The sequence below is a fragment of the Populus nigra genome, chromosome 1, assembly GCF_951802175.1.
Source record: "Populus nigra chromosome 1, ddPopNigr1.1, whole genome shotgun sequence".
NCBI classification, from domain to species: domain Eukaryota; kingdom Viridiplantae; phylum Streptophyta; class Magnoliopsida; order Malpighiales; family Salicaceae; genus Populus; species Populus nigra.
Window position 1 is genome coordinate 40,926,798 of NC_084852.1, and position 142,438 is coordinate 41,069,235.

The window sequence follows — 142,438 nt, forward strand, 5'->3', positions numbered from 1 at the left end:
AATCCATCATTTAAAAAAAAAATAAAACTACCTTTTTTTAATTAAAAAAAATGGAAGGAGAAGGAAATCAAATCTCTCCAGTTGCAAATATTCAGCTTAAAGAACAAAAGGGAATCGGTTCTGCACAAATAATTACTTTTACCAAACATTTAACACTAATTATTGACTTACAAGGACGGAAAAATCAGATTAAACAAGTCAGCAAACATCTTTGACTTGCTAATCGCTGTCTGCTTATCAGTTTCGTATTATCATAAGCCACTTAATTTGACCCATTCCACACAACTAATCAAAGCAGCAATCAGTTTCCAGTATGACAAAATCAATCACATTACCTCTTCTTCTATTGTTTTATTTTGTTTTTGAAACGTGCTGACATATATAAATTATAATACAGGAGACATTTATTAACTTCAAATAATAATTTTTATTTTTTTAAACATCAAATAAACTTAATCATTATCAAAAGTAAACTTGATTTCCTGGCAACAAACTTTACAGCAAGAAGCGAGATGTCCGACGCTGTTTGGTTACCGTGAAAACGCAAGAACAAAAAAATACAATAAAACTGAGCTTACTTGCGCACTCTTGAACAACGGTGAGCAAACACAGAAAACAGACATCGCTTAACAAGAATTCCATTTCATTTCTTCTTTTTTCTTTTCAATCGGTTTTTATTTTCTTAGTTACCAAACAGAGCTTGTAGAATTGAATATATATATATATATATATATATATATATATATTACCGGATTGAATTTCGAAAGAAATGACCAGGTGTAATATAAAAGGAGATTAGATGACCATCAACGAACGAACGAACACCTAAAACGACAAAGAAACAATCACAATCACAAACTCAAACAGAATGTGAATTGTTATAAATAAGCGGAGAATTCAGTTTGAGCCGTGATATTTATTTACCTGAAAAATGGATCCAGAAAGATAGAGGAGGAAATGAATTCTCTGAGAGAACGGATCTTTATTTTTATTTTATAAATGACTCAGCTCAGCTTACTATGGTAGAAAGAATAGGAATTCAATTCCGTTTTACGATTTCAATGAGATTGGCTGAAAATGAAATCGAAGAAGAAGAGAAGAGAAGCAGAGTCTGTTTGGGAGTTTTTGGAGGGTGGAATTCTATTTTATTTCTCTACCCTGAGAAGCGGCTTTTTATCGAGATTTGGTTGCTGTCTCTCGGCGTCCTTTTCAGCTTCTCTTTTTACGAATATTATAATCTTTTGGGGAGTTCTCTATAAATGTAGAAACGTTCGTGGCTCTTTTTGCAATTTTAAAAACACATTCTTCTTCCGTGGTTAAGAAGGGCGGCATGCCATTGTTTCCCCTTCAATCATTGACGATTTCGAACCTCCTTTTTTTTTTTTTCCATCAACATGAAATTGGCCCTTGATTATGGCCATATACATAGAATTAATTATGTTTTATTACGGAAAAAAGGAATTAATTATTTTTATTACCAAGCATAATTAGTTGATTGCTAATATGATTCCATGTTGTGAGGTAATGGTTAAATACATGAAACATATATATATATATATATATATATATATATGTATATAAAAGTCAAACATAAATACCATGCATGTGAATAAAAAAGCAGTAAAATAACTACCATAACCACTAGCTTCTTAAAGAAATGGTGCGTCTATTGATAAATAAAAAAAAGTGACGCATCTATCTACGATAACCACTAGCTTCTTAAATTCATGTAAATATTAATTTCACTGCGCTTCTCCCGTTTATAAAAATGACATGAAGTTGATAACTGTTTAGTATGGGATTCTGCTTGATGATTTGATGTCACGAAGACCCAGTCAACGTTTATGTTTTGTAATCATAAATAAACAGGATCCATTGCTCTTGACATCGCATTTATCATGTTCAATACATAGTTTAAGTTTATCTACATTTATTTCTTTATGCTTTAATTATATGTTAAGTTCTTGTTATTTTTTTTTATTAACGTGGGTGTTCAGGTCAGCTTGTGTGTACCTCAACTAATTCCAGACCCTAAAATTAATAACCATGTAAGTCTCTAGTGACTATTATATTAGCAACTAAAAGACTCGAATCTAAAATTATATAAAAAATTAACTTTTTAATAGTAAATTTTTACTAATTATTACCTACTACATAATTAGTTCCGGTTACTTTTTCATTGTAATGGTTGAGAAGGTTTTTACTTTATATTTTATGAAAGTTTGCAAGTTCTTAAAAAAACAAAAATGGTAGGTATATAGTACAGCTGTTGATTAAATTAATGCCCATATCTTGTTTATTAAATTCGTCACACTTCACTCTCTGCAAAGGGACAGTACCTCTAATGTCGGATTTTGACATTGATAGCACATGCTGTCGTAACTATTTCTGTTGAAGATTATATAATATAACAGCAGCAACCCTCAAGTATCTGTAAAATAACACTAAAAATCCTGAGGCTTTCAACAAGTTGCAGTTTTTTTTTTTAACATAATCATCAAGAACATATTAAAAAAACCAACAGCTAAAAAAAATACATAGACATGACAAAAAAGAATGATCTGCTACAGTTGCAGCTTTTGCTTTTGGAAAATGATGAAAAATGTTTTTATTTGAGCTTTACAACCGTATAAAATATAGATTTGATTATATTTGCTGCCGAATTTGGATAAAGATGAAAACAAAATATAAAATAAATAAATAACCCATTTAATTCTTTATGAAAAAAGAAAGAAAGAAAGAAAGAGTAGCATTTTGAATATGAAGTTGCGTGTTGGACATGTATAATGATTCGATAAATGTATTGGTTATGCAGATAAATTGTGACATAATACTTTTAAGTGATCTACACATGTGATGGTGCCCGTCACCCACACTTAGTCATCCACGTTACATGCTATTCAATACTTCTATTCGAGTATATATCTTAATGTATTTTTTTTAGTTTTTAAAAATTAAAGTGGACATCCACCACCACTCAGTATTATAAAATTTGAATATATTTGCACCATGTTTTCAAAAAATTTAAATTTTTTTTGTTAAAATTTAATATGGTTTCTATGTTTTGTATCGTTTTGTTGTGCTGATGTCAAAAATAATTTTTAAAAAATAAAAAAAATCATTGGCATGCATTTCGGCACAAAAGGTTATTTGAAAAGCAACCGCTACCACACTATCAAGCACCATCTTCAATACCTTCAAACCATTCTCTAGTGTTTATGGTACGTATAAATTTTTAGTGCAAAGTAGAAGTACTCATCTCTAACAAACAACAAAGCATATTTAATGTCGAGCACCAACCTCTCTACTAGTAGTACTCATTTCTCTCCACTCACAACGAGTTCCCTCGTCATCAATACTTTACTTTCACGATGTAAACTAACATGATCGAGGTCTATAAATATCTCGGCTCACCAAGTAAGTTAACATGAGCAACAACACAAAAATAAATCCTCACAACTAGTCTATTGACACAAAACAAAGCATACCACACAAGGCCACAAAGCACAGTGATACTCCTACGCTCTTGCTACACTGCTTATCGTCTCTATTATTTACTTCCATGTACAACATGCTCCTCTCCTCTTCCATTCATTGACTTAAATTTTAATAGGGGACTTGTTTTGTAAAAAAACTCATGAAAGTCACCCATCAACTCACGAGACCAGTGGTCAAGCCTAGTCATTCCATCAGTTTAAGATCACAGACGTGGAAAGCCTAGTCCAATTCTAAAGTTTTCACAACTTCATCAGCATACTAATGGATTGGGTTTAAAGAAAGAAGTTAATATGACTCTAATGCATGTTGAAGAAAACTCGAATAAGATTTTATAAGAGATGAACAAAGAATGTACAATCGAGATAATGAAATGGACATAGAAAGTTAATAGTAACGGTATATTATTATATGCAAAACCTCTAAACTTGCAAATCTAACTATGATGTGCCTCCTTTAAAATTGACCTTTAACAAAACCTAAAAGGTGTGATTAAGTCACTATAGTTACACTTACAAAACACTATTCATTGCAATATTGTTTTGCTTTTTTCTTTCTTTCTTTTTTCTTTAGTTTTTTTTTTCAATTTCATCCTTCAACAATCCAATAATTTTTTATTTAATTTTTTTTTTCAATTTCATCATTGAATGTTAGGCTGTTTGGGAATTGAACTATATAATTTTTTCAATATGCTTTATATAAGATTATCTCAATCTCATGGATTTAGTTTTTTTTCTCTCGATTTCTACTTTTAACATTGGATCCGGTGGAATTAGGTTTTGTAATTTTACTTGATTTTCATTCTATGAAGTTATCCTAATTTAAGGCTTAAGTTGCATATTTGACGGGTTAATCAGGATTGACTAAAAGGTTTTTTTTTTAATTTCATCATTTAATATTATGTTGGTTGGGAATTAAGTTTCATAGTTTTGTTTTGATTTGCTTCCTATAGGGTTATCATGGTCTCATTACTTAGTTAAAAAGTTTGGGAGGTTAACTCGGGTTATTTTTTATTCTTTTTTTCTTGAATATTTTTTTAATTTTCATCCTTCAACATTAGGTTTATTCGGAACTGAATTTTATAATTTATTTTGATTTGATTTTTATGAAATTTTTGCTAACCTTTAGGTCACACATTTATGTTTTTATATATTTTAATGATAACAATAATATGTAAATTGGACTAAAAATATATTTGATTGAGAATAAGTTTTAAACATATTTTATACAAAGATCATATCAAAAAGCATAAAGAATTTCATAAAGAAATCAATCAAGGAATCCAAAAAGAAACAAAGTGAAGACTTAGTTTTAATATTCATTTTAATGTTATAATTTTAAATCTTTATATCTTATCTTGATAGAATAAGTAAAATGAACTCACATACTTCATTATGCATACATTTAAAAAGAATTGATAATTAATCTAAGATAATCTAAAATAGATGATTCAAAAAATTCACCTAGGTTAATATGTCAAAACTTGAATTTTACATGAATTGGTTGACCATCTAGTATGACCAAATGATTATACTCTAATTGGTGTTATTATACCTTCATAATCTAGCACAATTGTATTCAATATCATTCTCATTAGTTTTAAACATCTTCAAATCATATAAGTGTTATCTTGTGAGATATACAAATATTAGGTCCTTAACTTGTATTATCCACTCTATTGAAAGAGTTAATTATAATAGCAAAATTACTGTTGTAAACTTTTAAGAGTTAGGTAAAAACTCTTGGTATTGGTGAGGTAATTTTACCAAGGAAAAATATTAAAGAGGGTACATCTTCAAGTGGAAAAATCTTAGTGTGGATTCATCGAATGGTGAAAAATCTTAAAGAGAGAATGTCTTCAAGCAGAAAAGTCTTGGTATGGATCAAGAAGTATAAAAATCTTAGCGTGGATTCATCAAGAAGTATAAAAATCTTAGCGTGGATTCATCAAGTGGCTATTATACTCTTAAACTTAGACTAATAAATAAATACAATACTTAAGTAAGGTTTGGTACTTAAGGTGTGGATGTAGGCTTATCGAACCATGTTAAAATCGAGTTTGCAAATTCTCTCTCTTATCTCTTTACTTTAAACACTTTAATTATAGTATTGGTTATTGTATTTATTTGAATTAGTTTATATTATTTGCTAATATTAGTGATACACCTAATTCATCTTCTCTTTTAGGTGTTATAGTTGTTTTTCCTAGAACAATAGTTATTATAGTCTCATAACCCAAGTTATAGATTTGGCAGGTTAACCTACTAGGGCAACCCATTATGTAGTCATTTTCATATTTTTTTTCTTTATAAAAGATGTTTATCTAATATGTAACAGTCTCAATATTTAAAACATGTCATTCAATATCATAATATTTTGGGTTCATGATCAATTGTTTTTCCTAGAAACACATTAGCAATATCTGGACAATTTTTTTTTATCTTACTAAAAACATTAATCCAACTCATAGCATAAATGTGGGCTAATGATCTAGTTTATACTAATAATTAAGTAATATTATCATGAATACCCAACAAAAAATAGTGAGCTAAATGATAAGTCATCTTTATCATTTTATTTTGTCGAGGCAACTTCTTATCCCTTTAATAAAACAATTTGATTTCTTATATTTTATGTTTATTTTTCAAAAGGAAGCTAAAACTCATTGGTTTTAATTTGTAACTAATATTTGACTTGCACGTTACAACAAATCTAGTTTATAATCATATATGTTTGTTTAGACCTTGTATTTTTTATTTTTTACATGTTAAGACTTTATGTTATTTTTATTGCATATGTTAAGATCTTGTTTTATCATCTTAGTTAATTTAATTTATGTTTTACATGATGGATGGACACATAATTTATTACAAATCCTTTCTTCTTTAACTTTTAAGTTATCTTTATAAATCAAGATACTAAAATTGTCATTTGTTAATATTACAAACAAATTTTTTTCTTGATGTTTGTTTAATGTAAGTGTTATTTTACTTGTTTGGTTAATTTGTTTATGTATATAGACTGAGTTTGTTTATTTGATATTTAGTAATATCATTTCAATTTCTAAATTTATTATTCTGGTTGATGAGCTCTTATTATTGCTAATTTATTTTTCAATTACTACTTTTTATATATAAAAAAAAACTATAAGAAAAGGTATATCATGTGTTATTTATCTAAAATATATATTTTCATTTTATGATATATATTTAAACAAGTTGTTTTTTTTTCATTTATTATTAACCTTTGTTTATTTTTATTTATTCTTCAATTCAATTTAATTTTAATATTTGAATATCAATTAGAATTTCTATTATATTATTATATATGAATATAATATATTCTTAGAAAAGCCTACAATTGGATTTGAAACTAAAAATTTTTTTAATTAAGTTTATAAAATCTCAATATTTTTTATGATGCTTACCTTGTATATCGAAGTATTGTGCTTATCTTGCACAAAAATTACTATACATATCATATGTTGATTTGTGCTTACTTATTCTTATCCAATCAATTTAACATGACACATGTCAAATGGCTTATTATGGATAATTTTAAAAATACACATCTCAACAAGATTAAATAACCACATATCTTTTAACTAATGTTGTTAAGATTATATCAAGATGGCTAGTCTAGTCAGAATTATCAATTCAGTTATACTAGAAAATCAAAATAAATTTAGAACTAGATAAAATGTACAGTCATACCACTAATCACCTTTTATGATTTAATCATAAAAAACTTTAAGTATAGGGTTGGGAGTAAATAGTTTATTGACTCAAATATTGCACATAATAGGCAATTAAACATTATTGGGCTATTTATATGTCCTTAACTTGCGTAACACTAAATAAATAATAGAGACTGTTATTTATACTAAAAACATCTTTTTTTGCATCTCTTTTTTTAGCGATATGGGATGAACTTTTTTCTACTTCTCTTTAACATGATAACATCAATGTGATGTGAAACTAGAAATGAAGAACTAGATTAGAGTAAAAGAAGTAAATGTGACCAAATAAGGACACCTTCATTTTTAAATAATAGAATCTATATAGTGTCATTAGTCCCTTACCAGGTCATCCAAGAGAAGCACCAAGAGTTAAATTCATGATCGCCTAACATTTTCTAAGCTCTTGACCACATCTTTTAATTACCATTATGTGTGCTGGGTTGTTTATTGTCATTCAGAGAAAGTATTTCTTGTCATATCCATCTCTAGTAAAAAGTGACATGAACACAAGGAACCCTAACAAGTTTTATCACTTTTATCATGACCACGATCATGACATTAAGGAATGATATGCCTTATAATAGAAGATTAAAATATTGATCTTTAGATAATTCATTAATAATTTATGAAGAAGTAAATGTAACCTAAAGAAGTAAAGGAAAATCCCTATTATGCACTACCTAAGGTCATATAATTTTCAAAAATTAAATCTCTAATATCTTTTAAACTTTTGAATACAAGCAATAATATTTTTTCATGTCTTCACTAGAAACTATCCATAATAAGGTATTCATCTCTCCAATAAAATCTTCATATCAAGATCTTCATGTCTTCATTAAATTCTCCAAGTCTTTGTGATAACTTATCTATGAAAGGAACACAAATCCTTCTCCAGGTCTTTGTGACCACTTATCTCTAAGTCTTGGTGATCACGAGAAATTTTTTTTTTTTGCTAAAATTTAATATGGTTTGGATGTTTTGGATCGTTTTGATGTGCTGATGTCAAAAATAATTTTTAAAAAATATAAAAAATCATTGGCATGCATTTCAACATGAAAAGTTATTTGAAAAGTAACCGCTATCACACTGCCAAACATACTCTACTTCTCTCAAAGCCTCTATAACCACTTATCTTTAAAAAGATCATTGATCCTTCTCTAGGTCTTTATAATGGCTCATGGGATACTTTACTTTAAATACATTCCTAAATGCATACAGAAGCCATATTATTTGACTTTTATATTTATATTTTTATATTAAACTACATCTTCTAACAATTCTTATATTTATGACATTTTTCATGACAGGCTATACAGAGAGGACAAACAAGTCTAAAAACATAACATGTATAAAACATTAAATGTTTTCCCTTCTTGTACTACTAATTAAGTTTTTCAAACATGATATTTTAAAAGACATGGGGGGTAAGTAATGGTGCATGAAACTAAAAGAACTTATTTGGATCCAAAACAAAAAGCCTAATTAAGCTTAATTCTGAGCCCTACTAAGTTTGATTTAAATTGGCCCAATCAAGGCCTATAAATAAAAAGAAATGAAGGAGAAGAAGATACTCTAAAGTGGGAATAAAGACATAAGAAAAATGGGCATGGAAATTAAAGTGAGAAGAGAGGAAAATAAAGAATGAATAAATGAGACACCAAGAAGACACCAAAACTCTGGTTAATACATGTATTATGCCATTGGAAAGACCTTAATGATAGAATTTCAAAGACACCTTAGAAGCTTATCATTGGAGGTGGGGGTGAACCACACACACCACCTAAAGATGATGAGTGTGGTTCACATACTAGCGTGTAAGTTGCACGTACTAGCTAATTTCTTGCTCCTTTTCAAATTCAATCCCTAAACTTTCTTTTCATTTTATTCCCTATAAAATCCTTCCATCCCTTCTTAACCCAATCTAATCTTATTCTCTTTATCCCAACCGAACCTTTTCAATCCCAATTGAACCTTTTTCCTGGCCAAGACCAACCAAAAATAGGTACGAAAGGAAGAGAGGATAAAATCTCAACTTAATTAAACCCTCTCCAAGCCAAGCCCGACCGAACCCTCTCCAACCTTGGCCCAACCACATTTATATTACCCTTTCTTGCCATTATACAACCCCTCTCAAATTGTCTCAAGCCAATCTTTTCACCAATACCTATCCCAAAGCTTGACTCTACACCAACTATTATAGTTTGACTACTATTTTAACCAATGGTTATCCCAAAGCTTGACTTTGTACCAACTCTCTTAGCTTAACTACTCTTTTCACCAATGGTTATCCTTTTCCTAACCATTATTTCCACCAATGGTTTATTCTCAAACACCAACCTACCTATTAATAACAAGTATGACACATTAATCAATGACTCAATTTTATAGAAAAGTAAATATTTTTTATTATTTTTTCTCTCCACTAAATCACTAGATAAGAAAGAAAGTTATAACATGCTTTCTCAAGCTTGCACCTTACTTTACTCTCGTTGCTCCACTTACCCTCTCTTCACACACACATTCTACCTCTTCTACATTTACTAACCGAAGCATCAAGAGTCTCTTATTCTAACAAGGGACTTGTTTTGCAAGCCATAAAAAACCCAAATCTAATATGAATTTTTTCATGACTTAATCAATATATTTATCCCTGCCTCCATAAATAAAAGAAACAATAAAATTGTCTCTTTATTAAATTTATTTACAATTTTATTTATTTACTCAAAGTTCTCAACAATAAAAACATAACACCACACAACATGTATATTGAATTACATATGGTTAAAGACTATACATGGCATTGCACATGACTACATAATAAGTCTAGTTCTATGAAACTAGCACTTAAAAGAAATGATCATGCTGCAAAACTATTTGGCATTGTTATTAAACTCAACCTAGCGGATCAATCTTGAAACCTCCCAGCATGACTCTTAGCCCAACCCATATTTAAAATTAACCTGGGTGAGAGTTTTCTCGATGTAACCTAGTCAACTTGATGAGTTTAAAGACAACTCAGATGGCAGATAAAATACATGGTTTGACTTTAAAAAAATTCAAAATAATATTTTTTTTTAATATTAAGACAATGACATATTAGATCAGCCCATGCTTTGCAGCTTAATTTACCAAACCTGCAATCTAGATCATAAACTCCACTGGGTTTAATAACTTTAATTTTTTAAAACTAATTTGTACTTAATGATATGATAACAAAAACATAAGCTCGCAAGATTGAGGATCAACCAAGTGTTAAGATATTTGTTTGAGACTATGATAATCTCATTGAAAATAAATAAAAATCAATTATAAAAATCAATTCAAATTCAATCAAATATTGAATGATAAGATTAAAAATCAAATACTTAATGATAAAATTAAAAAGAAAATCCAAAAAAATAATCTAAAGAAATGGAGTTAAGAAATAGCTAGGAACTGATAGCCATATGTATTCTTTATTTTTCAATTCTTATAATCATTGAAATGGGATTATATGTTAATGTAAGAATGATCATGTTGCTGAGCCAGCAATTACACGATCATGCAGGATAGTAGATTGATTAGAAGACAGTCAGGACTTAGAAAATGACTACAAAGAAAATCTTGCGGCATGTGCGACGGAGGTGTCTTTGTCGAGTAACATGATATTTATGTATAAATATAAATGCAAATGTCTGCTATATTATTATCTGAATTCTTTAAGCATCGATCTATGTATAGATATAAATGCAGGGCTTTGTTAGATATCTGATTGTTTTCTTAATTTTGTAGCTGTACTGTAATGTAGATGATTGCTCAATCAGTGATGACTGAATGAATTCACCCAGATAGAAAATTAATAGCTTGCATGCCATCCATGCGAATAGGATATATCACTTTTGTCCATGTGGTGATAAATAAGTAGAAGACAGAGTAAATAAAGCAAGCCATCAAACCTAACTTTTGTGGGGCTAGTCTCTCTCTCTGTGTGCGTGTGGCTGCTGGGGAGTTTCAAACCGACCTCCATGAAACCGAAGAGTCAATTATCGCTCGCGTCTTGTGCTGAACCTCCCAAGGGGAGGGGCGGTGGGGCCTGGGACCATGGTGGGGTTGATGAAATGATGTTGATCCAATGCTTGCTGAGTTCCATTAGCAAATGATTGATTGCTAGGGATATGTTAATGTTCCCAGTTGGAATCATGATATATATAAAAAAAAAAAAAAAGACGAGACGATAAATGGAAAATCAATTGTTTTATAGCATAGGGGTAGAAGAAAAGGATGTTAGAAAAATCGTGACAAAATCAGGATGAAAAGATTTGGCTTTTAAAGTTCCAATCAGCGTAGCTCAAATGCTTCAGTCAATAAGAAGAACTTGAAAGCAAAATCATGATGGAAATTGATCGAGGTGAAGGATTTACATAAGCCGAAGGCTTTAAAAGCCCCCAGGCCCAAACACAAAAATACTAAATATTTTAGTGTGAAAGCCAAGAATATACCACTGGCTCGTGCAACCGTGTAACTTACATTGTTTGTGAATGTCATTTTAAGTTAATTTTTGCCATATAAAAAGAGTTGGGGTTATAAATGTGTTTTTGGTATTATATTTTTTTTAATTGAGAAAAAAATCTATATTTAATAAAATAAATTGATAAATAAAAAAATATTAATGCTAATGAAAAACTAAATCGAGACCAAAATATAGATGCATGTACAAATATTTTATTTTAACTATTATATTTTATTTATTTATCTTAGAGATTTATTTTGGCTGCTACATAATAAATGCATAATATAAATACAACTTGTCTATCTTCATTATAAAATTATATAAAAACAACTTAAAAGATTAATTACTATTAAAAAAGTTAAAATTAAATAATTTTAAAAATATAAGAGGATATTAATTAAAATTTAAATTAAAAAATAATAATAATTTTTAAAAAAAAAAATCAAGAGCGAATGGACATTAAATGAAAACAACTCTCAACCATGCTAAATTCAATAACCGCATTAAAGAAAAAATAGATATGAACAATAAGGTGACCAAATAAGGAGAAAAACAAAAAAGGCTTTGCCATTCTAATAAAATCTTCACCAAGATTACATCACTAACGCTACTGCTACTCTCGAAGCCAAACACCCTTTGATGATACGAAGCTTTAAGCATTGTTCATGTAGGTTAGAAATAGAAAACATTCCCCGATCAAGGCATATTAAAATCCCCCAAAAGTAAAAACATTTAAGAAAAAGTTCTTATTTTTTCATCCCCGCATGAATTTGTGAATACATCACATAAATGAATGCTCCACGCAAGCTTTTCGTTGCTGCTTCCACTAAATCTCCATTGCCGTAATAAAATTTAAGGCAAAAGAGTCAGAGTGGAAGGAGCAAAGAGAAGCTCGGGAAATGGACTGCCCTCCATTTAAGGACAATACAGCAAAAAAAGAAGAGGAGGAGGAGGAGGAGGAGGACTTATTCTGTCAAGAAGAAGACTCCTCCTTGTTCATCTAGCTACCTTATCCTGCAGAAAATTCTACTTTTATAGAAAATGTACAACTTTCAAAAGATGCAACTACTACAACCAGTTGATGAACTGCCACCTTTTCCCGTAGATGAACTATGTTAGTTATCCAATGGCAAGTCAGTACACCCACTGTTGTCTGTTGCAGAGACCTTAGATGTCAAATATTTTTCACAATACCTTTTGGCCCTTTGAGGAGCAATGATCTCAAGAGCGTTATGGAGACATTTGCGATATGAGAAGTCCTCTATCGTCCCATCTGTTCTAACAAGTGAAAAGCAGCGTGTATCTTGATATTCTGGGTGGTTTATAACCTGTAATAAAGGATGGGAAAGGAAGCACCCTCAAACCTTGTGCACTTATGAAGATTGCTTATATTATTTCAACCACAAGATAGGGACAAACAACCACTTCAACAAACCAAGTCATTTCTCTGTACATATCTGTCAACCCAGAATGTAGTTGATGTTATATGTTAATTCAATCAAAACAAAAATAACTTCAACATTGACCAATATTTTATCAAAGGAATATGGAATACAACGTTTTGAACACTTTCAACAAAAGGGAGACTATTAGCGTGTGTGGGTGTTTTTTTTTTTTTTCTTAGAACAAGATACTTTCCAAAAGTAATTTGCAGGGAGAGATCTCATGAAATTGATATAGAAAAGATGGATTAAAAGAACTAATTCCTCTCAGAAAGTTGTATAATCCAGAAGCCAAAGAAGTGCCAAACATAGTTTCATGAAGTTACAATAACTCTACTATTGGTTTACGACTTCTTTCATGCCTACCAGATTTTAAATCTCAAGGTCTTTACCTCCACAATATAAGCTTTACACTGGAGGGTTTTCTAAGCCATGATACAATCTCATGGTTATCTGCTGTGACTGTTTAGGTTTTCAGTGTGGCATGATTTTTTAACCTTGAGTTTGTGATCATTTTCAACAATCTCAGCTAGTCAGAACCTACGCATCTCTGGAAATTGCTATGTGAGGTACATTGATATGAAATCTTTATTCAAACATTTATTTATTCCCATACCTCTGGTTTCTGCATTCTGTAACATTTACACTGATTTTTACTGAAATAAACAAAAAAAAGGGAAAAATTAAAAGCCAGTGTTGTGTTTGTTCCAATGCAACACTGGCTTTAATTTCCTTTTCTCATTCTTTTCACTTGTTTATAAGATAACAGAATCTGTCTCTAAACTTTAGTCGTGCTTTAATACCATAAACAGATGTCCAACACGTAAGAAAACAGTCTAGTTATCCAAAACAACAGCACCATAAAATTAGGCAATAGAAACAGTTCTAATTATTATTATTTTCAAAGAGCTTTTGCATATTTGATATATGAAATCATGCCTATCTTTACACAAGTCTCACAGATGTTTACATACCTTGATGTCTTTGGCTCCACTTCCAATCTTCTCATCTCTTCGAGGATGGAAATATAAAGTCATCATCAAAACAGACTTGTCACTCTCATTTAATTGTTGGTCTACAGAGTACCTACATCCACAACCATTTAAAGATTCATTAGGACCTTCCACCTCACCAATCTCCCTGAAACGGTGAACTACTAGTATCTCTTTCATTCTTTTGCAAAGAAGCAGATCTTATTAAATTGACATGATCTTGAAATAATCAAAACAAGGGGCATGTTGGGAATGAATAAATACTTTATCTTTTAAGACCCACCAAAAGAACAGAATAATGTTTAGATCATTGACAATACTGTGGCTTTGGTACAGTGACAGGATCATGTATATTAATGTCAAGCACCAGCATGAACATAGAAAAACATGTATGAGTGGAAGACAAAACGAACAATTCATAAATGGTTGATGGTTGCTGCAACACTATAGATACATCAGTCAAACCAGCTCCACACTTGATAAAAATTCCGTTTCAAGAATATGCAAGAATTACTTCTTATATTATGTTTCTCCTCCACCATTAACATATGCATTTTACTGCCAAAAAACTGGTGGAATGTTTGTACATTAAATGTACCAGGGAGATAGTTAAAAGGAAAAAAAAAAAGACCTCCTCAACAAAAAGGTAATAAAGATGCAAATACTTTTCTGCAAGGGAAACAACCTTTCCACAAAGTAAGCAACAATCTTGAACTAGCACCACAAAAGTCCAGAATCTTGGCAAGATAATCCACATGGTAAGCATCACTCTTGAACTAGTAGAACACAAGTTCTTTCATTTGTGGAAAATGCCACAGAAAATGGAATAATTAATTGCATTGAAAAAAAATGTGGCATAAAAAAATCATAAATGATGACATCAGAAATATAGATCTATCATGAATTCAACATCACAAGTACTGCATCAAACTAAGACAAAAATAGAAAAAATTCATTTGAGATTTAACTTACTTATTCAAGATTTTTCTCACTGTATAGGACATCCGTTGAATGTCATCATATGTAAGAAGACGTCGTAAGAATGATCTTGGTATACCATCCTTTACTTTAAATCCTTTAGGGCCACAACCACCAAACTTGTGCAGAAATTGAGCTCCACATTTATCAGATTTATAGATTTGAGCATCCAGTACTCCAAACTCAGTATTCTGCTCAGTAGATATCATTTGGCTTCCCAGAAGGTTATACACATCAACAGGCTTTGAAAACTCTAAACCCTGATGAGTGAAGATGAAGCATAAAAACATAAGGGATTAGACAATTCTAAGAAACGTTGTTGATGCAAGGGAAAGTAACATGAGGACATCATTAATGACAAGGACTACAACTCATATGTAAAGTTCCAGGATACATGTTTTATGAATGATAACCATTCAAATATTATTCACTTCCTCAAACTCCTGGAATCCCTTTAACACTCAAAATCCTTTCAGCAAAACCCTTATGTTCACTATGTAACTTCTTAAATTTTAGCTTCCCAAGAACTGGGAAAAGATACTTGACATCTAACCTCTTGTTAACTACTGCCTGGAGGAACAATGTAAAATCTACCTTTCCAGAGTATACAATATCAAATTGTCCAGTCCCAATGGCAGGAATCTTTCCCCATGCCAAAGCATCTATGCTTCCCTGGAGATCATCCACCACTCCAGCCTTAGCAGCCCTGATAAAGCAATCACCAGGATTCTAGAACAAATTTCAGAAACAAAACATGAATTATATTTGATAGAAAATATCAAGAAAATATGAAAGTGCGCAGCACAAAGCAATGAGAACTAACAGAAAAGCATGCTTGCACAAAAGGCGTTGAGACAGAAGCATGCTCTCTTTGTCGTTTCAAGCCTTTTGCATTTAGGCCAACAAACTCCCCAGTAACTGAGAGACAATTTGCAACAAGAAGCAAGTGTTCAGGAAGTACTGTCTTGCCAACATCAGACATTGCAGACTGCAAATTCTGTTTTCAAAAATGTGTTAGTAATTAGTCCAAGTGACAATTTCCATGAATGGTCGTTTTAGAAAACAATATGATGAGGTGACAATATATTCTACGTACATTGAGAAAAAATTTCCATCCAGCATCTATGCCATAAGCCAAACAGCATTCATGTATGTTATCTGGATGACTACGAGCCCAGTCAATAATATCCATTATTGAGAGACAGTCATCCATAAGTTGGTTCCAAAGTCTTGTTTTGTCAGATCCTCTTGACATGTGAACCCTCAAGAAGAGCTCACCACGGAGACGATTATGAGATTTTGGTATCTTGGGCTTATCATTCCACAAAATGTCAACCTTTTGTATCTCCATGAATCCTAACATCAAATCAGAAAAGTGGTATGTTATAATATCAACAACTTGTCCACTTACATCTAATCCAAATGATATATTATGTTCATGACCGACCTTTTAGAACTGTTTCAAGAAGGAATGGAATCATAAGGTCTTGAATTGTCTCCAATTCTATGAATTCATTCTTGGAAGTTTCAACTATGGTGACGGTTATGCAAAATGTTTCTTTTTTTTCCTTCCAGGTGTCAGCTACAGTGCAGTACCTGGCATTTAATCACCAAGTCAGAAAAAACAACAGATCTCCATGCAGATTTTGAGAGGTTTTGTAAAGAGTCTAGCACCAAAAAAGGGCACAAGTGGTAATGATAAGTCATTATCTCATCCAAATGGGATACACTGCAATAATCCCTGATAAAGAGTGGAAAAATATATAAAACTTTGAACCAAAGAACAAAGAAACCATGAAAGGAAAGGGTCAAGAAATGAAAGACATAGGGAATGACCAGCAAAATGATTTGTTGATGCAAATATAGTGGAAATAGGTTGAGGCACCAGGCAGATTTATAAAGTGAGGGGAAACATGAAGGGAATACAAGGCAACAAATTCCAATACAAAGCTTAAGTAGGCCACAGGTTCATTTGTAAAGCAAATTCAAAAGTGACTAGAAAACCATAAAGTATGAATCCCAGTTTGTCAGCAGGGGGAATGGGTGGGTTTCACAAATAAACCTCTTATTTTGATATGCATTATTACTCTTAGCAATTAAACCAGGTTAGAGTGAACAAATATGAAGAAAACCGCAATCAGACATACGAAGAGGAATAAACTCAAATTCAGGAAAGAAATTGTTCCTGGATATTGAGACAGTCAAGTTTTAATTAAAAAATAAAAATCCATTCCTTAGATGATTACATTATGGAATTTTTAGCAGTTTTACAGCTGCTAGGTCTACAATTCTACTTCAGTTTTAGTGAAATGACAAGAAAAATAGAACAAAATTTTAACAACATAATGCAGAGACCATAAATTATTCTCCAGTCTCTAATTTGATGGGTATATAATAAGAACCATAGAGCATACCTGCTTGTTATTTGCACTTTAGGAAAACGAGTTTTTGATTTACACTGCTTATCAAGGGCGTCAATTATGGAGTCCACCTTTAGACTTCTCTTCTTTACAATTTCCTGAAAGGAAAAAAAAACTTTATGCAAGATATACCACTTATACAGATGTACTAGAGGTAACCAAAATATTTAGTTTTATTACCTTGTATACATGAAAATGGCAAACCCAGGGACTAAAATGCATCCTGCCATCACTTTGAGGGGAAAAGCTAATGCCCAAATACACATCAATTAGCAAAAAAAATAATAAGCATTGTGATAATAATTATAAAAAAAATGAAATATTTAAGAACAGTAAACTAGAAACTGACATTATCCTGACAAAAGAAACAATGTCTGAAAAGAGTAGTCTCTCTAAATGGTTCTGGACTTCTAATGCTGCATACTCAAAACCATGCCTCTGTCTCCCAAGTTTCTCAGACAAAAATAGTGACATAGTTTGGTGAGCACTATTCCTTTTCAGACCACACTCCAATACATTCTGTGCAATTTATCAGATGACGATTAAAAAAAAGTCAGGATATTCAGGGATAATAGTATAATAAATACATTAAGCAAACCATGATACCTCAAAGGGAAAATAGAAAAGGTTCCAAGACTGGGATCAAATAAAAGAAAAGGAAAATACTTCTGTGGCACCAACTATACATGCTCTTCTCAATTGATTTCATGAACTATATTCAGGCTCCATTTCCAAAGATTCAAGAACAAAAAATAAAAACATGCTTCTGTCACTCCAACTATGGATGTATTCCCCACTGACTTCATGAAACTATTTTCTACCATTTTAAGCTCCAGTTATGTATAGTCGATGTGTCCTAATTCCATAACTAAGTCATGGAAATACATCTTAATAAAACCTCATTTATCTGTTTATGCTTTTGGGATGTGGCAGGGTCTATTCACTAAATTTTGGACATATTAAAACATCATCATGTAGAAGCCATTCCTGAGTGCAACATCAAAAGATATGCTTGCAGCTGCAAGAGCAGTCACTTCATGCAAGCCAAAAAAAAAAACGAGCTAAAATGCCAAATGGTAACAATTTGTCTCTAAATCACCCCCTCCAGTTCCCAAAATGACAAATTTTTTGCGAGTAAAACTGGGTAATGGACTACATGTACAGAAAGTAAGCTGATGGATGTGTTTACTGTCATTTGCAAGTGACCTTTGTAACTAAACTGAAAGATGTGTTTACTGTCATTTGCAAATGACCTTTGTAAATTGCAAAGCATAATAAAATGAAGCTTCCACAAACTTGAGAGGGAGAGAGAGAGAACCTTCAAATTCAGCAGAGGTGATTTTTCAAGTAGGCTGATTGGTTGATCCAGGGCACTGTATGCAGCTTCAGAGATGGCACATGCAGCCAATGGACCCACTGGCCGACCAGCTATCCCATCACCATTATTGATCTCATCAACACTACTAGATGGATCCATGTCATCAATATTGTAAGAGAATTGAACAAGCTGATTCCCGTATGCATTTCTAACTGTTCCATCATATGCACCATGCAAATCACGCATGAAGAACATCATCCTTCGAAACAAAGTCCCAGGAAGATCAGCATTGTCACTGAAAGAGCTATCTCGGCTTGTTACTGAATGAACAAAACACTCAATAGGATTCAAGCCAGATAGAAAAGAACCTTCAACAACAGCATGTGGGATGTAGCGCTTGGCAGATTCAGTAGCATCATCAGCCTTTTGCTTGTTCCAACCAGCACATGAGAGCTGATGAGGCATTCTGAAGGACAATGAAGCCAGTGCATGTTGCAAGCCTAGACACATGCTATGCTGCACTAATTTCAGTAGATTACCCTTGCTTCCTGCCTTAAACATAGCCAGAAATGAGTTGTCTTGACTAGCATATTTGTATACTAAACTTTGAATATCCCGAAACACTAGCCTGAAAGCATCAACAGAAGATTGACTGAGTGCAGCAGATCTTTGCTTCTCATAACACAAGCGCTCTCCATCAAAGGCCATAACACAATAATCCCCTTCACTGCATCCAGAAAGGAAACGCAATCGTTCTACATTGCACTGATCCTCTTCATTATTTCCAGTGAGGAAATCCCGACAGGAATCTACCATCAAATGTTTCAAGTTGCATGCATAGTCAGCATCTTGCAATCCATACCAAATTTCATCCATCATGTTTTTCCGTGAGTTAGAATCAGGACAGAGGTACAGATCAGATAGAGAAACACTCAAGCCCCTCATTGATAACCATTCACAAAGAACTCTCTGAGCTGCATACAAGAAATCAAGAACCTGACCATGGCAATGTTTCACAAGGCTTTGGAATAGGTTACCATCAGTGTCCCATAGCCAAAAGGACCCTTCAGAAGAAACAAGATCGCCATCTCGAATGCAAACATTGCATGATGGAAAATCATGATCAAATCCTACAGGTAGGAGCATGCTGATCAACTGCTTTCCAGTCCAAACAAGAGCATTAGCTGAAGGAGCTTTAACTGCTGGCAACAGGAATCGCTCAGGTCGAAACATTTGCAGTTGCTGCAACTCAAAAGAACTTAAGAAAACATCATCCTCCAAAACCAAGTGAGCAGCAGTTAAACTATCTTGACTAAGAGAAAGAAGATTCCTGCCACTCTGCCAATTAGTTAACTGCTTATCCAAGGAAACAAGCTCAGTTAGCTCAACTCTGGTGTCAACCGATTGAGGAACATAGCCGTGCAGACAATCACCATCGAAATCAGCACGGAATGGGGGACAACAGAGAGGATTAATTGCAAGAACCGAAGGCACTGGAAGGACTTTAACAGAGAGAGCAATGAGGGAGTGTTGATGTATGGATGGGGGCCTATTGATCAAGACCGTATCTCCATCATTAAGAGGTCTATAAATGATGTCGCCAAGACAAAGTTCTTTCATGTGACGAACACGAACCAGATTCCCTTCTCGGCGAACATGCATGTCACCCTTCTCAAAACGGCTTTTCTCAAAACAAGCATTCAACTTCTCCCAATTCCAAGCTGTGAGAGATTCTGAAACTTGCAACCTCTCGGCAATATGACAAGGTATGCCAATTTCATGCAGCTGGAGATTAGGATCCCCTACAATCACCATACGGAATGAATGATCATTCCGTTTACCTAGAATGACATCCTTGATCCATCTCAAACCAGATGCGTTGTTAACATAATCGTTGCTTTTCCTAGGTTGAGCAGTCCAAGGATCAATATTTCCTGACTTGTCTGGGTTTAGCTGTGAATTAGAAGAATAAATTTTAAGAATAAAAGCACAAGATTTTTGCAAATATCAAATGATTCAAATCCAATACATTTTAAGCAAAAATTAATAAAGGAAGCCATGTCTTACCTTAGAAGTTTTCAGACAGTCCATGACGTGAAAACTCAAAGTATTTGCTACCCCTCTGAAATCAACCATTTTTTTGTAAGCCCTAGTCCGTTCATCCTACAAGCACAATGGGCACATGAGAACAGCTTTGGAAGTTTTTCAAGCTGCTGTGACATGCAATCCAAGACAACCAAGACAAATGAAGTGCTGGAAGAAACAGTTCTTACAAAGATCAATCGCTGCCCATTAGAAAATGCATGTGTAACTTCTGTCACACGATGAGAATTTGGTGTTACTGGGAAACAATTGAGGAAAATTGTATCTGTCTTCAAAATAGACAGTTTTATGAAATTTGGATCAACATCTTTCAACATATGTCGAACCTGAAACAAGAAAGGTAGTCATCATGTACAAATAAGCTTAGTGTAAGGCATAGATAACATAAACAAGATAGCGGCAATCAATTAAAAAATGCATAAAAAGAAAAATACAAAATGATACAAGGACAGCAAGCTATATTTGTGAATCAATGAAAAAGCATTAAACCTGAAGCCACACTAAGTTCCAAATAAAACTCAAAACTATGATGCATATACAAAAAAAAATGAATAAGAAGGAACGTTGTTCATTATTTATGAATGATTTCTAAGGGTATACAAGCATACAAGGGCATTCTGAAGAATATGTGGACACCAGCTCCAAGAGATTCACGTACTTTAATGGGCAGTGGAATCATAATTAACCTATCATTCAACCCATCTTATGTCCTTCACTCCTTAAACCTGAACACCCAGCTCTTCCTGGAAAGATACAAAAGAGATTAAAGGAAGCCATCGAACACCCCAACACCACCCACATTTCTCCTCCCCATTCTATTCTGTAACAGTGGATTTACAAGGAAAATCTTCATGATGACAACAGTTTTTAGTGGCAGCATGGCCATTAAGAATTTTGGCACCAGCATATAAATCATGACAAGAGGGCCATAACCCATGCAAAGGAAATGGTCTTCTTGCTGATAAACTTGATTTCTTAAAATATGAAATAATTTCTGTCGCCATTTTTTGATCTACTTAGAATAGCAATATGACTGCCTATGCTAGACCTCACATTGAGCCAAATCTGCCATAGCATATCTGGACCCAAGATGTAGAAGGTTGTGATAAATTGACAGTCAGCATAAAACTAGATGTATCATTTTAAAGAGATAGGTCCTAGTGGGAAAACGATTAATGGAAACTATTCAACTAATCCAGGAACAAGTGTTGGTCAGTTATATAACACCATAACTGATTACAATGAGATGCTAGAATTGTCACATTTGTAGATGTTCGGTACACTAATGGATCAGGCAGGAAACATCAAGTCAAGATATTAAATTCATCTCTCTGTCCTTGTTTAGAGTTTTCACATATGGTGAAACTATAACATACTAAAAGAAACGGGTCCTAAATAGATTGATGACATTAATTGAAGTGGAAGGTTAAAAAAAATTGCATGAAATTCAATTAGAAATATCGGGTGACTGAGACATCAAGATACGATAAGGCAATGATGTGGAACCTGTGAATGTGATAGTACTCTTCTGTTTGGTTTTGCATTGGTTTCTTCCTCTTCTTCTTGTTCATCTTTTGGAAAAATATCCCAATAGTCAGCAGCCAGAATTTTCTTGAATCCTTTCTGGGGTTTTTTTGACAATGTTTCCCTGATCTCTGCTATAATTGCTGTTTTTCTGAAAATTTCTTTGGAGGAGACTTTGAATTTCATTGGTGGATACCAACCTAGTGAGTTTCCCTGTTTGTAATACAATGATTAATATGAAACCACGTATGGGCAAAAGAAAGAAGATTGCATCAAGTGCTGGACAGACTTACAGCACAATATTTGCAGCCCTTTCTCTGTGGATTTTCTTTAGTTATCAACTCTGTCGCCTGCATTCATGCACAAAATAGAAAAGGAAAAACATCAATAAAAGAAAGACCAAATCACCTGCAGTAGCTCACATACAAAGCACCAAACACTGATGTTATTGTATGGAAGGAAAAGATGATCTATAATCTATCTTCAACCGCAAACAAAAACAAATTTCAAGGATCTAGAACAGCAAGGGGAAAGAACCATCCCAATAGAAAAATTAATGCTTTCTCAAAGTTTTCCAAACCAAACCTGGTGATTCATTCAATAAACATGGTAAAACAGAAAGGTTTGTGCTAATTGCCAAATGCCAAGTGATTAGATGCCCTATCCTAAATAAATTGTAAAGGCATCTGTGCTAATGAAAAAATGCCAGGTGATTAAATGCCCAATCCTAAATAAATTGTGAAGAACAATATACTTTTTTAGATCAACCCACGACATAATGAAAAGCAAATTCGTGTTGTGGATGATTAAGCCTCCCAAGAAAATTCTATTTAACTTGAATAACACCTAAATATTTGTTGTGCTTAACTGCTAAAGTTGTGCCCCACACAATTAAGGTTCTCAACTAATCTACTTCTTTCAAAGCACTTCTACTCTTCAAAAATTGTTATATTTGAATAAAAACAAATATAGCTGTGTTTTTTATCCAAATCACAAGGGTAAAAGGAAGAAAAAACTCAGCACAGTATAGTCTGTGGAAGGGGAATACATTACAAACATGAACCTAGTTAATATACTTAACATGACGCTCATGCAGGTGCTCAAATCCAGATTTAACATATCTAAATGCTTGTGTTAACATTCATTCTCACATGGATAGTTTTGATTACTAATTAAAGTAAACGTGAAAATGGAGACAAATCTGGCAACAATCACAAATAAACATAGAAAAGAGCATATATAACTTAGCCATAATACAAAAATTTAAGTTTATCACAAGAGAAATAGCAAAAAGGAAAAGATTTAAGCACAGGGAACGAGGTACCTGACCTTGGCCAATCGAATAGATTTACATCCTGGGCAAATTTTATTCAGAATCTGTACAACTTCAGACAAAAAGTATGGATGTACTATAGTGTATGGAAAATTAATAACACCAAAATGACCTGAAAGTGATAATAATATATTAGCACAATCTCCAGTCTCTATAGATGCTAATCTGTCAGCAGAATTTAAGTCGACATCCACAATACCTTCACACGACTTTAAATCCCTAGAGCCACATGTGGAGCACTGCAAAGATGGATTTGGAAGTCCTAGCTTAGGATCAGTGACCTCACTTACAGCATCAATATTTAGAACTGAAAGTTTTTCCTGTCACAATATGACAAGATATGACAAGATGAATCAATTATTTGATATGAAAAGGCACTACCTCATAAAACTAGAAATATCAATCACCACTTGAACTTATGTAGAAATTGGATGGCCATTTTATTAAAAAAAAGTGCCGTGTCTACATTTTGAAATCATCAGTATCAATAAATAAGCCAAAACAAGAACTCAGAATTAGCATTGGATGCCAGATGAGTTTCGGAAACAAACAGAAGCTTGATAGAAGTAAATTTACCAAACTGAAAGAAACGATACACCTTAGGGGATTTGGAGAGTCACCGGGTTTATAGGGAAGAATGAATTCTAGAACCTCACTGAGTGGTTAACACACAGAGATATGAATATAAGATGTTAATGCTGCTATGGTGATCAAAGCTGAAACACCACCGTAAAGAATATTGTTGTGATGGCACAGCAATATTTAAAAAACAAAAAACAGAATCCAACTAAAAACGCATACCGTTTCTGCCTCAGTTAAAACACCAAAAGCTATCCCAGTTATCAGAGCAGATGGCACTTGCTGCTCTTCAGAAAAATCAATCTCCATTACACCCAGCAAGCTTATCACTACAAATCAAGCAACCTGCAGGCCCCATGAGATCATAAGAGCGGGGAGGTGGGGGCAAGTGCAATAACCAGAAAAGATTAGAATAAAGTAATAATTCAACAACTTTTATAAAGGGAAGGAAACTTTCCTACGCAAAAAAGTTGATTTCTTTAAACCTGTTAGTGGTGTAACAAGGAATCCTTGCAAGAGGTTGGGTCAACCTAAAAAAACGGCAGTCTAGGTATTAGGAAAGCCAAGGAAATTGTGTCATCAGCATATCTGAAGCATTACTGAGAGACCTTACAGCTTATCCACCCTATTACTGTCAAAGAAATGAGCAAAAAGAGAAAAAGGAAAGAAGAGACCAAAAGTCAATACACGATCTATGGCTGATTTTAAAAATCTGAAAATTCAATGAAACAACATAATTCAAACATTTAGTTAAGATTGTTACGTTTACTCATTTTGCTTGTAAGAAATTCAATTATCTACTATACTGTCTTAAACTAACAGCAGATGTTTCGCATATATAAATGCATCAACTTCAAATGTTGGCAGTTACTCCCAAGCATGCGAAAGGGCTGATTACATCTAGTTCATTCTTTTTCCTCTTCAGCCAAACTCAGCAATGAAATTGCCTCAAGAGGCAAAAGATAGCAGCCGAGATAGCTTCTGGCTTTGTGTTATTCCGTGAAATTTAACTGCCGTGCCTCTGAAATATATTATGACCGCATTCAATGATCACAAGATCAGAGTTCACCAGATTTGCCACCATCAAAGCTGGCACACAAGCCTGGAATAAAACGACACTACAATGCAATCATAGCAAGAAACAGTCACTATGACCAAATTCCTCAGTTTATGTTGCATAATGAGTAATCTTATGGCGCTCAACATGTAACTAGAGGCAGCATAACAGTTATGGGTCCATAACATAAATCAAATCACATGACAAACAGCAACTACTTCTGACTCTTTCAGACTGGAGTCTCATACTCTTGCGGCTGAGAGTTGACGTCGCTCTTGCTGCTGAGAGTTGACGTCGCTCTTGCTGCTGAGAGTTGACGTCGTATGGGCCCATGTTGAAACTAGTGTGTTGTCACTAATCAAAACTTATACACCATAAAATTTCCATTGCATGGCACATCCAATTAAATGAAACGTACGTGTCACACATGCATCACGTCAATATACTCTGCAGTTTCATCCATTATCCACACCTTTACTTATGTTTTCTCCTACTATCCAATGATAATAGCAAGTCAATTGATAAGAATATTGGAATCATCTGAAAAAACAAACAACAAAAATGCCAATCTACCAAATTTACTTAGCAGAGAAAAACATGCATTATTGGATGCAAACATCCGGCAAGTCAACGAATCATAATCACATACTCAATCATTAATCCCCTGCTTTCTGTAGTTTGGAAATTTTGGGGCACACCAATTAATTAATTATCCACCAAAAGAAAACATATTCCCTCCAAAATCATCATAATTAAACACCTAAATTTATATTTCCTAAGAGAGAGAAAAAATTGAGTTTGACAGCAATGATCCAGTATATCACCCATTAATCAACTGGATGCACAACAAACACATAACCCCCCCCCCCCTCCCCTGCTTTTGTTGGCTCAATGTTTCAAGTGCAAAGGCAAAAAGACCATGGTTTTGTAGCAGACCTAACTCAAAACCAACAAAAACTTGCACGAAACAATCAAGATTCATCAAAATAACAACAATTCACTAACCACATTGTACAGAGCTTCACTTTTAAACCATCCAAACAAGAAATACTAACACATTCACCAAAACCCTTGAATTCCAACAAATCCCCCACAATCAAAACTCGCATGCAAACACACTAAAACCCAAAAAAAAGAAACCCACATTCGAGAAAATCCAAAAAACAGGAAATGATCATATGATCATGGTCACTGATCAAACAACCTAACAAACAAACATGCGGAATAATAATATATGCAATAAAACAAGACCTCAAAAGCTAAAAAAACATGAGAATATACTAACTTTAGTTTGTGTAAAGAGAATGTACTATAATTTCTTTTGGTTCTTGATACAGGGGATTCTTTGCTTTTCCAGTGAAACAGAGGAGAGTAGTAGGGAACCTGGAGGGCGTGTCTAATGGTGGTTAACGAATATAGAAGGGAGCAGCAGAGTGGCTGGGCGGTGAATAAAGTGAGTAAGTAAGGGTAAGTGAGGCGGGGAATGGAGGCGCTTCACGCCGCCGATTAAGCAAACGACACGGCTCCGAGTTCAAGGTTTTCTTTTATGCCTTTCTGGGAGCAGACCGAGGTCCTATATCGAAGTGCTTCTTTATCGTTCACTTAAAGGACTTGCTTTTTGTTTTAATTACGACTCTGTGACTTTTTGGCTTTGCAGTGTTTGTGAATGTAACTTATTTATAAATGTAATAAAATAATATTTTTTTTAATATTTTAAAATTATTTTTTATGTTAATAAATCATAATAATATCAAAATATCAAAAAATCAAAAAAATATTAATTTAAAACAAATAAAAATATTTAAATTTTTTCAAAAGTATTTTTAAAAAAACAAAAGAAATAGAGCTATGATTAAATTGAAAATGTATTAAATTTTTATTTTTTATGATTTTAATAAATTTATATTAGAAAAATTAAAATATTATTTGGATATATTTAAAAAAACACTTTTAAAAATAAAAATCACGACAACTATGTTTTTTTTTCCTCCAACAACGACAGCAAAGAAATTGTTAGGTTTATAATGGACAGCAATTCTCTTGAGCATCATCCCTATCTGTGCTCCCAAAATTTATCCCTCTAAGTTCCACGTCACCTGTACATGATACCCCCTTGTACAATATGGTTTTCTCGACTTTTTTTTTTATGAGAGATTAAGATTAGTATTTGTATTTTTAATTTATTCTACTTATTATTAGTTGGTTGAGGTTTTTTTCTCTAAATACCAGGGATTCTCAAATGGTTTTAAATCATTTTCTGCTCAAGCTTCAGGTAGGTCATCTGATAGATTCACAAAATAATTGTTATTCTGAGGTTTTTATAAAATCTAACCTAAAATGACAGCACGAGAAACAAAGTCATTTATTATGTTAATCAATACCTCTGGTTGGTTGAGTTAGATTATTTACTATGGATGGTAAGGAGGAGGAGGAGGAGGAGGAGGAGGTAGCAATAAATTTGCTCGGAAAAAAAGTACCTAGTTGTGTAGAAATTAAATGTGGTGAGTAAAATGGTTAGCCGTATTAATGGAGCACGTATTAAGAAATTGCAAGAACAGCTTGGTTCAGGGGATTGTTGGACGAGAGTCACCATTGGTGTGCAGAATCGGGGGCCTGATTTGGCAAGTTCACAATTCTTTATTTATTTATTTTTTGTTTTATTAACACGGGTGTTTGAGCTAGCTTACGTACACCTCAACTAATCCCATGAATTCTAAAATTAACGACCATGTAAGCCTCCAGTAACCCTGAAAAAATTAGAACTTGTGATCATTGGGAAGCATAATTTCACAATTCTTAATATGGCTACGCATGTGTCATGGATTTTTTTTTTTTAGTTTTTTTTAATGGTGTTATGGATTCTGGATTCCATGGGTACATTATATGTCTTTCCATGGTAAAATAATTAATGTACAGGCTCTCAAATAATGTGTTTAAAGCTTCCACAACAACGAGCAGATGGTAGAACAGTTTGTGTGGTTTCATTGTAAGATTTCAATATTCATTGAAGTTGAGAAATTTAGCATGGCAACAATTTCCAAGCACCCATCAGATCCTCGATCCTATTTTTAACACGAATCAAAGAAAAACATGCAACATCTCTTAAAAAATTCTAAAATGGAAAAGAATCCCCATGTTTTCAAGCAAATAAGACTTAAAAGTAGAGCAAAGTCCAAAAGAATGTGGTAAAGAAACAAGGCTTTTGAAGACCAACGACTCTGGCTTGGCTAGTGTCCTGGCGCAGTAGTCTTGGTTGTACGTTTAAAAAAATATTTTTGAAAAACAGAGGTAAAAAACATGTTTTTAACTTGTTCCTTTCATAGAGAATCCAACCATCGTACTAGCACCTAGACAATATCAATGGCATTGTTTGTAATAACATTCACAAACTCTCGACGGCATTGTTTATAGTCAGCTAATCAACAAATCAAAATATATGATCTCTCATGTACATTTTCTTCAATCAACTCGTCAATAGAAACAAAGCTAGTTGTTTATGATTGCTTTATAATTTAACTATAAAGAGAACTAGGCCACTAAAATTTTATGTAAAGATTTCAATATGATCCGATGATCGGATCAAAAGTTATGCATATTAATTAATATAAAGTTGTATATTATAAAAAAAATTCACTAGTTATCAAAAAATCATCTCAACCTAAAAGCTTTAAATTATTAGTTGAGATCCTAAAATATAATTTATCTTTCTCTCTAACATATCTCCTTAAGTGAAAGTCTTTTAGACTTGAAACTTGTACAAGCTCACACCACCTTATACTATTCATTTATTTTAATTAGAAGAAAGAATTCAGGTGGTGAGATTCGAACTAGTATATTGTTTAGCTAGCAAAAAATTATTACTATATCAAAAAACTATTCCAACCCAAAATCTTAAAATATCCTGAAACTATTATATCATTTTCATCTGCGTCCGTTGTTGTCATTTAAAATCATAGTGATGAGACCAGTGATGGGGTAGCCCACACGAATATGTTGTGTTAGGAATCCACGATTGAGCATTTTATAAAAAGGTATTGTGTTAGGGACTCATGATAAGGTGACTTGCACAGAGATATTAAAGACCCGTGATGAGTGGCTTATGCACTAAAGGATATTCTTGATGGAGGAAAGTTTCAAACTAAAGACTAAACTCGATGATAAGTTCTTTTCATTATAGAAAAACTAATGCAAGAGCTTTTTTAGGAAAAAATATATATATTTTTCTTAGTTATCTTCATTCCTCCACGTCTCTACTTTACAAAAAACTATCACAATCCCTTTATGTAGCAAAAAAAATAGAAAACCCTAATAATACTGAATATAAAAAATAAACTAGGAAAAAAAATATTATACTCATATAAAAAAAATCTAGGAAAACATCGTAGTAATAAAGAATAAGAAAATAAAAGTAGGAATAAATAAAATTAACCAGGGGAAATATCTGTTTTTCTAAAAAAGCTTGTGCATCAGTCTCTTCGAGTTTAAAAAAATTTATCCACGAGCTCAATATTCAATTAGAAACTGTCCTCCATAAAAAAAAAAAAAAACATAATTTTGTGAACCATCTCATCCCAGGTCCCTAACAAAACACCTTTGTGCGGGGTTGCCTCACTGTGTATTCTTAACACAACATCTTTGTACGGGGTACCCCATTGTGGGTCCAACCACAAGATCTCAAAGGACAACAATTGATATAAACATAAACAACACACTAATTCATGGATGTTTTTTTTTCTTGAGAGGAAACTTCTCCATCCCCTCTTATACAATCATGTCATATTCCGAAATCTTTTCCAGCCATGGTAGTTTTACAACACACAACTAAGCAAAATAATCAACACGGATCATTGGGCTCTGATACCAATCAATGTAGACTGGGCGAAGGATAAGGGATTTATTATAAGTCAATTTCTCAAAGACCAAAAACACCATAAATATAGAAAAACTCTCAAAATAATTAATTTTATTTCTTAATCTTCCCACTTGCCAAAAAGGTTATTACAACTTTTTATATAGAAAAAAACTAGAAATCATAATAATATTGAATAAAAAACATAAACCAGGAAAAAATATTTATACATTTCACGCACAACGGGACCTTTTTATGTTTTTGCCACGAAATAATAATAATAATAAAAAAAAAAAACCTTGGTTGGGGTAGTTTTGTAGTTAAGGAAACTGGTAAGGGTATTCTCTCAACGACAAATATATTTATCCAAAACTATCCAGAGGAAGCTAAAACAACAGTCAAAGGACAGAAACGTAAAATGAGGCCAGAAACGTCTGTACAGTGATTGGTCAGGTCCTATTATATATAAAAAACACAAAATAATAAAGTTTTGGGTTCGAGGGACGCACATTACACACGTTACACACGGAGCTTCGCTATCTCTGCTGTTTCTCTTGACATGGCCACTGCATATTTTTCTTCTTAACAGCGTGGTCCTTCCATCCCATTTTCTTCCAATAACGCACACTTTTGTTCCTCTTAAAGTTATGTCGACATGTTTAATTTGTTGGTTTTAATTATTGAAGCCCATGAAATACGGGTGAAAATAAATAAATAAAAGAGCACACGGGGATCATATTGAAAGAGAGAGACAATACAGGGTACCAAAAGTGACATTGGCCTCCACTTTGTCACGTGCAGCTCTAAAAGGCAACTATTTGGTGACGGGGGACAGGAAAATATAGAGCGGAAGACCAATTGATTCTGTACTCGATCGTATCCAAAAGATAAATGCCAGAACAGAAAAGTTACTACGGGGACAGGTTTGGAAAGGTTTACACGTGGCAATCATGCAATGGTGGCCACGGGAAATGGTGTAAAAGGTAAACAAGACAACCTTTGGTGTCTTCTCTGCTGCAGTGCTGCTGCTGCTGTGTTAAGAAGGCGAGTTTTGGGGGTCTCCAATTATTGGAACGTTACTTTTCAAAATTGCCAATTCAGTATATACTGTTAAGTCGCGGCTTTATACAATTATTTTTCAATATGAAAAAATTATTAAAACAATGTGAGCGTTCTTAAAAAAACAATATATATATATATATGTTATAATTGATTTGACTAGGTTTAATAAGTTTGATTAATTTAAATAATATAAATAAAAAATATAATAATAATAAATAAATAAACAACAAAAAAAACTATAAAACTCAATTATTAAACAAATTAATATTAAATGTTAAAATTGAAACAAAAATAATTTAAAAAACAATGAAAAAAAATATAAGTCAATTTGGTTAATCCGTTAACCCCGCGATCCTGAACAAAAAATTAAGATAACCTTATAGAAAGTAAAGCAAAAAAAGAGAGTTCAAAAACTAATTTCTAATAAGTCAAATGTTGAAAAAAAAGATTAAAAAAAAAACCTAAAGAACCAGTGTTAATTCGTGTTAATATTCATAATATATGGTTCTAGTCATGAGCCTAAGATTAACTCTATAAAAAGCAAACCTTAAAAAATAAAACAACAAAATTCTATAATAATCTTATAAAAAAAAACTAAAATAAATTAAGAAAAGCAATTCAAAATCAATTAAATGTTGAGGTTAATTTTTTTAAAAAAGGAAAAAAAGGATACAATCGAAAGATAAAAATTGGAAGGTGAAATTGTTTGTAAAAAAGGAAAAAAAGAGCCTGATCTTGCGGGTCAACCTTTAAACCTCTTGACTCGATTTTTTACCTAACCTGAGTTTAAAATTAATCTACGTGGGAGTTGCCTCAACTTGACGAGTTTAAAGACAATCTGAACAATCAATAAAAGGCATGATTTGACTTTAAAAAATTTTAAGATGACATTTAAAAAAAAAATTTGAGATATATTGGATCAACTCGGAGACTATGTGATTTAACTTGCTAAACCCATAATCTTGATCATAGACTTTACTGGATTTAATAGTTTTTTTTAAAACTATTTTATACTTAATGATATGATAACAAAAATAAATGTTCGTAAAATTAAGTACCAACCAAATACTTTGATGTTTGTTTAAGACTGCGACAATTTTAAAGAAAACAAATTAAAACAATTTATGAAAATTAATTCAAAATTAATGAAATTTTGAAGAAAAAAATTAAAAAAAAATATCATAAAAGATTCAATGAAAAGTAAAAGAAAACAATCAGGGGGCATATTAACAACGAAGAAGTTGGGATTTTATCCTAATTCTTTAAGTATAGAAAACTAGATTGGTGGTTCACGCGATGCCGCGAGCAAGATCAAAAAATTCTTTAACCGGAGAAAAATGGTTCAGGAGACAATTATGTTTATAAAAAAGTAAGAAAATTTTGATAACTGGGTTAAATCTTGATCAATTTAATAACATGATAAAAAAAATGAGGCAACAATAACAAAAACAAATAATATTTCTAAGAAATATTGTCATGGGCAGAGTAGGGCTAGCACGTGAAACCCGTGACTTGGACACGAGATATGTCCAGATTACATGTTCATCGTGAATCCTAAGTCATAAAATCGAGATAATTCAATAAAAAAAATAAATCAAAGAAAATCACAAAGCCATTGAAAAAAATATTGAACGGTGATATTATAAAAGAAAATAAGACAGAAAAGGATGCCAACATCTGTTAATTTTTCAAACTCGTGACTTGAATTATTAGATTGAAAACATTATACATGAAAAAATCATGAAGCTAAATCCATGAAAAATGAAATATTGAATGATAAAATTAAAAAACAAATTACACAAAAAAATCAAAAATCAAAAATCAAAAATAGAAATGAAAAGAATAAGGGTTAGAATCAAAATTAAAAATAAATTAAAGGGAGGCAAAAAAAATAATTTGAGAGTTAAACTCAAAAGGAATAAAAACATCAAAAATATTATAAAAAATAAATATTTTTTATTTTAAAATATAAATTTAATCTATATAACATATAAAAACATTACAGATGAATCATACTAACATCTCAAAAAATTAAATACATCTAATATAATTAAAAATTAATTGTTATTTTAAAAATATCAAATAAGGCAAAATAATCACAAAGAAGGGTATTGATTAAAACTTAAAAATAAAAAAAGACATGTAAGCAAGTTTCAATTAAAAAAATAAAATAAAAAAAATAATTATGTCAGGCATTGTTGGGCTTAGTAAGTTAAGCCAAACGTCTGGCTCATGAAAAAAAAGCATGTACACACGGGCCTTTTTTATTTTGTTTGAGCTAGTGGAGTATAAGACATGTGGTCTGCCTCAATTATTTGAAAGCAAATAAATAACTCATCATCTAAAATTCTCTAGATTTTAGCTATTATGATAGCAAAAAAAACAAGGTTTATATTTTTTTAATTTAAAAATTAATTTTCAACATATTCTTTACTAAAAAACCTTAGAAAACATTCTAGTTACCTTGTTAAACTGCCTGAGCTCATAACTCATATGAAACATAAAAACCTTAATTTGAACTTTCTTTATCATATAAAATTATTTGACATAAAAATTAATTATTTTGGTGACTCGAATTATCGTCAATAATAATTTTTTTTCTCTACACTAGAATTCTATGAGCTACTCTCTTTCCTCTGACAAAAAAAAAATAAATAAATAAAGTCCGGTATTGAAATTATTTTTTAAAAAATTAAAGGGACAACCACCTAATAGCTAAAAAAACAAGGGACTCAAATGTATTTTTGAAATAAATGTCAAAGCTGCCACATGTTTTACCCCTTTTTTTCTTTTCAGTCTATTGTCTTTCAATTTAAAGCTCATTTAAAAAAAATGTAATTAGGTGTCAATTTGTGCTCAAAATAATTTAATTGTGTAAAATAAAAGTACAAGAATAAAATTAAAATTTTTAAAAATTCAATGCTACAATCCACAATAATACGTGAGCTAGTAGCACTTTTAGTTTTTTTTTAAATAATAATAATAATAATAATAATTTGCAATGTAATTATTGCTAGACTAATATTTAACTACTTCTGAGCACGTCCTCAGCACTATCAAGATATATTGCTCCTCCATAATCCATATCTGTATATCTGGGATGGCTTGATGGATCTGGATCCATACTGCAGTGTTTTTTTAATTGTTATTATTTGTATAAGTGTTTGATAATTTAATATTGTATTATTATATTATTGTGAGTACCTTCTAAAAACAATAATTAAAAAACCCAGTTAAAAAATTAAAAAATTGGTAAATTGGAATAAGGTTTTTATATCAATTAAAATGCTTTTAAAAGCTCATGAAAAGTTTTTAAAAAAATTAATTAAAAGATATAAAAATATTGGACAATTGGAATAGGTTTTTTAAAAAAAATCATAAAAAAGCTTAGAAAAATTAAAAAGATTTTCTAATTTTCTAATAACATAAATAAAACTTATTAATTTGAACGATTTCAGTTTTAAATTAAAAAAAATGATTTAATTATTTTTTTAAGTAAAGACTGAACAAAAAGAAATAAAAAATTCCCCTTGAAAATCTTTCTCCTCTCCGTTGCCAAAGTGTAATTTTACCCTCGTTTTGCACCATTTGAAAGATAAAATTTCACCATTAGCTTCTGTTTTTTTTTTTGCACCAAGCAACATTAAGGAAAAATCCAAGAAATCATTGTTCATCATCTCTCATTACACCATGGATTGGTAATCCATGGTGTTTTGTTATTTGTTATTTGTATTTTAATTATTTTATTGTTTTGATTATTAACCTTTTATTTTCAATTTAATCCTTTAATTACATGTTTGTTGGGGGTATTGAGTTGATAATTTATATTAACTTGTTTTTTTATGGCTATCATGATATCAAAAAATTTCTTGACAGTGGATAGATTCTTGATTTTGCAAAAAGGAGTTTGATTTTATTATTAATTTTAATGAAATTTAGAATCAAGGATCAAAATTAAAAAAAAAATACAAAAAAAAATCCCTTTTCTAATTTAATAAAAGATGCTTTCAAGTTTCGTCCTTATCTTTTATATTTTGTATTGTCATCAAATCCTTTTAATTTTTATTATATTATTCTATACTGTGTTAATTAAGGTTTTCTTGTTTCTGGATAATTGAATTCAATATGCTTTTATGTATTCATCATTATATCAAGTAATTATCTCGATATGGAGTTGTTAATGATTATGTAAAATATTATACAGTTTCTTTATTTTTCCAAAAACTAAGAGTAAATGAACAAAAATTAAAGCATAAAAAAAAACATTAAAGCCCCGAGCGAAGAAATGACGTTGGCTGTCATGGAAATCGAGTCAATAAAAGAGGGGGGGGAAGGCGAAAAAAAGGGGAATGGATTGTCGAGGCCATTCCCGCCTCCTAAGGTAACATGCGCCGCTTTATAGGGAAAATGACCCTTCTACGATTTGCATGATATTATACTTTTTATATTTAAAAACCGTTATTTTTTTATTTTTAAAAAATTATTTTTCATATCAACATATTAAAATAATATAAAAACATAAAAATTTTTTAATTTGAAATAAAAAAATAAAAAAATTAAATTTTTTCAAAAACATTTTTAAAACACAAAAATAAATAGGGTTTTAATTTTAAAATTACAATTTATTTATCTTTGTTTATAATAGCTTACAATGCTGATATGAAAGCATGAAAAATGAGTCAACAATTTTTTTTAAAAAAATTAAAAGATTGCCAATTAATAACTAAAAAACACTTACAGATTAAATTATAACTGTGCGATCAAATTAAAAAGGAAAAAACGAGTCGTCTCTCTTACGCTTTTCTCTTCTCTTTTTTTCCTTGACCGAATCTACCCATTCAAATCCAACCAACCAAAACAGCAGCACGGAGAATATGATTAAAGAGTCTCACCTTTTTAATTTCCACCATAGAAACGAAAGTACGAACGGAACTTTTAATTTCTTCACGAGGAAAATAAAACATATCTTAAAGGGTTATAAAGATTATTTTTTAATGTTATTTTTATTTAAAAATATATTAAAATAATATATATTTTTATTTTTTAAAAATTATTTTTAACCTTAGTATATCAAAACGGTCTAAGAATATAAAAAAATAAATTTTATTTTATTTTATTTTAAAATATTTTTAAAACATACAAAAACAAACAAATTCAAAACAAACCAGTCATCAAAATATCTGTCATGGTTAGCCAGTGAAGGAGGCACAGACTGTTCAACCATAGGATTCAGCTCTGACAGCATCTCCACCAAATTTGTACTTCTGTTCTAACCTCAGTTTCAATCTGGTTGGATTTTATTCCGTCTGGTTTTGCGAATTTCATGCTGTCGGTCTCGAGTCAACGCGATGAAGATTCCAAGGTAGGCTGACGGCTGACCTTGTTCGCGAGAGATTCTTTGCCATGCAACGCAACGGAAATGGCTTTTTTTCATTTGTTCGGATCTAGCAAGGAAGATTTTTGACTTGGAAATGAAAAGGATATATGAAGCACATTTTGCGTCTAGCTCCCATTAGTCTTCCCATTGCTTAAATCCCACTCTCACCAAACTTGCCGTTAACACTCCGATGATCATTAATGTTTTGCCCTCGGAAGTTCGAGTCTTTAGTGTTGTTGACCACCACTGATTTATTTCTAGGTTTTGATGATGATTTCTTTGGATCATTCATCTCTGACGACACTACAGTGATGTCAAACTTTTTATTTCTTCAATCACATCAACTCTTTCATAGACAAAATAAATTAGGTTTTGATTTTTTTTTAAATTTCTATTTGCGAAGAAGTGAGGAGATTATATTTTTAAATTTGAAATATTTAATGTACTGATTTTAAAAATAATTTTTAAAAAATAAAAAAAATATTATTTTAATATATTTAAATTAAAAAATATTTTGAACCACAAGAGCTATTATAATCTTAAACATGGTAGAAAACATGTTGTGTGACTGATAAATTGTTTAAGCCCTTTTATTATATTATATATAGTAGATTCATCTATTTGTTCAAATTTAAATACTTTTGTATTCATCCATATGCAAATTGTAATTTATACAATTGCACTTATAGAAAAGTAATTTTATTGAAGAAAAACATTTTTGAAAGGTTCAGTCTTTTTTCTAAAAACAAAAAGTAATATAAAATTAATGTTTTTGGAGTCCTGGTCAATGATTTAATACTGTGTGTTCAAAACTATTGATGAACGGGGGAAAGAAAAAAACTCTTGCAAAAGCATTTCAGATGCATTATCAAATACAACCTCAATATTTGCCGACCCAGCACAGGACATGGATGAAAAATTAACTACGCTTGATAGGTAAGGTGCCACCTCACATAAACTTCAGGTCATTTGAAAATTAAACCTGTAGCAGACTTCATTAAACCATGCTTCACTTGAAATCAAATCATTTCATTATTTCTTGTAAGATTCCATCTGTAAGTAAATGGATTTTGCATGCGAAAATGTAACTTCTTGTTAGTTATTAACGAGTTTGCTTCGTGGATTGAATTCTACAAAAAAAAAAAAAACAAAACGAAATTTTCTGGGTACAAAAATGAAATCTAGCAAAGTTCAATAGAGGTCAAACCCTAAATTAAAATTCAAAGAGGTTTATTCTTAAATGGCTCAAAGGTCGAAAGAGGGACACAATTTAGCCAGCCAATTAATGGTGTATTTTGGACATTAATACGTTACACACGAAAACAATACACAGTGTCGTTAAGGGTCAAAAGTCATATTTTCTCTCCTTTCCTGAATTTTCACACAACCTCCTTATCACCAGACACACCATTAACGAAGAGAGATGAGATGGCGAAAGATGGTGACGCGATATAACTTGCAGGAACAGAATCCACAGCAGGTTTGATGGAGCAGAAATCTTTACCACAGATTACGATTTAGCCGAATTAAATTCAGGTCGTGGAATTATGTCAGGGATGTCCATTCAAATCCTGTCTGGCATATCTTGTTCCAGGACACTCATTAATGTTAGCTGTATGTGTTCTTCTTAAAGAAATTATTACGTGATTGTTATTTTTCAGATCGATCAAATTTCCCATTTGCTGAGACAGACATGAAACAAGTTTCGGGCATGTGGATGCATCTTCTGTCCTTGTCTCGTGCTTATCGATCATCACTCCAATCCAGACGGTGTAGAGATTTCTCACAGCTGCAAATGATTGTTTTTTTAACATTATATAATATCTCAAAAATTGTTCAAAAAAAATAAAAAACTTGACTAAAGATCAACCTCTTCACATCAGTCGCAAGTCAATTGTAATTAAAAGGTAATTAAACCTCTCAATCTCAGTCATTGAGAAAAAAAGATCTGTCATCAAGAAAAGAGGGTTATCACCTTGTATGATTCCGCTGTTGTTATTGCTAATAGACTACATAATCAAGCAATATAGGAAATTCTTTACAACTGCTGTCAACTGGATTCAATTCGTTATACTAAAACCATCACGCCCATAGGGGACCTGAGCTAATAAATTACAGTTCACACACAATGGGGCCAGGCAACTCGGCCACGCCACATTGCCTCACTTATTACAGACAGAATCTAAGCGACCTCCCTGTCAAAGTTATGCGAGGATCCCACAACAAAAGCCAGCATTTCTTTTACCCAGCAAAGTGCCGACTACCTGGACTTAAAGAGCCTAAAATGGGATTATTTTTCAGCTCCTTTTACACCCTTTATCTGGTCCTACCCCTTATTAATGAACGAGGATGGAGAAGAGGAAGCATAAACAAATATTGACATTGAATTTTCTTGTCGTTTAAGGGGACTCTATGCCAAGCTATTTGGGTGCAGACTGCAGAGTGTTCAAGTCAAGTAAAACCCACAGCTTGCTATCTCTTGTCCGGGCATCAGTCACGCCCTTGCTAGGTTCCCAGTTTAAGTGTTAATTTTAAGTTAGTCCTTGTAATTTCAAAAAATATTATTACATCCTTACGCTCTTAAAATCCAATTATAACTCGGTAATTTTCTTCAATTCATGTTATTTTTATTTTTTTAAAGATACATATAATTAGATAGGACAGGAAAATTTGACCGGGAAAGAAGATATTTTTGGGATAAAAAAACAACTAAATTAAGTATGGTCAACGATGTTCAAATGAATATTTGACTATTTTCTATATGGAACAATTAATTAATTATGATATACTACAGGGACTAATTTCTAATTAACTCCCAATTTAATCAAAGGAAATTTTTTAAAAACAAAAATCTAGAATTTGTCAAAACCCAATTATAGAAGACATCAGCCAGATTATTTTGAGGCCTTCAATATGATAGATGAGTGATGAGTGCATAATTAAAAGAAACTAAAAGTGCTCTTGGTTCACTGTGTATTTATTAATGTGTATCACAACTAGCTCAAGAATCCTACCTGCAGGACAACCTTAATCGTGGACAGCTAGAAATTGCTGGAGGTTCTTTCTCTAGCCCATTCATTTCCAGGGATCAAGCCTACAGCTTCACCTATGAATCGCCTGTAACTGGTGACCATCAACAGGGGCAATCTCCTACATTGACATCGTCATTTTCTTCCTTCCTAGTTAACGACAACACTCCTCGCTCTGCATCTGAAGGTTTTTCTTTTAGCAACCATGAAGAATCGGGTGCAATAGAGCTCTCATCAATGCTAAGATTTACCTTCTTCAGTCCTAGAATTGCAGTTGAGAAAGGAGATTTCTTGTTTGATGCTAAAGTCACTGACTCGAAATTGGATGCAATTCATGGAGGTACATATGTTGCTTTCATCACTCTCCTGTTTGTAAGATCATAGTTAATACACATTAGATGTCTAGGCATCCACATCCATCTTTGGAAACCATTAAAAACTGCGAGTTAGAGAACAACATTTTCCAAAAAGGATAGGCTTCTTTTGGCTCCAGATATGAGAGCAATCAGGTCCCTAACGTGTTTCCAGATTCCACGTCTATTTCGATATATGTGCAGTATGTTTGTCCATGAATTACTATTCGAAGCTCGCTTTCTTGGCTGGTGCAGAAGTACTCTTAGGAAAGCTCCCTGCATTGTCAGATACTTTTGTTCCAGTTAACCGTGCAATAGGAGAAATGATGCAGAAGATAGAAATTCGACAGGAAGGGTTCAATGGGTCTAAATTATCCAGTATCCACGGCAGAAGAAATCACACCATAGGACTCGGCGAGCTTGATCAACTTAATATCATGGTCACTGAATCGGTAATTCGCTGGGCATCATGCAGTCACATCCCTACCGCCCCATCACTTAGATTATCACTTGTGTGCTAGAGCCTAGAGGCGTGCATACGCAATTCGTACCCTGACTGGGCACTTGGGAAGGATTACCTTGGCAGTATTAACGAGTTCTAATAATGGCCGACACGGAAAGTTCTGGGGATGTGGGGAACTGAACTCCGATGACAGATTTGTGGCTTAATTTATGAGGTTTCTAAAAAATTGCAATATGTGAGTACATAACATAAGTAGCACATAATCAAATTTCAAATGCGTTTATCTCCCCCTCCATCCAGTGCACTCTCAGTATTGTTATTACATTTTGTTTCTGTATCTAGGGGCTGTGCTGCGGGCAACTTGTGCAGGAGAACTTGCAATCTCTTGATTCTATTTGCCTTCAATTACACTTTAGAGAGAGAGGAAATATTTGATAGCATTGCATAAATTAAGGCGTTTGGACACCGTGAATGATGCCAGTCATATGATGACGTGCTCATTCATCAAATAAACAAGTTAACTAAAAAAGGATAATAACGGTTTAAGATTGAAACAAAACATAGCATTCCTTTTCCTCCTATTATAATACAAGTAATAGAAATACATTTGATTTCATGGGGTCCGAGTTCTAAAAATTGACCCCTGTTATTTTGGAGCCCCAAGACAAGCTGGCTCAGTTCCTAACAAGCCAATTGCTGCAAAATTTTATGAATCGTGCTCCTATAATGACTTTCATGAAGTGGGAGCGTATTCTTGGATTGCTGTCGCTAGCTTATTCCGATCCTCCTCTGTTTTTGTCCTAATTAAGAAAGTACGAGCCACAACACTATCATTATTTCCGCTATCATCACCCTACAATAAGACGAACCATCGGCTATAAGTTCCATGATAGAGATGCTACATTAAACACTATGATTAATATCTGCCATTACAGCAGCCTTCTATGTGATGGTTATGTGAATCTGTAAATATTTGCAGGTGAAAGCTAAACCAGGCAAAGTTTATATGCTCATAAAAGTGCAAATATAAAGAATTAAAACGCATTACTGCAGTGTGAAATATTGCAACAAGGGAATTCTTCTGTGGATTTGTCTTGATTCCTGGATAGAGCAAAGCATTAAGTAACACTTTCCCCACCTGCCATCAGCAAAAACACTACAGACAGTAAGTCCAAGAGAGAGTTACACAGGAGTTAAAGTAGCAATTTCAACCAAGCACGATGCCATGTCTATCAAAAGAAAATAAATGCCTAATCATTTCGAACATACATCATTTCGAACAACAATGGTTGGTTTAGATTCTTTCGTGGACTTGCCAATCCCCTCTCTGCATTTGATGGAAAGCTGCCCTGGGCCCTTATCTTTCCATGTGTCCTCATCTGCTGGATCACTTGACTGAACATATCAAGAGAAAAAAACCACAGAAATCATTCAACCACAAAGAAGGCAGCACAAGCAGGAGATGCAAGTCATGACTTGACTGGCATGCAGATCATCTCAATTCATGAGGCAGATCAATTACGAACATAACCAAGATACAGAATGGGGACAGCATTGGCATCATTTCAAGATGAATACAGAACTGTCAAACTCAAATCACACCAATACGCATTAACAACTGAAACACTTAGAATCCTGGATATTCTGATTTTGGGAAAATTGAAGTAGCACTTGTCAGTTGTCACCACACCCCTTAATTGAAACCACAAATACAGACTTTGGTTCAGGCCTTTTTTAATCATTATTTATAATCTTTTTGTTACCTGTACTATTTAATTACTAATGCTGGACCTTAAAATCTCATGGAATGCATGAAACATGAAATTATCTTCACTTCAAAATCAATCAAGAGATTTTTGACATAGCATTAGATAGAAATACTAGATGCCAAACTAACTAATTTCATTAAAAAAAAGGGGTGAGAAGAAAGTTAGATTTGCTGGTATGCATGAACAAAAGACAACTTTCTTCTACTATTAAAAGTTGATACATTTACATAACCTTACCCCAAAAATAAAAACTTTGCAATGCAGTCTCAACAAGTACAATATGACATGTCAATTACCTTCACATAGAGCTTGCACTTGACTTCATGGACTGTAACAATACCCTTCTCTTCAGACTTCTTCACAGATGGACTGCCAGGTTGCTGTAATTCATTTTCTGGTAAAAGAAAAGGGTTTAACATCAACATAAAACAAACACACGAGTGGGCTGGGGTTTCCAGGCTACAAGGAAATATTATCGAAATAATATGAAAAAAGAACTGTCTAACATTTAAGATTTCAAAGTTCTAATAAACATGCAAACAACCTGTGCAAATCCAGCTTCAAAATGGATCAGAGCTAGAACCAGTAAAGCAGACCAACATCATGAAAGCACAAACTTCACAGAGCAGAGAGACCATTCAGTTGACTGAATAATCAGGATAGAAACATTAAAATTTCATATATATATAACACAACAGATCAAATCCAAGGAATATAGGAATTGATAGTTTAATGTCTTCATTTCCAGTAAACAAGAACGACTATTTTGTCTGCTTATGCTGTAGAGAAAAAGTAAAAACAACAAATACCCTCAGAAATACAGTAAACTCCCAAGAGTTACCTTAATACACTCAACTATCCTCTTCCAATATTTCATAACCAAGTTCAAAGTGAAAATCTAATCTATTAAGAGTGGTAGTTCCATGGTCTCAAAAGTTGAGAAAAAAGGACACCGTGATCACACATAAAACCCCAGATCAAAATTGATTTCCATGTTCCTTTATATCTTGAAAAGCACCAGGCTTGCAATTGAATAAACTCAATACCTTACAATACTAATAGCCTGCACAAGTCTCTGATCCAATTTTCCAAAAGGAACCAACAAGAAGGTATTCACAACATGCCAATTTTTTGAAGACTTGAAACCAAATTTCAACTAGCAGCATGTGAAACAGATAAGAAGCGCAGTTCACACTTATACACATAACATGATTATCTCGAATAAAGCATACATGCACAAGAAAGGAGCCAATTGATGATAATCATAAAATGCATAGCAGGTTTAACTTAAAGTAATGGCTTAAGAGAATCTCAAACAATGAAAAGGAAATTCTTCTTTCTCTCACCATCATCTGCAGTGTTATAGTTTGCGGGGATGGAGCTTTGGCCTCCTAAAATTAAAAAAAAGAAAGAAGAAGTCAGATTTCATGTCACTTCCACAAAAGCAACATATGAGACTATAATCTATATAAAAAAATCACAGCAGAATCACTAACGAATTGTCATATCTGTGCATCTTTGTATCTTATTAACTAAAATATTCTTGACATAGTAATGTTTATTGCATTATTTCATTAATCGTTACAATTTTTAGGTTTTGAAGAGTTTAAGAAGAGTCCAAGAAACAGTGTGGTAAATCAGACATAACTTTTAATCCAACCGTTAAATCGAGCTGAAAATTTGCTAAAAAATTTTGAAGGCCCTGCTTTCAATTAGTTCAAGATTTTATGATGATCGGATATCCGAAAGGCCTTCAAATAAAGCTCGAAAGTTACTTTTCGAGATTGTTTTTATTTGCCTTGTTGTGTTTGAATTCTTTTTTTTCAATTTAGATTAGAACTTTTAATTTAATTAATATTTTACTATCTGGAAATCCTAATCCTAGATGAATTCTATTAGTTAGATAAGTTTTAATTAGAAATCTTTTCCTATAAAGGATTTTAGTTTTAACTAGGAATCCTTTCCTATAAAGGATTTTTTATCTAACTAATATAAATAAAGTTCTCTAGTTAATTTTGAGACTCAGTTTCAAACTATTCATACTTTTAATAAAATATCAAAGAATTTTCTATAAATTTCTCTACAACTTAGATCTTTAACTTTAGGGCTTGAGAATCCTAACTTCAATCCACACGATACCCCGTGTGAACTGGTATCAGAGCAATTTGACCTCTTTGATGGATGAAGACAGCAGCAACCCACTTCGCTATGTGGGAGTGGAGACCCACTGTAGCGTTGTGCAGGCTTATGAGCAGATTAAGAATGGAGAATGGATTGATTGAAGCAAGCCATAGCATGTCTAAATCGGCTAATGGGTGATGCAAACAGGAATCACAAAGAGAAGAGGAACATGCTTGGAGACTTGCCTCGAGGCTAACCTTACCTAAGAACTATTCTTGAAATTCCACCTAGACAATCACTTGTCTATATGGAGGAATTTGTTAAAAGCAAAATTTCAAAGTTATTTAATCATGTTGAAAATAACATGACCAAAGAGGGTGCCGACAAACAGTTTTAGTCTTTAAAACTTAAGTTGGAGAAGATAGTGGCTAACGATGATCTTTCAATCAAGAATGAAGATCTCACAAGTAAGGATATGGAGGACATAGTAATTTCTGACAAAAAGATTATCTCGAAGTTTTTTTATATTCAAAGGTTGAAATATTGTAGGTCATAGATGATGAAAAAGGTCAAGTTTGAAGTAAACAAATGTGTGAAGGAACTAAAGGTGCAGATTTCACAGGAACAAAGAGTATGACATTAGATATGGATTTTTCTTTAGCATGCACACATCATAACTTAAATTTTGAAGTTGCACAGGTCAAAGACACGCTACTTCATGAATATGTTTGGTACAATAATATATTCAAAGTATTTGTTCTTTTGGAATAGAAAAGTTCAATTCTTGACAAATAACTCGAGGGTGAGTTTCTCGAAAGTAAAGGGGACTGATGTAAGGGAGAGTTCTTCAATATTCTTGGCATAATAATGTTTATTGTATTATTTCATTAAAAGTTAAGATTTTTAGGTTTTGAGAGATTAAGAAGCGTCCATGACAATGTTTTGGTAAATAATACATAACTTCTAATCCAACCATCAGATTGAGCTAAAATTTTAACAAAAAATTCTAAAAGCCCTATTTCCTAATAGGTTAAAATTTCACGATAATTGGAGATCTAAAAGGCCTTCGAATAAGGCTCAAAAGTTATTATGCGGGATTGTCTTTATTTACTTTGTTGTATTTGGATTATTTTATCCTGTTTAGATTAGAAATTTTAATTTAATTAATGCTTTACTATTTAGGAATCCTAATGGTAGATGTATTCTATCAGTTAGGTAAGTTTTAACTAGTAATCATTTCCTATAAAGGATTTTAGATCTAATTAATATAAATAGGGATGTCTAGTTTATTTTGAGATTCAAATTCAGAATTTTAGAGTTTTCTCTAAATTTCTCTACAGCTTGGGTGTATAACCTTAGGGCTTGAGAACCCAAGCTTCTATCCATGCTATACGTTGTGTCAACATTCCATCTAAAAGAGTTCTGAATTCAGTACTCTCTAGTTGTGGACAGTCAACTCATATTGACTTTCCTTCACCCACTCTCTAGACTATATTGTCACACCATTAGACACCAAGGTGCATGTAGCAAGGTCTGGTGGGTCTTATGGGAATACCTTTCACAGTCCAGTTCACAATATCACATAACTTTTGTTACCTTTAAAGGACTATCTTCATCTAGATGATCAAACTAGAACCAAGACTCATTTATAGGTCCTACTTGAGCATGGCAAACATTTCCAGTGTCACAAATGTATTTTTCCATTTTCTCTGGCACATAATTCATCTTAGTGACTTACTACTACTGGTGTGAATTTATAACCTGTGTAGCATTGAAGTAAGGCAGTACAAAACCTACCAAACAAGAAAGATGTTTGAGTGTTGGGGAGTGCTCCTAAACTTTGGCTGTTGGAGAATGTTCCAGAGCTTTGATTAAAGGAGAAAGGTGTTTGACTGTTGGAGAGTGCTCCTAAACTCTGGCTGTTGGAGAATGCTCCAGAGCTTTGATTGTTGGACAAGAGGCCAGGGCTTTGAATGTTCGAGAAAAATCCAGAGCTTTGGTTTGAGGACAAAACAGAACTTGGATTGTTCAATAATAATGAACCAGAACTTTGACCATTGGAGAATAAACTAGAGCTTTGGCTACTAGATGATACTCCTCCAGAACTTTGGTTGGCAGAAAAGACACCAGAGCTCCAGGAACTAGTAAAGCTTGTACTGGCACTCGGTAAAGCAAACCCAGTTTTTTCTTGAAGTAATTTGCTCTCATTATTCTTTATTTCAGGCACTAATTTCTTTTCAGCTGGAAGAGAATCAGCAACAGGCCCTCCTTTTACAGCATTTGCTTTAAGCCAGTTGACAACATCATTAAACTTCTCCTGCAATTAGAGAGAAGATCAAAGCTTTTATAAATGCATTTTACAATATAAAGATGAGTGCATGCATATCCCCTTTAATGTATACTAAAGGATGTTAAATGTTACCATAATGTTTGAAGCATGAGCAAGGTAATCTCGAATCCCATCTTCCCAGAGTTCATCAGGATGGTTCTTCAGTTGTGTTTGAACCCAACTATTCAAAATTGAAAAAGTCTCAGAAATTAAGCCTATAATTTCGAGGGGGGGGGTGTTTACACAAACAAGAGAACGCATCATCTTCATCCAAATTAATCATTAAAGCAGAAACTAAGTTGACCAGATAATAACTGAAGACACAAAGTTGTTCAAATACAAAGAAAGAAATGGACCTGGCAAATTGGTTATTGAGAGCTCTCACATACTGCTGTGATGAAGCAGCCCGTTTTGCATCCAACGGTGGCAATGGAGTCGATTGTTGCTGAGATTGTTCAGGTCTATGAATATCAAATTGCGATCCTTCCATTATTCTCTTATTCCGTAACTGCAACCATATTGAGTGTTGCACAATCAGCCTCTAAAACATGATTGGAGGTCAATATAAAAAAGATGTAAAATAAATTATTCTTACCATGAAAACGTACAAAAGCCAGCAGTGAAAATAACAAAAACTAAGTTGATATGGAATCGTAGTTTTGATTTTGCCTACACAATGAGCTCAATTAAAAATTCAAAGATATGAACAAATGCAACCAAGAATCTCACTAAAGCTCCTTAAAATGCATTGACATAAAATAAATAGACCGTCTAGAAACAAAAAGAACTAAATTTTTAGCTCTAATTTCACTTTATCATCAAAATAAATATATCAATTAAAGCACTAAATTCCTCAAAAGCTCAAAACTAAATTCAAAACCCTAATTTAAGCTACAGCCCGCAATTCAAAATCCAAACTTCATTATTACAAAACCAAAGCAGAACTACAGAAATGTTTTTTTTTTTTTTCTAAAAGCACAAATAAGCATATCCTTTATCAAGTAAACAAGACAATCAAGTAGAGAATCAAATTAGGGTTTTCTTTAAGAAACTCACTGCCGTGTCATTCGAGTCAGGGACTGGGTCTGAAGCGGCGAATCGTTTCGCTCCTTTCATGATTTCTTCTTTTCTTGAAAAGCTGCAAGGAGAGAAAGGGAACCAAAATAGGGTTTTTCTTGCTTTTGAATTATTTTTTCAATTTTCTTTTTGGGGCTTTTGGTTAATGGTGATGAATGATGATGCTATCTTTTTCAAAATTTGGAGATTAATTTAATAAAAAAGTGAGGTGATTGTGACCGTCTGATCACGTGGGGAACTAAATTTCAACTGGGGCCGTTGGATATTGCAGACAGATGGCCCACGTGCATCGTGCTTTTTTATGCCCCCACCATTACAGTTTGCTGAAGGAATTAATTTTTTTTTTGTTTTTTAAAATATTTTTATTTAATTTTTTTAAATAAAAGTATATTTTATATTTTATATTAAAATTATAAGAAATAATTTTAAAATAAAAAAAATAATTTTTTTAAACACTTTTGAAATATAAAAATAAATATAGATCTTAGATATGCTAAATTTATAAATATTTACAAATTTTACCAGCTTATAGGATGGGCTTTGAGCCCATGAAATTATGGGGGGGGTAAAGTTCTTGAGAGCAAAACTGAAACTGATTGATTTAATAAGGCTTGTGAATATAAATTATCCTGAAAACCTCAATTTAGTCCCAAGTTTATACTCATTTTCAATTGAGTCTTCAATTTATAGATTTTATCAAGTCTTTTTATTAGTGTTCATCAATATTTGTTTGTATTTTTTTTTAAATTATGCCATTTTAGTGCATAAATAAGCACATTTGACATTAAAGTTTAATGTCGATGGAAAATCATTTTAGAGCATAAAATACGCAATTAGACTTAAATTATTAAAATAAATTGACAAGAGGACACAAGCGATAAATGTAAGACCTAATTGATAAGTTTTATAGGTTTGGGACTAAATTGAGATTTTTCCTACATTGTTCCATTTCGGATTCCAACTGGAGGGAAGTTTGTGAAAAAATAAAAAATAAAAAATAAAAATAATCCTTGAAAACAGTTCAAGGCGGTTGGTATGCCTAAATGAGACGAGGAAAGTATTTAATTGAGCTGACAAAAGCTAATCTAAATATATCCATGATGATAAAATTTATCAAGGCAGAGAAACCATGCTTTCATGCTAACACATCATTATAATAACTTCGATTAATAATTTGCGTGGAGCAGCAACACACTTTCTTGACAAAATCAGGAGAACGATGGGATGGGATGGGATGGGATGTCGCTCCTCGGGGCATTCGATCATTCGATGGGCCGCTTCTGTGTCTCTGTATTTGAAACTTCCATGGAACAAATTGCCAGCCATTACGAGGAGGATCCTCGACATCAACCATTAGCTGCCGAGGAGCGGTTGCCCTACCAGTTGACAAAGGCTTCAAAATGGTTTTGAGACAAGTTCACATGTGGAGGCAACCATCCCTTTAATCTCCATATATTTATGTATTAAACATCAAACTATGCAAGAGGGCATGCCATATCGAGCCACAAAAAGAAAGAGAACATTGCTCTTGTATTTCAATTTCAAAAACATAGAAAGGTAAATCAGTTTCACCACTGAAATTTTACATTACAAGTAGCTAGCATGTCTATTCTCTCTTTTCTTTCCTGACCTGATATACTTTTCTTATTCCTATCCCCCATGCCCTTCCTGGGTTTAATGAGAAACCAAGAACAAATTCGAGGAAAAAATTACAAATAAGAACAAAAAAATCTATGACCTTGGTCTTCAAACTAAGGGCCTTTTTTCTTCATCTCCTTCACCTTTCCTACTATCTGCTTGACTTTTCTCTTCTTTAAAATGGGACTTCCCATTTCTAGGTGCACTCCTACTGGGGGGTTTATAATCTATAGGAACCATCTTCAATATAATTCCCATGGCGATGAGCAGCAGCCCCGATCCATGCTGCTCAGTTAATGGCTTTGTGAATATCATATATGACAGCAACAAGGTAACTGCCTTTCTAGCAGTTGTTATCTGCATGCCAGTACAAATCAGAACCCAACAGTTAGATATATCATGTAAAACGCTAAAACATGATCCTATAATAAGGTGGTGGAAATATTTCCGATTAGCTCATTTTGAATCTTGTTTAAAAAGCTATTGAATCCCCCATTAGGCTTCCAAGTGAAATATTCCGATACAAGACATGTTGAAGTCGGGAACAAAATGCAGGGTTTACAGCTATCCAGAGGGGGAGAAAAATGGACTTACCATGGCAGTCGTAGCAGCCCCAAAAATGGCAATGAGGGATAGAACAGAAATTTGGCCAATGAATGTGGCCATGGCTTCAAATACTAACACCCCATATACGTAAGGATGCTGCAATACATAAAGCAGCAATGATCAAAGGATCTTGGCAATAGAAACAAAATTTGTAGTAATCATCAAAAGGAATAATATTAGACATTTAAGGCAGTGACAATCTGGATTTCTGATAGTAGATCATTTATTTTAAATACGTTATACCAGGAGAATAAGTAACTGGAGTAACAAAAATCTTAAATCTGTTTTTATGTTCAATTGACCAGAAAAGAACTCATGAACTGTCTTCCCCTGACCCAAACAAACCTCTTGGTAACATAAATTCTTTACTTGTCAATCAATAAGTATTTCACTCCCCCCTTATCAATACTTTAGTACAGAATTCCTAATTTTTTAAAGCAAGTTATGTCCCCAATAGAGAAGCTTGTTAGAAAATAACCCCACTAGAGGTTTGACTACGTCAGGGGGGACGGTATTCATCATTTAAATAAATGAAGTGGACTTTCAACCACCAAATAATTGATTTCTCCTAGGAACTTCCTTCGATTGTGCATACCCGGCACGTTAAGTGTAACTTGACCCCAACCATTTTCATTGTAGCCCCACATGTACACGAAGGATTTCTTTTAAAATCAATTTATAAGTGCATGCAAGATGACAAAAACTTGTAAGAGCATAGGTCTTTACTTGAGCACAAGATTTCCAAGCCTTAAACAGCTCTCCAGTCAGGATCATCGGAGGAAGCAAGAAAGGCAATCCAACAACTGTCGAGCAGAACAGCACCTCGATCTGTCAAGGAAAAAAAAAGCCTAATGGGATACTATTTTTTGCCAAATCAATTTTGCATTTATGTACCAACAGAATATTGAGATCACCTGAGTGGTGTCAGGATTCATGGTAAATATTGCTTCTTGCAAATTACCCATTAAAGAATCCATAATTAAAGCACCAGAAATCATCAGGACACCAATTATGCTAAAATTTGGCGATGTTTGGGCATCTGCCAAGGTGAAAAGGATCAGACCGATGACCAGAAGCAGGGCTGATATGTATTCATGAAATGGATATTTTCTTCTCAATCCTGGAATAAAGGCGCCCATTACCATAACTGGCAGTACCTAGATTCTCAAAATCACCAAAACTCACAAATTACAGAATAAGAGACAAGATCCATCTTAAATTTCTTCAAGATTTCCACGTATTCAAATGCAAGCAACATAAGTTCAATTAAATATTACTTCCATATGTACATAAATCTTAAAAAATAAAGAACAAAACCTTTCACGACCGAGACATCAGATTAGAAGACATGAATATAAGTTTAAAGAAGAAGAGGTTGATAAGAACTGAGTTTACCTTGGTGGATTTGAACATGATTTGAGCTGGATAATTGAGAAAGGCCAGGGACCCCTTAGTCAGCCCATGAGAACCCATAAGAACAGCAGAGAGTTTCCAATACGTTTTCCATGGATTCACCATTTGCTTGGGGGTAAAACCCTGCAAGTATATAAGCACCAAGTACACAAATCCTTGTACAAATGTGAAATACCAACCATAGCTGAAAACTCAAAAGAAAAAACAAACATGCATGAGAATTACTACATGACAGAACAAAACTGGAAAATACTATCGATGGTGATGTACCTGAATTGAAGCCGATTATACACATATTCCTGGAATTAGCCAATGAAAGATGCGAAATGTCAATGATCAGATCAAAGGTTCAAAAATGAGAAGCAAACAAAAACCAACCAGAAATTTACCAATATTGTAATATTCGATTTTCATAATTTAAGGTCAAAACGAATAAAACAGTATACAAGGAACACCCAGAAAAGAAAAATCTTTTTAGCAAAATAATGACCATAAGAAGACAGTTGACTTGGTAAACTTTAAAAAACAAAAAATTAAAACGCACACGGCCACCTCTGTTTGGTTGCAGAGAAAACAAAAATCATGAGACTTTGTCATCGATTAAATCCAAGATCTAAAAAGCTTTGCTTTCCGTTAGTTTCAATCTCACCAATCGAACAGAGTATAGCAAAAACCTTAGAAATAAATCGATGCTCACAACATAACAATTTAACCAATTACACCGAAAAGAAAAGAAAAACAAGAACAATTGGCCATCGAAGTGAAAAAAAGAAACAAACAACATCTCCACACTTTATAAAAATCCCAAGACGATAAACAGTGATAAAGGTCAAAAACAAACCTCGCAGACGCCATTAATGAGATAGCCAAAGAAGAACCCAGAAGAGCAAATAAGAAACTGTTGCCATTTAGGCCGATCGGATAAAGAAATCCCAAACAAAGACCTCGCTTGATCCTCGCCCTTCATTGTTCAATTCAACACTGCAAACCCAGTAAAAAAAAGGTACAAAAGGGTGCGTATCTACAACGGGTTGCTTGCTTGTGTTAACGGTGCATGTGAGTGTAATTGACCAAAAAAAAAAACATGGAAGGGAAACTGGTTTGGTTGTTGATTCAAAGAAGAGATGTATCAAAAGGGTGCTGTTTAAAAGCCTCGTAAAACCTCTCCCTCTGTCTAGCGTGATAGAGTATAGTTTGGGTGGTAATGGAGGTTGAGAGAGAGAGGGTTTTAAGAGGGAGGGAAGTAGCTAGGAAGAGAGATGAAAGAGATATTCTTTGTTGCTGAGGGGACTAAAGAGCCTTGAATGAGCACTTAAAGATATCAAATTCCATGTAACGTTTTCTCGCGACAAGATTTGGTGGTAACAAAAGGGTTGGACCGGCACCATTTCTTCTTCTTTTTATTTTTGTATGGATAATTTATAAATTGCATGGTTACAATTTGTATACCCATTAAAAAAAACTAAACATCTTTGCAATAGCTGCAGATTTATTGTTATTATTTTTTTATTTTCATTGCATGGTGAAAAAATCCAAATGCCTATGAAAAAAAAAAACTGGTATTAAAGGGTATTTTAGTATTTTCACTATAATATTTTAATTAATTTAATTTAAGATAAAAGGCAATTTGATATTTGACATTGACAAAGTAAAAAATAAGAATAAATAACTAAAATGCACAGTCAAACAAAAAAATATGCTTAAAATAAAAAATTTAACTTGAAAAATAATTAGTGTTTTTGGTTTTTTACAAGATAATTTTTTTTTGTAATTATAATATTTATTCATAGATAATTTTATATCTGGTTAGGTTTAGTTTTAATTTCAAAAAGTTAAAACTAATTAAACCAAGCCATTTAAACAAAAAATGAACCAACTTAAATATATATATTCCTTTTCTTTTGGTACTACTGTATTTGATCTAGCTATCATCAAAATATTGATTTTTTTTTGGTTGGTTCCGGTGAAATATTCATCATCTCATTGTTTCAATCTGCACTTTAAAGGAACATATCAGATCTGAATTTCATTTCAATATTTTTTTATATTTAATGTTTAGGCTAGCTGACATTTTTTAAAAAGTAAATCCAATATCTTATGGAAACAAAAAAAAAAACATGTAAATTTATATTATAAATTTACATGTTTTTTAAAATGGATTTTAAAATTTATATATATTTTTTAGTCCAAAAAAAGTGTTTCTTGGTTTTTTAAGATTATTTATGGTTAAAAGAGGAAGATGGTGGGCAATGACTATTAGAGAATAATAAAAATTATATTATGTAATCTCACCTAATAGTTTAAGTTATTGAGTTGGAATAGTTTTTTGACATGGTATCATAACCTTAATGACCAAATGATCAAGAGTTCAAATCTCACCTTCTCTATTTATTTGATAAAAATTAAGCATAATTAAATATAGATATGGGCAAGTTTCAGGCCTCACTTGAGGTGATGTATTAGAAAATATTATAAATTATATTCTAGAACCTCACCTAATAATTTAAGCTATTAAGTTAAGATGGTTCTTTGACAATAACAGTGGCAAGATTAGTAGCAAGATTGAGTTGAAGAAGATACGCAGAGTTTAGTTCAATCTTTATTTTTCATAAACTTCAACAAAGTACTTAATTAAACTTTGTTATATATTCAATCTTGTTGTTAAATTTTTTCAGCATTCACATGATTATCAAGCGTCACAATCCATTACTTTCTTAGAATTAAACCGAACAAAAAATCAGTTGTGAGAGGCTTCATTTCAATATAAAATTAAACCGAACAAAAAATTCTCCCTCTTAATCAAATCAGTTGTGAGAGGCTTCATTATCCCACATACCATTTACACCATGAAGTTGTGAGTTGAATGTTTAGAATACTCTAATTCCAGCTCGAATGAGATGGTACCCTGGCTGCCTACAGTGTGTTTTATTAGTTTATTATTTGACTTTTGATTATTATTTTTAATTTCAACCTAGCCTGCATCCACTGAATGACGGAATCCTCTTCCATTGCAAAGTGCAAACTCCTTGACCTACGGTACCTTAGCTACAGCTCAATCGCTTAAAAAAGTTATTTCATCCGCGTTAAATTATTCCTGCCCATGATTAAAATGTTTATTTATATTAAAGATTTTTTTAAAAAAAATTTAGCATTGCGATGCTACCATATTTATAGAAATTATTGAACTTTTTTAGTTTTAAATTATTATTTTGTATTTTTATATTTTTTTGAATGTATTGATATTAAAAATTATTTTTATTTTAATAAAATTATTTTTATTTTAATATATTTAAAAAACAACATTTATTACACGGAAAAAGTCACTGAAACAAATTAAGATTGCCTAACCAGGATCCTTAAATTATTCAATTAGGTTTATGGGAAAACAAAACGACAAATCTGATAATCAACAACTCAGACCCTATTAGAACAACGAACAAACCGCTTGGCTGTTTAATTGACTTCCATGACAACCCTGTTAATTGGTCAACGAAACTACAACTGAAATGAAAGACTCGTGATTATCTTCAACCACATAATTTTTCATGAGGATTTGGAATTTCTTTTTTATAAATTATAGCCTGCCAAAAAGACAAGGTATAAATTAAAGAAACAGTTCTACAAGGATCAGCAACACAAATCATAGCTTTAAGAGCATATTCGGTAGAATGATAGGAAATGTTTTTTAAAATGTTTTTAACTTAAAATTACATTAAAATAATATTTTTTAATTTTTTACACCAATATATCAAACCAATCAAGAAATACTTAAAAAATATTAATTTAAAATTAAAAAAATTAAGAATACAATTCAACCATTTAGTAACTAATCGGTGACTCGGTCTTTAATCCACAATTTATCGCTTGTGGGTTTATTAACTAGGTGCCAATAATGCACGGGAAATGCGGCGAGATATTGAAATACCTGTCGGTAACCTGGACCTGTTCCGTGTACAAAGAGAATAATATAATATATAATTTTGGACACTGACTTGTCAAAACTAGGATACGCCATCCAGAGCTGATTACCCCCTTTGTCTCTATTTCCACACCTAATTTTCTTCCTCCACGAACAGAACAGGTTTGTTTCAAATGGGAAGCAGAGGTGGCCGAGTGGAGTGTGCTTCCTTGTTTGGGTTTCAAAAGCTGTCGCTGTCTAGGTTGATGCATTAATTTGAACGCCATGGGGACGGGTCGTTTGGGCTGCCCCTCCCTCTATGTCCACTTCAACGTTACTGCCTCGAGGGACTTGTGTTGACTAGTCTTCTCAAATTTTAATCTTTTAGTGTGAATATTTTGACACGACTCCAGATTTAAGAGCTGGAAAATAAGAAATTTGAATAAAGTTTTTTTTCAGCTTCAGGAGGAAGGATATCTCTGACCTTGTAGTTCAAAACTGGTTTTATCACCAAATTAATTTTAAATATAATAAAATAATACGTAATATTATATATATATATATATATATTAAAATTCAAACATCCAAACATATTGCTTGCATTGCGGGTAGCATTTTAAATCAATTTCTAATGTGAAAAAAATGCAATATGAACATGTTTTCATGTATTCTTTTAAATTGAGAAACAAGGAAATGTTGTTTATAATTTATAAAATAAATTAAAAAATACATGAAATTTTGTTATCACTGGACAATGCTAGTCTCGTAAATTAAATCCAGAAAATTATATGAAATGATTAAAAAAACTATCATTTTCTCGGTTTATTTCACATGGAAGAAGCAAAAATGGCTAAGTGGGGGCGTGATTACTTTTTGAAAAAAGAGGTGTATAAATAAATATTTTACCCCGACTATCATTTCTATTTTAAACATTTTTATTCATTTTTATCTTGGTGGCTAAATGTTGTTACTAATGATTTTTATTTTTATACAAACCTCATAAAATACTAATTAATATAAAATATAATAAAATTGTTAAAAATCAAACTAATATCGTGTCAGTGAACTAAAAAAAATGCAAAAAAACCAATATTTAAATGGAAAGAATTAATGAAAATGAGTAAAAAAAAAAGAAGCTTAGACTTTGATGGGTCAGGCCCATATATGGGTATTTCCCAACAAGCCATAGCAAAAACTGCTGTTGATCTTTGCCATCAATCAATTGCCTAGGCCCAACTAGCTTGTAGTTATGACATGACACCTGCAAGCCTGCTACTCGGGTTTTTTTATTTTTATTTTTATTTTTATTTTTGTGCGGCTACGTGTCAAGCTTTCCTGATATTGTAGCTTGTAAAGTTGAAACGGCCGCCGTCAATGTAAACTTCCGAGCGATTTCAGCTGAGCCTGAATACAAAAGACAACGATTTCTGACAGCCTTATGCATAATTAGAGGATTGCTCCATGATTGGTTGTGGTTGTGCCATGGGTAGGATAAGACTTTTTTTTTAAAAAAAAAAACTTATTTATGACATCAAATAATCTAAAAATTCATTAGAATTTAAAAAAATTCCCTGAACCCATACCTACCATTTAAGGCAAGTTAAAGGCTGAAGAACACCATCATAGAATTCTTTTCATCTGGTATAATCTTTGACAGTAACATTGATATTTTTATGGCTAAAATTAATTTTAATTATTGTTTTTTTATATTATTATTTTCAAGCGAGTTTATATCTCATCTCTCTAGATTAAAAACTAAAAATAAAAAACTTTTAATCAAAATAAAATTATCACTAATGTGTTGTTAGCCATTTATTTTCTTCGTGTTTAATATGTTAGTTATCTGTCTTTAAAATTTTTATCCTGAACAAGAGTTGAAGCCTATTTTTTATATAATTAGGTTATAGATGAGTATGATTGAATGAAAAAAAAACCTTCAAGTTCATTGTTTATATGAATAGTGAAACCGACCTCATCTCATTTAGTTATTACTATATAGCTTACCTGTTGCGCTGTGGGCCGGGTTGATTTTTTTAAAATGTAAAAAAACAATGCTCAAACGTTATAAGTGTATTTTAAAAAACATAAAAAAATAATGACTTGATATCACAGAAAGAGAACTGAAAAAAATCACGAATATCAATCCCCAAGAATCAAAATGTTGAAGGATAAAATCAGAAAAAAACAAATTAATGAGACAAAAAAGGTCTAAAAAAATTCTACCACTAAACTCGGATGATGAAATTGAAAAATATCAAAATTATGAATCCAATGATGAAATTGAAAATAAATTAAAATTTAATAAAATGACTAAAAATCATAATTAAAAATCAAAATATTGAGGATCAAACCTCAAATATCATCAAATATTGAATAAAGCCACAAATTCACAAAAAAATCCAAAACAAAAATAAAAATCAAGAGAGTGAGGATAAAATTTAAAAAAATATATCAAAATTAAAATACACTATTTTAAAGCTCTGCTTTGTCTGACGGGTTGACTTAAAACCTTGGGAACCCGAGGCTTAGGTTGGGCCTTGTTTTTTTCCAAAATGAATTGAAAATACCATAGGAAGTGGAAAAAAAGAAAGTAAGAAAATGTCTGAGGATGAAACTGAAAACTACAAGCAAAAAAGGAGAAAAACCAAATAAATTTAGGTGAACTTTGTGAACCCAGTTTTATCTCTCAAAACTGCAACCTGTTAAATTCTACATTTGAGCTCAAATAAAAAACTCAATATCAAACAAAAAAAATAATATCTTTTAAAAGGAACTTTGTGAACCTAGTTTTATCTCTTAAAACTGCAACCTGTTAAATTCTATATTTGAGCTCAAATAAAAAACTCAATATCAAACAAAAAAAATAATATCTTTTAAAAGAGCAAGATTTAACAAAAAGCATAAAACAACCCGATGCAATACAAGACAAATTTAATGTCGAAAGTTGAAATAAATAAATTTAATCTAATTAAAAAAATCATTTTAAAAGTGCTAGATCTAGCAAAGACAAAAAAAAATTTCAAGACAACCCGTGTTATTACTAAAAATTCAAAAAAATCCCATTAAAAGTGGAACAAAAAAAACAGGATGATGAAAAAAATAATAATAATCAAGCAAACTCGGGCGAACCTCCTAACCCTGAATTCATATCTCATACTTGCAACCCGTTAAGCTCTAGACTCGAGCTTAATTAAGAAGGTAAACACCCAATAAATTTAATGTTGAAGGATAATTTCACAAAATAAAATCAAACTACAAAAATTTAAAAGTTAAAAAATTCAATAGGAAAAAATACACAAGGTAGATGAAATCGATAAACAAACTAATTATATAAACCATTTGAAATCAAATAAATAGAAATTAAAAGAATTGGGACCAAATTAAACATATAAAAAAACCCACGGGGTGAAATTAAAAAAAAATATAATTTTATAAATTATTTCAAATAAAATAAATTCTTATCAAAAGACCATGGAACAAATATGAAAAAAAAAAACTAATTGAAGGGTTGCATTGAGCCTTTTAAGGATCAAATTTAAAAGATAAAAAATTTCACGAGATATGAAATTAAAAACAAATTTATTTTTTATAAATTAATTAAAATAAAATAAATACTAATAAAAAAAACAAGGATCAAATCTAAAGATAAAACTAATTAAAAGACTGCATTGATTTTTTTTTAGAAACAACGCGCTTTTGTAGGATGAGAGAGAAATGAGAGATTTGGTTAAGTAGGGACTGTTGGGAAGATTCCATCACCGTCTTGAAAGACACCTTTTGATCATGTAAATTAGCCATACACGTAACTATAAATTTGTTGGACCCTATGCGTCTCTAGATTAATTATTTAAATAATATTATATAACTTCCTCAATTCGGTAAGTATCTAAAAATCAAAAGAAAAATACATAAATACCCTTGCACTCTTCCCTTTTTTTTTTTTATTTTCAGGATAAGTTTGATAATTCACACTGTGTAATTGAATCTGAAACGTCAAAAATACCATCAAATTATAGACAGATGTCTTTTTTTTTTTTCAGAGATCAAAATATCATTACACTGTATAAAAAATATATGAAGAATAATCTGCCCCAATTAATTTTGCATTGCCAAGTGAACCCATGAAAAGATAAATTAAAATACGCTCAAAAGCAACAAATTTTAGTTTTATCAAGAAGGGTATAGACTTCAATCCACAAGATTTTAGTTTTGTTTTTTTATAATGTAAATTTGTCTCGTTTTCGGTTAAAGAGAAGAAAAGAAATCTATAATTCTAAGCTAAGAGTTTAGTAACATAAGGGCCTCGCAATGTCAAGTAGCTGATAAACAAAAGTTTTGATAGCCACGAGGAAGTATATGATTGAAGACACAAAATCCCGAGGAAACTCGACGAAGAACTTGGTATCATTCCACAAATTTTAAAATTTCTGCGAGTTTTATTTTTCTCCAACGGAAAGTTGGTAGTCTGACTGCCTCAGGGTGTCTTTAATCATTTCATCTAAATTGCCCTGCTTCAAAATGAGTGAAACAACCTTGATTGATCCAATAATTAACAAAGTATAATCAAGTACAGTACTAATAACATTAATTAAGCAGAGTATAATCAAGTAAGACTTCGTCCACCAAGGAATTGAAAACCTCAGCTTCCAATTCTAGAGCAACCTCTTCTTGTCCTTGATCCACATTTTCCCAGTTCCCACTCTTCTCCATATGCTTGACGTAGACATGCCTCCTCTCCACCATCTCCCACCCCAAAAACATTTCTTTAGGCTGCCCATCAATCCATTCCTGAGCTACCCTTAGCTCTTGCTCAAATTCTTTATATGATCCAACCATGCTTCCACCTGCATAATTTTCTACAATTTTCTCCTTGAAGAAGTCCAACAATAGACTATCTACCTTAGACGCCAAGCTTATTGTCGATTTGACATGCTTAAGCAGCTCCTGTGCATGCTTTTCGGTTCCATTTTCTTTAGTTTCCTTGAAATCGTTGTCGTTATCACTGTGGATAGACACTGAACAATGTTGCACGGGGGATTCAAGGGATTCATCCTCCAACTCTGCCATTGCAATTCGCTTTTCCAAGTCTAAAGGGTCTAGTTGAGCGAGGCTCTCAAACCTTCTGATCTTTTGCATTGGCTTTTGTTTAGTTCCTGCAGTTGATCACATATTTCAAAATCTTGTTAAAATATGAATCCCACCGGGTAAACCATAACATCAAATAGTTACTAGTCTTACCCAAATCGAACAGAATGAGTTTATTTCAAAATCCTCTCTCAAGAAAAGTTGCTTGGATAATCATATGATCTTAGTTAGTCTACACAACGTAGCTATGTGCTTTGAGTGTAGCTATGTGCTTTGAGTGTGGGTTAATATAGCTCGGTCCCATCCTATCAAAGCTCCTCTCTGGACCCTATTTCAAGGGCCCATAACTTGGCTCTAGTTGCATTATTAGTTTTCATGGAATAGGCAACTACGTTCCTGTCTAGCAGGTCACTTAATTAATCGCAAAATCACCACTCTTTATCAAAATTTTCATGAAGTGTGGAAACTCTGTGTGTGTGTATGTGTGTGTGTGTGTGAGAGAGAGAGAGAGAGAGAGAGTTGTAAAGAGATGGAGAGAAGGATACCTTCCACGCCGATAAGACTACGTTGGAAAGGAGAGCCAATCTCTTCTTCTTCATCCTGGAATGGACAATCCAGAATTGACACTGGACTGGATTGCTCCTTCTCCTCCTCATTAGGCCACTCCTGTTGCATTACATGAGCTATTATTAAGTATTAATGCATGAAAGTAGCAAGCACCCTCTACGATAGAAATTAAAAGGTAACTAGGAAAAAGGTCTCTGGAGACAGACACGATTATTACAATAAATAATGCAGTTGGTGCATATCCAAAGTCCATCATAAAATTGGATGCCCCATTTCAATTCCCTACTCTCAATAATTAAATTTGATTTGATTTGATATAATTTTGAAAGCAACAAAAAAACAATGGCACATGACCATTATTGTCCACGACGCTTGGGTAATTCAATTTGATTTGATTTGATATAATTTTAAAAAGCAATATTTACTATACTCCAAAATATCTGAAAACTACAAAAATATAATGAGTGGTAAATATTAACCAAAACACAAATAAATTTGATTTGGATGAAGAAGCCTTAACACACAGCATATAATATAATTTATTATTTATGTAATCTTGCTAAAATCGATCAATCATTGTCTTTTCAAGATAAAAGGAAAAGGAAACGATTGTTGCCAGAATGGTAAATCCCAAGACCGGGTGAGTTGGCCAAGTCAACCCACCGCAAGACAACAGCAAGACATCTGTCCAGCTATTCAATTAATTTTAATAATCCCAATTGTTAGCGTAGATTAATACTTTCCTAAAATTCATAATTGTCCATCTACAAGCCCTCCAAATTCTATCTCTACATTCTTTATCAAAAAAAAAAAAAAATCAATCTCTGCATCATTCTCCAAGTAGCCTACCAAAACTCCATGTCACCGACAGAAAAAGTTACGAAATTGGGTCGCACCTAATAACTAAATTGCAAAATACCCATGCCAAATAATAGTTAAAAAAAAAATAAAAAAATATTTGATAAACTATATACCATGAAGAAGCCTAAATACTCCATCTCATTTCATCGCCGTAGATGCCGCAAAATAGACATCATGCAGCGGGATCGGAGGCCTCGAAGCACTCCATGGTATTTAATTCCAAGGTCCCGAGATGCACCGTATCCAATTCCCAATAAAAGCCCACTTGAAAATGCCAAAAATCCCCATTTACCATATTTATATGACTCTCTAACATCCCCTTCGAATCCTTTCTTTTAGGGCATTTTCAAGTTAGTCTTGACGCCTTAAGATTGACTCTACTTCTTGATTCTGATTGCAGACTCAAATTTCCAGTCCAGAAATAAACTACGCGCATGGAATTAAAATGCCGCAAGAAATCACATTTTCTTGACTCGATTTTAAAGAGATTATAGGAGTTAAACTCGTGTCAGTTTTTTATTGGAGATTAGCAAAACCACCAATACCGTTACCAGCCAGTTATAAGAGAAATCCACCGGCAGACACTTGCACACTCGAAACATTAAAGACAAACTTTTCTCACTAACCTTCCTGTTTGTGATGGAATCCTGACCGCCTGATACGCTCACTCTGTCGCTGACTTCCTTGATCATTAAATCTTTTCTATTGCAAACGGAGTCGTTTCGGCAACTGTTACACGTAGAATTACCACTGTCAACAGTATATTCACTCTCAGTAGTCCAAATGTTACAGTTACTGTTACTGTTACTGCTGGAGCTTGTTGAAATTCCGCTTGTAATTTGATCGGACAGTTTATCTTGTTCCTCCAAGAACTCGCCGAACAATCTCCACCCTCTGATCTCATTTCTTTCTTTACATTGACCATGTTGATCAGCTGCTTTTCTCCAAAAGTTCTTCTTAAACAGCTTCCGTGAAAGATTTCGAGGTAAAAGTCCCTTCCTGGTTCTTGACGGTGACGGAGACCTCACGGTGGAGTTGGGTGAGGGAAATGGGAGTAGTTTAACGGCCTTCATAACGGCAACCGATGCTTTTTGAAGAGCTGAGATTGTAGTAGAAGCTGCTTTTGATTTACTTCTTTTGAAAAGATGCCTTGGTTGCTGCTGCTGCTTGGTTTTGAGGTCTATTTCGAGGAGAAGTCGGACGGTTGTGCAGCATCGACGACGAGGAAATGACTTGAAGCCGTTGGATGAGCATGAACTTTGATCATCAAGAAGATAATCTTTGAGCATCAAGGGTTTTGATCTTTCAATCGAAAATGATTTTTGCTTAGAAGAAGAAGAGCTAGAGGCCATTGTCGATCGAGAATTAATTATAAGTTGAGAAAATTAAATGATCAACCTAGCTAGATTTAAATCTTAAACAGTACTGAAGTAAATGATGGGAGACAGATACAGAGAAAAGGCTGCAAGAAGAGACAAAGAGGCATTTAAAGAGGGAAATGCTAGGAAGGTTGCATAATTTCACCAGCTATGAGACGGCAGCTTTTTAGCAGTGCAGACACTAAGAACTTACAGAGGGAGGGTGGTGGGTTATATAGGGAGTTCTCAGGTGAAGTGAAAGAAAGAGGGAGGTAGGTTCCAATTCCAAATGGTGAAGATCTCAATGAGAGAGTGAGAAGAGTTAAGAGAGTTCAGTCTTTAATTGCATGCAGAGGTAGAAGAAGCTTGGATGGTTCTTGTTCTGGTGTGTTGTTTTTTTGAATCTTAAGTTTGGTTATTTTATTGCTTTGGTTTGTGTATTTAATGCATTTTTTGAATTCTATGAACTGGCTGTACTTTATAATCTAGCTAGTTACCTTGTGGATAGTAGGTTTTATTTATATACATATTTTTTCTCATAAATGCCTTAATCTTTACATCCTAGGACCTTATTTTTATTTATTTATTAATAGAGATTTTTATTTTTTGAAATAATTTAATTATCAAAAGACCAAAGTAACATGTACAAATGATTCTGAACTATAATTGGATTTTATAAATAACCGAGTGTATTAAGAGTCATGACTGCATGGGGTTACAAGCTTAGAAACACGCATACTACTGTAAACAGGGGGTGCTTCAATTTTTCTTTGAAATTTGCCAAAGGCACCCACCAAGATTTTATTTTGTTTTGAAAATATATAAAAATATTCAAATTTTTTAAAAATATAGTTTCCATTACATGACCACTAGTTGACCTTGAAAAATCTTGAAAATGATAGTAGTTTGACTGCCCATTTCTTACGCTCTTTGGCACGTGTGCCTGTCCTGAAGTTCAGAAGAGCGGAAGCGTGAAAAATGATCAGCTGTTAGATTTTCCTCTTGTTTAATTGTTTATTCGACGAGGAGCAACCGAAGGAAGTTTTTCTTGATCAGGCCTTCGATTTTCTGATTAACTAATTAATGGAAGATTCTTTCATGCAGGGACAGGACAGGAGAGCTTTCCATTGACGGCCGGTTAATAACTACCTCTTTATTCTACGACCTACCTATAAGCCTCCTATGTATGTATATTTATCATCACCATATGATACATAGATCCACGAGGCTATAAACCTCGTCACCCATAGAGGACAAGATAGCTGTACTGTAAGGAAAAAAAAGCATATTTTAAAAAAAATATAATATGTTATGTTTCAAATGTCATCATTAATATTTTTTTAATCCAGTGATTTAGATTTAGATGAGAAAAAGTAAAATAATAACGAATTATTTTTATTATGAATCATAATTAATTAATTGCGATCTAATCATTTAAGAATTTGCTTGTTCAGAACAAAGGTAGTTATGGATTAACGGTTCTATAATGGAAGGAAGCTTTCTTTCAAAGTTAGAAATAATTTACTAATAATGTACGAAATAATTTGAAAATGAACAAGCTAGGCACGCGTGCCTGGTGATTCATATGATCATGATTTCGATTTTCCACTTGCAAACCTGGAAGGAAACAACATGATGAGTATATATGCATGAAACTATTCTCCACAGCAAAAGTAAAAAAACAAAATGAGTACTTCGCAAATTTTGAAGTTCTTTAGCTCTGGTCTTCCCAACAGGACCCATGCATGATGGTGTGGTCCTAACCACGATTTACTTGCCCTAGTTAATTAATTTCATAGTTGCATGGATTGGAAGCTGATTGCATACGAATTTTACATGTAAAACATAGTTCTGTATATCTCTTCCTGTTTTCTTTGTTTTTTTTTGGTTTGACAGGTGAGCATTCTAACCATTATGAGAAAACTGACAAATATAAATAGATATATCAATGAAATATCTTCATAGATATATTGCGGTGAATTTTTTCGACTGAACATACTCTCGCCATATTAATCGGTAAACATCGACAAAAATATTCTTTTGCTATATACCGATGGAATTATAGCTGAAAAAAAAAACTGTCAAGTACATTGACGTGTTGTTTTTACATACAGAATTATCGATAGATTTAAATCTATATGTAATATTTAATTTATGACCTAACGAGTGACCTTTCTCTCTTTCTTTCCTTTATTTCTTCTTCTTCCTCCATTTTTCTTTGCAACAAAAGCACACTCCCACCCTAATTTTATCACAAATCAACCTCTCATTATATATTCAGCCACCCCAACACTCAATTTGTCAGCATCCCTATTGTGATTCAAATTTTATTGAGGATTCTCTACTTCAACAAAACTATTCATTTTTTTTATTTGAACTCAATTATAAAATGTTAATTTTTATTGCAGATTTTTGTAGTATATATATTTTGTTTGTGTTTACTTGTTGTGAGTGGGTAAATATTAGCCCACAAGTTTTGGGTTCATTAGAGTTATTAGTTGAACTATCATATAAGGTTTTCTAAGCTGAAATTTTCGACAGCGATGAATTTATGTAATAAACATGTGTTTTGCTTGAAAATATGTTTTCTTTGTTGAGATAATGAATAATTTTGACTTAACAATGTATAATTGACCTTGTGGTGTCTTCCTTATACTTCTCATTCACGAATTAGTATTCAATTATTCATTGGGTGGAGGTTTCTTATTCTAATAGTGCTAGTGTCTTGGGACAGGTTTTCATTGTATCATACTCTTATCAAACCTGATTTCTTGGCTTTCTAGGAGTTGTATCATCTTCGTTGTGGGTTGTTTAACCACATGATCAAAAGGTTCGCATCAGTTTCAGTCCTTAGATATAAGAAATCAGAAAGAAAGCTATCGGAAAAGAGAGATGAGAGATAAAATGTTTGGCTGATCATATTCCGACCATAAAATGACCAAACTTTGTGTCAATGAGTTTATCTTAGAGAATAAAATACAATTGAGGTGGTTTTATCTTTTAAACATGACAATGAAAATAGATTGGGACATGTTAATTTATTTTTAATTTGATTTGATTTAATTATTTTAACTAATTAGAAGGTGTTTTAGAATTAAAATGCATGTACTAAGGTTTCTATGACATTGTGGTGATTTTTGTTGTTACCCAATTTTTGACCCACCTATTTGATAAAACTTTTGAAAAATCCAAAAATAGCGAAAAACAATGAAAATCCAAAAAATATATTTTTTATATTTTTGCATCGTTTTTAGCATTTTCAACGTCATGTAAAAAGAATTTAAATTTTCAAAGGTCTTTAGAATGTGTTCGACTTTTAACGTGTTATTTTTAAAATCAATTATTTTCATCATTTCGAGTCGATGTTGATAAGAAAAATCCAAAAAAATAAAAAAAAATCTAATTTACAAAAAAAAAAAGAAGTTGAGGGACCAAGTTTGAGGACCTAACAATATTTTTTCTTATAAATAGGAGTTTCCGACACATAAATAAAAGGGGGACAATATTGCATATTTAGAGGAAAAAAAACCCTTAACACTAAACCCATCTCTTTCAAACCAGTCGACCACCCACCGTTTCCCTAGCTCCCAAGACTAGCACCTCTCTTCTTCATCCCCACACACGCCCGGCCACCACACATTTTCTCCGTCCACAATACAGCCCCTTACCAGACCTTCCCTCCCTTGGCTAACGAACAGACCCCAACCCCAGCAGCCAACAGATCTTCCATGTTCAACCGGCCATAAGATAGACCCTCACTATCCCATCCCCTTCTTTACGTAGAAGTCACCTCTCACGTCCGCTCCTCCAGCACACCACAGAACAGTTCACCCCGTCTCCATCGACCAGCCTCCAGCGGCAGCTGGACAACAGCAGCAAGGCCAACCACCGCTGCCACCAATATGAGTGAAGAGCATCCACCAGCAGCCCACACACGGGAAACACCCCCCTTCTCACCACACCGAAGCCTTCAGGCACCGATGGATATGTCCGTGTCCACCGCAACCCGTCCTCTATCAGATCTGCCATCTAAAAAAGGAAATAACAGCTAACCGGGAAGAAAGAAAGAAGGAAACATATCTAAAAGAGGAGAAATGAGGGAATCATATCTAAAAACAGTGAAAGGAGATTAAAACAGATTGCTTGTTGCGTTTTTGAGTGTTTTGCAGGTCATTGCCAGCGAGAAAAGGAAGAAGGGAGGAAGTCATTCCAGATCCCCTGGTTTTCTTGGAATTTCCTACGATGGCGCGTGGAGAAGACGCGCCATCACATTTCCTGCAACCTCAGAACGTTGCCCGGCACTGTTCTGAAATTTTTTAGGGTCTATTTTTTAAATTTGAAATTGTTTAATGTACTGTTTATTTAATTTTGAATTTTTATAATTAGTAGAGTGCAAAATGTGAAAAGAAAAAAAATATAGTAAAAGTGAATGTGTGTGTTTGTATTTTTTTTTATTTGTGGATTTTTTATGATAAAAGCGCAAAGATAAAAGAAGAATTTAATATTTTGATTTGTTCACTGTAAAGGATTATGAACTTACACGTAAGTCATATTTCTAATATCCGATGAAAAGATAAAATCTTTAAAACTTCTTTAACACATCAAATCACGAAGCAGCTTACCTTAGGTAGGGTGCGTTAGGGGTGCTAATACCTTCTCTCACCACAACCAGTCCCTTACTCGTGAATCTCTGACAAAACGAGTACACTCGGGTTTCCTAGTATCCTTCAATTAAATACTAGGTGGAGACTCCCAATCAATCAAGCAAACAGAATGAAAATCTCCAATAGATATCGTGTGGGAACGTGTGATGCAACTATATTATTCAATAGTTTCACCCATATTTAACTAGTGTTTTGCCTATGTTTTATATATAAAATGCTTTGATATTCTTTGTTTTATGTTTTGAAGATACTTTTGGATGAAAGATGCAAAAAGGAGTAAATTAGAGATAATTGGCAGATTTGAACTTCAGTCGATGTTTCGTGCAGAGCGTGAGCTCTAGAGTTTGAAATGAAGTGATTTCAGTGGTATTAAAAAGCTAACATCCATACCTTTCTGGACATCTAAGGTAAGAAAATAAAATAAGGAAGAGCATGGAAATCGCAGCTTTCAAAGTCAAATCTCGCAATCTGCCAGTGTTGATCTTCGGCCATTCCAACTTTAATATCTGGAGCTACAGAAGTCCAATTGATGCAAACTCAATTTTTTTGGATTCATGACTCAAAGGTCTATAAATGCTCCAAATTTAATCCAAAAAATATGTCATATGAGGGAGATATGATTTTTCAAATATGACATCTGAATTGTGCCAGCAAACAGGTTTCGTGAAGAAACGAGTCCAAATTACGTTCTGAAGCATCTAAACCGATATCCAAGTTTTTATTTCAGAAATTTAGCTCCTCTAAGTCAAAGCTTGAAGATTTCATGCAAGGCTATTTCTCCTTTTTTAGGAAAATAGTTATTGAAGTATTTAAATGTAAACAGCCTACTTAATGGAGGACTATTTTGTAAAATAGAGACCTAGTGTTTCCTAGGATATAAAAAGAATGAGAGAAGAGAAGGGGGGCAGCCAGCCAAGAAGAGAAAAACGCCCCCTTCCTCTAAGAAACCCTAAATTATGCATTCTTCCTTCTTTTTGTTTAGTTGTTCAACAAACATGCAAGACTAAATATTTTTTCTTGGTTGCAAGGACACGGAAAGCTTCGGATTTCAAGAACTGTGAGATTTATTTTACCTTTTCTTTTCAGTTTATATGATGAATATGTTTGTTCTCCTATGCTTATTTTTCTATGATTGTTTATTTTAATTGCTAGAGCGGACTCTAAGTTATTATTGTAAACAATCTATTGCTAAGTTTGATATCAAAACCGGAGTTGTGGTATATAAACTTGTGAAGCAACTGAGTTTAATAATTATGGCGGATCTACGTTATTAATCTTAGGGAGAACATTCAATCAAATCAAACATAGACTGCAGACAGTTATGTTTTCTTGATTAATCAACTTATCTAGTTCTTAAGGCTGCCATTGAATTAAATTACTAGTGCGGACACTGTGGTTGTTTGATGGTTATGGTTAGTTATATGGCGGATCCGTTAACTAACCAATGTTAAGAAGAGATAAATATTCAGAATATAAATTGATGTTTTGTTTCCATGATCAGTTCTGATTTCTATAAGTGGATGTGCGCTTGTGACCAAGGTTTGTTCTCTTGATAATTTTCTGATTTTATTAAATTTCGTTTGATAGTTTTCTGTTTTCTTTTGCTTTAGCCTAGATAATGTTCAAACCCCCCAAATTGCATATCATCTAGCATAAAAATTTGACTTGAATCTTCCTCGTGGGATCGACCCCTTGCTTGCTCTATACTATCTTGTGTGTTGTGCTTGAAGTTAGGGTAATGAATTTGTGCGACCGCGACATCGCAACAACGTGCGATAATTTTAAACAAAATTAAATTGAAAAAACTTTTCTAACATAAATGTAATGGACCATTGCATTCTATTACATAACATATTTATAAATTGCATTATATTATGTTTTATCCAACTAAACATGTTATTAGATCAATATAAAATAATAAAAATGTGTTAAACAAAAACTAAGAGGAGGGAAAATTATTATTCTCTTCCTCACAAAGTATTGTTTATTGGATTTTTTTTTGCTTTTTTTTTAAAAAAAAATAATCTAGTTTTTGTTTTCAATTTTATGCTTTAACATTATGTTTATTGAGTATTGAGCTTTATAATTTATTTTGGATTTCTTTCTATAGGACTATCTCAATCTTATGACTTAGTGACAGCTTATACGGGTTAACCCGGTTGACTCGATTTTTTTTTCTTTTTAGTAATTTATTATTGTCTTTTCAATTTTATCCTTCAACATTGAGTTGATTGAAAATTGAGATTTATAATTTGTTTTGACTTGCTTTATATGATATTATCTTAGTTTCATGACTCGAGCTATAAGTTTGACGAGTTAACCCGGATTGACACGAGTATTTTTTTTTATTTTTTAATTGATTTTTTTTCAATTTCATCCTTCAACATTGAGTTTATTAGGAATTAAGATTCATAATTTATTTTTATCTTCTTTCTATCGGGTCATTCTAGTTTCATGATCCGAATTTGACAGGTTAGCCCGAGTTAACTCGGGTTTTTTTTGCCATTTTTTATTTCTTGATTTTATCATGCAACATTAGATTTATTGAAAATTAAGCTTCAAAAATATTTTTTGATTTGTTTTATATGAGGTTATCAAGGTTGCAAGACCCATGTCACGGATTTTATATATTAACCTGGGTAGACATGGTTGATTCAATATGTTGTTGTCTTAGTATTTCTTAAAAAAAAATGTTTTCTTCAAAAAATTTCTGTCGAACTATGTTTTTTTGTTGTTGTCTAGGTTGCCTTTGAACTTGTCAAGTCGACAAGGTCATATCGGGTTCATCCTTATATGATTTATTTTTTTATCTTTAAAACACATTACCGATGCCAAAATATTTTTTAATGTTTGAAAAATATTTGATTCAGCTTGTTACGTAATGCGAAAAATGATCTATTCTACCACTAAATCAAGAAGATACACAAATTATTCTAAAAACACTACCTAATTAGCTAATAAGTTAAAAAAAATAGAAAATCCACAAATGTTTTTTCTTTAATGACTTATTGTATACTGATGACAACATGAATATGAAGAAGAATAGTAAAATAACTTGATAATTATCTCGCATACATTGCGGGTTGGATTAGTTTTTTTTAATGTAAAAAAAGTGCATAGGTTGCAGGAAATTCTTTAACATTGTTATTAAACCTGAGATAATAAATCAATCGAGAAACCTCCTATCATGACTTTTTGCCTCATCCCGGGCTTTAAATAAAATTATCTAGGAGTGACCCACAGTAAAAACATGGTTTTGACTTTAAAAAATCCAAGACGATATATTTTGATTTTTAAAAAATAATAAGATAACAATATATTTGATTAACTTAGATTTCGTAATTTAACCCGTCAAACCTGCAACCCATATCATGAACTTTTTTAGGTTTAATAACTTTGTTGACATGCTATTTTTTCACTTAATTATTTTCCTTACACTATGTCATGGCCCTGAGCCATCTTTTTTTTCTTAAAGGATTGAAAAAATAAAGAAGAAAAGTCATACACTGATGGGCAAAGTTACATGCTTGGGCATAGGTTTTTTTTTTTGAATTTTTGCATTAGGAGTCCATGTTCCGCTACACATTGAAAAAAAAAAGAAGAAAAGTCATACACTTATGTACTACACATGTTCCGCTGTAATTTTTTTTTTTTATCTTAGACTCAAGAGCATAGTTTTGAAACCCGGACTGACCCTACGGGTTGACCTGGTCCTGGGACCGGTCCAGGTCTAAGTAAAAACATGCCAGGGAGTCGGCTCGGTGAAACTCGATTAACCCGGAACTCGGGTGACCTAGGCAAACCCGACTGAAACTCGACCTTTTATATATATATATATAAACATAACCGTGAAACGACGTCGTTTTAGCCTTTTAAAAGGCCAAAATGATGAAAATGGACATACAAAATTGCAGAGAGAAAACCTAATTAAAGAGTAATACACCTCCACCCACAGTGTCCCCTCCGTCAATAGGCTCTCTTGCCGACTAGTATCATAGATGGACCCATCAGTGATAACAGCCGTAGTGATGCATTAGGCAAGGCTTTATAAACGATGCTGGCCACTGTTATTAATGATCTCAACTCTAAAGTTCAAGACACTCTCAATCGCCAAGACAAACTTAATTATGCTATTGATTGTCTTGCTAGAGGTAAATTCTTCTTCCTTTTTAATCTCATTATGGTCTTGTAATTTTTTTTTGTGTTGACCCGAATCAATCCGGATCAACCCATCTTACTCATGACCCGATCATTAGACCGGATCGGATTTCAAAACTATGCTCCAGAGTCTGTTACTGGGGTTTTTTATGCGAGAGTTTTTTTACCTGTGATTGTTAGAAAATTAAGGGGGAGGTTTTTTTTGTTTAAAAAGTTAATTTTCAATTTATTTTTATTTGAAAATATTATAACTTTTATAAATCACCTACAATTCTAAAACACACAGATCACTCAAAAAAAAAAAAATATCAAACGAATCAACAAATCTAAACCAAGTTCAATCTATTTATTCAGGTATGTTAGAGATAAAAAAAAAAAAACAATCATTGTTACACTTTACTTATCGAATAGAATTTGTTGAGACAATGAATAACAAGTTTCAACATCAAAAAGTGACCATTCATCTACTTTCTCTTTTCTATGTTATTTGCTATGTGACTTTTTCTCTCATTTTTAAAACTCGGAAACTGAATTGCTAAGAAATGAACTTCCAGGCCAAAACTTAAATTGCTGAAATCATAAGGACCGTAGAGTTAGAAAGAAAAGAGAGTAGATAGACTAAAGAGAATGTGTGATTATTTTACACTTTGATCTTTTATATTGTTGAGTATTTTTTTTCTGAACAAATATTAATAAATTGATTAGCAAGTGAAAAAGAAAAGAAAATTGGAGGACAAAAAAGTAAATGTATTATTATAGTATTTTACCTAAGCCTTTCATTACATTTTGCGACTGTAATTTCTCAGCAAATAACAGGGGTATCAGAAATATTGAGAGAGCATAAAACTGCATCATCAAACGTCAAAATTTTAACACGGTGGACCCAGTCATTTTGTCCTCTAGGGATCTGACTAACTAAAGTATGGATCAACACTGAGCAAGGTATAATGTCTGAGCCCAATAGTTAACAAGCTTGGACCTGTGCACCGCCTAGCTCGGATTCCTGGGACGACCACGTGATTCTCGTTATCCCGTGGTCTAACCTCGTTCCACGCCTTTGTTTAACGATTAAACCACTAATCAGGGGTGTCTGTTTTGAATGATTACAAGGATGATATATTTTGTTAGTTGGTTTTTTTAAATATATTAAAATAATATTTTTAAATTTTTTTTTAAATTTTTAATATCAACACATTATAAAATTATCATGGTCTTATAATATATGTTATGAGTTTGACGCTTTCACTTAAGTTGTCTTTTTGTTTTCTAATTATTTTTTTTATTAGGCTGATTGATATTCTTCTAGATTATTTTTATATCCATCAAATTAACTAGAATATATTAAATTATTAAAATAACTGTATAATAAATATATTAAAATATAATTAACTATTTTAAAATCTTTCTAGAATGCATAATACTATTCAAAAAGACTTATTAGCGATTTAGCTCCTTTAAAAAACATTTCTCCTCGTGGAACTTTCACCTTGAAGTGGGTCTTGAGGCTGGGCCTTGTGTCCAGCTTATCCCGCCCTTTACGTTACGTTACGTTACGAGATTGATGCCATCCCTTATCCCACTTCATGGCCTTAACTTTTAAGCTGGCTTTTTAATTTGTTTTCAGGCATGTTTTATTTATGCTTGATTAAAGAAGGATCAAATGATTCCATGGGGACCACAATTGTTCCCAACTCCAAGGAAAACACTAACATTTGCTTTACTTTACCCACCAAATTAAAGAACTGCTGTTTTAACACTAATCCATAAAATTGTTATAAAAATGAAAGAGGTAGTTCTAATTATTGTGCTTCTAATTTAAAATTAAAATATCTTAAGAAGAAATGACGTGATAAATCTATCTATAATCTTAAAAAACCCAAAACATATCTAAAAACCAAAATTAACTTGAAATTAAAAATCAATTCAAGCTCATATAATTTTTTTATAAATTTCAAAGGTAAAAAATACATGTAATATGAATTTTTTTTATCCAATGGAATCATTTAACATAAATATCATCCGTTTTGAAGATCTAAATCGATGTCAACAACATGTTTCTCTTTCTACCTCTGGAACCCAGTGATCTCTTACTATCCTCTCTCAATTAGGGACTAAAAAATAACAAAAATAAATTTTTATATTAAATTGAATTTAAAAAATACCGAGATACAAAAATTGTATAATATGTGTTATTTTTTAAGTTCGATAACCAAAGTGTATCTTTTGTAAAACTTATGACATGCCATCCATGTTTAACTCCTTTTTTTATTTTGGCTCCTCATATTTTAATTCTAATTTTTTTATAAAAAAATCAAAATTAATTGGTCTTTAACTAAAATTAAATTGCCAGATAAAAAATTGAAGGATCAAAGTAAAAAAATAAAAAAATTTGCATAATCCATCCACGATAACATGCAAGAGGATGAACAATAACTACTACTCAATAAAAATCCCATGTCATTTAGTTATCTAAAAAACATTGTTTTGTTTTTTAAATAAAGTAGAGTATTTCCTGCTTCTAACAAAATGTACAATTGTTTATTATATTATAGGATTTTTTTAAAACAACTTAATTTCCCTATTATTATTTTTAAATTAAAATATACTAGTGTTTTATGCAACTTCATTCAATTTTTTTTATTGAAATGATGTGTCTATATATATATATATACTATCATCCCATTTAATTTATGTTTTTAGTTTTCTAAATTTAAGAATCGGTCCCATAAAATTAAATATAGACACTATCATAAAGGTTATAATTTTTTTTAATAATATTGAAATATATGTATCAAAATATTTTTAGTATACTACAATCCTTTGATATCTCAAAAACACGATAATAAAATGTAACCTAACAATAATTAACTGCTTTAAACATTTACAAGCACAACACAACAATTAATTATAAAAAAAGTACTTTATTCTACTGCACAACACCAAATAACATAAGATAGCATAATAATCACGTCATAATATAACACAATAATATCAAACTAGTTTTTAATAATTTTTTTTATTAATATTGGTGTTTAGATTATTTTACATGTATCTCAATTAATTTTACATGTTTTAAAATTAATAACTATATAAATCTTTAATAATCCTGAAATTTATGAAACTTGAAATAATAATTTTTTAAAAAATTAAATGAAAATCGGATTAGATGAATAGACTTTAACAAATTTGAAAATTCGTTGCATGCAGACACTGCTGAACTACTAGAAGCAAGAGTTCCCAGTGAATACGAAGTCAACACACTGAGGAGACGCATTCTCAACACTCGGAAGTAAAAAAAAGAAAAAACATGTATTCTTGAGGGGCGACATGAAGCTGCCAATCGAGCGTTGGAAAAGATCCACGTGTTACTTCCTTTGAATTAAGAGTACACGTGCATAAGAGTGGATAGTACGATACAGCGGTAAATTGTAAGCAATGAGGTGGCAGAAGCTGCTGGCAGAGACAAAAGTGGAGAACGACCATCATATCACTTTCCACTTTGGTGCTTCCTGGCCCTGGTGTGAACCGTGGGTCTCCAACTGGCATCTCAAGTGAATCCGTGTACGGCCCCACCAATAAATATCCTCTTCAAAACACAAAGCCTATATAATTATCCCATCTGACTGAACTACCGATTCAACACTTTCTAGATCACCCACTGTCTCCAAAACCGAAGCCTTTCACACTGCATTCAATTCCCCCTTGGAAACCCACAGAAAGCAACAAAAAAGAAATTCCCTTGACAGACAGACGAGAGAAAGAAAGAAATAAATTCGCCTCATCATTCTATATATTCCCTCTCAAGAGTTGAAACTGCCTTCAGTTCTTGTTGAATGGATAATTTCTGTCAATTCTCTGATCAACATCCTTTGAGGTCAAATTCAATGCCCAATGACAGGCAAGAAGCATCTTCTTTCTCCGATAGCAGCACGTCTCGACGAGTTGTCCATTCTGATGAAGAGGTCTTACTAGCAACAAGTTTTCCGAAAAAACGCGCTGGCCGCAGAATATTCAGGGAGACTCGGCACCCGGTTTTTAGAGGTGTTCGGAAGAGGAATGGTAACAAATGGGTGTGTGAGATGCGGGAACCAAACAAGAAGTCACGAATATGGTTAGGAACATATCCTACACCAGAAATGGCAGCTCGAGCTCATGATGTTGCTGCTTTGGCACTTAGAGGCAAATCTGCTTGCCTTAACTTCGCTGATTCTGCCTGGAGGTTGCCTGTGCCAGTTTCGAAGGATTCTAAGGATATTACAAGGGCAGCAAATGAGGCAGCAGAATTATTTAGGCCTCAAGAGTTTGGTGGTCATCCGGCAAAACAACAAGATAGCAATGCAGTGCTAGAGGATTACTCAAGCGAAGTTTGCAGCGATGATTACAAAACTTTCCAAGAAAATGATGTCTTCTTCGAGGAAGCAGTGTTTGACATGCCAGCAGAATTATTTAGGCCTCAAGAGTTTGGTGGTCATCTGGCTAAACAACAAGATAGCAATACAGTGCTAGAGGATTACTCAAGCGAAGTTTGCAGCGATGATTACAAAACTTTCCAAGAAAATGATGTCTTCTTCGAGGAAGCAGTGTTTGACATGCCAGGGTTGCTCGTGGACATGGCAGAAGGTCTTCTACTCTCTCCTCCACGTTATGTAAGGAATGATGGCAACGACTTGGATCATATGGAGAATGGTTCTGATTTTTCGTTATGGAGTTATTAGGCAAACTTCTAGATTAGTACGTAGTGCCATAGCTAGCAGTTAGCTTTACATGTAAACGAATTGTTCTACATTATTTTTCCATATGTAGAGCCTTTATTTTAATATATGATGCAAATGGAAGAAAGACAACCCTGTCCCTTTATCCGCCGTTACGTACTCTGAAACTAAGGACAAGAAACATAAAATAAATAACCTTTTATCAGATAGAAGAGCTTGGTTCAGGCACGCCCGTTTGCATATCCAGTAAAAGAAATTTTTTTTTTTTTTGAATTCGAAAAAACTTCACTAAAAGCATACTTTGTAAGTTTAAATAAGCAAGTAAAACCCGATAAGCATAACAATTTTAAATGTTTTCTAAAACATTTGTCCCCAGTATCTACCCACCTGTAATTAGTTTCATAAGGATTTTACCCCTCTTTCCCTCTAAAAATACGCAAAAAATCTAGTTTTACCTAAAGTATCAGCGTAGCTATTGCCGATGAGACCCGACAGCAGCCTCTCCCTTTTTTTTTTTTTTTTTTCATACCTTTAGATTATTTATTTATTTAATTTTATCAAGATCCAAGTAAATCTTGTATATATGGAATCGGATGTTATTTATTTGTCAAGTTTCTTTTTCACTTTAAATAAAAAGTCCGGTGGTTGTTTTTTTGTTGGATAGAGAAAGTTGCTATCATTTTGTGATTTTGGATTTTTCATTAACGTGATGTGATATGATGATCCAAACCCACTTGTATGTATGTATGAATGCAATCAAGTCCTGTACGTATAGGCATTTCAAGATTGGGAATCTCAAACATTTTATTTGCCATCCAAATCATTAAAAGGGCATCTTAATTATGTCCATCATCTCTTCAAATAGCAATAATTCCTCTAAATTTATAAAAAGAGTGATTTATTTGTTCTTCATTTATTATTAATGAAAAAAAAACTTTCAAATATCTTTAATTCTAATTAAACTGAGAGGTAAGCGAGAACTTATTTTCATTAATAATCTACCAAACTAAACATTGTTATCTATGTTAGAACAGACTTTACTTTCGTGACCACGACATCTCTTTGTCGGCTGTTGATTGGCAGAGTACCTGAGCGAAAATCCAAAATGTTTTACATAGCTTGCTAGGTCGATAAACAAGAGAGAGAACTATCAGTTCTTCGCAATGTTATTCTTCTGTCCACCTATCTCAGCGACTCGTTCTGAATTTCTTGAATGTTAAGCTTATACATCAAGAAGTTGCACTCTGCCCAATATATCAAGACATGCTCTGATGTTTAATAGCCATCGAGCCTGTCAGCTTGTTTTCTATATATACACACACACACACACACAATTTATCCCATGACATTAATTCCTCCGATCAAACATTTTCCAAAAAATTTGAATTTCTGTAACTAGCTAGAAGAGAAAAATCCACAAAACCCTGACACGTCAAATTAACTACTCCACAACGACCAATCAGCATCAATTTCCCCATCATTCCAGTCCCCAGTATAATGTGGAGGAGAGAGTAGAAGGCCTTCTGCCATATTAGCAAGCAACCCTGGCATGTTAAATTCTGCCTCTTCGTCTATATACCCCACATTTTCAGATGGCAAATCTCTTATGTCATCATTAGTACTACAACAAACTTCACCACGGTCCTCCCTCCTGAAATCTTCCATCACTTGACCACCAAGGTCTGAAGTCCTAAACAACTCTGCTGCCTCACTTGCTGCCCTCCTGATGTCCTTAGCCTCATTTGAAATCGGCGCAGGCAACCTCCATGCCGAGTCCGCAAAATTAAGGCAAGCTGATTTTCCCCTAAATGCCAAAGCAGCTACATCATGTGCCCGGGCTGCCATTTCGGGTGTAGGATATGTGCCTAGCCAAATACGTGACTTCTTATTTGGTTCACGCAATTCGCAAACCCATTTATCGCCATTCCTCTTCCTAACACCTCTAAAGATTGGATGACGAGTCTCCTTGAATATCCTCCGCCCTGCACGCTTTTTCGGACGACTTGTTGCTAGTAAGACTTTCTCGTTCGAACTGGGCGAGTCCTGCTGAGAACCGCTACTATCGGATAGTAAAGATGATAAAGATGATTCTTGCTTGTCAGGTGAGAAGGAATTTGATCCTCCCATGACCATTGTTTAAGAACTAGTGATGTTTGTATAGGGTTTATGGGTCCTCTTTAAACTTTTGGGCACGGATAATGAATGACTTGTGAGGGTGTTGAGATTCCGGCTTGCTCTTTTTTAACTAACGGAAGTGAGATTGTGTGCTGCTATATATGCTTAGGATCTTTGTGGATGAGGATACGAGGTGAACACGAACACGGGATCAGTTCACACTTTGACTCGTCTTGGTGGGTCCTATTTTACTTAGCTGAGCAGATAATGTGTTAACCACGTGTGTCATGTGGGGTCGTATGCCTCCTCGACGACGAAGTAACATTTCCTTGAACTTCTTCAACAACGGCACGTGTTTGATGACTTGTTTCACTGCTGAAGCCCCACGTGTCCTTTTTTAATATCTTATCCGTTGATGTTTCCTTTCTCCCTGTGGTGACCAGTTCCTTCTTTTAATTTCATGCATTCAAAAGGGTGTCGTCAAATGTTTGTGGGCCTTCACTTCTATTAGTTCACACTACGTGTTCTCACTCGTTATGCCGCGAGTCAAATTAATTTAATGCATTGGTTATTTAGTTATAATTATTAGAGATGTTAATATATTTTCTAGTAAAAACAATTGAAATATATGTTTGTTGATTTACAATGACATGATTGATTTGATATTTTTAAAAGTTACTCACAAATGCTAAAAATATTATTTAAATGAAAAAATTTTAAAATAATACTTTTCAAACAAATATTAAGAAGACATAATTAAATTAACTTAAGTTAACTTTAGTTTTAATATAAAGATATCAATTTTAGTATTTACAATGACATAATTAAACATTTTTATTTTAATATAAAGATATTAATATATTAAATCGACTTTAGTTTTATTATTTGATCTATTAAATTTATGATTCGAATGATGGAATATACCAGGTTTAAAATATTATTTTTTAAAACTGTGATACTTATAAAAATAAATTCAAAATCAAATAAATATTAAATAAAAAAAGATGAAAATGTGCCCTCATTCACTATCACCATGAACAATAAAAGAGCTGTGTTATCGCACGAAGTTTTTTAAAATATATTAGATAATGTTAAACGTACATGAGTACATTAAGAAAAGGAAAGAAAAAAACTTGCAAGGCTACCAAGTACCACCCCTTCTTATCCCTTGCATTAATAAACGAGGGCTGCTGATAAACGACAGTGATGGCTGAATTTTAATACCATTAGTCGAAGACAAGGACTCCGCCTCGACCAGCGATATTGTTCCTTCTAGGTTGTTGTTAGTCTTCACAATGGAGTGTGTGTGGACTCTGCGTCTGCCCAGTGTGGCCATCGTACGTGCTGGAGTCTTGAAGATTGAAACCAGCTACGTGCATGAGTTTCAACGGGGTTAACACTTGTTCCAATTACACTCTCAAATTACAATTACAAATTAAATTTACTATAAGGCTTTTCACAGTCACAATCCACGTATTTTTTTTTTCAAATTTCATTCTCAATTTCCTTTTCAATCACAAACTCTTATGACCAAATTAATAATCAATTTCTGAAATTTAAAGAAAGAAAAAATTCAACAAAGAGATAAAAGTGTAAAACAAATTGAAATTTTATTTTTAGTCTCAAAAAATCTTTGTTTATTGTTTAGTGTTGAGGTGTGAGAAAGAGAGAAGACAGAAAATCGACAAATAAATATGATTGCCATTTCAATTTTCAAGTACCAAAAGGCTCTTGTTTCTTCAATCTCTAACTACAACTTGAGGATCAGCACAGGGACACTGCCCTTAGAATTAGATGCTTATGCTTCAATATATTAGTTATTCCACTACCCTCCTTTACAAAATACAATTAATGGCTCGCCTCCTTTGCCGGATGTTCCTTTTAATTTGTGATTCCTTTTGATTGTATTCGTTTTATTTAATCTTGAAATTAAGCTTTCGTTTATGGTGTTCACTCCAAAGATTTCCAGGCAACCATGAATAAGCTCAATCGTACTTACATCACGAGGTACGAGGTACGTAAGTGATTACAATTCGATGCATTAATTCAGATTGATTTAATTATATATTATTTTTTAAATGATATGAAATCAGGCTAGAAAAATCTAATAAGTTAGAAGATTTAAAAATTCATGGGTTTAATCAAATTTAATGATGTTATTAAGTGAACTAAACATTTATTTTTTAATGTTGAATAGCGCTGGCATTTTCTAGTCCAGTTTTATTTTACATGATATGAGAATTTGAGAATGATATACAATTATAAGACCCGAATTATCTAATACTATTTTTATTTTATTTCACATTAACATTAATTCAGCCACTCATTTCCAGGTGGATAAATAATGACGTAACCAAGGGCTGAGACATGGGGAGCCCGGGTTCCTGAGAAAATGTAGATTTTTCTAGGGATGTATATGTATTTTACATTTGTAACTCTTAAAAAAAATAAAACATAAAATTTAAATCTTGACTCCTCGCTCCGCCGTAGTTAACAAGAATCTGGAAAGCTCGTAGAAATCACCAAGGAAAGTGGAAGGAAACATCTTGATTCTAGACTGGACAGCGCGACTGGAAAGGGCCTACGGACTGCGGGCTACCAAGTGGACTGCAGGCTAGCAAGTGGACTGCGGGCTAGCAAGTGGACTGCGCCTTCGCGTGATGTTTCCGAACTCAGAGGTTGAATTACTAGATTAGGCCTATAACTTAGCTTGGGCTCGATGGATGTTTAAAGCAATTTTAAGACCGCGCAAATCACACACACACACACACACATACCTGGAGGTGTTCCTCAGGAATAAATCATGATTATAATTTATTAAATTATAAGGTTCATGAGCTGTTAAAATTAGATACACCATATCACTTTCTTCAGGCCAATAGTTATTATATCTCTATACAAGGAGCTTGGAGATCAAAGAGATCAAGAGCTTATTTTAAAGTAATAGTCTTTAATTCCTTTTTTGTTTTAAACTGCTTTGCTTTGAATTAAAGCATGCAGGACTGCTTTTAAAAAAGCAAAGTGGTTTTATTGTGGGTATTTTTCAGTTTAATTACCGTTTTTATAAAAACACAAACATTGTTAATTAATTTACTAATACTATTATTTTATAATACCAAGCAAATCCCAAGCCATTCGTATGCATTTCTATATATATATATATATGAATGCAATCGGAATTGTGTTCAAGTTAGTGAATTTAAGAATATATAATAAATTATAATAGTTTCTTTAAGATAATATCTTAATTAAATATAAGATTACAGAGGTCATCCAAAAGATTCTACAAAAATATTTTTTATACCGAAAATTTCCTTAATTACTATTTACAAAAATTGATAAATTAGAGAAAGAATAAAAAAAAATTTAAAATTGACCAAAATTAAATAGTGAATTTGATACTTCTCATCTACTGAAACAAAAATTATAATCATGTCTATTTTTTATATTCTTTCTTTAATTGCTTAATTAATTTTTTAAGATAACTATTTTTTTCAATATTAATTGACGATATTTTAGAAACAAAAAGGGTTTATTATAGTATTGGAGGGATTTTTCAAGATTTTTGTAATTTTATAGTACTCCAAGGAACTCATCAATTAGAAGTTAGCTTTAAAAGGTGTATTGTATCGATGTAATGCGATAGTTATGACTCAATTATACACTCTCATGGAAAAGGGGATCGAGAGGAGCTAGAAGTTTGTGAAAAAACGAACACGATAATGCAAACTGGGAAAAATACAGACAATCATAGGAATATACAATTCTTTATGCATAGCTGGAGATGTGGATTGCAATGCTGTAAAAAAACAGAAATTCACGTCAAATCTTCATTCTAGACCTGGCTGGGGTCATGGACTGTCAAATTGAAGTTCAAAAAGTGACTTAAATCCATCATCATGGACAATTAACAAGTAGAAAATAAAAGATAAAGATAAAGAAGGAACGATCATCATAACTAACAAACCAAAAGAGCATAATGATATTAGTAACAATGGGAGGCACATCTTTGGTGGACCACTAACTCTGAGTTCAAGAAACCCTAGCTATTGTTCTGCAGAGGGGGGCCGATCGGGAAAAGAGCAAGAAGGTTTCCTTTTTTCTTTTTTTATTTATTACAAAAATAAAGAACAAGACCAAAAAGATATAAGATTTTGTGTCTACCACATTGGATCCTTGTCCCCTCCTCTTCTTTTGAGAACCGAACCAATCAGGTTAATTGTACCTTCTTATATATTGCTAATATAATATTAGTTGGTAGCTAAGTTTCCACGTTACCCAAAATGGAATGGCCATGATTAATTATTTGTTCAGTTTCCCTAATCAGATCTCTATCAGGTATGCCCTATTGCAATATAAAAATAATTTGGAGTAAACACTATCACAATACTAATACTATAGAAACCTAATTAAAGCAAGTCAAAGAAAGGACTCACTGTGCATGCTGAAAGAACATAGCACGCACTTGGTATTTTTTTAATGGTAATTAGGGTTTGGTCAGTTTTAATGATTGGAGACTAAAAATATTTTTTCTAACTGGATCTTAATTGGGTTATTGAAAAATGAACTGCTGCATCTATAGGATTAAAAAATGTTTTGTCCAGTTAATTTTGATATGTTTTCACAGAGTCTAGTCGGCTAGAGAGTATCACCAAAACATACAGCAATGTTTTGATCAAGGTTTTGTGACTGAATTCATTGTGTGTGTGTGTGTGTGTTTGTAATCTTGCACGCGTATTGCACTGAATGTGCTCGAGAGACAGAAGGACGAAGAGAGAGACGCATCACCAACCAGGCCATGAAAGTGAAGAGAAGACAGCAAAGGATGCAATGTCGGCCATGTCTTGTCTTGCCTTTTGTCAAACCTAACTCCTGCTCATTCAAAGATATAGGGGGAATTTCGGCTCCTTTTAATTTCTGTGTCATATATCTGCTCATTCAGATATATGTTCAGCGCCACGAAATTAAAATATTGTTCGTTTCTCTTCGATTTGATCATGAGTAAAACATGCCTAGCCAGATTAATTACTACGACTTTTCTCAACAATTGAAGGCACCCTTTTGGATTCCATGGCCGACTCACAACCACTCTATTGATTTCTCTTTTAAATTTGTGTAAGAGACCCCCCCTTGTTGTTAGTTAGCAAGAAAAGAATCGCCAAAACACTTAATTAGCTGTAAACAAAACTAATTAGGGTTTCATTAGAGCCTAGGTATGCCATACAAGTGATACAAACACTATTTTTTGAATTACTTTGAATATTTGACTCTAAAATTAATTAAATGATGGTTATGGCTTGAAGAAGCATCTTATCGGGTACTATGTCACCTATGTGAAATTGTTATTAAATTAGAATTAATAGTGAAATTAAGAACATTAGCATTTTGTATTGCAGAAAGTAATATAAAACTATTTTTAAATTTTTATTTAATAATTTAAAATTTTAAATCAAAATAATTTTTTTAATATGATATTAAGATTTTCATTGGCTAAACAACCACAAGTTTAAATTTTTCTATTCTACTAATTCAAACTTGATAAAAATTAAATATAAATTAATATAAACCTGATAATATAAAATTATTATTGCAGTCGCATATAATAATTTAAAATTTTAAATTGAGATGAAGGAGTAAAAATAGCACACAAGATAATTGCACAATGAGGTCAACACTTTACAAGTGTTCCAATAAGCAGGATTGTGAGTGTTGCACACACATCTATCTCAGGGCCCACTAGATATGACAAGAGATGTTTGTCTCCTTAAAGAGGCGAAAAAGTCTTGTGGGCCCTCATGACGCGTGTGACCACTAGAGGTGTCAAATCTTTTCCCTTCAATACGTGTTAAAGGTGTCTCAGTCAATTCAAGTTCTTTCATTAAAAAATGTGCTTAAGATAGTTCTAATTAGTCCCCATCTTTCTTAAAGCTTTCAGATAGGCCCTTAGGTTTTTTTTTTAATCTATTAAGAGTGCAGGACGTAGAAATCACAAATATAAATCTCATTACAGGCTCAATGATTAAAGGGTGTATTTATTAGTGTGTATTTTGGAATACAATGTATATGTTTTTTTTTTTAATTTTTTTAACTAAAAACATGAAAATTGATGTATTACCAAACGGGCTCTAATTGATTTACAATTAAAGCAGCTTAGTTAATTTGTCTCAACATAATAAGTTCCTTTTCATCGGAGGAAATAAATAAAAGAAACTGTGGTCCATCTCATTAACTCTAAACGAGAAGAAATTCAAAAAAGAAAAGGAAAGGCAGGACGACGAAATTAATGAGAAAGAAGAGACAAGAAAGTTAGTGAACATCATCGCATACAATCTTAAAAAGCAAAGCCAAAAAATATATTAATTACAAGCTAGCTAGACTATTGTACAATGCACTCACATGGAAAGAAATGCAACCCTAACTTGCTGTTCTCCGTCTCAAACTCAAAAACTCACTACGTACGTGATCACTGGTTCAGTGCTCTTTGATTTATTTATTTTTATCCTGTTTTCGTTTCACATCCTAACCTCCATCATTTTCTTATTGCTCAGTTCTTACTTCAGGACAGGAAAAATCGTCCAAAAAAGAAAAAAAAGGTCACAGTAATGACTTCCGTATCCTCTTGTTTCTTTCTTTATGCTGTTAATCCATTCATGAAGTTGTAAAGATCAATATTAAAAATAGCTCCACAGACTTTCTCCATCAGAATTTCCCTGTGAATCATCAGACGGTGGCGAGGTTATTCTTGGTGGCGAAAGCAGCATTCCTCCTGCCATGTCCACCAGCAAATTTGGCATATCAAACAGTGCCTCCTCATCAACAAATTCTTCTCCGCTTGATGCCAAATACGCACCAATGGCATTATGGTCATTTCTAGGTTGATCAACTAACGCTTCATTGTAGCTCAGTTCAGCCTTTTTTAATGCAGCAGCAGCAGCAGCTGCATTGCGAATATCAGTGGATGATGCCGTAGCAGGCACTGGATAGATCCCAACAGAACTTGGGAAGTTAAGAACTGCAACATTACCTTTTAGGGCCAGGGCTGCAACATCATAGGCTGCTGCCGCCATCTCCGGCTTTGGGAATGTGCCAAGCCATATACGAGTGGTTTTGCGTGGCTCCCGGATTTCAGACACCCATTTACCACCGCGGCACCGGATTCCATGATACATTGGGTGCCTTTTGGAGTTAGAAGAAGTCGTGGCCATGGTGGTGGGTTTAGAATGCTGAGGAGGAAGATCTTTTGGAGATGGATATTTTTCACATGTGTTGTATAGGGATAGATTGTGACAATATAGGGTCAAGTGGGTTCACTAGTATAGGAGAATTAGGGTCAAAATGTAATGCTAACGGTGGGTGAGTTTGGTTTATTTGGGGCACATTAATATTGGCAGAGGATATATAAATATATCTATATGTGAAGGAAAAAGGTCTAGAAGAAGATGAATTTAGAGGTTATGGGTAGATAGGGTCCTTGCTACAAGGAAGAAAGAATATATACGTGTGATTTCGCGTAGATTTGAGTTGTAAAAACGTTAATGCGTGGGGATTTCGTGGGGGGTCAACTAAAAATCGTTGTCCTTCAGTGTGTAATGCTGGTTGTTGATAGCTAGGGTTTTAGTCTTAGAAAGATTAAAGTGGAAAGTGATAGTCTAGCTGAGGCTACTAGTACGTAGTCTGCTACTTCTTTTGCCAAATGGAGAGTTTTGATAAATAATGGGCGGCGCACACGCATTACGGCCGCCTAGCTAGCACTTAGCTGGTCTCTGCTCCTCTCTCATAGTAGTGCCAAAACCATCAACGTTTTCTCTCAATATCTTCTTTACTGGTTTTATGAATCTGATGACTGGGAGTTAAGTGGTAAAATGGTATTTGAAAAGAGTTTTTAATTTTATTTAAAGGATTAATGATTATAATATTATGAATAAATATAATTTAATATGATAAATATATTTTATGCTAAAATATTTAAATTGAAATATTATTGAAGAATGGATAATAATTACACTGAGAAGCCGATCATTAAAAAATTAAGTCCAACCACTTATGATTTTTTTAATATTTTGAGGTTCATGACACGTTGTTAGACGATGCGGTTGATCTTCAAATATAAATTAATAAATTATTGAATCAATAATAAATTAAATTGTTTGATTTATTTAATTCTATTTTTTGAATTATAATTTATATTTAGGCCAACATATTAGGAATCTAATTGGTCACACACATCAAGAACCGTTAGTCATAAATTAAATTGGGATAATTAATCAAATATGACTTGATTGAAAATAATTTTAGAAATTAAGCTCTAGAATGCATTCAATTCATGTATTATAATTCTAATCCATGAATTGATCATGACAGGGTTACTATCGAAATAACTTTGTCGTTATATTCAAGAGAGAGCCGGAAATGAAAGACTGTATATACCATTATTACTGTTAACTTACTGACATAATTACAGATGATATTTTGTCAGTGTTATATTTATTGATGGATATACCGAAGAACAAATAAAACATTGATGATATTACATATGATTTTCCTGTTGGTGAAATGTTAAATTTACCGATAGAGATATATACTAATAGAATGAAACGGGTAAATTGTTTTTGCACACTTTGTCCGTCAGTAAATCTATCGGTATATTTATTATCAACGAACTCATTGACAGACCATTAATTATAGACGAGAGTTTTTTCGATGGACTATTTCTGTCTATAAACTTGTCATTAATATATATATCGACGGACTATAAATGTAAATACCAATATAAATTTTTATTGGTAAAACTGGTGTATCTGGTAGTATAACTAGATTATTAATATCAATGAGTTTATTGATAATAAATATAATGATAGATTTACTGAGGATATTTTACCAATAGAAAAATCATATGTCAATTGACACTTTGTGATCTCCATCCTCAGTAAACATAAAATTTATAACAAAACCTGATCTTATATACGAACATCTAATCATACTGCAGTTATGAGTGAATTAGATTATTATGAACTAATCAACAACTCTTTCTAATGGATCGAAGCATTATACAATAGCGCCTCGTTCAATGTTTTTTTTTTTTTGCAACATATAATAATAAAAGGAAGGTTACAGACCGCGTTTTCTCATCATGTCACATTAGAAATGATTCTTAGTGTATCTTGATTCCTTTGGGAACTCTTTGTTTTCATGTTTTTTATTCCAACTAAAACGTGTACAGCCACCAACCAATGTAAGGATGTTTTTCTTACTACATGGTGGGCTTTCCAATCAAAACTTGATTGGTTAGGCGGCCGATATATTATTCCTCTGGACAATATCTGGCCAACAAGGAGCTCCAACATTTCATGCAGGGTCATCAGCCCACCAGTACCTTCTCTGTCACACATGTTTTTGTAGTTTTGGGTCACTTCCGTTCAAAGAATCCTTAATCATTTTCCCCTTTGCCTCTTGAACAGTAGCTTTAACACAGAGCTTCCATCTTCCATTTCAGATTTGAGGTTCTCGAGAACATTTCGATGTATCCGAAACATATGTTTTTTTTTTTTAAATAGCATCGATACAAACGCAATCCATATTTGTAAGGAAAAAAAAGGTTATATATGTATTCATTTTTAGAGTAACGAGTTGCACTCATGTTACTTCGAGAACCAAATTAAAAATCTTAAAATGTAAAACGTTTTGGTAGCTTCGCATGTCAAGGAACCGGTAGTGTGGGTCCTTTTTTTCTCCGCGATTCCACCGTTTTACAATCTAAATATCTTTTGATTATTGATCTTATTAGACAAGTTGGTTTATATTTTATTAAATCTTAATTAATGTTAATGATTTATAACAAAAAAGAAAAGGAGCAGAAAGTCCAATAGGTTGATTCGTGGGCGTAATTTATAAAAAATTGACAACAGCGAATAATATATATAAAAGCTAATACCTATTAGAAAAAAATTATGAAAATTAAGCAAGAAATTGATACTATTTGAAATTTCAACAGGGTGTCAAAAAGTTAACTTACCAAGCAAAGAACTGTAAAACGAAAATAAACAGAGGAAATAGAAAAGACTGAGAGAGTTTGAACTTGTTGGCTTGCCTACCATTTACTTTTTATTCAACGTATTTATAGAGTATTACATGTAACCAATTATAGAAAATCAAGGAATACAAATAAAGGATTTACAGCTAACATTAATCTGTTGTTTTAATCACAACAGAGTGAGAAAAATCTGGAGGTGATTTGTTTGTTGCACAGTTGTCATCCTGATCTGATTTCTTCAACTTCTCCCTTGATTCTCTTAACAGATATTTGACTGAGTTATTGCATACTCTAACACCCTCCTGCAAACTGATGGGAAGTTGACGAACCATGAGTTTGGACCTCAAAAATTGAAATCGAGTTGCTGTTTGTCCCTTGGTAAATATGTCAGCTAACTGGTCTTTCGTGGAGATGTGCTTAACTAAAATATCTTTATTAACTACCTTTTCTCTCATGAAATGATAATCAATTTCCACGTGCTTGGTTCTAGCATGAAAAACAGGATTTGAGGCTAATGCTAGTGCTCCAATGTTGTCACACCAAAGAATTGGAGGCGAGTAAAGATACAGTTGGAACTCCTTGATTAACATTCTTATCCAGTAAGCTTCGGCTGTGGCTAAAGCCATGCTTCGGTATTCTGCTTCTGTACTTGAACGTGAGACAACTCCTTGTTTCTTGGCACACCATGATATTAAATTTTTCCCGAGAAAAATACTGAATCCACTTGTGCTTCTTCTATCATCCGGGTTACCAGCCCAATCCGAGTCACAAAAAACATGAATGTCAACTGTAGAAGGGGCATAATAAAGGCCATAATCCACTGTACCTTTTAAATAGCGAAGAACCCTTTTGACTGCCATCCAATGAGTATCTCGTGGATTATGCATAAATTGACATAACTGATTTACTGCATAGGAAATATCAGGACGTGAAATGGTGCAATATTGTAATGCACCCACCACACGCCTGTATTCAGTAGGGTCTGGTAAAAGTGTGCCATCATACAAAGATAACTTCATTCCTGAAGTCGTTGGACATGCGAGTGGTTTTGCTCCTTGCATTTTGGTGCTGTCAAGAAGATCTGAGATGTATTTTGCTTGCCTAAGATGAAGGCCTTCATTGTTACGCTGGGCTTCAATTCCAAGAAAATAACTTAACTGTCCAAGATCTCGAATATGGAATTGGTCTTTCAAGCTGTCAATAAAAGATACGATGGCAGAATGGCTTGATCCAGTGACAATGATGTCATCTACATATACTAACACAAAAATTTTCAATGTGTTAGTGCAAAGTGTAAACAATGAATAATCAACCTTGGATTCCTCAAAGCCAAGTTCTAATAATTGTTGAGATAACCTCCGAAACCAAGCTCTTGGAGCTTGTTTAAGACCATAGAGAGACTTATGAAGACGACACACGAGATCATGCTGACTTTCATCAATGAATCCTTGAGGTTGTTCCATATACACCTCTTCATCAAGTATGCCATGTAAGAATGCATTAGAGACATCTAATTGTCGTATAGGCCAATGGAATTGAACTGCAATAGATAAAACCAATCTAACTGTAGTTGGTTTAACTACCGGAGAAAAAGTATCAAAGTAATCAATTCCAGATTTTTGATCGAAGCCCTTTGCCACAAGCCGTGCTTTGTAGCGTTCAATGCTACCATCCGGGTGTCGTTTAATCTTGAAAACCCATTTATTCCTCACTACATGTTTGTCGGGTGGTCTTGGACAGAGAGACCACGTCCCATTTTCCATCAAAGCATCAAATTCACATCCCATTGCTTGTCTCCATTCAAGTCGTGTTACTGCTTGTGTATAGCAAGTTGGCTCGGATTCTGTTAAGATACTAATCAAACAACGAAAAGGATGATGAGTGGAATAAAACATTTGGAATCCAGAAAAGTCTTTTGGTTTTGAATTCCCTGTTTTGGACCGAGTGAGGATAGTTCTTGTTGGTTGCTCAAGGGGAGGTACTTGTGGATCATGATTGGTAGGTTCTGGATAAGAATTTATGTCTATATTAGACTCTGATGGGCTTACAGACAAAGGTAAAGCTACAGAATCATTATTAGGCAAGGATGAGGTAGTAAATGGAGAAGATGAGGTATTGTTTTCACAAGCAAGATCAATCAGATTTGAACTGGGATTTAAATGGAGTGGAATGGAATGTGAGATAGGAAACAAACCTGTCGACATCGTGCTTGGTTGGTCTGGTGAAATGCAACAGTTATCCTTTGCTAGAAAGGAGTTCTCATCAAACACTACATGCCTGGAAATATAAATTCTGCCGGAGTCCAAATCTAAGCATCTATACCCTTTGTGTTGAGTTGCATACCCAAGAAAAAGACATTGTTTGCTGCGAAAAGATAACTTGTGGTTTTCATATGGTCGCAAGTAAGGATAACAGGTGCATCCAAATGTTCTTAGAGATGAATATGATGGCATTTTTTTATGAAGCACAAAGTAAGGAGATAGATTATGGAGGACTTTTGTTGGAAGACGATTGATGAGAAAAACTGCAGTAAGAAAAGCATCAGTCCAATATTTATTTGGTAGGTGTGCTTTAGCTAATAATGTTAAACCAGTTTCTTGAATGTGTCGATGCTTTCTTTCGACAAGTCCATTTTGCTAAGAAGTGTAGGGGCAGGCTAATCTATGGTGTATCCCATGTTTTGTTAAAAAAGATTTGAAATCATTGGAAAGATATTATCCTCCATTGTCAGATTGGAGTTGTTGAATTTGAGAAGAGAACAAATTTTCCACAAGAGCTTTATATTGCTGAAAAATATTAAAGACATCAGACTTAAAGCGCAGGGGATACATCCATGTAAACCTACTAAAATCATCGACAAAAATAACATAGTAGCGACAACCACCAATTGAAGTTATTGGAGAGACCCATACGTCGGTGTGAATAAGCTGTAAAGGTTTTGTAGTGTATCGGGTAGAATCAACAAAAGGCAGTTTAGTAGCTTTTCCTAATTGACAAGAATGACAAAAATCTAATTTATTTGAGGAATGAGAAAGAGGTAAGTAATGACGCAAACTATTCAAGGTAGACTTGGCAGGATGACCAAGACGATTATGCCAAGTTTCCAAAGATGTTTGTATGCCTAGTTTTGCAGTGAAGCAACGCATTTTATTTGATGAGCTCTGGTGTCCAGCAAATGGATAAAGTCCGTTTTCAACCAGACCTTGAAGCAGGATGCGATTCGTCTTGTTGTCCTTCACATAAAAATCAGTAGCAGTTAGCACAAAATAACAATCATTGTCTAAGCACAACTGATTGATGGATAAAAGATTGGCAGAAGCATTTGGACAATGAAGAATGTGTTTGAGCGTGAAAGAGGCATGATCAAAATGCAGAGTGGAAGTACCAGTATTTTTGATAACCAAACCTGAACCATTGCCAACTTGGACAGTATCAGCACCCTCGTAGGACATTTGGTTTGTTAAATTTGCTGCATGTGCGGTGATATGAGCATTGGCTCCACTATCTGCATACCAAACATTCTGGTCATAGGAGGAAGAACTTTCAGCAGCCATTGCAGCAAGGTCAGCAGGTGGCAATCTTCCTTGATAAGAGAAGTCAAAACGATGATAGCAGTCAAGGGCAATATGGCCTCTCTTATCACAAATTTGACAGGTTGGCCTGTCATTGGATCGAGTTGTAGGAGGAAAGTGATTGCCTTTATTTGGATGGGAAGATGATTGCTGAAGTTGCGGCTTTGGAGTCAGTGTAGGTGGCCTAGGCTTCCTTGACATAAATGGTGGTTTCTTTTTATGTGTGATTGCAAAAGCATAGTGTTGTTCAGACGTTGAGTTGTTTTGTGCATCAATGAGAGTCTCAAAGCTTAAGAGTTCAGCCTGGAAGTCATCAAAGGATAAATCTTTGTCTCGACATGCAAAATTGAATGAGGTGATGAATGGAGTAAAAATCGGCCGAAGTCCTCCCAAGAGAAAGCTAATCAGGTCTTGATCATCTGTAGCCTTCCCTGCAATCGCTAGTTGATCAACCAGATTCTTGGCTTCCTCCATAAACTCACTACAAGACCGAGTGCCTTGAGTGATGGTCTGAAGTTGCCTTTTTAACAAAGCAATCCTAGACCTGGAAGTAGATGAAAACCGAGTGTGAAGAGCATCCCACACTTGCTTCGAGGTTTTCATTCCATAAGTAGTAGAGACTAGCTTCTCTGTAATAGAAGCTAATAGCCAACTTAGTACACATGTGTCTCTCTTTGACCACACTGTGTAAGCTGGGTTAGTAGTCCCATCTAAAAGAGATGTTGATGGAGGAGATACACTGCCATCCACAAGATCAGCAAGATCATGAGTCCTGAGAAAGACCATGAATTGGACGCTCCAAGGCAAATAGTTGGGGCCAACCAATTTTTGGGAGACAGGTTGGGCATTTGCTTGAATAGTAGGGTGAGGAAGTTGGACATAGTCATAGGAGGTAGAGGCCATTTGTTTGAAAGCGGAAGCATGTATCAGGATCAGGCGTGTGCCTTGTTACCAGCTGATACCATGTAAAACAAAAATAAACAGAGGAAATAGAAAAGACTGAGAGAGTTCTGATTTCTTCAACTTCTCCCTTGATTCTCTTAACAGATATTTGACTGAGTTATTGCATACTCTAACAAGAACAATTATCCAACAAAAAATAAATAAATAAAAAATATACTTGATGATAGAACTTAAAAATACATCTCCTGAAATAATTAAGAAAACAGAAAGACAATAAGATTTATTGAAATAAAAGGCACTTGAACCCAAGCATGCCTATGCATTTCATAAAGGTGTTCGAGATGAAGTCACATATATTCTTAAGAAATTGAAATATCAAATTAAGAAAGGAGAGAGGAGCAAAAGATTAAAATATATTTCTTATTTATATAATATTTTATTACTCGCATATTCAATGCCATACACGGCTTCTTTTTTTACTGTATCATTCCATTTGTCGTTCTTCATATTTTTTACCCAACAAAAATTATAGTCAATTTGCCTGGGACTCTCTAGGCATGCTTTAGAAAAGAAATAGAGGCTAAAAGTGAAAAACAATTATAAATTGAACCAAAACTTCTTATAATATGTATTTAAAGCAATTGAAAGTCCATATATATCATACTTCTTAATTTCATATATCAGATTGAATTTTGTGAAAAAGATTATTCAAGGAACAAGTGATCTCCTCTTTTATTACGAGTTGATGTGCTCTTTTTATGCCAAACTAATCCTATCTTTGAATCTCGGTTGTGATATTTAAATAAAAGAAAAACTTTTATATTCTCTTTTAATTTCTATATATATTTACGCATTAGATTCTTTCAAAAATCAATAGCAATTAAGAATTTAAAATGAATAATTTCATAATAAAATTTAAATCGAATATGCATCTAGAATATATATGTATATTGCAAAATTATTTTGTTTTTTATTTGCTTTTCTAATTCATTTCAATTGATAAAATAGCAAACAAATATTAATTGGTGAATAGGTGAGTGTGGATTGGATTTTATTATCCAATGCATCTTATGCTAATTAAAAAATAATTCATATTGTTAATATTTTTTTGAATAAACTTTAGCATTCGTTATTGTATGAAATAAAATTTAAAATAATCATCTTGATTTAATGGGAATCAAATTCGATACATTCCCGTATACAATAAAAATACTACAAATAAATGTTATTATATCAATTATTATAATATTTATACAACTTTATCACAAAAAAACATTATCATTCTAAAAAGACTTATTTATTTACAAATAAATAGACTATCATGATCGAATCAAATCATACGTTATGGATGTATTGTTGATTACTACACTTGGAAGGAAGTACGGGATTTAGAAGGAAAAAAAACATATAAGCATTCGTCTCCATGTTTGCAATGACCTCAAATATAATGAAGATAAAATTGATTGAGAGATTATTAATAAAGGAAAGACTTATTAATTAAATATTAAAAAATAATGGGAATAGAATAATGGAGCACCGCCTCAATGGGCGGGCCTCCTCTCAGTTCTCACTTGTTAACCTTACTCTCCTTACAAATCTCACATCAAGTTGATTTCAATAACAACTCTACATGCACGCTGGATAGAAATATATATAAATTTGTTGAGATATTTTAGAGATACAGATAAAGTCATTACTTAAATCTTGGATAAATCAAGTACAATATTTCTGTTTGGATTTGCGAGTGGTAGAGATACAGTTAAACCAGCTCACTATATATATAAACGTATATCCTCTATAAATATAATTTTATATAGCACTCTAATACTCCCTCTTCCCATTGATTGGCTGACGAATCTCACCAATCATACCCAAAAGAAACAAAGAGAAAGAAAGAAAGAGATGGCTGGAGGGGCTTTCGCTCTAACATCTGGTGGAAAGGAATACCCTGGAAAGTTTACTTTCAGGGTGTTCTTCACGTGCCTTTTTGCAGCAACAGGAGGTCTGATTTTTGGTTATGATCTTGGTATTTCAGGTGCGTAATAATGTAGAATTAATTAGTTTCTTTTTGAAGATGTAATAATCGTATCACTTGTTTTTGAGAATCTGTGAAATATGTACTTAATTTCGCACTAGTGTAGTTTATGTTTACATCGTTTAAGGTGACAGCAAACCTGAATAATATATTTCTTTTTACAGGTGGTGTAACATCTATGGATGTTTTCTTGAAGGACTTCTTTCCTGATGTTTATCAGAAGGAATCCTCAGTCAAGCCGTCAGATGATCAATACTGCAAGTTTGATAGCCAGATATTGACGTTGTTTACTTCGTCTCTATATCTGGCCGCCCTTGTTTCGTCCATAGGAGCATCTATGGCGACTAGGACGTATGGACGGAGACCTACAATGATGACCAGTGGCATACTTTTTGCAGCTGGTGCTATCGTTAATGGCTTAGCCAAGAATGTCGTCATGCTTATTGTTGGTCGGTTATTACTTGGTTTTGGCATTGGATGTGCCAATCAGGTAAACTGTTCTCTTCAAGAATCAATCTTCTTTTTTTGCTATTATATTTACAATTATCTTTTTTATGAAAAACACTCACCAAATCGTATTTTACTCTCAATGCTAGATTGAATCTAACCGCTTATGTATATATGTATACGTACAATGTTTTCCTTTAGAGTTTGATTATAAGGAAATATATTCTTCTTCTTCTTTTTTTCCTAAATTGTCAATGTCCTTATTCACGATAGAACTTTTGTTTTGTGATTCTGGCAGTTCTTAAACTGACCGAATTCTGGATGAGAAATTAAAGAATTTTTAAATCTTGTGTTTATTTAATGTGTACATATGCCTTGAGTTTTCTTTTCTTTTCTTTCTTTTTTAATTTTTCTTTCTTAATATTTTTCTCCTTGTATTACAGTCAGTTCCAATTTATCTCTCTGAAGTGGCTCCCTATAAGTATCGAGGTGCTCTCAACATGATGTTCCAATTGTTTATTACAATTGGTATTCTCATTGCCAATTCTTTGAACTATGCCTTTGCGAGGTTGATTGGAGGAGATATGGCATGGCGCTTGAGTTTGGGTGGCGCTATAGTTCCTGGTCTAATAATTCTTTTAGGATCATGCTTTCTTCCTGATACGCCGAATTCCGAGATAGAGCGAGGCAATTATGAAAGAGCTAAAGATCTACTTCTTAAACTCCGCGATGTTGATAATGTCGATGAGGAGTTCAATGATCTTGTCGAGGCCAGTGAGAAAGCAAAATTGGTGAAACATGCTTGGTTAAACATATTTAAGAGGAAATATAGGCCTCAGCTTGTGTTTGCATTCTGCATTCCCATGTTTCAACAGCTCACCGGCATGAACGTCATCGTGTTTTATGCTCCTGTTTTGTTCAAAACCATTGGTTTTGGGAGCAATGCTTCTCTTTTATCTTCTCTGATTACTGGTTTCGTTAATATGGTTGCAACTTTTGTTTCGATTTTTACGGTGGATAAGTTGGGGAGGAGAAAGCTTTTCCTCATGGGTGGTGCCCAAATGCTCATTTGCCAGGTTGGCCACTAGCTCTCATCTTTTTTTCAACAACGCATATACACTTTTCATTGATCTTTACACAATTCTTTGCTTTTACATTATGTTCATGTGACTTACAATGTCTGCTCTTTTTTCCTGTCCTTTTCTTTCTTTTTGTAGGCTGTGATAACAATTGCCATTGCTATGAAGTTTGGAGTGAGTGGGAACCCAGGTGTGATTTCCGGTACCTACGCTGGTGCCGTGGTAGCCTTCATATGTGTTTATGTTGCGGGCTTTGCTTGGTCTTGGGGACCTCTAGGTTGGCTAGTGCCTAGTGAAATCTTCCCATTAGAAGTCCGTTCAGCTGCTCAGAGTATCAATGTTTCTGTAAACATGATCTTCACCTTTGTCATTGCACAAATCTTCACGGCAATGCTTTGTCACTTGAAGTTCGGTTTGTTCATTTGCTTTGCAGTTTGTGTGGTGATCATGAGTATCTTCATATACAAACTGCTACCTGAGACCAAAGGAGTCCCAATTGAAGAAATGACCATTGTGTGGCGGAATCATCCTCATTGGAGCAAGTATTTTGATGAAGATGATGCTAAGTTTGAAACGAGCAAGCCGAAAGATATTGCATCTGCTTAGTTTCTTTTGCAGATCAATATCATTTTTGTTTTTGGTTCGTACTTCTGGGTTGTGGCGAGTTTTTTTTATGTTAAAGTTTATTTCCTGTTTTTTTTCTAGACTTTGTAGGGCATTTTATTTGTTTTATTAATTCTGGACCATAATTTTCATTTTTAGTACTTTTCTATGCAAGAATTGCATTAATGTTAATCTGCCTTCAATTTATATTAGATTTTCTTATTTGAGCATTAAAATAATATTTTTTTTCTAAGTTTTTCAAAGACATTTTTCCACAACTGGCTCTGATATGGCTCATTAAAGTACAATACAAAAGCCAAGCCCTTGAATTCCAGAATGGGACCGGTTTATATTACAATCCTAGTCTATCCTCATCCATCCACTGCACGAAAACGTTCTTCATGCCTTATGAAAAGGATTATTAATTAAGAAATTAAGGAGTTCCTGCTTCTCGTAAATATTTGTCACCTGTACTCCATTGGCCACACCTTTAAGTTTCCACCGCAAAATCTCTCCGAACATCCTTTTGGGATTACTGTCCGAACATCGTGGTCGGTTATAAAGGCCATCTGGAAAGGTTTTCAAGACACGGTTAGAGTTTGGAACTCAAATATCTTTTCTTTCCATTCTATTTTTGTTTTTTCTTTCTCTGTCTTGAAAGATCACCATATCCATAGGTGCCCCCAGCAACTCATAACTCCTATACCTCTCCATTTAAACGTCCCTAGCTCGCCTCTTTCAAGTCCATGTACCCCTAGCCATCTCTCTCTCTCTCTCTATCTCTCTATCTATCTCAATTAAGTCCACAAGTATATAAGTGCCAGTTATCTTCACCTTCTGATTCTTCCAAAAGCAAAGTAGACCCATCAACCAGAGTACAAGGTTCTGACATGTTAACTGCTTTGATCCCCGAGAACCCAATATTTCAAGAACAACACAAGACTGATCATCTCTCTCTTGCAATCAAAGAAGCAAGATGCATAGCCATTATAGCACTTCCAATGATATTAACTGGTCTTTTACTTTATTCTCGCTCCATGATCTCCATGCTCTTTCTCGGTCGCCTAGGAGAACTTGCTTTAGCTGGTGGCTCGCTGGCAATTGGATTTGCTAATATCACAGGCTACTCTATTCTCTCTGGCCTTTCCATGGGAATGGAACCCATTTGTGGCCAAGCTTTTGGTGCCAAAAGATACAAACTTCTTGGCATCACCTTGCAAAGAACTATTCTTTTGCTTTTTTTAACTTCCATCTCTATTGCCTTTTTATGGTTCAACATGAAAAAGATTCTTCTCTTTTGTGGCCAAGAAGATGATATCGCCACAGAAGCACAATTCTACACTCTTTACTCTCTCCCTGATCTCATTCATCAATCCATTTTGCATCCTTTGCGTATATATCTCAGAACTCAGTCCATTACTCTGCCACTAACATTTTGTGCTGCTCTATCTATTCTTCTTCACATACCTATAAACTACCTTCTTGTCTCTGTACTCAATCTTGGAATCAAAGGCGTTGCGTTAAGCGAAGTATGGACTAACTTCAGTCTTGTGGGATCATTGATCATATACGTTATGATCTCTGGCGTGTACAAGAAAACTTGGGGCGGGATTTCATTGGAATGCTTTAAAGGCTGGAAATCTTTATTGAATTTGGCATCTATATCATTAGGACTATCCACCGACTATCCACCGACATATCCTCTTGCTTGTGTCATCAATTGTAGCTTCTAGCCCATCTTGGACACCACAATCACTCAATTTTCCAAGTTGCCATCTTCTGTTCCCCGAACTTTCCTGTGGTTTCTAAGTTAGAACAGTAACTAGCCACGACAATATTGTGAATATGGAGCGGGATCAGATTAAAGCTGGAATAAAACCAAATGGTAGTCACTTCTTTTCGTATCAAATTAATATTTATCTATGATATTTGATGCAAGTCAATAACATAAAGGTGGAGTCATGAACCACCTTGCTTTCTCTTTTTCTACCACTAAATTGTATAGATATCCCTTAAATTTATAACTCAATATTTATTGACTATCTTTAGAATTTGTTTCTGTTAGGATATTGCTATTTAGTGGCAATACCCCACCATTAATTGTGGCTTAATAGAAGCACCACTAGTGCCACAATTAGTGGCATGATTTCAGGACCCATTGTCCCCTTGATGTGCTGAAGAAGGCTGCTAAGAAATGCATATAAAGGAGGCTTATATTTGAGAGCGAAGTTGAGAGAATTGTAGAGGGTTGAGAGAGTGAGAACGTGAGATTAGAGAGAAAAGAGAGAGCTGCAATGGCAGCAGCTGCAAGTGCAGCAAAAGAGTTGGGAGTTGAGTTTGAGTGAAGTGATCCTCTTCCTCCATGTATGTTGTAATCCTTTCTCTATATATCTCTAATAATATGGACTCTCCCGTGGATGTAGGCGGTTTTGCCGAACCACGTTAAATATTGTCTCAGTGTGCTTAACCCTCCTATGAGCAACTATCAGAACACCACCGGTCTGCGCATGGGGAGCCGGAATCCTCAACAGTTTCGTGGATACCGCTTGCCATCACTTGTTTTTTAAAGGTACTGGAGTCAATATTAATATGGAGTGAAAAAAAATTAAGAATTTTCTGCAGAGAAAATCAAGAGAGAAAAATTTGCCACGGAAAAGTTTTTGGAAGAAAAAGAGAAAAAAAGAGCTAGAAAAAAAAAGAAATAATTTTTTTAAAAAAATCTCTCTCCCCTCCATACAAATTCAACCCACCACCATGCCATCCCCACCATCTTCGATTCCAATATTGATCGTCCACCACATCGAGATAGCATCCACACAACCACCGGACCATGACATTGACATGACGACCACACCCATCACCATTTAATTATGGCTGTTGTTACCTCTTTTCTTCCCTAAAAATCATTTTCTTCTACAACAACCTATTCTCTCATCCCTTCATTTCTCCAATCGATCAACTCACAACAGCCGTACCATACATCTCTCTTCCCTTCACATCAGTAGAAACGATTAAAAAATAAACAAATAGAGAGAAAACTAAATTGATAAAGAGCAAAAGAATAAACCAAAACTTAGATGGCTTCAATCTCCCTTCACAATCAACGGTGGATGACATTACCCATACATGAAGGAAGAGGAACGATTTGTGCACCTAACATGGTAATCGATGCACCTCTGCCCATTACCAGCACGTGTAACGACGCATAAAAAATAACTAGACCTTGGATAAATTTGCTTTATTTCAATTAGAAGAAAAAAACAATATATGAAACAAATTTTAAAAGAAAAGTGATTAAGATAACCTTAAAAAAATTTCAAAAAAAAAAAACAATGTACTTTAATTCACATCTCAATAAATATGGAAGAATAAATTGGGCAAAGAACATAAAAAAAGATCATGGTTTACTTGAGCTGGCATGACAAACCTATAACCTTGGTAATCAGAGCTGAGTTAACCCGGGATATCCCAACAAACTCACGGTGTATATCATGAGATTGAAATAACTTGATAAAAAAATAAAGAGAATTATGAAGTCCTTTTTTATATAAAAAAACTCATGTTAATTTTTCAAACCTATGAACATGGTTATTAAATCTGAATCACCATATATGGGGAAATCATGAAGTCCAAATCTCAATCAATCAAATATTGAAGGATGAAATTGAAAAAATAATTTTAATTATACAAAAGGATTAAAAAAATAGTAATTAAAAAAATAAAGATCAATATCAAAATAAAAAATAAATTTTATACTTGATTTAAAGATGAAATTGAAAATAAAAATCAATTTAGCAAAGGACAAAAAAAAACAAAAAAATGAGGATCAAGATTGACATAAACAATAAAATAAAATATCATGATTGAAGGATGAAATTGAAAATAATAATAATTTTTACAAAAGAATCAATAAAAAAATTAGAAATCAAAACAATGAGGATCAAGTTGAAAAACATAACACCATCAATTTGAATTGAGAGATAAAATTAAAAACATATAAAACTTTTACAAAAAAACCAAGAAAAAAAATAGAAATCAGAATAATAAAGACGGAAGTCGAAATATCAACAATAAAGAGGGCGAAGTTGTGATTCTTAGGGAGAAAAGAGAAAAAAAAACCAACTAGCGACAAACAAAACTAGCAACGCCGAAACACGTTGGTCCACAAGGAAAACGACATGGTGGCACTTTCAACAACACGTGATAAAAAAACGTTTTTGTACGTCGAGAGACGCTGATATTATAATAACAAAAAAACCATTGTAAAAAAATAAAAATACATCTTGAGGCCTGCTTATTTATTTATTTATTTTTGTACTTTTAAAGATATTTCAATCATTTCACCTTGCAATTAAGATGAAAAAAGACTTATTTGTCACCGTTTAATTTAGTAATGATTAATAAATTCTATGCAAAGACTTTAATACCTGATACTTGATCATAATATTTTTTCAAGGTCAATTAGATTCTTTTAATATTCCATCTATTTTAATCACTAAATATTGTAAAAGGATCATGTGATTGATCAAGCTCCTTCAGTTATAACTGAACAATCAACAAGAAAAAATCAAGCCATAACAGCAATCAGTCAATGTCTAATAATCTGCTAAGAAAATCAATCCATAACAGCAAATATGTCGAGAGCTAGAATTATGAAAATCAAGTCATAACAGTCATAACAATCAATCTGTCAAGAGCTAGAATTATTGAATTTCTATAAATAAACAATTTGTATTTCTGTATATATATATATACTTTCAAAAGTGTAACAGACAACGACAGGAAAAAAATAATAATACAAAGAAATCTTAATCTTCTTGTGGTGTTGTTTCTCCTTTTAAATATTACATGCAAATCACATGATTTGATGTTAAATTGATATTGCTAAAAAATAATTAATTGTGATATATATCTTCTCTTTTTTTGCGTAAAGCCCCTGGTGCTCCAACTCAATATATGAAGGAAAACTAATTAGCTTTGCACCATTTTAATGGGTCGATTTAACTAAAATATTCCAAGGAGTTCGCAAACAATGTGGTATCATATGAAAGGTTATTTAAGCTGTCAATGGCGATAATAAATTTTAAATGAAAGCATTGATTATATATTGTATTAGGTTTGACTGAATTATTAACGAAAAAACTGTTGCGAAAACCGGCTATTTAAGCTGTCAATGGCGATAATAAATTAAAGTCAGTTGAGGAAGAGACAACAAGAGTAGGAATAATAAGAAGCAGCAGCAGATTGACCCTGCTGGACGTCGGCCGGTGAGCAGCAATAGTACTGCTCTCGAAGTATATACATGCACACACAAGAGACTTTGTAAAAAAAACAAATTAAGAATTATTACTGAGTAATTTATAAGATCAACAGAGGGACGGCTAAGAATATCATGATCATTAAAAAACTTCAAAATGCTGGCCAAGATCATGATTGATTTTCTTAGAAGTTGGCCCGACAGCCAGTTTATGCGAAGGTATGGCTTGGCTATATATACATTAATAATACACGTAGAGTTTTAAGTAATCTCACTGCCATTGCATATGTATGGCAGAAATGAATGAATGAAAGAAAGAGCAATCCAATAATAAAAATAATGTTGAATTTTTTAAAAAAACTCATAGGCATGCAAAATTGCGAACCCGACGAGGATGGAATCCTTAATCGTGTGGTTTGAAACAAAACAACGACATGAGCTAGCCCGCTCATTAGGTTTTCTTTGGCCTCAGAAATCATGGAAGGCAATGGACTCCTAGGATCCTTGGATAATTAATGTCCCTCTAAGATATACACATCTCCTTCAAACCCAGGGAGATACTCAAAACGAAGAGATCGTAAGATGAAAGAGAGATACGATCTGCCTAACAATATGCCAAATCTGTGCGTAGGTTTGTTTATGCGCACGCATATATATAATACCAAATGGATGGATCATGCGCCCCTGCCTGTAACACTTGGATGTCAGACATGAGGGATGTTCGGCCGTCCTAGCAAGGCACATGACATGATCACCTATTGTGTAACCCCATCACTCTCCCACATTAAAGTCAACTCGACCAGAGTGTCTGACCACTGCATGCTTATGGGTCATGTGTGTAATATATTGTCGTTTGTTTATCCTAGGTGACCAGCTAGGTATAGAAGGAAGGAAGTCGAGGGATGTGACGAGGATTTGGCCTTCAATTGTTTATGAAATCATGATTGGTAATCCCATGTAACAATGATTCTTATTGACAATGCAGTCATGATCAAATAGTGGAGTTCTGATTTCTTGTAATATCTTCTTGTTTATTCATGCATCTCTTATTTGCTTGTCCATGATGTTTTAAAATCTTCAACATGCAATAGCCAGACATATACAACAATCACTAGCTATCTAGATAGATGTTTAGATAACTGACCCATTTACATATTCATCATACTTTGAAAAAAAACACTATCATGCTCGTAAACACTCCATCAATTATTTAAATGACTAACCCATTCGTATATTAATCAATTTCGGATCCATACAGATTAACATACTTGTGGTTAGAGTTCAATTTTTGAACAAAATATTGGAGTGGCACATAGTCAATGTGGACTTTGCACATGCATTGCGAAGATCATCAAAACAGAACATATACCATGAACTGATCATCGCTTTAATCAATCTCAGCAGGAAATTTAACGGCTCCCACGAAAGAAACATTAAGTGATAAGATTTAATTTATGCGAAAACCATGAGCATGAAAGGGTTTGAGCCTTGTTGTTGTTTTCTTTTTCTTTTTCTTTTTCAAAGAGAAAAGAAGAGAAGGTCTTTCACTTCAGGCTTGGGTTGGGAGGCAACTCGAGAGGTGATGGCGTTCTTAATTTCACAAGTCATAACCTGTTCCCACAGGCCCATATCCAGATTTCAAAGGGCCAACTTAATATGATAAGCCGTAGCCAGTGCCATCGGCCGATATCCAAAGTAAGTCTAAGAGGAGTCATCAAGACGGGCCGTACTCTCATGGTTGGTGAGGAAATGTCCCTTTGAATTCCTAATTTCGATTATAGTTTTTCTCACGGGCTGTGGAAATATACACTGACAGAATGAATCGATCATCACTGAGAAGAAATGGTTGGTTGTAGAATTAGATTTATCATCTTCATGTAAGTTGCGCCTACCATGTGCATTCACTAACAAAAAGACGATTTGTTCTCGTGTAAGCATCATCAAAATTGTTTCTGCATCCATGCGAGTCCAACTTGTAATAAAAGCTCCCATTTATGCTATGTCTTATTAACCATAAAGCTTGATAATGGCTACCCTTTTTGCATGTCTGCTTGGTCCCATATGATGTAAGTTGTTCACTGGAGGTACGCAGATGTTGTTATCATGATCATGTGAAGCTCTTTTTTATTTGCATGATCGTATCAGAGGAATTAAGCATCGCATAAAATTAAGAGAAGAGAACGTTCTATAAATCTCACTACTAGAAAAAATGAAATGAAAAAAAAAGAAAAAAAAACCGACGGAATTGTTATTTACCAGCAAAAAATATGATAGAAAATTTTTATCAGAAACAATGAAATAAAAATAAATATTCTAATTGTTTATTCTCTAGAAGCAATATGGTAATAGTAGACGGTATTGCTCCTAAATAAATAAAAAATTACAAATTAATCACATATAAAGAACATCTTACCCCTCAAATAAAGCTTTAAAAATTGAAAAATAAAAGGTAAAATGTTAATTTCACTATAACCCTAGATACATTTTATTATAGATAACTATAATAAAAAAACTCACAATAATGTTTAGTATTTAACTTGATAGTTTGCAACATGCCTCGTTAGAGCTTCACTCTTACTGTCATCAATTGGAATGACATTAAAAATATGAAAATCCATGTAAACAAGATTTGGAAAACCTCCTGTACCAAGACTCAATCTGGAAGAACATTTCTCTTCCTGTTAATATCAAGAAACTAATCTATAATGCACCATCTAATCTTACTAAACCATTTATTGTTCTTGCAAGTAAGACAATAGGCCGAGGGGGGTTTGGAAAAGAAAAGGGAAAAGGAAAAGAAAAGTGAGGCATAGAATTTTCACTTTGGAAAATCTTGCCATTGCCAATTAAAAAAAGGAGAGAGGGAAAATGTTATAAAGTAGAAGATAAAATGAATTGATAATGCCATGGAGAGCTCAAGAAAGCAATAACATAATCACCAAATACAAGTTGTGGACCAGAATTGCCTATGCCGCCCACACTTGGTATAGACAAAAATAATCGGCATTGTAACCATCTAGGTGGTGGTCTAGTGGTAAAAGCTTGGAACTAAGGGGTTTGCTCCCTCTTAGGTCTCAGGTTCAAACCCTATGACTGCTCATATGATGGCCACTGGAGGCTTACATGGTCGTTAACTTCAGGGCCCGTGGGATTAGTCGAGGTGCGCGCAAGCTGGCCCGGACACCCACGATAATCAAAAAAAAAAAAAAAAAAAAAAATAATCGGCATTGGCCTCCTCTCCAGTCTCCAATCCGATTCTTAGATCTGAGCTTGTTGCTACCGACTGCTAAATAAGTCTAACATATCAACATCTAAATTTAATATCAGTGTTTGTCAGGGAAGGAAACTTGCGACTCTCTTTCCTGGGGTACCATCTAGCATCCTCCTTTCCAGTTCACAACAGGCCCATTTCCCAAGGGTCAGTCACGGCAAGACTTGTGAAAAAGCAAAGTATTTGCTTTCCCCCCTTGGCATGAAATAAAGTTAGGAAATGCAAGCACGCCCCATCATACAGAAGATAATTCCGATGGCATCGGATGGATTTGTCCGCAAGGAAAATGAAAGGAAGAACAAAGAAAAGACGGAACAAGCATGGCCCCTTCTTTTTTCTTTACTCCAAAGCTAATTAACTGGGAGTATTCAGACGTGTTTGAGACAACCTTGAGTCGGCAAATACTCTTTAGGCTTCACATGAAAAGAAATCCTTGGTATTTGCTATTATCATCCCTCGTATTCTCGATCTGACTCCTTCTGTTCTTCATGGATGTTTTGCAATCCACTCAAGTGACCATGGAGCCTCTTTTCTTCTTTTTTTCATCCCTTATTTGCTTAACTATAAGCATGATTACATATTTAATAACAAATACTTCTGTGAAAATAAAAATATAACAAAATAGACAGCCCTTTTGTTACTTTTTCTAACATACTTTTCCGGTAGGAATATAATTATCAAGATTGTTTTTTAAAGTATTTTTTATTTAAAAATATATTAAAATAATATATTTTTAAATTTTTAAATTTAATATATTTTTAAATTTTTAAATTTAATTTACATTAACACATTAAAAAAATATTAAATCACTTAAAAATAATTAATTTAAATTAAAAAAAATCAAAATTTTCAATTTTTTTAAAAAAGACTAATACACCATTATTAACAACTGGCTGGCATTTGAAGTACAATTATTGTTGAACTATTTACTAAAAGTCTTCATAATCACTGAGCATGAAAATTGATTTTTCTCTGACGAGTAACATTTGACATGATGTCACCTCACCAAACTTCAGTAAACCCTACTCTTATTGGAAGAGACTGTAAAAATAAATGCACATGAATGTCTTTGAATTCTCTGGTATTCCCATCATGTCAAGCCAATAGTTTCCTAAACCTACACAACATGACATATATATATATATATATCTCAGCAAGAGAGAGGACGGCTGTGATGGAGATTTTTTCAGGAGTAACTTAATATGGGTTATTAAAATTTTATACTAAACACTTGAACATGGTGGCTTCGAAATGATTAAACCGCTCTACCTGATTCCAATACTCTACCATATATCCTGCCTTCCGAAGTCAAGTCTACCTTTCTATCATTTTGGAATGATTAGTTTAACCTTGTTATTACAAAAAGATTATCCCCCCTGTCTCTTTCCCCTCCGCATGTAGAAACAAAGAATTTTACGATCCAGATCGGAAATAATCTACTTATCCACCGACCAGTACCGTATGTTTATAAGATGCTAGAGGCAATAAATGACTTGATAAAGCGGGATTGATTGGGGCAATGGTCCCAAGACAGAAGGATTATTTCTTTCTCTGTTAATTACCAACGAGTTTAGGCTATGGAGTATGAACACGAGATTGGTTGGTCTGTGGTCCCTGGATTGAGTCAACAGCAACCAGTTTCTGCAACAAATACATGAAAATATAATTCTACTAGCCCCAATTTCTAACTACTCTTATAACATGTTGTAGTGCATAAAAAACAATCCTTCCTTTGCTATGCACCATATTTTGCTATATGTTATATACAATTTGCAAAGAGCCAATTTAGTTTATTTAAAAATAAAAACAGATCATAAACCTAAAACAGCAAGAATGAGTAAAGGAACCAGAGAGACTGACAACATCTAAGAATGGAGACCCACGCATCGCTAACCGGTTTTTTTCTTTTAACTGTTCCCAATTCAGCTTAGAACTCGCAGAAACATTAGCTCCGCAGCTTAATCAAAAGTTTCCCATGTTGTTGTCACCACAAAAGACTCAGAATGCCTCAATATCGGTCGCTGCTGCTGTGTTGGCATTTGCATTGTAGCATTCTGCTGCTTGGATTGAACTGACTCTTTCTGCCTTGGTATTGGCATTTTCCCGGTTGAATTTTCGAGTTTCTGCAATGGGATTTTGCCTCCATTTCTTTGAATTGACTGCTTTTGCATTGCTATTGGCGTTGTGCCTATTGAATTATCTTGTGGCTGCAATGGGATTTTGCGTCCTTCGCTTTGAATTGGCCTTTGCTTTGGTATTGGCATTTTACCCATTGAATTATCTTGTTGCTGCAATGGGATTTTTCCTCCATTGCTATCAGCAGTAGAATAGTTTAACTTCAGCTTATCAAGAGTTTCAATGTACTGTTGAACTCTCCTTTCCTTCAAGAAAGACAAAGGAAGGCAAAAACTTGAACATTACTGGAAGTGAAAATATGCTAGTTGACCAATTAGAAGTTGCATAATACCTGCATTCTCTTCTGCAACTTCAAGTCTCCCTCAACAAAAATTCCATCCAATGCTACTAATTTTTCCATCAACATCGCAGTCAATTCCTCCACATCTTTCTCTGCAATTTTTCCTCCTTTAGAAGTTGTTTCCAAGGATGTCACCTACCAAATCGCAATAAAAACAATTTTGCTCTTATCAGAAACTTAAATCTGATTTCTGCCAGAGGCAACCATGTATGTTTTCAGGTAAAATTTACTTGCCTTTTCGCCAAGTCGGTCAACATCCACGGTGATCTGTTGCAATGACTTTGAACCCTTTTTTATTTTAGCAGTTTTAAGCATCTCAAGACACCGCCTTTGGCGGCTGGTAATGTCCTCAGTTAACACAATTTTGGATCCATCTTTGACTCCTGCGGTATCTAAATACGCCTTGGAGTTTCTCTCTTTCTTCTTGTATATCAGCTTTTGATCCTCATGGTGCACTCCTGTGTGTTGTGCTAGCATTTTCTTCAGTTCCCCTGCAGCCCAAAAACCAACTCCTTTAATCTCCATTATTCAAAGAATTTGAAGTCAAAGCATCATCAATTAAACAAAGACATGGAGGTTTAATTAAGAATTATCAAATTACCAAAGCTTGCTTGTGAACTGATACTAATCTCATGAAATGAAGAACCATATTTGACTCTAACTTTAATAGTGGAAACAGGAACAGAATTGTGATTGGAATCAGCAGTAGTTCTCTTTTGAACTAACATTCCTCCTGGCCTAATTTCCCATTCGTCAACAATATTCATATTGCCTCTGCCAACAAAAGAGTCCTCCTTATTCCCCTGAGTAAACATCCCTCTAATCTTTGACTTCATTGGCTCCATCTGCATATATTCCTGATCTTGCCTTGAGGAGAAGAAAGAAAGATCCTTACCTTAGATCTCTAGGAACGTCTCTTCATTGATCATAAGCAGTGGTTTCAAGGAAACCCAGTTTGACAACTACTGAGTTCAAATAACATGGTGTGTAATATTTGGGCTCAGTATTGAACAGCTATAAATTACAAGACAAAGGTATTTTGCATGAAAGAAAACTGGTTTCTATAAGAAGACAATGGGTGATTATGAAAACAATGACCAAAAACAAAATAAACTTTTATGTATTGAGAAATCGCTAATGAAGAAATACTTGCGAGAGAGAGATGTGATATATTTGCTGAAGAAAGCAAGGAGGAGAGATAAGAAAGGAAAAAAGGAAATGGAAATGGAAATGGCAAAAAGGAAAGGAAAGGAAACGAACAGCCAGCGAAAGATATGAGTGAGCAGAAGAATCTATCTATATATATACGAACGAACAGAAGGATGTTTTTAGTTTTGGAAACTATTTTTTGTAATGAAGAAAGACGATGTGGGAATGGAAACGGAAACTTTGGCATTTGTGGTTGCTTACGACATTTAGCCTCTCTTTTTTTTACGGTACGGTGAAAACAAAAGAAACAAAAATTAATCTCCTCTATGATATTTAGTGCCCATCAAAACTACAAAAAGAACACTTAATTCTAGAGGTTGATTTTTTTTATATACAAATTTCCTTCATGAATTAGTCTCAAGAAATTTATGGAGTCTAAATTGCAGATGATCTTCATATAGCCTTGGTTCCAAGCTAGAACCAACCCATGTTTAAAAGCCAGAAGCTATGGAAGCAGGTTAGTGTCAATTCCTCCAGAGCCCGAAAAACCCCCAGGCCACTTCCCTTCATTATCCGTAACGAGGTCTCCAAAATTAATCTTCCCTTCATCAGGCCTGCACCATGAGATAGTGAGCTCTTTTCTAAGATTGACAGCTTGCTTGACCCAAGCATTGCACGAAGATCCTAATTAAAAAGATGGGTTTGCCTCATGAGCCAATTATCACCTACATAATTCTCCCCATAATAAGGAACGATGTTTCTACGCCTCTAGATCCACCAAATACCCAAAAGAAAAGGGAACGAATCGTTAGAAGAAACCATCTATCTAAACCATTCCACAACATTTATGTTTCAAAACCCATGAGCATTTACTAGTCCCATATTTGTCCGTATGATTCTAGCAAAGTGACAATCCCGCAGGCAATGCAAAACACTGTCCTCCCCCTGGTTGCAGCAGCCACGGATGGGAGTATTAGAAATGTGACGTTCATAGCGTAGAAAGGTGTTTGACACATTCTGGAAGCATTGTCATCAGGTTTATAAAGTTCCAGTAGCTATTTCGCCACAAGTCTCGTACTTTCAACTCGGAGTCACTGATGTGAACAACATCAACCTGTGAACCAACCGAACCCACATCCAGTCACATATCAAACCAAAAGGAAAACTCCCCATTTCCAACCTTGTACGAGAAGCCATCACGCAGGTGAATGAAGGCTTTAAATATAGCATTCCCACATATTTGAGGCATTAGTGCAGGGAGCGGGAGCTGATCTTTGGAACAGGTATGAGAGACCTCCGAGTATTTATGCCTCAGGATGCTGACCCACGGTTTCTCTCCACCACTACAAAGTTGCCTCGCCTGCTTACCTAGCAAAGCCACATTTTATTAGCGAAATGCAGGGAAGCAGAGGAAATCCCTTTTTATTTTTATTTTTATTTTTATCGTCATGATTTGTGAGTTTTAGGATAAAACTTGTCCAATTTCCTTCTATTAATTAAGAAAAACTAGATTTCCGTTCAATTTGAGTGAATAAACATGTGCTAGTCTTGTGATTGTATTATTAGTTAAGAAGTGGATGAATTGGCACAAGGATCTATTTAATTCTCAAATTTTATTTAGAAACTAATTGCCGTGAGATTATTAGTTTGTTTTGTGACTATGACCACTAATTGAGGGAATTTGGTCACCATTTATCCTAAGTTTTATACAAAGGAAAAGGAAATAAAGAAGGAAAAGGAAAACCAAATTAAGAGGCAGTCGTTTTCTACGAACTGGAAGGCAATAATCAAGGAGGGTGAAACAGGCAAGGCAAAGTCTGAACACACACACATCTGTAGCCAGTTGGCACCTGTCTGTATGCTTGCTTAGTTGTTGGGTTAGAGGAACGTTGTTGTCATCATTAATATCGTTCAAAACAGCAGAAGAATGAAGTGCTCAAATTTTGTACTTTTATTCTTTGGTGAGAACTTTTAATAGCAATTTTCTTCTACTTATTTTATCGTAACCCAACAAGGAAAAAAGAAATATCCTTAAAAGCTTTGAAGTTTGATATGCATGTCCAGCTTGAACTAGCCATTCTCTTGCAGAAAACAAAATCTCAAGCGTATTACTTATTTGGACAAGTAAAGGAGAGAGCCTAGCGATCAATCAAACCCTTTATAATCGAAACTATAGAGATTAGCCCACAATAGATGGCCCTGATAAGAGCTAAGAACAAATTCCTGCTAGTAAATAGCTCCCGTTCTATATAACCCTTGGACCCTCGGTAACCATTTTCCAAAGCAGGCTGTCCTGTACATTACTGCCGGAAACTGGAAACCATTTCCAGAACAATCTACACAGCTACTGAGATGACTGATAACTTGAAAACAGACCTAGAATTCAAGATGATAAGGCACCTAATAGCTCAGCAGAGAAATAAAAGTGGAAAAGAAATAAAGCATTTTAACAATGCTACAGGCACTCAACAAATCGATGACAGTAGTCAGTAATACCATTACTGTCTACAACAGGATCCGTCCTCTCTAGGATCATGGATCTGTTCAGTCAGTTCTGTTGTTGCAAGTGAAAGAAAAAGATTCACCACGAAAACAACTGGACTGGCATTTCTATAACAGGGTAGAGGAGAGAATGCGAAATTAGATACAGGAAACAATTATAAAGAGCAAAACAGTAAAGACATGCTTGCTACTTCCAAATGTTACACCACCTTGTTGACAAGATCAACAATCTGCTTCAAATAAAATAGGAGAAGGGAGGCATCATAGCATCTGCCAACCAAAAGTCTTTCAAACAAGATAGCTGTAAGAGATGGAAGACAGGTCTCTGTAAATTGCAAATATGAACCTTCCATTTATACATCCAATCCCCACACCATAATGACACTAAAACAGGTGGAGGGATCCAATCTATTAAGAAGCTTGCAACATCATGTGATCCTAAGAAATCAAAAAAGTGACAATTAGGCACATACAAGCTACTAGTACTGCCCCACTCACCTCTCTTATGCGCAAAAACAATAACACACTACTTTGACACTAAATTTGTCACTCTATTACTGCAGAAAACTTAACACTACTTTGACACTAAATTTGTCACTCTATTTACTGCAGAAAACTTAACAGACAATACATCCCAACTTATACTTACAAACCGACTGGTCAATGGCCATAAAAACATGTGAACAGGAAGTGTTTTGTAATCTAAAAATTGATTTTTCTCTAGGACAGAACAACAAAATGTAACGAAGCTCACTTTCCCCTCATTGGGAAGAATGAATGGGAGAAAAGACTGCAAAAAAAACATGAAAATAAGCAATCAAGCAAGACCACAAGAGAAATCCTTTAGTTTAATGTTTGAGTCACACTCCAACAAAATGGGTGGTCTGGAGTTTAGGCACTGAGAAACAGACGATTAGGGTCTATATATATTAGGAGATAAAGAAGGAGAGGGAGAGGGAAACAACTCTACATGAAATTGGTGGAATATAGCCAGCATAAACAGGCTTGTTTAAAGATATAAAGGTCCAGTCTGACAAGAAGGATTCATTGGAAACTAGGGAACCACACTTCAATGCCAAGAGCCTAGAGCTCCTCCACAATCTATGGATACACAAGTGCGAAAACATATGTCCATCTCTAGAAAAGCTAGCTGCTTGCTATGTAAACTAACTTGGGAGTTGATCGTGGCATTGCAAAAACATAAGCATGATATGAATGCCCCAAATTTGTTGTCTTCATATTGTCTTTTGTCCTCCCAAACAAACTACAAGTAAAAACTTTACACTCCCTCAGTAAAAGAAAAAATACCCATTCCAGAGAACCTATATTCTCAAGTACAAAAGCAATCTTGTTATAGACTATTTCAGTCAAAACTATACTCTGAAGAGATATTTTCATCTCACAAGTACCTTTATTATAATGACAGTGGACGAGCTGAATCCAAAAGGCAAGTGCAGCACATTAAACAAATGTATTCACTATGAACAAATAGTAGCGAGTTGATATGGTTCCCCAATCCATCACACTATCAGATTAAAGACTGAGTAGAAGAGCATCAAGGTAATATAAGTCTAATCAACAATGGCATTCACAATTATGATGTCATAAAAGCTCGAGAACAAAAAACAATATGCACCAAACCACCACACTAATTGAACCAAGCAAATGAAACAGCACCATTAACAGAGAGTATAATTTTTTTTAAAAAAAAAAAAAAACCTAAAAAAAACAGGAGGATGACATCAGCTACTTTAGCATCTCATTCCAACTCATGCAATCCAAATTTGTAGAAACCAAGAAGTTAGAAGCCAAAGCAAGAAAGGATTACGTTATCACATTGAATTTTCACAAGAATGATATCCAACTAAACTAAGCATTAAGGCAAAGTGCAAAAGAACAAAACTGCAAAATATATGGCATGGGATTCGAAAGTTTTGCTAAAATGGAGAAAAACTAATTGCACAAAGCTGAGGGTATGAAGTTTGACACCGCCATCCATCCAAAAAGTACCAATAAAGCATATTTCCTCTGGTGTGTTACCTACTCAATAATGGACTGAATAACACCAGCTCCAACAGTCTTCCCTCCTTCTCTGATAGCAAACCTCATGCCTTGCTCACAAGCCACGGGCATAATAAGTTCCACTATCATCTTCACACGATCCCCAGGCATAACCATCTTTGACTCCTCATCCTTATCATTCATAATCGTAGCCACCCTCCCTGTAACATCAGTGGTCCTCATATAAAATTGAGGCCTATATCCAGCAAAGAAGGGAGAATGCCTGCCACCTTCTTCCTTCTTCAAAACATACACAATCGCCTCAAATTTAGTATGTGGAGTAATTGACCCTGGCTTCGATAAAACCATCCCTCTCTGAATATCAGCCTTTTGAACACCTCTCAACAATAACCCAACATTATCACCTGCCAATGCTTCATCCAATATCTTTTGAAACATTTCCACACCAGTAACTGTTGTATTCCTAGTCTCCCTTAACCCCACAATATCTACGGTATCCCCAGTTTTGATAGTACCTCTCTCAACCCTCCCAGTAGCTACTGTCCCACGACCGGTAATAGAAAAAACATCCTCCACAGCAAGTAAAAATGGCAAATCAGTTTGCCTTTGTGGAATTGGTATATAATTATCAACGTTATCCATAAGTTCGTAAATTTTATCAACCCATTGATTCTCTCCTCTCTTAATAGCAGGATTTTCCATCAAAGCCTCTAAAGCTAACAAAGCAGAACCAGAGATAATTGGAATATCATCACCAGGAAACTCATAACTAGACAACAATTCTCTTACCTCCAACTCTACCAATTGCAACAGCTCCTCATCATCAACTTGATCTTGTTTATTCAAAAACACAACCATGTTTGGAACCCCAACTTGTTTTGCCAACAAGATATGTTCTTTTGTTTGTGGCATTGGACCATCGGCGCCAGACACAACCAAAATAGCTCCATCCATTTGAGCAGCACCAGTAATCATGTTCTTAACATAATCGGCATGACCAGGGCAATCAACATGAGCATAATGGCGAGATTCTGTCTCATATTCAACTGTAGCAGTGTTAATTGTGATTCCTCTAGCGCGTTCTTCTGGTGCAGCATCGATTTCATCGTATTTTTTGGGTGCACTGCCACCCATAGAGGCTAGAGCCATGGTTAGAGCAGCAGTGAGAGTTGTTTTGCCGTGGTCTACATGGCCTATGGTGCCTATGTTGACATGGGGTTTCTTTCTTTCGAACTTCCCTCTAGCGGCACGGACAGTGAAGGTGCGATGGCGGGTGGTGGTGAAGGGGGAGGTTGGGGAAGTGGGAGTGAAGGGGGAGAGGAAAGAAGAGGAAAGGATGGATTTTGAGGGGAGTTTGGAGGTGGGTTTGAGGGAGAAAGTAGGGGTGGAGGTAGAGGATGTGGTGGTTGTGTGGTGGGGGTAGATGAGGTTTGTGGAGGTGAAAGTGGTTGCTGAGGCGGAAACAGCCATTATGAGTGGCGGATGAGAGAGTGGCGGAGGGAGAGGGGGGGAGTTTTCTTGATTGGGAGAGGATACGAGAGGATGTGTTTTGTTATCTCTTTTTGGGTAACAAAAGAAGGGCTGTTATTGAGAGTTTTATCCACTGCTGCTTCTCAGACTGTAGGCAAGTTGTCACTAGGGTAGCATGGAAAGTTCATGAAACCACCACTCAAATTGTAACACGTGGGTAAGAGATTAAAGGTTTCTAAGAATTTTAAGATAGTAGGAAGGACACTGCTTGCTCCTAGTTAAGATTTAGGCACGACTGTAGGCTAACTGGATGAATGGACAGTGGCTTCCAATTTAGGAATTAAAATTTGGAGTAAGTTTACACTTTGCGGCATGAACACATTCGATACTACAGTACTAACTCATTGTGTTGTGTTTGTGTATCGAGTGTAGAGATTACAAGGGGCATGATGTTCTTGTGCTATTGTAGAAGTTTGAGGCCCATAATCATTAATTATTAAAAATAAAATTTAAAAAATAAAAAAATATACATTATTTTATTATGTCAGGTCGTCACCACTCGTGCCCACCATTTTCCAGCAAAAATTGTTTTGAACGGCCTTTTTTTGAAAAACGGGTGCTGAAAACTTTCCCCTAAGGCATGCAAACTCTTTTCTTTTCCTATTTTCCTTCCCATATCACCGAAAATTTATATCTAGCCCCAACATTACTGCAGTAAACCCAATGGGGCTTGTCGATTTGAAATATGCAACGCACAGAGCTTATGTTGAAATTAAAATTCAGACACAGCAGCAACAATGTCAAAGATCAAAAGAAATTTACAAAAATTGGGCAACAATTAAGGAAACCACCGGTTATCTGCCATTCTCATTGCAAGAACTCCAAAGCGAAACATCAAAGAAGAAAATGCTACACCTCACTGTTCCTTCCGGGCTTTAGATCTGGAAGGCTTTGCTGGTTTAATCATGTTGCCAAGGAGAATCAATACTATGGGCGCAATGGTTCCAATGTAATATACACTACCATATAAAGCAAGTGTTTCCTGCAAGGTTAATACCTGTGCCATACGAGGAGAGAAACATTAGGCTCAAGAAATATCAATTTCAGCTTCTAAAATGATTTTTTCCAATAAGAGGAGCTAACCATGAAACCAACAGCGGAATAGTTTAGAACCAGAACGGTGTAGGCAAAGCTTATAAACACAAGCAAATTCTTGACGACATCCATATTTGAAGGTATAGCTTGTTGCCATCTGTATAGAACTGCTCGGCATGGGGGAGAAGGGTCAGCAATCTCTTCCAATTTATTTATTAACTATCTACAAAGAAAATAGCCACACAAAAAAAGGCTTCCATGTCATACCCCTTGAACCGGCAATCATCAATGCTGACTGGACAAAGAATATTATGTACCCAGGATATAATCCCTGTAATTTGTACAGAGAGAAGGCAGGAAAAAGTTAAAATCAATTAATAATATTATACAAGAAAACTTATTAAAATAAACATACAGAGTCATTGGTATTTCTAAAGAGATATGCAAAGTGCTAGGAAAATTCCACAGATAATGAGTCCAGGAAAAGAGTCAAAGATCTGATATATTGAAATATGGAATCCCTGTGAAGGATCATGCTGCTAAACAAAAGCTATGGCAGACTCCTTTGCTCTTGAAAAATTTACCTATTGGGGCTTTACTGGTCTTTTCAATTTGCAATGACTTGAGAAATTGAATATGGAATAGTATGAAAAGATTAGGCTGGTAATACAAAAGTATGGCACAATCCTTCGCTCTCTTCAAAAAATTTATTTATGGGTGCTTTACTGATCTTTTCGATTAGCAACAACAGTGTACAGCAGCAGTGTTGTACAAGAAGCTATACGGGGGACAAATACATAATTTAAAAATAAGTTTCCTGACCACCCACACAAATAGGAAAGATGGTTGCATATTATACTCACATGCCAAACGGCACTGGTAGTCTGCGTGGCTAACAACTGGAAGAAACCAGGTTTCTTCCCCTTCTGAACAAGTCTATCATAAACATCTACAACAGCACAAATAGCACATGAAGTTAGCACAACAGATTGCGTCTCATATTCCCATATGTTCATAGGACATTAATATAACCATTACTTTTCATCTAGAGGTGCTAAGAATAATACCAGCTAAGATGTATATACTACTAATAAAATTCAGCGAGGACTGGAAAGAAAAGCTGAGATTTAGAGAAGCTGATTAACTCACAATGACGAAGCCAGGTGCTGACTTGTATGTTCCATACAAGCGGCAGCTGAACTGAACTCTTAGCAAACTCAACACCTAGTATGTCCACATTTTTTGCACGATCCCATTTTGGCTTTGATGGAGAAGTGTCTGTCCAACCACTGAAACCCAGGCCAGAGATAATAACAGCTGCCTCTGAAATTGACCAGATGAAATAATATTTCCAACGTGCTGTGAATCCTGACATAAACTGGTAACTCAAACGTTTCCAGAAGCCCCATTCTTGGTATGCGGGACCATTGAGCCCAGATATGTTAAAATGGGGTATCAGGTACAAATACAAGGCCATGCAAACAGTAGCTTGGAGAAGAGCTTGAATTGTTGCCCCAAAAGGTGATGGTGCGGGTCCTTTCTCAGTAGGGGCCCAAATCTGCAAAGATAGATTAAAAAAACTAAGAAACAAATATTCCCAGCAAGACAAGGCATCAACTCAATTTGACTAACTAAAACTAAGCCTCTGTCCCAAAAGTTGAAAAAAAATTAATAGATCTTTTCAATTTTCCATTCTCTTTCGCAATACCAGACTGCCTCCATCAAGACAAAGCATGTACAAGCACGAGATAAACACGGTATACCTACCCCTTTCCTTTCAGTCCACTCAAGATAATCCTTCATTTCAAAAACTGGACCTGCAAAGTGGCTACCACAGCAGAGGCAGTAACCAACATACTCAATAAAAGAAGGCAGCTCAATCAAGCGGTTTTTCTTCTGAGCCTCTCGCAATTCTTCCTCTTTTAATAACCCATCATTGTAACTCATGGCACATGATATGACTTTCAGTGTTAGCACCATTAAAGCCCCTAATAATAGAAGAAAATGATCCATCACACAGCAGTAAATAGTTCTCACAGAGTATACCAATTCTCATTATCTTCATTGTGAAATCTGAAATCATGCTTACCAGTGGCATCGATGCCTCCTTCCTTCCATGCATCCCCGCTCATGTAATACACATGGCTACACATGGACACCAATAATCAAGAATTCCGAAATAAAAAGGGTATATACTTTTCCAAAAAAAAAAAAAAAGATTTTCTTTAGTCCCATTTGATTAACATGAATATACTTCAGAAACGTATTCAAAAGAACATCATATAACAAAAATGAAACAAACATGGTCACTTGAAATTCATAAGGCAATACCATATTCCACATACACAGCAAACAGATGCACACTGAAGATCAAACTCGGCATTTTCACGATAAAACCTTTTTTCTAGCAAAAAGTAGATACGAATCTGTACTTGTACATTGAAACCCTTCTTTTCTAAAAATTAATTACTAAATAAACAACACTCGACAGCTCCTACTTCCACCAGCATAAACAAGGTAAAACAAAACGTGCAGCGTTTGAGCTTTCCATCATTTCAAACCAGATATTCGCATCCAATTAACAGCAATGCTATCATTTACCCTCACAAACAATGTAATTTCCAAATTCAAATGTTTTCTCGTGTTACATTCAGCCTGCAATTAATGCATTAATTTGTAACAGAAACCAAAGATTAAAACTTCAAGAAAAATCAAAATAATTAACACGTCAAATTCATTTAATCAAGCAAAAAATCATCACAGCACAACAATTCAAGCAATCAAAACTCCTATAACTCAGCTCCAATTAATAAAGAAACAATTAGTTCATAAAAAATGAGCTTTCAATCTCAAAAATAAATCAAATTAAAAAAAATACCAGCCAATTAAATAGCCGAATCCCAATAAAAACGTGAGGATTCCACAGTACGGCCGAAACAGGACCATCGAAAGGTAGCCCAACAGCATAGGCACCAAAAAGTGAAGATTTGAAGAGAACCCAAAAGACAAATACGAGAGGAAAGCCCCTGAAAGGGCAGCGTACAAGTGCTTGCCAAATAGACTCGGTACGAATCGGTGGGTGAAACTCACTGGAATCGTCACCACAAAGCATAGAAGGAACCTTAACACTGGGACCGAGACCCCGATTGCCGAGGCCATGGATTCCATCTCCAAAGCCATGGTGGTTTTTGCTGTCGAATGTTTTGATTTAGATTGACTCGGGAGAGTCTGAGATTTTGTATTTGCCTGTACAGTTGATTTTTAGATTTTCCTGAACTTAAAAAAGGGAAATTTTTGTCAGTGGTTCTTTGCAATGCTGTGAGTTGTAGGGTTGGTGCCTTTTTCTTTCTAGCTTGAGGTTGAAACTTGAAATAAATAAAAAGTGGGTGACGGTACAATATTATCAAGCGATAAGGGTGGTGATTTTGATGGCAGTGGGCAACAGACCCGAGATATTTTATTGGCTGTGCCTGTTGAGTTGACATCGGCTTTTCTTACCTTGGAATCATCGACAAGAAAACATTAATTTGTTATTCAAGAATCTCTACGGTGTCAAGAGCAGTTGTTCATTTGGACTGGATTGCTGTTTCTCCTTCTCCGCGCAAACATTAACTAGATTACATAAAAATTACATTATATATATATTGGCTTGATATATTTTAGTTGACATTGCTAGTTCAAGAACAATTCTAGCCAATCATTTTAAAAAAAAATATTTTTATTTGAATATATATCTTTTATTTTTTATTTAGCACTAATTTAGAATTAAATTATGTGTAAATAGCGACCATATTTAAACTCTAATATCAAATAAATAAAAATATATAAAACAAAACGTCAGTTGAATTAATTATTTTCATTTGCATGTATCCTTTACTTTGCTAAACACCCCCTTTATCTAATGGTTTCAGGTGGCCTCTATGAACTATTGCTGAGAGTTTTAGGTTGTCGTCTTCCTTTAAAACAAAATAGAAATTCAACCTGACCACCACTTACATCATGTCATGCCAACTACACAAACATAACCATTACTGCTTTTCATTTAATATATTTGTTTTTTTCATTAAATATTTGATCTAAGTATTTTTATTAATTTTATAAATTTTAAAATTAATAATTATATAAATTTTTAATAACCCTGAAAAAACTTAAATTTATAAAGATTAAAAATTAAATTCAAAACCTAACTAATTAATTCAAAACCTACCTAGTTTAGCTATTACTTACTATTTATTCCATTAAATCCCTTGCATTAACTGGTTTTTGCCTTTATTTTCATTTTATTATTTATTTTTCTTCAAACTTCCTCTTTCCCCATCTCACTCTACCAGATCTTCATGTACATGTTTTCAACCATACTCGACCTATGAAAAACGCCAACTCAAGACTTCTCAACTCCTCTGCACTTGTTTTATGTGCGACGGCATCAATGCTTGGAAGGCATGCTAGTAAGAAAATATCAAGAATTAATTTCCCAATTTCTACAACTTTGCTATTCATTTTGGTCTTATCTCTTAATTTGATATATATATATATATATATATATTTAATACAATATCAATTGATAGATTTGTTTTAACCGTTCATCACAACCTCTCTTTTGTATAACACAAGAGATCGAGAATGATTTGAACCGGCAAAATCATATAAAGTAGATGTGTTTTGTGATTTAGAAAAAGTAAAGGATGCAAATCTCAAACGTAGACTAATTTAAATACAAGAATACGGAAATTAGTTTAATATGTCCTTAATTATATCTTAGATATAGTATTTAACATGTCTCTATAAATCCATTCACTCTCAATTTGTCCTTGTGTTTTATGTTGTTATCTTAGAAAACAAACAGAAATATCCTCAAATCTATATAACTTGATTTATTAAAAAAATAAAATTAATTTAAAATAATAAATTATCACATAATGTTGTTAAAATGCATTTTTTTTCTTGCCTTTTCCCCCCAAAGGATAACGCAATTTTGAGTATCTAAATTAACTTGTCTGAATATTAATTATAATTGAGTGTCTGATTTTTAGTTTTGTCCATGTAGATGTTTGATATTTTTATTTTACATAATAAAGTGTGTAAATGAATTTGTGTTTGTCCATAATAATGTGTCCATTAAGTGATAAGATGGACACTAACATCTAAAATAAGATTTAAGTATGATGTAACCATCTAGGTCCAGTGGTAAGAGTTTAGAATTAAAAGGTTTGCTCCCTCTGTGGTTTTAGATTCGAGCCCTGTGGTTGCTCATATGATGGGCACTGGAAGCTTACATGGCCGTTAACTTCATGGCCCGTGGGATTAGTCGAGGTGCGCGCAAGCTGGCCCGGACACCCACGTTAAATTAAAAAAAAAAGAATTTAAGTATGATGCCACTAATAAATTTTCACATCATTGAGTAAATAGGAAGAAACTTTTCACTAAAACCTAATTGGAGATTAGAAAATATCACATGGACTTGAGTTATGTAAAATTATTTTTTTAATATAAAAAAATATATAGGTATTTTTAATATTTTTTGTAGTTAAATTTTTTTAAAATTGTATAGAGATTGACCTGATGTAAGTACGTAACTCAATTAATATGGTAAATCAAAAAACAACTTCTACATTGGAGTTTGATTTAAAATAAATATTCAAGATAATAATTTTTTTATAAATATTGAGCAACAATACATAAGAGATTGGGATAACTTAGTAACAAATAAATTAAGAAAAATTAATAAACTCAAACTCTTATAAATTTAATATTAAATAATAAAATTAAAATTAAAAAAATAAATTGAGAAAAATTATTAAACTCAAACTCTTATAAATTTAATGTTAAATAATAAAATTAAAGTTAGAAAAAATTATTATAGTACTCTTATAAATTTTTATTTTTTATATTTTATTTTTTAATAATTACACACACGCATGTCCCTTCTTTATAATAAACAAATACTAGCATGTGGCTCGGCCTTCATCCATTATGAATTAGCAAGTGATATCCTAAATAAACTCTACGGAAATTGGAGTACATACTACGGAATGCTCTTTAGTCCAGTAACGTGCGTCAGATCATTAAGATGGAAAAAAAAATATTTACTATGTCAAAAATATTTTAGAAAATAAGTTATTTTGAAAGAAATTTTTATTTTTATTTTATTTTTTAAACAATAAACCATATAATGTGAACATATTTTTCATTTTTTTTTTAGTTTAAACACCATCAAAAAAATTGAATTACACCGACAGTAGGAATATTGTTGACAGATTTACTGAAAAAACCGTTTCGTCAACTAGTGTTACGCCGATGATTTCATATCCATCGGTAATTTCATTGTTGGTTTAAACAGTGAGGATTTCTGACTTCCACTTCCTTCAAGCCTATGATAAGAGGGTTCCTCTCTTGATACTTTTTGTCTTTCTTCTTTTGCTTTCCCTCCGATAGGCCGATATAAAACTATTGTCGGTGATAAAAATATCCGATGACCAATTTATATTGGTCTATCGGTCGACAAATATTACCGAACAATCATTTTCTATTGGTGATTATTATGTAATTGTCCAAGAAAAATTTGCATATATAACCGACAGTTTTTATGTACGTCGGTGTACTAATTTTTTTATGCTATCAAAATAATTTGACATTAAATAATATTAAACTAAAAAATTAACTTGAAAAATACATTTAATATTATTAATTTAACTCTAAAAATCAATTACAAGAGGATGCAAAGGGAGGGGGACGGGGAGGGGAGGGAAATGTCGTCGAGATCGATAAAGGGAAAGTTAATAACTGGACAAGTCTATTGGTGATTTTTTTGTTCTTCATATTTTGCCAGAATTTCAACCCCAAAAAACCAATTAATTGTTCATCCAACCGACTGACTTATATTGGATTGTGGGTGTCTATGGTGGAGTCTGGGCAACCAAAAAAATCTCGACAAATAAAACAAATTGGCTGGTAGCTAAATGTTTTCTTCTTGTTCAGCCCAAAAAGCAAAAGCCTCTTAATTAGTGAAGTCAGGCCATGAAACGAAAAAGAAAACAGTAATGCGAGCCGATGAAACGTAAAAACAATAGAGAAGTCTATGACAATAATGGAAAGAGAAGACTCAAGCATTGTAAACATGACGGAAGCACAAACATATTCGAAGTGGCCTCAAGAAAGGAGCAACAACAAAACAGGAAAAGAAGCAATATAATTTGGCATGCATACGGACAAAACCCTAAGAATCCAGCAACAAAAACAATAACAACGAGCATCGATCGATCTGAGGCTAGGTGCAAAACAAAAGGCTTGAGGCATGTATTCCCCTCTCTTCTTTTTTTTCAAATGATGGCACAACGTCTAGGTATATCTACAGCAATGCTTCAAGGTGAGAAGCTACACTTAAAAAAAACCAATCCAAGGTGGGCAATGCTCTATACATAGGAGCGCAAGCAGTTTATTCCATTGAAGCTTTAGTCTCTAAACTTTGTTAAGCCATGCTCTAGTTTGACGCAACTGGTTAATGTGAGAAAGGATTAATCCAAAAGATCTCTTGCTATACAAACAGATCAAAAGCACTCCAGAGCTTGTTTCCGTACAAAAGTCTAAGAATTGTTAATATTGGTCTCCAACCGTGGTTTTTTTAGTAGAAGATCTGAGCAAGTCGACACAAAGAACTGAAAAGGTATCAATATATCCTTATTCACTGTCTTATTAGAATATGTTCAAAGTCTATATCTGGTAATCTTGGAAGCAAGGTCGAAATGTGCAGAGTAACATCAACCTTTGTTTATGTTTGGTGGCACATGTAAGGATAGCGATAATCATTAAGAACATGGCCTCTCCATGAACTATAACAGCATAAGCCAAGGTAGAATTCTGACATTCATGAATATTAGGACAAAAGGTGAGGTGCCTTCTTACCCCAATGTGCCACCCATGCACGTTGAGCTGATACCTAGTTAAATTGTAACTTGTTCTTTTATAGCTAGGGTCGTAATCTAACATTATTATTATTATTATTATTATTATTATTTTAACCATAAATAATCGGATTAGTTTACGCGTATCTCGATTAATCTTTTGATACCCTAAATTAACGATAATCTAAAATACTTAATCATTATCAATATGGAGATCCCTAATGCAAGACCAAACCAGCAAGGAGAAGCACTCGAGATCGAAACATGCCAATTAACAAAACAACAGACATAACTCACACATAACATAACCGAAAGGGACAGATTGCAGAGCACACCTGCAATCAACTGCATGGAGGGAGAAAAAAAAAGCAGAGGCAGAACAATAGTAGGAAACCATACCACAGCTAAAACCAGAAGGATGAAAGGAAACGTTCCCAATGGAAGGAAAAAAAAAAAAAACTTTGAAGACCCCCACAAAGGCCTCAAATAAGGCACACAAACTAGTGGAAAGAAAGCAGATAAGTCCAGCCCGAAACAAAGCCCAAATAAAGTAAACTCGGCTACCCTAAGGCGAAATGACAAAGCAAGCAGAGCAAAATGGTATGCAAAAAATTAAGAAGCAAGGAAAAACAAAGCCAAACTGTTGCTGCTACGAACCTGGTCAGAAAACAACGAAATTGTAACAGAACCCATAGAGAACAGCTAACCACTATCGAAATTGTATCAATGATGAAACCAAGGTTGTTAAAATCATGAGTTGACTCTTAAAATCTTATGATTTTACAAATCAACATGTATATAATGTGTCAAATCAGGTTAAAACTCGAAATCGGTCAAACTCGGTTAAAATCGATAAAATCGGATCTATTTTACGAGTTTGACCGATTTCGAGTTTTAACCCGCAAAAGTTAAAAAATTTATTGTCTCCCTGTCCGAGTCCCCTGACACTCCTCTACATAATCTCCACTCTCCAGTCTCCCCTTTTCCCATTGCTCAAATCTTAAATTTTCAATCTTAACATACTAACACCAGCATTAGAGGATCTTGAGCATGAGAAAGCTTTATATTGTATTTTAGGCCGGGAAGGCATGATCAGAGGATTGAAACCATGAGAAGACAAAGGTAGATGGTAAGGAATCAAAGGAGTAAAATAAGAGATATGAATACTTATGTAGAGAGAAATACTGTGTTTTAGACTAACAATTTATTAACTACAAAAAGAGACGACAAAGACTCAGAGAGAACTTGAAATACATGTCTTGCTTGGTAAGATATTTGAACATTATTTCTAGGATTTGTTACTAACATAAAAAAGATAGAATGTGAGGTGACATGAGATAAAATTGATGTCATTTTGTACATTTTTTATCTCGTTGTCACGGGTTCACTGTATTGGTCTCTGTTAATTTTTTTTTGAAGTTGGTGATATACTTTAGAATGTTGTATCATCTCACTAGTTGTCTGCTGTGTGTTTCAAGACCTATCCTCTAGAAAATGTTTTGAAACTCTATTAATAAAACATAGTTGTTCAATCTTTTTTTTTCTTTTCGTATTTTTAGTTATTTAAACCATGTATGAATTTTTATTTGAATTATGTATTTTAAGGTGTTTGGACATCTATATTTTTTATTTCACTTTTATTTTAATTGTGTTATATTATTATTTACTACTTGATTAAAATTTGTCAATATATAATTAGTTAAAATATTTTTCTTGTGATTTATGATTCGAGTTTACAATCTGAATTTATATTGTACATTTCATGTTGTGTTAAAAAAATATTTTTGACAACTTGGATGAAACTATAAAAAAAAAATTTTGATTGAGGAGGATCATTCCATTAAAATATATATATATATATATATATATATATATATATATATATTACTATCTTTACAATTTTCCGCCTGAAAAAGGCTGCTGAAGGGGCGATTCGGGTCCAACCCAAACGTATTGGATAGGGCCTGTGTTCATTTGTGTGGGCTTGGTCCATGTATGTTGGACGTGCCACACGTCGTCTCTGGTCATAGCATGATGTCTCCGTAAGACAAGCAGCATGTCGTCTGCTTACTATGTAATGTGGTTCCCATCCTAGGGTTTGGGCAGTTAAATAATTTATTTAGTTCTCTCACAGGCAGAACGACCATCCTTTCTTCTTAGCTTCCAAGATCAAAATGAAGAAGAAGCCCAGTAATGAATTTGGCATGTCAAGCAAAATCCATGATGTAGAAAGTGAAGAATTGTCTTCTTCAGAGGAAGATGTGAGTGTTCATTACAAACTGAAGAAACCCCTTAATTGTTCTGTTTCTTCTTCTTTCTTCTTTCTTCTTTCTTTTTATCAAATCAGTTTTTTACATGTTGGGTTTTCTTTTTGATTGGAGTAGGAGAGTGAAATCGAGAGAGAGCTGGCTGAAGTCACTTTTGAGGATCTTCAAAAAGCAAAGTCTAATGGGTCTCTTACAGTTTTTAAAAAGCCTGACCAGGAGAAGAAGGGTGGCAGAGCTAACAAGAATAGGCCGACAGAGGTGAGCTGCAAGAAGCCGGTGAGTCGTTTTCGAGAGGTTGTCCAAGTTCCTAAAAAGGTATGCTTTATATTTTCGTTTTCAATTCATCATTACAGAGTGTCGCTAAGCACTATGATCAGGCCTTTAGAAACAGCACCTCCAATTGTGTACCCATTTACTACGTAAACTATGGAAGCAAAGCTACTTCAAGCCTGTTTACAAAAAAAAAAAAAAACAAAAACAAAAAAGTCACGAAATCATTTAACCCAAACGTTATCCCTACTTTAACAAAATGACTTCTTGCATAAAGCCTGCGATTTTCAGCAAACTTGATGTGACTGGCCGCAAAGCTTCTTCCAGGTGCTCTGCGCTGTTGGCGAAATTTAATGTGCATGGATATCACTATTTCCAAGCAGTCTCATCATTCTTGTTTAGCCATATGATGTGGAGCTTTAATGCTTTCAATTTGGTATTTCTGTTTACAGGTAGTACGCGATCCCCGCTTTGAGTCTTTGTGTGGCAATCTTGATGTTGAGGGGTATGTCTCAGTTGCTTTTCTTTATCTTTCAGTAAATCTGCTGAGTGCTTGTTTTATGGTACGGTGTTCCTGTTATGGCTTTGAGGCTACTCTGTGCAAACGTATTGAATCTAGTCTGTATGGAACCTTTTCTTTACTAGTCCATTGTTCCCCATGTTGTGTGGACAGATAATATTGATCAGAATGGGTGGATAGTTGTCCAAGATACTAATCTATTTCTCTGTAGTGTCCTCAGTCTAGTATTTCATTAAACATTTTTAAACGAGGCCATATCCCTTTGGAGTCCAAAATTCTGATCTGTCCATCATTAGTTCTCTCAGTCTGCTTTTTTATAGAACTCTTTAAACAAGGCCATGCTCCAGTTTTTCCCTGGATTTCAATGTTATTTCAAATTGCTTATAACATTCTGGACCTCATCTTTCTTAATTCTTATTGTTTTTGCATATTGTCGTATTAAATGGTGTTGTTTATAAAAGGCCACAGTTGAATATTATTGCTTAACCCATACTTTGGATGCAAATCTTGTACTTGTGGATAAATTTGATGAATAATAGTGAATAACTCTCTTTCTCCATCTTGGTTGTGTAATTAATAGCAGTGGAATTTTTGCAGGTTTAGAAAAAGATACGACTTTCTGTTTAAGAATAATCTTCCTGCTGAGAAAGAGGTAATTTCTGTGAATTCATCAATGACAATTGTTTTTCTAACTTTTTGTACCTAAATCTTAAATTACTTACCCTAAAAGTGACTTTTTGGATATGAAGGAACTAAAGAAGCAACTGAAGAAATCCAATGATCTGAAAGTCATTGATCAATTGAAGGAGCGTATATCTTGGATTGTAAGTACATGCCTTGTTGGATGAAACTGTTACTCTAAATCTGGCCATTTGTCTGATCAATTGATTTGTTTATCTGGTCTGTCTTTGTCATCTTCTCATAAAATTAATAGGAGAAGCAGACGAAGTTTGAGTCAACAAAGCAGACTGATGCAACTATACTGGCTGAGCACAAGAAGAAAGAGAGAGAAGCTGCGAAGCAAGGGAAACGGCCCTTTTATCTGAAAAAATGTATCTCCACCTATCTCTCGCTCTCTGTTGCATCATTATTGATAAGTATCCTCTTTTTTTGCTTGAACATTTTGATCTTCCGCTCTCAGGTTTGCTATTTGTCAATAAGAAGGAATCGATCCTTAAGCACTGGTTATAGCCTGAGACAGTAATTAAATTGGTTATTCCTAATTTATGTCTTTAGGCTGGCATTTGAATATACTTTAACTATTCATTGAGAAGTAAAACGTGTTTGGGAATGCTTTGTGAAACAAAACTGTTCTTTAGAATGCTGAACCAGAATGCATGGGACATTTGATACGACCGATAGTATTAGTTTGTTTTAGTGGTGGATCCTATGAGAAATAGTGAAAGCATACAAGGTGTTGAGAGTATTGGATCTGTGTTTGATCTGATACTATGTGGGGCAAAAACTAATTATTATCAGAATCTGTAATTCTTGATATAGGTACCAATTTGCATGTGTGGTGGACAGTTCATTTGTCTTATCCATTTGTTAATGTTCTTTTATTTTGTACGTTAATTTTTATTATTTCTCATGGTGCTTGGATAAATGAATCAACCAGCACTCAAGCAGTCTACGTGAATACTAACTTGTGTATTTTGCAGCGGAAATACGGAAACAGAGGCTTACTGAAAAATACAACAAACTCAAGGTACCTTTTTTGGATGAGCAAAATGCTATGTGATGTGAAACTATAAGATATGACAACTCATTTCATCAGTTACATTGTTTTGCTGACTAATGAATCTTATAACATGACCAGGCATCTGGCAAGCTCGAATCCTTCATTGAGAAAAGGAGGAAAAAGAATGCTGCAAAGGATCACAGATACATGCCATACCGAAGGTCAGCCAATAGTGAGCAACAGAGCTGATGATTTGCGAGTTTTGTGGTTGCTAAAGAAATGTATATCGTTCTCCTCAATTTTCTGCTAGCATGTGAAGACATGCCTATGGTGTTCTGGTTTGGTGGGCAAGTTTAATGGTTTGTATGTACTCCTCTGGTAGTGTTGTGCCCTTTCTGGACCAAATTAGATAAGCCATAGTTTTGAAATTATGATTTCTATTAGTCTTCAAGCTTTGGATATGGTTGAATTTATTTAATCATAATCCAGCAGTTCTATTACATGGAAAAACTACGAAGAAAAATATGCTTCACGCTTTGGTTCTCTAAGGCCTGTGATGGAGCCCATCTCTAAAATAACAATGAAAATTGCAATGAAAGAATGGAGCCCATATCAGTGTTGGACCATGCCTACCAATTACTCCAAGCCGACACCATTTCTCTACCTGATACTTGATTTATTATTCTTCCTGGAACGTGTAAAATGTTGCTGATCATATTCTCGTGCTAGTTGAAACCTTAACTTTTGCAGTCGTTAATTAAAAAGTGTGGTCACGATGCCCTTGTTGTCCAAATTGTCACAAGAAATTAGATTTTAGAACATTATTTGTAAAATTATAAATTCATTTTTGCAATCATAAGTTCATAACATAAGATTTATATGAAACAAATGTTAAATTATACATATAATATTGAAATTAATTCCTAGAATGCAAGCTAAAGCATAATATTGAAATGATACCTAAAATAGAAGCATGTAAAGCATTAATTTATTGGAGCTCTTAAAATTTGATTAAGCTGAAATATTTTTTGTTGATGAAGATTAATAATTCCTTATTTGGTGCAAAATGATTTTCTTTAATGAGCCTAATAGGATTTTAACATTACCATCTTGTTTAAATTTATTCTCAAATAAGATCTAATCTTTATATAAAAAGAAAGAGTAGAAGAACAAGGAAAACCAACAACAAAAAAGGAAAAGAAATCAAGAAATTTCATATAATTTTTCGCTGACACCTATTTATCAGGACTTGGAAGCTAAAATATTAATTTTTCATAATCCATGAATATTTATTGTTTTTGATGAATGTTCATATTTCAAGTTTGTTGCATCCGGATTTTTTTGTTCATATTTCTGTTTTAAGAGTTCATGTGTGAATTTGATTAAGTCTTCAATTTCATTCTATAAGCAGCAACGGAATAGCTGGCTTTACAAGCTAATTGGACAACTAACTGTTGGCACTGAGCTCCATGGATTCGTGTCAGGTGACCACAGACTTGGTGAAGTTCTTAAATCCTGCTAACATACTACAAAGAGGTCAAATCTAGGCTGCACTAGGTTCTTGCTCAAATGCATCATCTGGAAATTTTCCTGGGTCTTTAATGAAGATTCCAGATTTCAATGTGGGTGCCATATATGAGGATAGGAATCAAACTGTTTTTAATAGTATGATTAACTCGGAATTGAGTCTCGCAGCAGGTTCTTTACCTACTGGGGCTAACTCAGCTGTTCTGAAAGGTCTTAACCATCTTGATTTACCCACACCCTCTTGATGTCAACTAATTTTAACTGTTCTGGATCTTCTACTGCCCCCTGCTCGATAGCAGAGGAAGATGCCCATCTAGGACAAAATAGATCACAAAAGCTGAAAAGGAAACATCAACAAGGAGGTCTTAGTACCACATTTCAGTCTGATTTGTTCAATTGTTGTTGCGTTGTTCTCTTCTCTTCCTTGGGTCTTGCTTTAAATAGGAAGATCATGGACAAAATTTCACCTTTTGATGTCAAAAGGGAGGGGCTTTCCACTTGGCTACATAAGAAAACCAGATTAGACAGTAAGAAAAATGATATTCTACAAGGGATTCTCATTCAGCAGCTACCACCAAGTCAGGACTCTGTCCATCTGCAAGGTCAACGCCAAACTCTACATACATCAGTACCATAGAATAAGTTGGGGAATCAGAAGCAGCAGAATACTTTGCAGTCACACTACAGTTTCTGGGAGTTAACATGAAGCAGCAGCAGCTACAAACGAGGGACTACCTGCAACGGCGGGCCTTGCCACAAGTCCAATCTGTGCATTCTTTCACTGCCAATGCATGTTCATGCAGGCTAATGCAATACGTGTATCATCTGCAGCAATGACCACCTGTGAGTGAGTGACTATGTGATCAAGAATGTAATCATTTGAGTAGTAGTTTAGATGTTAATGTTGACTTGTGTCAGGACTCTTGCTGATGCTTTATTTCCATCTTAATCATATTTCCGCCTGGAGCAAAGAAATACACCTTGAAGCTGTTCTAACCTCACACCCCCCCCCCCTCTATCTCTGTGTGGGACAATCGTATTGCTAAGAAACGATGGTGTTTGTCTTCATGCTATAGTGCTAGATTTCATGCCATTGGTGTGTTCTCCCAGGCAGATGTGGTCAGCTTTCAATTTGTACTTTTTTCCACCGTCGAAATACTGATATTTATGACATATTTTTTATTATCCACCATAAAAATAAATAGATGCACACACTTGTTTCAGTTCTTTGTGCATAATACCCCCAATACCCATTTCATATAATCTTTCCTCACTCCTTATTCTATTTGTTCCCTGTTTTTTTATCCTTTCCCAGGCTACATGGCATTGTGACTTGAGCTGGGCCAAATCTGGGGGAGGATTTGGTAAGCAAATCAGCACTACATGTTTTTCAGTCAGTCAATATGTTGCTTTCTAAAACAAAAAACAGTTCATTATTGCTATGTTGCTAAAACTTTGTAAATTATAATGTCGACCTTCATCTGCCACTGACTGTCTAAATTCGCTACTGTTGGAGACCCTCATGTCTAACTTAAAAGCTTGAGGTATTAGCGAAGGCTAAAGTTCTATATTCTTAACAGTTTGCCATGGAACATTTTATCATTTTTTTTTTAAAAATTCTCGGAAGAGGCAACATTTGAAGTACTTTCCAGGCTGAATAAGAAGCAGAAAGGCAGTTCATGAGACTGTTAATGACCAGCATCATGTTGTTCATGAGGGTAAACTTCGTATCATTATTGTTCATAATTTAAAGGTGAGCTATAGCCCACTGAATGAGACCAGTGGATTTCATAACACATTGATCTTATATTCTCGGTATGCTTTACAGATACTTTCCTGGGAATTTTGTTCAAGGGACCTCGAAGAGCTGTGTTGCCTTGAAGTTCAATTCTATCTAAGGTACATATGACCTGCAATATCTGAACAATCATGTTCGATCCATCCTGGTCCTTGTATGTTGTTTATTAATCATTATTTATTTTAAACCTTAAAGGTTTGAATTGACAGAACAGGTCCTCTTGCATGCAGGTTAATGAGTTGGTTGTGCTTCAAAAAAGTATCGAACCACCGTTGATGGTATTGGATCAGATAGTATATCACCATTTGATTTACAAGAAAATTGCAACATATAAGAAACTCTTTTTATTTCCTGCAGTTACTAGCTCCATGAAATGAATTGGTCAAGCATGTATCCATGTATGTAATTTCAAGCAGCAAACAAATGACACCCACACTTTTTTCGTATTGTGTTCTCTTGATAGTTACCGTGGTCTCAATTTTTCAATCTTCTAGTCATATTTGAAAAACTTGTTTTTGGAAATGATATTATAAAACTTAAATGAATCTTGTTCGTCATGTAGGCTATTATCAGCTGGGTGTGAGAGAAATTTGGTCCTGTGCTTGCCCGTCTGCGGAGAGAATTTGTTTTGATTTGTCTAACAGTCATCTAAATCCTACTCAGGATCTCATGTATTCTGGGTTCATTGCTTGACAGATTGTTGACATATTCAAGTACTGTATGAAAGACTTGAGGACTTTCAGCTGGGATAATAAAATTGAACCGATCGGTAAGTGATATCTACTTTATTATACATTTGAGTGTCATCTTAAAAGTTGACAACTGAAAACCCTTGGAAGTAGCTGCTTGAACCCTCTAAATCTCTGTTTCTTCTGACATTGCCTTGTAAACTTTAATTTACTTGTTAAAGCAGTGGCCAATGGATTCTTGCAAAGTCATTTCTCATGTAAAACTCTGATACACAGAGAGCTTGAAGAAATATTCCCAAAAATTTTCCACAACCAAACTCCAGAAAGATCAATCGCAAGAAAACGATCAGCTTGGGGTCCCTCAATGTTTTCCAACTGAACCAAATAAGTTGTCTACTTCTCATTTTCCTAGTGGAAACAGCAATGATAACTCGATTATGAGCAAGGGTGGACTATTGAATAGCTCTGATATGGTGCGTCACTGTATATTTCCGAAGCCTTGCATTAGCTCAAATGTGGGTAAACTGGAGCAGCCATCCCTTTTATACGAGAGATGTGAAAGAAGTGCATCTTCCACACCATCTCAAGTTCCCAAGACTTTGAGTATTCATGCAGCGTGGGCATTTCTCAGTCTCCAATCCTGCGGAGGTAGCCAGCATTGACTGGAGCATGCAGTCCAAATTTTGCTTGAGCAGTTAGCTCTAAGATTGATGATATTGTATCTGGCTTGCAAACAGGTGCCAAGAGCAAGATGCTGCAACGGATGGGATGACTTTTGATCACAAAACATTAGTTGCTGTTGTTGGGAATTCCGACCGGTGATGTACTGATATTTGCTTATCGGAGGCTTAGCACACTGACACAATATTTAACGTGGTTCGGCAAAACCGCCTACATCCACGGGAGAGGTTCATTTTATTAGAGATAGAGAAAGGATACAATAAATACATGTAGAGGAGGAGGATTACATCCACTCTACTCAACTCTCTCAACTCTCTTGCTGCACTTGCAGCTGCTGCAATGGCAGCAAGGCTGCTGCCATTGCAGCCCCTCTTTCTCTCTTCTTCTCTTCTCTTCACGTTCTCACAACTCTCACATTTTGCTCTCACATAATGCCTCTATTTATAGGCATTTCATGGCAGCTCTTCTTGCTCTTTTGTCATCAATGGTGGCTGCCAAACTTACAAAACTTTGACATTAGACAATGGTTGTTGGCTGCCACCAATAACCCACCATTGCAGCCATCTTCTTTGACAATGGTGGCTGCTGCAATTGTCAATGGTTGTTGCACATTAATGGCAACCAACCTAACAATCACCCCCTTTGCCATTCATGTGGGGCAACTGTCCTCTTGCTTCTTCAGCACAGGCTTGCATCTTGCAGCTCTTCCAAGCTTACCATTCTGAGAGCGTCTGAGGCTGAGTTTACAGGTACTCGCCAAACCTTTCAATCATCAGAGTTACCAAAGCACACCTTTTCTCACACAAAAGGATCACTACAACCAGATAGTCTCCCACATCACATCTGAAGAGTGTTAACGCTTGTCTCTGGAACACAACATTCCCCTTCGAGCGTATCAATCATGCTCGGTCCGGAATGATTCATCAAGCCTTATATCAAGGCTTACAACACCCCCTCAAACGGAAATTTCTATTTCCAAGTGCGACAGTCATTATCTGAGTATCTCAATATGATCACGAGCTCACCACTCTTCCAAGAGTCTACTCATCCAGGAGTTGCGCCTGCCCTCTGTTCCACCCTAGGAACCACGCCTTACTTCTCCGTGAGTCTCTCGCTCTTAGTCGTAAGAGTCCAGGTAGCTCTCCACCTTCACCTATGGGGGCAGCCCATTAAAGGTTGATCCATATCTGTCTTCATACTCTGAGTATTACAATGCCATTACCGAGCTCACCACCTTGACAAGAGTCAACTCGTTCCCGGAACCTGCGCATGCCCTTCTGCTTCTTCATAGCAGCCCGTCTTAGTGCTCCACAAGTCACACACTTATTGTCCAAGGCAAATGTCTTCTAGCTCATTGATCTTTAGCATGGGGGCAATATCCATGAAAGTCAATCCTGCATTTGTCTCCATACTCATCATAGCCACTTCATTGGCTATACACCTGTCCACTCATATCTAGCCATCACATTGGCTCTAGGGCGTTCTGAACTGGGCTTACATCGTGGCCCACACACCTTCTCCTTAGGTGTCTCCGCTCGTCGTCATGCGGCGGTCTGAAATGGGGCTTCTATCACGGCCCTCACACACCTTCCATCTAGGTGTCTTCACGTTTCATAGGTGGTCGCATCCTCCTTCAGCTGAGATGCTTCAAAGTGGCTCCAGAATTCTCTACCACCATGTGCACTATGGGAGAGATAGCTGCCACTAATCACATAGAAAGAGAAACTTGCGGTATACTCCTCGCAATCCTCCACCTCGATTTCTATGTTTGGAGCTTCTATGCCTTTCTGCTTGACAGCTCCACCTACACCAACTCTCTCTGGTGTCTTCGCCTTTCGTCATAGGCGGTCGCCTTTTATCACAGGCGTTTGCACCCCCTCAATTAGGTGCCTCTGCAACAGCTCTCTTTCCATCCTTGCATGCATTGGAAAGGTCTTCGCCTGTTGTCTTCATCAAGAGCATAAGAGACTTCCTGTTGTACAAACTTTAACAGTCTCTGCTCTGAGCTTCATCTGGGAACTCTTCTTCTCCTTGCACCTGTTGTCTCATTACAGTACCTCGTTGGATCCTACGGGTACTCCTGCACAATCTCCGCGTGCCCTCGTGCAATTTCTGTTCTCCAGATTTTCCCCTATTCCTTGCTTATGTTTGACAGCAGCTCATCCTGTCACAACACCTGTCGAAATCAAAATAGGGTGCCAATCTTTATCCCCTTGCTGTATTCCTCTTCCATTATCAGGGTCTTCATCAATTCTCCCCTCGAGAAATCACAGTCACCGAATCTAACTTCTTTGGAGAAATCACCACTTCATTAGATCCTTGAACCTTCGGAACTCAACTATTCCCTTGTGCCGTTATCCTGCTAGTCTTCAACCGTTTCATTACAAACTGCTATATATACGAAAATAGTACCGTATGGATAATCCTTCCACTAAGCAAGTTCCCAGGAAAGATTGGAGGGGTCACACTGGTCCCGCTTAAAACCCAATCTCTTAGACAGAACTTCTTAGGCCATATCTATCCATCGTACTGTCTTTCCGTATATACAACCATTTGCTAGCTTTGTTGCGGCTTTCCTTTACAAGTGATCTGGAATATACTGGTTTAATACATGATTTCTCAACATCTGGCGAGACTACCAGTTCTTAGATTCGTCAAGATTGGTCTTGGTCAATTTCCACTCTTCACCTCAAATTATCCACATGATCGGGTGTCTAGAGTGTCCCAATTTTGCCTTCCTTCAAGGCAGTTAAAATTCTCGCCATTTAACAGTTCAACACATGTAATTGGGTAAACATGTGCACATTTTTCTTGTTCATCTCCATCGACCACCATGATGACCTTCAGATGCCTCCTGATCGGGCAATCTCTTTTGTTAATTCACCACCACCACTTTCGGTCTCAAATCTCAACGATCGGACCGTACCATTGCATCCGGAACGATCAAATTAGCTGGAAACAAGTCTGAATCGTCCAAATCGCACTTCAGACGGCTAAGATTTGATCAAAACAATTCTGGCCTGATCAACGGCTCAGATTCAATCTCAGATCCGGTTGCACATAGGATCAGCTACACTGAATCTTGTCCCTCGGCTCGCGGCTTGGCTCGGCTCCAACTCGGCTCGGCTCCAACTCGGCTCGGCTCCAACTCGGCTCGCGGCTGATGACGTGGTCGGTGGGTCCCATGTTGCTGACGTGTCTGCTGACTGGTCGATGATGTGTCTGTTGACCGTCGCTGAAGTGTCTGCTGACTTTCGCTGACGTGTCTGTTGACTGGCGTTGACGTGTCTGTTGACTGGCGCTGACGTGGCACGCTGACTGGGCAGTCTCTTCGCCGGCCCGTGCGGCCGTTTTCCGACGTCCGATTTTGACGCCGTTTTCACCAGTGGCTTCGTCTCGGCCTCCTCTACACAGTGGTATGGTCAAAACACCATTTTGAGAACTTTCATTTTTGAGCAAAAAATCAAACACCACTTAAACCATCAGCTCTGATACCAATTGTTGGGAATTCCGACCGGTGATGTACTGATATTTGCTCATCGGAGGCTTAGCACACTGACACAATATTTAACGTGGTTCGGCAAAACCGCCTACATCCACGGGAGAGGTTCATTTTATTAGAGATAGAGAAAGGATACAATAAATACATGTAGAGGAGGAGGATTACATCCACTCTACTCAACTCTCTCAACTCTCTTGCTGCACTTGCAGCTGCTGCAATGGCAGCAAGGCTGCTGCCATTGCAGCCCCTCTTTCTCTCTTCTTCTCTTCTCTTCACGTTCTCACAACTCTCACATTTTGCTCTCACATAATGCCTCTATTTATAGGCATTTCATGGCAGCTCTTCTTGCTCTTTTGTCATCAATGGTGGCTGCCAAACTTACAAAACTTTGACATTAGACAATGGTTGTTGGCTGCCACCAACAACCCACCATTGCAGCCATCTTCTTTGACAATGGTGGCTGCTGCAATTGTCAATGGTTGTTGCACATTAATGGCAACCAACCTAATAGCTGTTGCTTCAGGAATGCATCAAGTGGTGTTGTGGAAAATACCTGGGGCCGGGTTCATGGTTGCCTCTAATGCGGATTCTCATACTTGGTGACAATCCTAGTTTCATCAACTTTGTTACAGTCGTTAGTTTTCTGAGATCCTGAAAATGCTTTTCATGGATATAGCATTCTTATATGAAGTGGCAGCATGAACTATATGGTTGGGAACTTGGGATAATCGTAAGTTTTTGTTTTTGGGTACTTTTTGTTCCATCTTTCTGGGTAATGATTCAATAGAAGATACAAATAGAGCCTTAAAACAGTTTCTTTCCTCAAGCCCGTTTGATTATAGTTACAGTTGGGATAATCGTAAGCTTGATAATGAAGATTATATGCTGTAATGTCGACATGAACTAATAGCTATCCCAAAGTCGAAACCTTACCCAAGAAATGAGATGGTGCCATTCTTTTATCACATCGTCAAGCTATTTATTTTTCCTTTCCTGTTTGCCGTATTAGATTTTATCCAGGTTTGTCAAGATAAGCACGGCACCCGTCCATGAATTACATGCACAGAAAGCCAACGGCGATCTGCAACTGACTTCCATGGCCTTTTACAATTTCAGATTTGTTGCATGACTTGGCTGTGAACTCCTAACTCTTTCTAATTTGCATAACCATTGGCCAATGTTCGACACGTTGAACTCTTACCTGATATTTCTGTACGTACTTGTGAGTTGTTGACTAGATGGTCCAACCACTGTAGACAAGATACACTCTCATACAAGGTAACAAGGCTGATGCTGATGTTTTGGGTTTGAACGAAGTTTAGAACGATGTTTTGGCTCTGTTATGGGGCTGACAGGCTGATGCTGTGGAATGTCCCTCATATTTGACGTATCAATCTATACCTTTTTTTTTTCCTTGTCTTGGCATGTTATTCGTCACACATTTTTAACAGTTACTTTTATTGCAGCTCATACATGGTAAGAATGAGGTCACATTCTTTGCCATCCAAATTGATGAATTTGTCGAGCAAATTAGGGAATTATTATAAGAAACTCTAAAAGACGTGGCCAAGACACTTGTAGCTTTTGCTCAATATTTCACTTTGATGTGTGATTTATTTTTTTTATTTTATTTTAGTCATCAAAATTTATTTTAAGATGTTTTCATCCTTTTGTAGCCTAATTGAAGGCTAATTAATTCATATTTGTTAAGAAAGGACAACATTAAAAAAAAAAATCAGAGTAAAAAATAGAGAAAATGGGTGGTAATTTTAAAATTAGATAAAAAAAACTTGACTTTGGACCTTTTACTTTTCAAATTATGAATTTTTGATATTTTATAATATCATGGTTCGAAACTTTATTTATTTTATTTTTTAATCTTTTTTTTGAGAAATGAAAGAGAAAGTGATCAGATTTTAGTGATATAAAAAAACAAACTCTTGGTTGACATTGATTACAACCACGAAAAAAGTTGATTTTAATGTTAAATAATTTCATTTAATAAGAGGAGTTTAATTTGAGTGTTCTTTCACCTAGAGAAGTTTTTAGATATCAAATTGTTTTTTTTTAATTGTTTGAAGGTATAAATATGTTTATGTGGATTTCTAGGTTGTTTTGTAGGTGTTTGTGTAAAAACAAATTGAAAAAATGATTTTTTGGGGTGGAAAAGCCTTAATTGATTTTTTTATTACTTAAGATTATTGGAATTTGGGTAGAGCATGTTACACGCTTCCTGTTTTGTTTTTAAAAAATTATTTGTTCCGTAAAAACAATTAGGCCCAGACACGTGGGTTATCTCAAATATATGTATATGGGCTTTTTTTTAGGTTCAGGCATGTTAGGTCAACCAAACTTACATGTCTGGATCTTTATTTATTTATTTTTGATTAATTTTTTTTATTCAATTTAATCATTCACTATTGGATCTTTATTGATTTTCCTAAAAAAATTTAATTTTATACTTTAATATTTTATTTAATTTTAATCAGGTAATGTAATCTAATTTAGTTTGATATTTGTAAGTTTATTGTAATCTCAAATAAACACTATAATATTTAGTTAGTGTTTAATTTTCTGAACGTCTATTTTTCTTAACAAACAGTTAAATAAGAAATTATTAAAAAAATTATTGTACCAAATTGAATCCATAATTCAGGTTATGAGTTTAACTAGTTAACTTTGGTTGATTAGAAATTAAGCTTTCTAATTTGTTTTAGTTATATAAATAATTCTCAATTTATTTAATTAAATAGATATATAAATTTTTAAATTTACAATTAAAGTTTTTAATGTCAAGAAACTTATATAAAATGCCATCAATTTTTTTTTTTTTTGAATGGAAAGAAAAATTTATTTAACTCATTGCAAAATATAGATGAATTGATAATTAAGAATATGTCTAGAAATGCAGTAAATATTATTTTTTAAAATATTTTTTGCTTGAAAATAAATTAAAATAATATATTTTTTATTTTTTTAAATTTATTTTTTTATCTATACAAAAACAATTTAAAAATAAAAAAACTTTTAAAAATATGATTATAACACAATGTCATGTCAAACGATGAACACATCCAACCGACGATCACTGAGGATCCATAAATCAAATCCATCTGTGAGTTACATAAGACAAAGAAGTACGAATAAGTGCAAAGTGTCAAAAATATCTGGTATGAGCCAAGGGAACTTGAGAGCTTGTAACATTACCATCTTGTCTGTCTCCCCGACTGTTACTGTAGCTCAGCAGATTGGTTGGTGTTTTGATGGCCATAAAAATAGTTTTTTTTTAAAATATTTTTTATTTAAAAATATATTAAAATAATATTTTTTATTTTTTAAAAATTATTTTGATATTAATATATTAAAACAATTCAAAAATATATAATTTTTTTTTTTAATTTTACCCGACCTTCCCTTAAAACACAATACCCCAACCAACCTTCTTTTAGAACACAATACTAAACAGTAGCGAAACCTGAAACTGAGAAAGCAGCAAGGTCTCTTCATGATATCAAATTTAAGCGTATAAGCAAAATTTCTCGCCAATATTCATCCCTATGCTTTGGATCCATGGAGCTATTTTACAGCTTCCACAAAAAAAAAGAGTGGTAATGATTTCCTCGAGACAAACAATAAAAAAAAACTACACACTTTATCAACAACCTTAAATACGACAATATATACATTGCTTGGGTACACATGATACAAGGCCTGAAGAACCAACAAATACTAGATTCCGCTTCGTCTCAAAGATGTCCTAGCTCACTACAACGCAGAACTCTACCCTAAAAGGTTAAGTGCGGTTTAAAAATGCCCTAACCCTTCTTTTAATTTACATGGATATACTAATATGGAGTCCAAACATAGACCACCTTTGGTGTGTGTACAGTCTATCTGTGTCATTGAGAACTTGAGCTTTGTTGATGCATTGGTGCCATCAACCACAAAGTCCCCGGCATGGTAGAGGTTCCATTTCCCAGGATCTTCCAAAAAACACTGGGAAGAGGCATACTGGCCATCTGAAGTCCATAGCTGAAACTGTACAGGTTTTATATCCCAACCATGGACATGCTCAGTGTTACAGATGCGGCGACCGAACCTCTTAGCAGCCCGCCCCAATTGTAGTCTGAAGAACAGGCTATAGGTCCCCGCTGGAAATGGGAATTCAAATTGACCATCAACCTCAAACCACCAGATTTGCTGAAGATATGCAACTGAGTTGAAGCTGCATGCAAAACAATGGAACTTCAGATCAATTCCAACACTACTTTCACTATATCTACACAGGAGTAATCATCAATTTGAGCACAAACATAGAAACAACCAATTCAATTAACGCCAAATTACCCAATTATCAAAAGCACAAGGATGCAAAGTATCAACAGAACCAATTAGCATCCTTTAAATCAACTAGCATTGCCATGTGAAGAAGCAGTGGCTAGGAGAAAGATTAAAGCCACTCGCTTGGATCTTGGAATTATCTGCCACCCACCCACCCACACACACACTACAAAATAATGCATAGTTAAGAAAGGAGCGGCGCAACCACCATCCAATCAGCCAAATCAGATGCAAGTCTAAGCTACTCGATTGATCAGCTGATTATGAGTACTCCCCTCACCCATAGTAACCTATTAATTGTTTCAAGGAGGAAAAAAGAAAAATGAACCTTGGTCCAGGATTCATACTTGTTGACCATACTTCATGAGGAAGAAGAA

General features: G+C 34.1%; 17 protein-coding genes across 25 annotated transcripts in view; 6 read left to right on the forward strand and 11 right to left on the reverse strand.

Annotated features, from left to right (window-relative positions):
• LOC133677167 (SPX domain-containing membrane protein At4g22990-like) overlaps positions 1-1,197 on the reverse strand; it is an 11,677-nt gene extending 10,480 nt beyond the window's left edge. The window contains exons 1-2 of one of the 2 annotated variants that reach the window (XM_062099031.1): positions 925-1,178; positions 750-825 (exon numbers count right to left, since the gene is read on the reverse strand). The gene's annotated coding sequence lies outside the window, so the exon portion shown is untranslated. Of the gene's footprint in view, positions 1-749; positions 826-924 lie in introns of both variants that reach the window. The other variant, XM_062099040.1, reaches the window with a different exon arrangement.
• Positions 1,198-12,264: 11,067 nt separating this feature from the next.
• LOC133677181 (DNA-directed RNA polymerase IV subunit 1) lies at positions 12,265-27,047 on the reverse strand. 6 transcript variants are annotated; one of them, XM_062099072.1, is made up of 21 exons: positions 26,755-27,047; positions 25,718-25,962; positions 24,898-25,043; positions 24,635-24,757; positions 24,033-24,153; positions 23,830-23,945; positions 22,794-22,850; positions 22,483-22,713; positions 21,147-21,302; positions 20,941-21,036; positions 18,874-20,826; positions 17,905-18,074; positions 17,736-17,802; positions 17,550-17,653; positions 16,583-16,731; positions 16,232-16,491; positions 15,959-16,132; positions 15,730-15,864; positions 15,130-15,395; positions 14,140-14,251; positions 12,265-13,051 (listed from the first exon to the last, which is right to left on the reverse strand). In XM_062099072.1, exons 4-21 carry the CDS (start codon positions 24,719-24,721, stop codon positions 12,839-12,841), a joined length of 4,467 nt encoding a protein of 1,488 aa, XP_061955056.1. In that variant the 5' UTR covers positions 24,722-24,757; positions 24,898-25,043; positions 25,718-25,962; positions 26,755-27,047; the 3' UTR covers positions 12,265-12,838. The 6 variants fall into 6 exon arrangements, with proteins under 6 accessions (XP_061955056.1, XP_061955048.1, XP_061955067.1 ...); XM_062099064.1 differs by lacking the exon at positions 25,718-25,962 and having other exon boundaries at positions 26,780-27,047; XM_062099083.1 differs by lacking the exon at positions 25,718-25,962 and having other exon boundaries at positions 24,898-24,942.
• Positions 27,048-39,701: 12,654 nt separating this feature from the next.
• Positions 39,702-40,883, forward strand: LOC133688767 (uncharacterized). The gene is made up of 2 exons (XM_062108381.1): positions 39,702-40,126; positions 40,395-40,883. The coding sequence occupies exons 1-2, from the start codon at positions 40,024-40,026 to the stop codon at positions 40,658-40,660; spliced, it is 369 nt and encodes a 122-aa protein (XP_061964365.1). The 5' UTR covers positions 39,702-40,023; the 3' UTR covers positions 40,661-40,883.
• Positions 40,884-41,119: 236 nt separating this feature from the next.
• On the reverse strand, positions 41,120-48,067 carry LOC133681146 (uncharacterized). Of its 3 annotated transcripts, XM_062104289.1 has the most exons (10): positions 47,878-48,023; positions 47,417-47,490; positions 47,178-47,329; positions 46,915-47,002; positions 46,290-46,809; positions 43,718-43,762; positions 42,668-42,765; positions 41,872-41,997; positions 41,651-41,740; positions 41,120-41,455 (listed from the first exon to the last, which is right to left on the reverse strand). In XM_062104289.1, the coding sequence occupies exons 2-10, from the start codon at positions 47,417-47,419 to the stop codon at positions 41,336-41,338; spliced, it is 1,242 nt and encodes a 413-aa protein (XP_061960273.1). In that variant the 5' UTR covers positions 47,420-47,490; positions 47,878-48,023; the 3' UTR covers positions 41,120-41,335. The 3 variants fall into 3 exon arrangements, with proteins under 3 accessions (XP_061960273.1, XP_061960272.1, XP_061960271.1); XM_062104288.1 differs by lacking the exon at positions 47,417-47,490 and having other exon boundaries at positions 47,878-48,067; XM_062104287.1 differs by lacking the exon at positions 47,417-47,490 and having other exon boundaries at positions 47,178-47,362; positions 47,878-48,067.
• A 1,342-nt stretch (positions 48,068-49,409) lies between these two features.
• LOC133680992 (UDP-galactose/UDP-glucose transporter 2-like) lies at positions 49,410-52,857 on the reverse strand. Its single transcript, XM_062104069.1, has 7 exons — positions 52,397-52,857; positions 51,826-51,854; positions 51,538-51,739; positions 51,057-51,299; positions 50,869-50,970; positions 50,131-50,238; positions 49,410-49,893 (listed from the first exon to the last, which is right to left on the reverse strand). The coding sequence occupies exons 1-7, from the start codon at positions 52,520-52,522 to the stop codon at positions 49,645-49,647; spliced, it is 1,059 nt and encodes a 352-aa protein (XP_061960053.1). The 5' UTR covers positions 52,523-52,857; the 3' UTR covers positions 49,410-49,644.
• A 7,115-nt stretch (positions 52,858-59,972) lies between these two features.
• On the reverse strand, positions 59,973-63,748 carry LOC133702290 (uncharacterized). The gene is made up of 3 exons (XM_062126606.1): positions 62,593-63,748; positions 61,084-61,204; positions 59,973-60,606 (listed from the first exon to the last, which is right to left on the reverse strand). The coding sequence occupies exons 1-3, from the start codon at positions 63,316-63,318 to the stop codon at positions 60,038-60,040; spliced, it is 1,416 nt and encodes a 471-aa protein (XP_061982590.1). The 5' UTR covers positions 63,319-63,748; the 3' UTR covers positions 59,973-60,037.
• A 12,040-nt stretch (positions 63,749-75,788) lies between these two features.
• On the forward strand, positions 75,789-77,006 carry LOC133704068 (dehydration-responsive element-binding protein 1D-like). The gene has a single exon (XM_062128810.1). The coding sequence runs from the start codon at positions 75,980-75,982 to the stop codon at positions 76,859-76,861; it is 882 nt and encodes a 293-aa protein (XP_061984794.1). The 5' UTR covers positions 75,789-75,979; the 3' UTR covers positions 76,862-77,006.
• An 822-nt stretch (positions 77,007-77,828) lies between these two features.
• LOC133704438 (dehydration-responsive element-binding protein 1E-like) lies at positions 77,829-79,087 on the reverse strand. The gene has a single exon (XM_062129263.1). The coding sequence runs from the start codon at positions 78,989-78,991 to the stop codon at positions 78,296-78,298; it is 696 nt and encodes a 231-aa protein (XP_061985247.1). The 5' UTR covers positions 78,992-79,087; the 3' UTR covers positions 77,829-78,295.
• Positions 79,088-85,297: 6,210 nt separating this feature from the next.
• On the reverse strand, positions 85,298-86,441 carry LOC133685149 (ethylene-responsive transcription factor ERF026-like). Its single transcript, XM_062106882.1, has one exon. The coding sequence runs from the start codon at positions 86,176-86,178 to the stop codon at positions 85,645-85,647; it is 534 nt and encodes a 177-aa protein (XP_061962866.1). The 5' UTR covers positions 86,179-86,441; the 3' UTR covers positions 85,298-85,644.
• Positions 86,442-95,311: 8,870 nt separating this feature from the next.
• On the forward strand, positions 95,312-97,832 carry LOC133703637 (sugar transport protein 1-like). The gene is made up of 4 exons (XM_062128255.1): positions 95,312-95,513; positions 95,678-96,003; positions 96,404-97,036; positions 97,178-97,832. Exons 1-4 carry the CDS (start codon positions 95,381-95,383, stop codon positions 97,643-97,645), a joined length of 1,560 nt encoding a protein of 519 aa, XP_061984239.1. The 5' UTR covers positions 95,312-95,380; the 3' UTR covers positions 97,646-97,832.
• A 146-nt stretch (positions 97,833-97,978) lies between these two features.
• LOC133682006 (protein DETOXIFICATION 49-like) lies at positions 97,979-99,621 on the forward strand. The gene is made up of 2 exons (XM_062105235.1): positions 97,979-97,987; positions 98,401-99,621. Exons 1-2 carry the CDS (start codon positions 97,979-97,981, stop codon positions 99,373-99,375), a joined length of 984 nt encoding a protein of 327 aa, XP_061961219.1. The 3' UTR covers positions 99,376-99,621.
• An 8,223-nt stretch (positions 99,622-107,844) lies between these two features.
• On the reverse strand, positions 107,845-110,013 carry LOC133699797 (BAG family molecular chaperone regulator 2-like). The gene is made up of 4 exons (XM_062123303.1): positions 109,248-110,013; positions 108,881-109,137; positions 108,638-108,781; positions 107,845-108,551 (listed from the first exon to the last, which is right to left on the reverse strand). Exons 1-4 carry the CDS (start codon positions 109,495-109,497, stop codon positions 108,129-108,131), a joined length of 1,074 nt encoding a protein of 357 aa, XP_061979287.1. The 5' UTR covers positions 109,498-110,013; the 3' UTR covers positions 107,845-108,128.
• Positions 110,014-114,098: 4,085 nt separating this feature from the next.
• LOC133677224 (elongation factor Tu, chloroplastic) lies at positions 114,099-115,901 on the reverse strand. Its single transcript, XM_062099127.1, has one exon. It carries the CDS (start codon positions 115,787-115,789, stop codon positions 114,338-114,340), a length of 1,452 nt encoding a protein of 483 aa, XP_061955111.1. The 5' UTR covers positions 115,790-115,901; the 3' UTR covers positions 114,099-114,337.
• Positions 115,902-116,495: 594 nt separating this feature from the next.
• On the reverse strand, positions 116,496-120,360 carry LOC133677229 (lysophospholipid acyltransferase 1-like). The gene is made up of 8 exons (XM_062099139.1): positions 119,763-120,360; positions 118,974-119,029; positions 118,652-118,872; positions 118,034-118,442; positions 117,748-117,833; positions 117,152-117,215; positions 116,933-117,051; positions 116,496-116,846 (listed from the first exon to the last, which is right to left on the reverse strand). Exons 1-8 carry the CDS (start codon positions 120,062-120,064, stop codon positions 116,706-116,708), a joined length of 1,398 nt encoding a protein of 465 aa, XP_061955123.1. The 5' UTR covers positions 120,065-120,360; the 3' UTR covers positions 116,496-116,705.
• A 6,522-nt stretch (positions 120,361-126,882) lies between these two features.
• On the forward strand, positions 126,883-130,033 carry LOC133680671 (uncharacterized). Its single transcript, XM_062103708.1, has 8 exons — positions 126,883-127,046; positions 127,170-127,367; positions 127,775-127,827; positions 128,440-128,494; positions 128,592-128,666; positions 128,777-128,894; positions 129,504-129,550; positions 129,662-130,033. The coding sequence occupies exons 1-8, from the start codon at positions 126,960-126,962 to the stop codon at positions 129,770-129,772; spliced, it is 744 nt and encodes a 247-aa protein (XP_061959692.1). The 5' UTR covers positions 126,883-126,959; the 3' UTR covers positions 129,773-130,033.
• A 2,018-nt stretch (positions 130,034-132,051) lies between these two features.
• Positions 132,052-134,357, forward strand: LOC133680680 (uncharacterized). The gene is made up of 6 exons (XM_062103719.1): positions 132,052-132,768; positions 132,879-132,949; positions 133,079-133,126; positions 133,545-133,617; positions 133,814-134,185; positions 134,275-134,357. Exons 3-6 carry the CDS (start codon positions 133,124-133,126, stop codon positions 134,307-134,309), a joined length of 483 nt encoding a protein of 160 aa, XP_061959703.1. The 5' UTR covers positions 132,052-132,768; positions 132,879-132,949; positions 133,079-133,123; the 3' UTR covers positions 134,310-134,357.
• A 6,996-nt stretch (positions 134,358-141,353) lies between these two features.
• LOC133695581 (F-box protein PP2-A12) overlaps positions 141,354-142,438 on the reverse strand; it is a 2,737-nt gene continuing 1,652 nt past the window's right edge. Inside the window, exon 3 of the mRNA XM_062117515.1 lies at positions 141,354-141,945. Coding sequence (XP_061973499.1) covers positions 141,525-141,945 — 421 coding nt within the window. The 3' untranslated portion in view covers positions 141,354-141,524. The remainder of the gene's footprint in view (positions 141,946-142,438) is intronic.

Excerpts from the sequence above, each read along its gene's own strand:
- LOC133680680 (XM_062103719.1), top strand. Across the intron at positions 133,618-133,813 it reads TAATAAAATTGAACCGATCG|AGAGCTTGAAGAAATATTCC; the intron begins GTAAGTGATATC and ends TCTGATACACAG. Across the intron at positions 134,186-134,274 it reads CAGTCTCCAATCCTGCGGAG|GTGCCAAGAGCAAGATGCTG; the intron begins GTAGCCAGCATT and ends GCTTGCAAACAG.
- LOC133680992 (XM_062104069.1), bottom strand. The coding sequence starts at position 52,522 with ATGAAGGGCGAGGATCAAGCGAGGTCTTTGTTTGGGATTTCTTTATCC. Across the intron at positions 51,300-51,537 it reads TCATGTTCAAATCCACCAAG|GTACTGCCAGTTATGGTAAT; the intron begins GTAAACTCAGTT and ends TTGAGAATCTAG. Across the intron at positions 50,239-50,868 it reads CTTGGAAATCTTGTGCTCAA|CATCCTTACGTATATGGGGT; the intron begins GTAAAGACCTAT and ends TATGTATTGCAG.
- LOC133681146 (XM_062104287.1), bottom strand. The coding sequence starts at position 47,937 with ATGAAAGGAGCGAAACGATTCGCCGCTTCAGACCCAGTCCCTGACTCG. Across the intron at positions 47,003-47,177 it reads CTCAATAACCAATTTGCCAG|TTGGGTTCAAACACAACTGA; the intron begins GTCCATTTCTTT and ends AATTTTGAATAG. Across the intron at positions 41,741-41,871 it reads CCATTGTTGTTCGAAATGAT|GTGGGGAAAGTGTTACTTAA; the intron begins GTATGTTCGAAA and ends TGCTGATGGCAG.
- LOC133703637 (XM_062128255.1), top strand. The coding sequence starts at position 95,381 with ATGGCTGGAGGGGCTTTCGCTCTAACATCTGGTGGAAAGGAATACCCT. Across the intron at positions 96,004-96,403 it reads GCATTGGATGTGCCAATCAG|TCAGTTCCAATTTATCTCTC; the intron begins GTAAACTGTTCT and ends CTTGTATTACAG. Across the intron at positions 97,037-97,177 it reads CCCAAATGCTCATTTGCCAG|GCTGTGATAACAATTGCCAT; the intron begins GTTGGCCACTAG and ends TTCTTTTTGTAG.
- LOC133685149 (XM_062106882.1), bottom strand. The coding sequence starts at position 86,178 with ATGGCCACGACTTCTTCTAACTCCAAAAGGCACCCAATGTATCATGGA.
- LOC133677229 (XM_062099139.1), bottom strand. The coding sequence starts at position 120,064 with ATGGCTTTGGAGATGGAATCCATGGCCTCGGCAATCGGGGTCTCGGTC. Across the intron at positions 118,873-118,973 it reads AGGAGGCATCGATGCCACTG|GGGCTTTAATGGTGCTAACA; the intron begins GTAAGCATGATT and ends TTCTATTATTAG. Across the intron at positions 117,052-117,151 it reads GATGATTGCCGGTTCAAGGG|TTCTATACAGATGGCAACAA; the intron begins GTATGACATGGA and ends CATGCCGAGCAG.
- LOC133688767 (XM_062108381.1), top strand. The coding sequence starts at position 40,024 with ATGCTAAGATTTACCTTCTTCAGTCCTAGAATTGCAGTTGAGAAAGGA. Across the intron at positions 40,127-40,394 it reads ATTGGATGCAATTCATGGAG|AAGTACTCTTAGGAAAGCTC; the intron begins GTACATATGTTG and ends TGGCTGGTGCAG.
- LOC133677224 (XM_062099127.1), bottom strand. The coding sequence starts at position 115,789 with ATGGCTGTTTCCGCCTCAGCAACCACTTTCACCTCCACAAACCTCATC.
- LOC133702290 (XM_062126606.1), bottom strand. The coding sequence starts at position 63,318 with ATGGCCTCTAGCTCTTCTTCTTCTAAGCAAAAATCATTTTCGATTGAA. Across the intron at positions 61,205-62,592 it reads ATTCCATCACAAACAGGAAG|GAGTGGCCTAATGAGGAGGA; the intron begins GTTAGTGAGAAA and ends GTAATGCAACAG. Across the intron at positions 60,607-61,083 it reads TAGTCTTATCGGCGTGGAAG|GAACTAAACAAAAGCCAATG; the intron begins GTATCCTTCTCT and ends GATCAACTGCAG.
- LOC133704068 (XM_062128810.1), top strand. The coding sequence starts at position 75,980 with ATGGATAATTTCTGTCAATTCTCTGATCAACATCCTTTGAGGTCAAAT.
- LOC133677181 (XM_062099064.1), bottom strand. The coding sequence starts at position 24,721 with ATGGAGATTGATTTTTCTGAAGAGCAGCAAGTGCCATCTGCTCTGATA. Across the intron at positions 20,827-20,940 it reads ACTGTCTGAAAACTTCTAAG|CTAAACCCAGACAAGTCAGG; the intron begins GTAAGACATGGC and ends TCTAATTCACAG. Across the intron at positions 15,396-15,729 it reads ATATTGTATACTCTGGAAAG|GGTTTAGAGTTTTCAAAGCC; the intron begins GTAGATTTTACA and ends TTCACTCATCAG.
- LOC133699797 (XM_062123303.1), bottom strand. The coding sequence starts at position 109,497 with ATGCAGATGGAGCCAATGAAGTCAAAGATTAGAGGGATGTTTACTCAG. Across the intron at positions 109,138-109,247 it reads CAGTTCACAAGCAAGCTTTG|GGGAACTGAAGAAAATGCTA; the intron begins GTAATTTGATAA and ends TTTGGGCTGCAG. Across the intron at positions 108,782-108,880 it reads TTGACCGACTTGGCGAAAAG|GTGACATCCTTGGAAACAAC; the intron begins GCAAGTAAATTT and ends GCGATTTGGTAG.
- LOC133680671 (XM_062103708.1), top strand. The coding sequence starts at position 126,960 with ATGAAGAAGAAGCCCAGTAATGAATTTGGCATGTCAAGCAAAATCCAT. Across the intron at positions 128,667-128,776 it reads AGGAGCGTATATCTTGGATT|GAGAAGCAGACGAAGTTTGA; the intron begins GTAAGTACATGC and ends TAAAATTAATAG. Across the intron at positions 129,551-129,661 it reads AAAAATACAACAAACTCAAG|GCATCTGGCAAGCTCGAATC; the intron begins GTACCTTTTTTG and ends TAACATGACCAG.
- LOC133704438 (XM_062129263.1), bottom strand. The coding sequence starts at position 78,991 with ATGGTCATGGGAGGATCAAATTCCTTCTCACCTGACAAGCAAGAATCA.